The sequence below is a fragment of the Sprattus sprattus genome, assembly GCF_963457725.1.
Source record: "Sprattus sprattus genome assembly, chromosome: 16".
NCBI classification, from domain to species: domain Eukaryota; kingdom Metazoa; phylum Chordata; class Actinopteri; order Clupeiformes; family Clupeidae; genus Sprattus; species Sprattus sprattus.
In genome coordinates, this window is record NC_137914.1 from 13614940 (window position 1) to 13718945 (window position 104006).

Here is a 104006-nt window from a genome sequence, read left to right on the forward strand (position 1 = left end):
ACACTACCTACAGAAGGTTGACCTGCTGTAAGTGCACAGTCGATCCATTTACTTTTTTGAAACTCTGAATGTTTAATAAACGAGCTGTATCTAGCTAGGTCTGAAAATACTGTAATTGTCTACAATTACCTCTGTAGGCTATGCAGTAAGTGGCTATGCACATCTGAGGTTCATATTATAACTTATTCTGACTACAAACTACAAACAATATATCATAGACTTTTGTTCTCTGCTAACAGTCAGATGTATTGCTCTTCATGGCCACAAGGTGTCATCATATCATCATTGAATAGAGTCCATAATGCACAGCAGGGACAGGTTGAATGTTCAATCATATACCTTCATACATTCAGCTGTATTATATTGTCTTATTTGGTTTAGGGTCATTTTGTTTTTAGTCTGATATTATTAATGTCATATTGCTTTTTACCAGTGTATTTCAGTCCGCTAATGAAGGCCGCCTTGATCAGTCATTGCGCACTTAAATGACAAAATATATATAATATATTCTGAAGATGGGCACATTTTTCAGACAATGTCAAGACATCTGGATAGATTCTACCGACATTTTAGCACTGCCAGTGGCTGTGCTGAAATACATCATGTAAAGACTAACCTTGAACCACAAAGGATCTATACTCCCTTTCATCTTTCATCATACACCTCAGGGATTTCAATATTTTAAAGTTGGATGAAACAAACATAATAAATTGTATCAATAATTCCACACAATTTCAATAAATATTCAAAGTCGTGGCAATCTAATGCCATGGTATGGTATGGTATGTGACTTCATGAAAAGTATATGAATCAGACTTTCAAGTTTCTGGTTGAAATTAGAGATTTCTAACTAGCTCTTTTTTTATTTGGATTGATCATTGGATCTATTTTTTGATGCGTAGCAAAACAGACACAAGCACACACAAACATATTGGCCAAGTATCTTTACAGAGGAGACAAAAGACTATCTGTTTCATTAAAACATTTATTCTAACATGCAAAGTACCATTAGACATAACAATGCCATGCCCAAATCTTAGACTCATCCAAGAGAAGGGGGTTTAAAGTACAACAATCCTATGAATGTGAAAATTAAATTGGGAGATTGATCTCAGTTCACATTAAAACACCTGAGTTCCTTACAGTACAAAAAGGAAATAACCTCCCCAACCTTGATTGAATAATCTGAAGGTATATACAAATAGTTCAAGTAATTAATAATGAAATTCCTCTGTTTTTTTAATGATCATATTGAGTAAAAAACATGTAATGATGGCACAACTCTTCTTAAACTTAGCATGATATGTGTGATTTGCACACTGCACTGGAAATCTAGCTCAATTTAATGGCATATGATCCACATGAGAAAACACATCAGTCACAGGACTTAATCTGTTAAAGTTGACCCCAAAGAGTTACTGTATTAAAGTAATTATATTTTAACTTAATGTATTCCAGTATATCTATGTATACTTTGCAATATGAGATCTTAATATTCATGCCATATCAGCCATCAACACTATTCTGACACTCAGACTTTGGTACTCAAACACATACGTATTTGTCCACATATCTGTGAATGGGCACATCATAAGAGAAATCACCAGGGTGACGAAATGCTATTCCCTTGGCTCCACAACACCCAATCATTGTGTAGGGTAGTACCCATAATTATGATCCATGTTCCAAGTGCTAAATTGAGAGCTAATTATAGGAATCTTAAATTTCACAAGGACACAGTCAAGCCATGGACCAAGGCTTCAAAGAGTATTGGTGAAATTACGGTAAGAAAAAAAACATTACATTACACAGATGGCTGAGAAATGAGGAACCAAAAAAGTTAATAATTCTTGGTTAACCATTCCAACATCCCCCATGGGTGAATTAAACGTTTGCATGCATCCATTTTCTTTCATTCTGGCTAGAAATGATATACCAGTACCCATAAGTGCATTTTTTTATTTCACCAAACTCTATATTTACAACCTTGAAATCTGAAATGTATGTTTTTGTTTATCATTACAAGGGTGGTTAAGGACTTCATTACGTTGTGCACATGCTAGATGTTTTTTTTTATTTTTTACTGGTGAGGTTATGGAAATACAAACATACGTCTTGTGCTTATGAATTCAAGGAAAAAGCACTGTAATTATTGATAACCTTATTCAATTCAGAAAACATAATCAATGTGCTGTCTTGTGCAATGCTTTCATGACGGAATTATCAACTGTGAATGGATGCTGAATATACAATGATATGTCAGAAAAAAAACTGTATTGCAGGGAAATGGCTCACTCATGACTAAAATCTCCTGATCATTTGAAAATGATATAAAGGATTCCACAAAAATTAAAATCCATGCATTGCTTTTCTTCTCATGTTATTCATATAACCTAACTGTGCATTCATGTTTCATTAAAACATGGGATCTCGATTTAGTGACAGTCGCCGCTGCTTCAGAGAAAATGGCTGAAGTCACACACACACACATACAAAACAAACAAACGATCACAAAACCCATGCTGCTACTTCAGTGGACAGGAGAGACATATATTCATAGACAGCTGCTGCTGTGTCCAGTCTCCAGTGCAAAGCAATCCCTCCGTCTAGGATGGGGTTTCCTCTGCGCTCTGGCTTCCCAACATCCACATCGACACAGTAGTGTAATGAGGCTTGAGTTCTTTGATGGTGTCTTTACAAACATGAGCTCTGAAGCATTTCAAGTTTCTCCTCGAACTGGTTTTGTGTTTTGTGCTCCATCTCTCTTCTCAGCATCTTGCTCACAATAGTTATTTTATTGAGCCACACTTCAGGCGATACTGACACCGGAAGATCTGGGTGTTTTATCTAAGCTATTAATACTGTATACAGCAGCAGTCTCCTCTTTCTCAACTGCATACAGCAACAGTCTCCTCTTGCTCAAAGTCCATTTGTTGTCAGGCCTCCAATAGTAAATAATCCATCTTGGGCTACCTGTCATAACAAAATAGAAGATATGTACAGAGTCAATGTGCAGTTCAATTCACTCATTTAAATGTAATTGCATAGTATAGCCTCTTTCAAAACAGGTGCCAACAGGGGATCTATTTTAATAAAGTTACACATAAAACACATAGCAAAGTGTGAAAATGTGTATTTGTTCAAACAGTGGCACAAATAATAGCTTCACATATAAAATGTGTCAAAAAACATGACAAGTGAGAATTGCCTTCACAAGAAAGATGAAGTAACTAAGTCATTTACAATGGCCATGCAATGCCTCAGAAAACGAGAACATAATGGCTTTTTGTGCTCCATTTTTTTCACCAGACTTAAGATAAACCCAAGCATATGCACAACCATTCCTACCCAATGAACCATGCAGGCATTGCTTTACATTAAGGTCTGGTATGCATTTACTCATATTTCCTGTCAAGATGCAAATATTGGCTCATAAGGAATATGGCTTGGTTGAGGGATTTCCTGGTTGGAGGGCTCCATAACCTAAAGCACCAACTGAAAAACTGAGATAGAAGCCATTGTCCTTGTTCCATGTAAGGAAGAATAAATGCACAGTCGCATCATCATTTCCCTAAAGGCAAAACAATGGGTGTTTTTATTTCAATGTCACTAAAACTGTTGTTTACACCAGACAGACAAACTTCTGATCTTTCCTTAAAAAAAAAGACTTCATACACCTTCTCACTTTTTCAATATCCTATCTAAAATATGATAAGATCCACAATCTCAATAATAGCTTTGTTCCAAAGGTACTGGAAAAGAGACGATCAGACAGTAGCAGGATATTTAATATCATTTTTAATAAACTGCTGCATACATGAGCAGTGGCATAACCTGATTAATAGCTAGGATAGCTACCATTTCATTTTGCAGGGAATGTGAGCAGTGAAACGTTTAAGGCGTAAACATAAGAGAGAATGACAAAAAGGGAACGACGAATGAGTAAAATGCAGGCCACATGAAGCTGCCGGAGTTCATGCAAAGTACAAACGACAAGCCAGTTAGCGAGGGAGGAACAGAGGACCAGTGCTGGTTCAGGTAGTCTGAAGCCTCATTTGGGGATGTCTGCTTGCATACACTAAATGACTGTTGACAAAATAATAATTTGGCAGGGAAACAAAAATAACCATGCCATGTTCATTTTTAAACAACCCCATTCTTTGAGAAATGTCTTACAGCTGTTTTAAGGGATTTGGTCATTTCAAACATTGCTTAAATTGAAGAGGAATATCATTTTTTATTAACATAGTAATTCAAATCTAAAGAGTGGGCTAAATTAATTGCTGAATCAGTTCCTCTCAATTTTACCCTCAGGTATAACACTTTGCCTTTTAAAATTCCACTTTAATGATAACAAAGCTTGTACTTCTGATAGTCCAAAATTCACACCAACAATTATCTTTTTTGGGAAATTTCATGCAAGCTTAGCAATATATTTGCTACAAGGGACTCAATAATAATGTAGTAATGAGATGAGCAGCCTGGAATTTCCTTCGTTAAGGAGAGTGAGAGTGTGCTATAGAGATAGGAGGAGAGTGGAAAATAAACCCAAAAGGGCTTTGCAGAGATTTAGAGGGAGAGAAGAAAGAGGACAGAGAGGAGGAAAGAGAGGGAGAGAGAGGGGGAGATAAACATAGAAGCTTAGAGAAAAAGTGACGTGTGTGAGAGAGAGAGAGTGAAAGAGAGAGAGAGCGAGAGAGAGAGAGAGAGAGAAACGTGAACAACAGAAGGGCAGGATTTGAAGGATACATATTGTGTATTTAGAGACAGCTTTTATTGACAGATTTATTTACTGTCATTTTAAATCCAGTTTTGACCAGTTTATTGTTCAAAAGTATTCAAATTTCTGTACTGAAACACCCAATCTTTTGAAGTCAAATAAATATGTATAATTGGCATTTTTTGTCAGCTTGTAGATGTCCTCTACATACAACATTACATGCAAAATCATAAGAAAGCTCACAAGAAGATTGAACTCAGATATGATAGATGTGATGCGCACAATGTTAGAAATGAGATTCATGCGGTTTGATATTGATATCCAATTGGTGGTGGTGGAGTTCCTTGAGGGACAGAAAACTCTGAGAAAATAGGATAAAGACAGAATCCCCTAAAGTAACCTACTGTGTCCTGTCAGGCTCAATTTTGGTCTCTCCGTTCTGCTTCTCGTTTATGGACTTCTGGGAGAGTCGGGTGGACATGGTGGCCGCCTGCACCACGGACTTGAAGCTGCGCTTGCGCTTCTGGACATTCTGCTCCGGGTGGAAGAGGATGACGTACACCTTGGGCATGTAGAGCATCCCCAGCGACACCGAGGCACTCAGGCTCATGGACACAGTCAGGGTGGTCGTCTGGATGTACATCTGGGAGAGGGGAAAGGAGGAGAGGAGTTTACATTTATTCGTTCTGCATGTGCTTTATATCCAGAGTGACTTAAAGCATAACGCAGATCTGCATTCTCATCCCTGGGTATCCAATCCTTGATCTTGGAACTACAGAGGAGTTCAGAAGGGTTTAATCACATGCTAAGTCCTTGGAGAGCTGTTTGCATGTGAGAAGTGAAAAGGAAGATTACAGTACAATAGTATGCACTACTGATACAGTTTTTAAATGTTGTTTTTTCTATTTTTGAATAGGACAAATTATCCGGTTTTGCACTGTCTTGGTCTTGGTCCTGGTTTTGAATTGACTCTTCTCTGGCCTCACGTTTTGATTTACCTTGCTTGTTTGCAGTATTAACCCCAGGTGGGGGAGCCATTGGGTTCTTGAGGAGAGCACAAGCACTGAGGTTCAGCAAATCCATACACCCACACACGCCCACCAAAGCTAAAGAGCCAGGCTTGGATGCTGGAAATCTTCACACAATGCAACAGTGATGGGGCTTTGAGAAAGGAATATGGGGTGACCTAAAACACATTTTCACAAGTACATGCCAAGGGTTGCGTCATTGCCTCAGCTCACCAAATATATATATATATACAATATTCCCCTGACTTGCCAATAGATATTTGTGGATGGTTAGCCGAGAATAAATACATCTGGATGTGCCTGTGGCACCTGGACAGTGAATGCCGCGGCAGAGCAGTTACTAATGCCCTAATTCCTAATTCCTCACGGCGGGAAGCACTCAGGTTTATTAAGATGGCTAAAGACATTGTTTCCAGTCTCCCACACAGTCCCCCCACCCATCAACCTGCTCCCACAATTAAGCTCCCAGAACAGTGCTGTTGGGTTGAACAGCTTTTGTCTCCATGTCATGGTGTGTGTTGTGGAGATAAAGGGAAAAATGAAACGTTTTTTCCCCCCTGTTCTGTGTGTGTGTGTGTGTGTGTCTCTCTCTCTCTCTCTCTCTCTCTCTCTTTCATTCTTTCCTTTTCGTGTGCCTCATCCACCCTTTCACGTCATCTCATTGCCATATCAAAGGATGCTTCAATAGGAGAAAAAAATAATGTTTCGCAATGCAACTTCAACTTGTTATCGGGAGCTTGGCAGGTTGTTCCCTACTTCAATGCCTGCATTTACAATGGAGTGCATTTTACATAAATTTCTACTTACGCACTTAACTATTTATGAAAACACAGCCATTTTCTGAAATGTGAATTTCTGCACTGTTGTGAATAGAGGTTGAGTCACTGGTAAATCCTTAGAAGGGAGTGTGGAACAACATTTTATGCTATAAAAATGTACATGTACATTCCTGCTTAAAGGTTTTGTATAGCTCTGTGTCTAATCATAAAAGGCAACCATTATTCTCTGTCAGTACGACGGTACAGTAGTGTAGTGCAGGCGGTAGGTTTTCTTTCCCTTCGTGGTCAGATGCTTCACTAAATTACCGCTATTCCAATCATCAGGACGCAAAACATGAAATTTCCTACATAATTCATCGACTTGTGGGGGTATGCTTGTGGTAGCTCATCTTTCAAGACACGCAACAAACATATACACGTCTTGGTAAGAGGCTTGGCCATCCACTTGAGGAGGGGGGTGCCCCGGAGGAAGAGCCCCAGGGAATCCTCTTATGGGGGGAAGGTACCGCTCAGTATATGAAACACAAGGACTAGCAGGAAGAATTTGATGGAGGTGCAAGAGAGCAAGACCAAGATTCTTGGCTATGGTCATTGCGCTGGTGGATTTTCTACTGCACTGCTTGGATTAGTTACTGCAGCAAATTTCGATTGGGTCAGGGCCCCTGGCTAACTAGCCATGTAATCCCTCCTAGATGTAGCTGGTCTGTGTAGTCTGTTCACACATGCAGCATGTTCTCTGTTGATTCTAGTAGCATTTCTCCACACTTACTCTGGGGATTACTCATGGGGTGTATGGCCTGTGGGGAGATGTATGAGAGTAATAAGGGCAGAGATGGTGGTCCCTTAACTCTAGCTTGGCATCTAAATTGTAATAAACAAGAAATAAGGTGTACTGGCCACACATATAAAATGGCGGAAAGCTCCAGCCCTGTTTCTAGTGAGGTTTTTGGGGGGTTGTGGAGTGAAGGTTACTTCTACAGTGTAGCGTGCTCAGTTCGCATCTATAATCCAAAAAGTACATGATACAAGGCCCACAAGGTAGCATGCAATGCTCTGACGAGAGCTTAGTTAGCTTTGCCTTGGTGTAATCGAATAAGCCACTTTGAGATGGCAGTGGTATGGATACGCTTATCTGATGATTCAATTTATTAGGCACTAAGATGGGCCACCGTCTTATCCAACCCCTCAGGACCATGTGGTGTGCTTTATAGATACCTTCTCAGTGGATTGTGCTGTGCCAAAGAAGATGGGTACAAACGCCAGCCAGACTATGCAGGTGGTATACATGGTAAATCCGATGGGCTTGGCCTCGTTGAAGGTCTCGGGCACGCCCCGGCTCTTGACGGCGTAGATGGTGCAGGTCACCATGAGGATGATGCTGTAGCTTAGGCAACAGATGAGTGACAGGTCGGACATGTCACACTTGAGGATTCCACGCGCCAGCTCTGGATTTACAGGTCGCAGCTCTTCATAGTCCACGATGGTGTGCGGGGGCACTACGCCGAACCACGCAAACACACCCACCACCTGTAAACATGGAGCTCCAGGTCAAAGTCGGCCCATGTATTAAACAGCATGGAGTGCACTGAAAGTTCTACTTGCAAGGCTGTAATAAATACAAATATAAAATAGCAAGAAACAAACTTACAAACTAACAGCAAAAAACTATGCCAAGAGTCAAAAACTAGAGTCAAAAGGTACATGGTTGGGACTGTGTGATGGTGTATAATTTAGATGAATTGCAAAAGTGAGCATGTGTTGGCATATTTTTCAGCTCTGTGTAATCCTGTATTTTAGATCACTAACCATCAAACCGACAATAGATATCCAAACCAGTCAAACGTCCATAAAGAAGACCACACCACCAGTCTACCAACTCCCAGTCAAAACACAAAAGGAAGGAGACAAAAACCAGACAGAGGTAGAATACAAAACGTCTGTGATGGCAAAAAAGCTGAAATCCATGCGAAAAAGTAAACTCAACTTCTTTGTGGAAGAACATTCAACACCTAAAATTAACACTCCCCCACCAGAAAGAGTCGAGAGTACTTGTTAACTGATGACAACAACAAAAAAGAAAAGAGAAGTAACTTAGTGGAAAGTTTTTTCAGCTTAGGGGGGTGTAGGAAGGTAAAAGGCAAAGCAGACGCAAGCTTCGGAGGAGACAGATGTTCCTGTCACCAAACTCGGCAGAGTCGAGCTCGCTCACGAGGGTCTCTGACACATCTGTGATCATGTGCTGGAGGAGGGGTGTGAGGCACTGCTCTGCTGCCAGTCACAGCCCTGCTAATCTCCTCTCAGCTCACTGGCTTTCACTGGCTCATCGGCATTATTCTCCAGCTAAGATCAAACTACAAAAAGGGTCTTTATCAATCATATTTTTTCATGGAGCGCATATATTTATCAGTGGGGAGTCTCATATGCCAAGTGAAGTCTTCTACTTGTAGAGCCAGTGTTTTTTTGGGGGGAGGGGTGCAAGGTTTTTTGCAATTAGACACAATGAGCTTACCTGATCTGACACACAACCTGTCCCTGTGTGAAATATTGCATGCGGACTGAACCATATAATACACCGACGCAGCAGATTCTGGATGAGTGCTTTTCTTGACACAGATGTCCACAGTGTCCTCTTAATGAACATATGCTACACATGTATATGCATATTGTATCTCATATTGGGAGGTGGTACACATTCAAATAGTCTCATATAGCCTATCGCAGTTAGAATTTCATATTTGGGAAAAACTATAATAACTAACCTGAGAGCTTGTATACAAAAAAAGGTCCGGCGTGCAATACATGTCACGCTCAAATAGATGTGTGATCCAAATCCCTCTAATATTCAAAGTAGGACATAACCCACAAACGAGGACAATTTTTCTGTGGCATAATTTCAAAGAGATCAATCAGAGCTGCTGCAAGCACTTCTGTGTGTGAGTGTGCATACCCAAGTGTGTTTGTGTGAGTGTGTGTGTGTGTGCATGAGTGCGTGTGTTTCTATGTATGCGTGACAGCGAGTTGTGGTTGCATAACGTCCTTTGACAATATTTGTTTGTGTCTCTTAATGTTGTTTGGTTCTAAATATGTGCTGTTGTGAAAATCTGTGCTGTCTCCCCTATATGTATGTCTAGGTTTCAGTATGAGCACTTTATATAGGCATAGGACATAAATATAATTGTGTGTTTGTGTGTCCTATATGTCAGTACATGACAGTATATTTTGTATACGTTGTTTATTTTGGGCCTGTGTGTTACCGTGTACCTGCACAGAGATGAGTATGAAAGTGATGACCAGCTGTGAGGTGGGGCTGATGAACTTGGGTGGCGAGACGGACTTCTTGCCCTGCTCGAAGATGCGGTAGATGCGGTTGGTCTTGGTCAGCGTTGCCGAGTAGGTGATGCACATCCCCAGGCCCAGCAGGAGGCGCCGGAGAGCACATACCACCACGCCCGGCTCTGCGATCATGAAGAAGGTGATGAGGTAGATGAGGAAGATCCCCGTCAGAAGCACGTAGCTGAGCTCTCGGCCCGCCGCCCGCACAATGGGAGTGTCGTTGAAGCGTATGAAGGTGATGACCACGGAAGAGGTGGCAATGATGCCCAGGATGGCTAAGAAGACTGGGATGATGGCCCAGGGCGAGTGCCACTCCAGTTTGATGATGGGCGTGGGCTGGCATCCTGTTCGGTTGAGCGTGGGCCGCATGTCGAAGGGGCACGACTCGCAGTTGAATTCATCCACCTGGTACAGGTAGCCATCGCACAGCTCACAGTGCCAGCAGCAGGGTACACCCTTCACCATCTTCTTCCTCTCACCTGGGTTGCAGGGGAAGCTGCACACCGAGTCGGGCACCAGCCGATTGCCCCCAGACCACTGCATTTCCTCCAGCTAACAAAGAGAGAGACAGAGAGAAGGAGAGAGACAGAGAGGGAGAGAGAGAAAGAGAGAGAGGTGGATAGGCAGCAATCAGGAGAGATGAAAGGAAAAAGATGAAGGTGAGAGCATCACACTAGCTTTTACTCATGCATCTATGACAAACATGCCCAAAACCATTTTATGGGGACGAGACTTGAATGGGTAAACAGAAATGGCGCGCATTTACATTGAGTCGCAGGTGATTGGTCCACTGGCCGATGGCTTTATAACCAGGACTGGAGATATTGCTCAGCTGGTACTGGAAGATGTCATAACGCCCTGGAGCATCTCCATTCTCATTGAACAGAACCCCAGTGCCCGCACTACCTGCACAAACACAAGACATTTCCAAATCAAACACAAGCCAGACTACCTGCAAGTACTCTACATCAAACCCACCAGAATACAGCAGGGATCCACACTGTTGAAACAAAACTCTCAGCCTCTGGCCCTATCCTCCAAAGGCTCAGAGTGATTGTATCATCCAGGCCAAATGGCTGTGATATTGCCAGTCAAAGATGAGTACTGTACATATGAAGACTCTTGAGGGCTCCCCTTGCACTTCCCCTCTCCAACCCCCCCAACCCCATCCCAGCCCTTTTGAGCTCTGCGTGCACATTAACCTCTCAGTACCACCAGCTGTTAGCGATGGATGCTCCAGCCATGCATACCCTGACGAGTTTAATATTATATACACTGCCGAACATCTATTTTTAAACTTTAATCAAGTCTTTCCCGAAAAAAAAGAAGAACATATGTTGAATGGAAGCTTGAACTGAAAGCCAGCGCCGGGGAACATCAGCAGAATCGTGGCGCTGAATGGGAATGGCGCTGTGGAGATGTGGCGGTGAGCACAATGCTCTCGGTGGGGTTGCATTTTCTCAGAAGCGCCTCAGATTCTGTGCGGGCGTCATTGCAGCCCTGCCAGGAGATTGTCCTCTCTAATCACTGATAAGCAACCTCAGCATTCGTGCAGCGCCGAAAAAAAGGAAAGGTGTTCCCTCTCCAAAAGATGACGGCTGCCTCATCTGGCATGCCAGCATAAAAATGAGGTCTTAACTGTTTTTTTTCCATATTCTCTGCCGCCCCCACCCTCCCCTCCTCCAACCGTCTCTCTCTCTCTCTCTCTCTCTCTCTCTCTCTCTCTCTCTCTGTCTCTCCTGTAACGCACATTGCTTGTTCGATTGATCCCCCTAAGGCATTCCAATCTGAGTGGGTTTTTCCCCCTCCTATTATTTTGGAAAAGATGTACACGTGTGCTCAAACACACACACACACTAAGCTACACTACACTGGCGCAGAGGGGGAAGTCTTAATGTGAATTCATTTCATCGAAAGCCTCTTACCCGCCAAAGGAGAAAGGGAAGATATATTATTTCTTAAATGAGCTTGGGGCGAAGGGTGGGTTCTTGTAGTTTGAGAGGAGAAAGCGAGAGGAGTGAGGAGAAAAAGAGGGGAAAGGGAGAGAGAGAGGGAGAGAGAGAGATGGAAAGATAGATTTGGGGAGTACGAGGGCACTACAGAGGTGTCCTCTCAGCATAGCTTCTATTCCTCAGTAAAGAGAGTTTTTTCGCCTCAAGTCAAAGTCACAGAGTTGTTGATGTAGAGGGAGCCAAGGCCATCAGTGAAGAACAACTTCTAAAGCAAAACTTCTACAGACTGACTGCAAAAACATGTATCTCGCTAAACAACAACCAGAACAGCATACCAAAGGGTGCCTTTTCACAAAAAGAAATACTAACAGCAGTAAAACTCTCACATTTTAAATCTTATATATGATCGTAGCTAAAGTACACATGCAGTATATTTGAAAGGATGTCACCCAGCTGTATCACTTCTAAATTTTAAATACATGATAATAATACTGTTGTTGTTGTTGTTGTTGTTTACGGCTTCTGTATTTATGTTTTTATTTTAATATGCACTTCGAACTTGAAAGCATATATCTACAGCTTCCTTGTGGCTTACTCACAACTCTAATCAAAAATAAGAATCAAATCCTACACACCAAAAATGAAATCCTATAGCTATAACAGAAAGCATATAATCTCATTCTCACAAATCATACGACATGTGACAAGGACAAAAACAAACATTTGTTAATCTCAAAATGATGTTAGCAATGCATTCTGTGCCAAGATTTGGGACTGATATGAGCAGGCTCTCTGAATGTGTTAGATAACACAGATTAGCTACTATTTTGGGTTCTTACCATTGAAGCTCACCGAGCGTATGTATTTAAGCAACATGCGTCCCTCCACTGGGTCCATCTTGTCACAGACCCCTATGGATCCAGGGCAGAGGTCCAGATGCATGGTGTGCAGGGCATGGGCCATGGCGTAGACAGCATCAATCACAAACTGCACTTTTCCTTCCTGTTCATAGGGAGAGTCACGGCCTATCCTCTCATTACCTATGATGGAAAGAAACGGAGAGAAATAAGTATGGAGAGGTGGAGAAACAGAAAGGCAAATGGATAAATGGAGTGACAGAGTAGAGTGTAGAGAGAGAGAGAGAGATAGAGTGATGGCATGGAATGACATCCACAAATAGGTTGATAAAGTGATCATCAAAATACTTAAATGCAAGTACATCCAATACATCCTTACCTGTGCATTTTTTCTTTTCACTGTCGATTTTGATACCTGGTCGTGTCAGTTTACATCTGAAGTCATCTTCCCAGAACTCAGCAAACCAGATATTCCTGCGGTTGTTTTCCAGAGATCTGGTGGTAAAGTACTGGTCAAATCCTGCAGCAAAGGGAAAAAAAATCAATCTTGTAAAACTCTTGGGGCCCTAATTTTATTGATGGGCAATGCGGCTGGCAGCATGCAAAGTCCGCCACACAAAACCTAAAGCTAATGTAACAATTTGGTAAAATCATTTTGCTAATTTCATAACATGAACAAGATTCTGGATGCTGGAGTGTGTCAGACGTTCAGACACGTGGGAGTTCCATGTATAAATGAATCCCTTCAAATCAACACCTTTTTTTTTATTTTTTTTTACACACACCTTTTTCTGTGAAACCTCTACATGATTTTAGCTGTAGTAACCCTGTACAAAGCTGAAATCATGCAGACACCTCTAAACCTCCTTACCTTCAATGGAGGCCCTTTTTGGTAGGATAGTGACAGCTCCCTCTGCCATGTCTTCCTGGTCCAGGATTGGTGAGATCTTTGCTCCCCAGCTGTCTGAGCCCACAAATAGGAAGTGACCTGTGAGGTTTGCCCTCTTTGCTGCCTCCAGGACCCGTCTATATGAGAGAGTTACAGGAAGCAATTGGCTTATACGGTGACCTCCATCTCTCAAACAACCGCATAGCTCTGTAAACTTTAACTAATGACACTGACGCTGTGATGTTTATGGCAGAGGACTTCCAGGTTGCAAGCATGAACCTTGAGGTGGATCAATTCATTATGTCTCTATCAATGCTGTACAATGGGTACATTAGTGTGGTGGGGGAAACCAATCTGCAATATTTCACAACAATCCACATTACCACATTGAATTACATCTGCACCAACATGTACAACAAACAAATTTCATAGATTTAATTTCAAAGAAGGAAATAAGTTTACGCTATTACCATCTAATATCCACATAAAAGATTGATGTGCTAAATATGGATAACACATCATTGAGAAATGATGATAGCCAACAGCCATCTAATTAGGGTGAATCCTCATTCATCAGAGGCAATTAATACCAGTGTGGGATTGACAATTTATATTACACTATCCAGCAGCCCTTCATCCAGTCTAGCAACTGATGTGCTTTAATGAGGAAGAAAGCAGAGGCTAGGACTGAGTATGGACCCATTAGAGAGAAGTGTCATTACTGTATTTCAGGGGTTTGAAGCTCTTGAAGTACAACATGGACACTGTGTGCAAAAAGCATTTTCCTTCCCGGCCGAATGATTAATAGATCGAATGATCAGTGTATCACATGGTCTTTGTATATGTTTTTCATTGCTCAATTCATCATCATACAAAAAGGCTACACTGTGTGGACCTAATCTACAAGCTTCTCATAATCCCCCTGATCATACTTAGGAAACAGATTGCACTAATTACCAACATTTGGCTCTCTGGAAACGTTGACAGCTGAAAAAACACTGACACAAAAACAGCTTTTTCTCCCTGCTGTTAAGACGCGGTAATCAGGCAGAAGAGGAAGACCAACACAGCGGTACAAAGACTAGGTGATCAGCTACAGAGAACATTAGGTGACACGGCTGCCTCTCCCACCGAGACTGCTGGACAGCTGATGCCAGACTGGATCATGCCTTTGTGGTTTGTGTGCACATCTCAGGATGGCCAGGGAGAGAAACACACTGCTGATCTGATTTAGCTGCAGATAGGAGCAGCTGTGTGCTTCATTAGTAGTCTACTTTGGTCAACCTGGAAGGCAGATTTCCCCACGGCATTTCTCATGCTTATTGTTGATAGGTTTTTTTTTCAGTCTGAAAAAGGTTAGCCAAATGTGAATTGCCCAGCTCTGATAAATTGTTTAGAGAAAGATCAATTCACACTACTATAGCCTAATATTACACCTATTGCATTAATATTGCATTATAACTCAAATGATTTTTTAATTCTACATGCATTCAAGTCCAACCTTAGTTGTATAGTGACACTTGGTCATGTCCCTTGTAATATTCCTTGCCTGGGTTCCTAAATGGACATGTATCCATGTTTCCTTTCCCTAGAACATGTACAGCCAAGGGGTTTTACCAATAGACTTACAACATAAGTTCCATGAAGCTCATGAAGCTGGCTTCAGTGCACAGTAAGAGAAAAGGCCAGCGCTTTTTCCTCAGGCCGTGAAGAGGGAAAACGCCCGCACAAAAGACAGCTGCAGGGGACAGTAGGGAAACGTCCCTGACCACGGCTCCACTGCCAGGAGGTATACCAAGATTAAAGGAGTGAGACACTGTGGGGCAATAGGGAGTCCTGCCCAGCAGGTGGAACGGCTACCTGAACATCTAACGAGCCTACATTCTGACTCCGAGGCAATTACACAACATTCAAGTCATTACCAGCCGCGCAAAATACCGCTGAGACTCTGATCACTTACTTGATGTCGTCCTCACTGGCAAATATAATGACTCCACGTGCGTTCGAGGTCTCCATCAGCCTCATAATGGCCTTGTCAAACGTTCCCGGTTTTGGATCTCTTGGGATCTTCAACGACTGGGCGATGCACAGACCTCCTTAAAGTGGAAAGTGAAATTGGATTCTGTGAAACTGAACCTCAGGGTTTAAGAATAAATGCGAGAGCTCACATCATTCATGCATTTCATCACACTGACATATTCACAAATAATAGATTGTGAAATCTTATCAAATGTGCTTATTTTATCTTCTTTATAAACTGTACACAGGCACAGTATTTTCTTGAAATCATGTTCTCTCGATTATTTGCACAAAAGAAATACACTGTTTTAAGGCTAGTAACAATGTAATTAGATCTATTTGAGAAGTTGTGTTTTGGGAACAGTGGAAAATACTATAGTTCTAATCTACAATTTGTATTTATGCATCGCCATTTGGGTATTGTGATGACTTTACCTGCCTCGCGAGATATCTGGATGAAGGCATCAACTCCACTCTCCCCGTAGTTGCCCTCCGACGCCACCGTGGACACGTAATTCCACCCCATCGCCTTGACAATATCCACCATGGCCTGGGCTTGGTAGGAGTCCGGCGGCACCACACGGGAGAAGTATTCGTAACGGTTGTGGTCACTCAGCTCCGGGGAGGTGGATGCATAGCTGATCTGAGGGATCTGGTAAATGTGTAAACATAAATATATTTCATTTAAGCAACATACACCTGATGAAATGGGAGCATATGACATATTAACCATGTTATTCATCACACCGCCGCTTGTCCTCTATACTTGGGCCTATCATATCATGCTGTTTAGCCTGCAGGCTATGCCAATGAGAACTTCTGTATATTACCACAATGTGTTATTCAACTGTTGATGACATATTGCCTACCAACGCTTGCAAATGCACACAACATATCCACCACTGCAGAACTATAATAATGTTGGTTGAGGTTGAGGGTACATGAGCTGAAACAATGATTTCATTTTCACTCTGTTCTTCTTCTCTTAAAAAAGTCCATATTCATAATTGCACGTTGCTATCTCTTCCTGAATTGTGGCATGAAGTCTACATTCATATCTAATCATTCACCCCTCCACTTGATAGTTACTAATCTACTCTGCTTCAGCTGTGTATTCTGGGAAAATTAATTAGTCAGAGGCATGATATGATTGGCAACATGATGGTCTCAAATGATCTTTAAATTACCACATCTGCATTGTCAGGACATAAATAATGAATCTGTGGTTCTTATGCCTTGTACAGGTGACTGTTGCTTTGGATCCTTTGCTTGTATATGGCTTGCTAGTGCAGTGTAGGTATCTGCATGGATAGGCAGTATTTCTGACAGGTGTATGTAAAATATGTATTTGAAATAACTAAATTGTATTTTGTATTTGTTTGGCCTCAAAAAAATGCTTGTAATTTGTATCCAAGTAGTATAGTGTTCAGTATAGTCTTCAGTAAAACATGAAGAAAATGTATACATCAGCACACATCTTTGGGAAATAGAAGGATACGCTGCGCACTTGGCCAATGCTTGTTTTTGACACATGGCCGGTGAAAGATTTGTGTATGATAGGGTGGCAGTATGTAACCTGCATGTAAAATTTTGAAAGGGTGCAGGCATGTTTTTTGTAGCTCTCTGATTGGATAACAATACATCTGATGTATGACCTTTGCCTTCCTGACATGGCTATGGTCATCTAGCTGGCTTGAATAATTCCCATCATGGAACAGTCCAGTTCATGCCTTGTCATAAGATTATCAAATGCTCAAATATGCCTATGTTGAGTGGAAGTTTGGGATATGATGCTATGTACCCTTGCAAATATATGTTTGTATTCTAAAAATACAATATACTGTAGTTTATCTTAAGGCATATTGTTGTTGCTGTATTTTGCATTTTATTTAGATACTTTTACTACTTCAGTATTTTGTATCTCATCACAATGCATTTTGATGTATTTTTGCTCATCCCTGTGCATCAGGGGTAGTTTTGGTGCTGGGCTACAGAGAATGGAAACGAGAGGAGACCAAAGGTAGACATGGGGGTGTGAGAGAAGGGAAGGAGCGGAGAGGCTGAGAGACCATTTGACAGATTATCTGTGAGGATTAGAGAGGTTTTAGTTAAATTAAGTTAAGCACAGAGGGAAAAGAGACAGAGATCAAGAGACAGGACCAGCATTTCTCACATTTAAATCCAAATTATGCTGAATTCTAACCACTCACTCACATTCAGAGACCCCCCGCTTCCCCTCGTGCCGAAAACATAGAATCCTTCACATGTGGACATTAAATCAATGTCACACGGGGGCGTCATTAACAACGCTGTTATGGGATGGAAATGACCATTTGTGCAGGACATGCTTCGTGACCATGGGTGCGGTAACGTTTGGGAATAATTAGTTTCTGCATGCCATCACCTCGGGGCCCGACCCGACACATAGGAATAATACCTTGTCCTAATTCCGGAGCACTGGCTGAGAAAGACTCAATATCAGAAAGTGTCACTTTCATTCAGCTGAGGGACTTTGATCCAAATCCAATCTTTTAATCACCATAATGGCCCCTGTCTACAACAACCTAGACAATGTCTGCTGGTCTGTCAGTCTGTCCGTCCATCTGCCTATCTGTCTATCCATAGGCCAATTGGTGTGTTGATCTGTCTGTGTGTTTGTTTGACTGCCTCTGTTCCTATTTTTCTGTGCAACCCCTCTCTTGATCTACCTGCCTGTTTGTTCATCTGTTCCTCTGTGTTGTGTTGCTGTTGCTCTGTTTCCTTATGCATGTGGTGTTGGTTGTGGTGTTGTCCATGCCTCCGATCTGTGAGCCTTTGTTTCTTTATTTATAAGCCTGTCCATGCGTCTCTATGCCTTGTGTTATCTTGACTATATGTAGTACAGTTCTGTGTGCCATCTATTTGCCTACCAGGAGATGAGGGTATGAGAACATGTTTACATGCTTCCTTGACTGTCTTGTCATCAGTTTTTAATGTAGTTTGTTTGTGTCATCTCTCTATCTTTTTTATTATTCAGCCATAAATAGTATTTGGCATTCAGTAAGAGATTGCAGCAGAGGTGAAGGAAAGTTCAGTTAAAGTTTGGGCATCCCTCCATCTTTGCTAGCAGTGCTCCACCTCAGATTCAGTGCACGTAGAAATAAACCTAGCCATTTCACCCTGAAGCTACAATTATGGTAATTAATGAGTTTCAAGAACTATTTACAACCTCCCACACCGCTTCTTGGTCCCCTGGCTATGTCATGAAGGTGGAATTTACATGTAAAAGTCATAGAAGAATGTTTTTGCTTTTTTCCTGAGATCTACTGCATACTTATGACAAACACACGTTTTAGCAACACAACACATTACACAAAACACGCTGCAAATTTAGACAACACAACACATTACAGAAACATGTAGCAATTACACCAAACATCAACAAAAGTGTTTCCAGAGGACACTTAAATGTGAACAACACATTTGGACTGTGAAACCTGCCATGATATCTATAACATTAATAGAAACTTTTAGAACCAAGTTAAACTACCGGTAGGTTTTGCTGACATGACTGATTAAATTAAATCTATGACTTTCACTGGGAAAAAAGGCTCTGTTTTTGAAGATATTTAAACTCAAATATCCACTGATATGAATCGTTTTCGGGGATATGGGCCAACCCAGATGACAAAAGGCCAGTGGACCACTGTCGTCCCACTGGGGGCAGAGCTGGTAGCCCGCTGCCCTTTTGCTCCTTGTTTTTTGGGGCGGGCCACTGGTGAGTTACATTGAGCCCATTTTGCCACTTGCTTTAAAACCGTGTTTTCTTTATTAATTTCTTCTTCTTCATTGATTTTCACTAATCCTTGTTGTTGTTGATGTTACCATTGTGTAATATAAGTTTTTTATTTGACCATGTCATTTTTCTATGTGAGAGCCTTTTAGTACCATGAACTTCTTCTGTTTAGCAGCTGACAGTAAATAAACTATGCCAAGGATATGATTAAGAAATTCCAGGAATTGTTACCATTTTTATTATTAGTTTTTTTATGATTATTATTAATAATAAAAGTTATTTTCTTAATATCCACGGCCAATTAAACTAAAGATGATAGTGGTCAGAGAGCAGACCAGAATTCACCGGTGGATGGATATATGCTTGCTATCTGTGAACAAGCTCCAGTTGTCATATATGGACCATGTCTGAACTCCGGAATGGAAGCACATCGGTACGTGTAATATACAGACTTTGAATATTCCCCTTTATAGGTTATCTGTCATGTCCAACGTATCTATAAAAAGAAACATCTCCGTTTAAGGGAACTGATGACAGGGCATGATCAGTCTCTGTAAATGGGACATATTGGATGAGTATAGGTCTACTCCCTGGAACCAGCTGTTATTTTCAGTTTTATCATCTCTCTTTGAGACTCAGGCCTACCTTATCTGACGCTTTAAAACAATCCAGCAGTGACTATTTTCAGGCAAGTGGTCCTACTGCATAAAGTTAAATGCTTGATGCTCAATTTCAATATAAAGACCATGAACATGGCTGACCTCTAAATGTTTTAAAGACATTTATGTTTTGTTAACTTAAAGCAGACAAAACAAATAACTTGTTTACTTTATTTTCGAATGAATAATTCTCATAATTATTTGTATTAACTTTACCAACTGTCATGCATCATATAAAGGAAGAATGTTTTGCTAACTGGTTAAAAAACTATTAAAGTGAAAGCAACTATTAATGTTATTGCTACCTTACATTGGTGTTTCACACATAGACAGTGAATGTGTCCATCTATTTTGAGTGTTCTCTGGAAACACTTTTTCTACTACACTTCTTCTGCTATTTCGCGCGTAATGTGTTGTGTTGTCTGAATTTGCAGCATGCTGCACATGTGTTGTCAAATTGATGATTGTTTTCTTAATGTGCTTGTTTTTATTTGGATGTGTTTTCTTAAGGTGCAGTGTGTTGATCTCACTAGAGCCATGATTTTACCATTCTTCATTCACAAAACCTTTTGATAGGTAGGCCACCTACATTCCTGAGATGTTCAGGAATGATTCCTGATCTGAACACAGTTTACCCCCGAATATTTGAGGTGTTTAGTATATATATAAATACTTTCAACAACACATTTGAACATCTGATTGTAGGCTGTAAGCATATAATGGCTTTGGAAAGCGTCAAGGAGGAACAGAGGGTTTGGCTGATTCTCACCCAAGGCAGGGTTTAACCTACTCTTTTCCTGTCAAACTGGCTTCAGGAGGCAGACAGGAAAAGGTTTCATTACAGCCTGCTTACTATTTTAGCTTGACATCTGAGGAAACCTGTCAGCCCTTACAGACTATGGGCTTGCGCAGATTTAGAGGATTTGGGGTACTCTTTAACTACTGCATTTTTAATGGCGAGAGAAATAATTAAATATACTTTTTCAGATAAATATTCTTTCCCATACACCAAGAAGAAAATACATGTATTTTTAAAGATGTGCGTTACATTTTAACTGTCAGGCCAAACAAATGTGCATCACTTCATGCAGATCAAAGAGTCTGTGTTTAAATCGGTGTTTTAATCAGTTACCTTTCATGTAGTTCAAGTCATCTGGCCAACAGCCAAATTGTTGTTGCTGCTGGACCAGATTGGCATGGATTCATACCAAGCCTCAGCCAGATTCAGTCCTGACACAGCCACTCTCTGTTAATCATCTGTGGCATTATGCTCCACTTAAAAAACATCAATCCAAGACCATGGCATCTCATTGGACTGTGCTGTTGTTCATAGTTTCAAAATAATAGCAAGCAACTACAAAAAATGCCCCATATATCATATTAATGCCCATTTGTCTTTAGAGTAATCTAAATGTACTAATGATCTATTGCTCCTCACAATTAGTAAGAGGACCTGAACGCTTGCATTTTATCACACATTTTTCACAGGCGGTTAGAGAAGCCAATCAGGCAGCAAGTCTTTCCCCACTCGTCCCTTTCATCGCACTAAATATAGCCTGCAGTGTCTGAGACGCTGCCATCGGCTTATTGTCCCCCACGTCTTGCCTAATTCTCTTGCTAACAGCTGGCTGATGTGTTATCTCCCTCCCTGGCTCCTGCTAAATGGCTTATTGTGAGGAAAGTGTTATTAAGCTGTGCAATGTATGACAACCAGTCAGCTCGCATGGGACAGTGTTCTGTTCATGCATCTTTGTAGGTCTCGGCTTAAGGCCTGGAGTTTCCAAAGTTTTGTTTCCACTTTGTTTGGGTATTGTAAGCCATTACTGGCGTTCAATAATTTAGTGCCAAGGGCGTTTTAGACAGCAATAATTCAACTTGGCTACTTCCCCCCGTTGTGACAAAAGCCTGACAGCGATGCATCTCCGTGACTGAGAAAGATGCTTCGTTCTCATGCCCAGCAGGTCAGTCGAGATGTTGAACAGCATCCACCGTGCAAAAGCAACAGCAGGCAAATGACCAAATGCCAAGACCAAATTCTCAAGTAATGTCTTTGTATTCAGTGCTTGTTGTTTTTGTTCGAATCTGACGTTTTTTTAGAGGACAGTTTTATTATGTTTGAAATAAGCACTCTGTTGCTTACATGTCACCAGAAAGTACAACTTTAAATATAAAACACATGCATTTAAATAACATTAATAACTGAACAGTTTACGATGTTTTTTCTGTTCATGAATTAAAAGATACAAGACCTCGATGCTACCATTAACCTAGCCAGAGTTCTGAGTATGGAAAGCAGAATATCCACAGCACTTCCTTGAACTCAGACAGCGATGTCTGCTCATTAAAAAAACATGTAGTTTGTTCCAAGCACAGTCCATCTTCAGTCCTCTACGAACGGCTGAAGTGCAGCCTTATGAAATTTACACAACCAGCCAGCAAATATCAGTCCTTGTCTGACATACTGCAACTGGAGTTGACAGTTACTGCAATATTGTTTTTCTTTCCCTATGCATCACTCCCATGCTGTCCCTGTAATCTAAATAAGTGCCAAACAACGGTGAGAGGGTGCATGACTGCATGTGGAGCTACATGATTTGCTCTCTGTTATATCATTTACCAGCAGGGCATTTAAGGTCTCTGCTCTCCTCATTTGCAGTAGTTGTGTCTTAAGCAACTTTAGAGGAAATGAGACAAACTGACAGAATTCAGTGAGTCTGTGCCTCCTCTTTTGTCAGAGATACTGAAGAATTATTAGCTCAGAATATGCAAAGCCAGAGTTATTTAGGAGATTTGCCTCAGGCTCCAACCTCACTGTTCAAATTTGAGCTTCATCCCCCAAATATTTTGAAGATAATTCCAGGTGTGCTGCTCAGAATCAGAAAGTATCGGGACATATCAGAGAATATTCTGGAAAAGTTTGGTGCTTGAGCACAGCTCAGAACACTATTAGTTTCAGGATGGTTTTGTTCTTGACTTTCATGTGTAGGCCTACATTAAAGAATAGTAACTATCTTGAACAAAGTTCACCTTCAACTTGCTGTCACTTACTGTCAGCTTGTGCTATGTAACAACCACACAGGGTTTAAAGAGATTAGAGTGTGACTGCAAGAATTAAATATAGTCATAGTTTTTTTTCCCAACCAGATAAAACTTCCACATATTATGTTTTTCATGTAAAGAGACATGTCCTTGTCATTGAGATTGTCAGTGGGGTTCTTAAGACTTCTTTGGAGTTGGACACCATTTTACAAGGACCCAAACTGATTCCATCTGAAAAGTACAAAGATCCTATCCTTGGAGGCGCCACTGTAGATCTTTGGAAAGGTTGTTCTGTTGCGAGAATGTACCACAGAATGTGTAGTCATAGGAGGGGAATTCATGAAGTCCATGAACATTCTTAGATGTTTTTCTTCAAAGCAAAAAATGTTTTTTTTTTCCACTTCTCCAGATTAACAACAAAGGACATTTGTCCTGCTCAAGGCTGACATTCCAGTGCACGGCTCACACCATAAATGCCACCAGGCAAAACCTGGAGACCTATAATGCAACCTCTTGAATGTCACCATGGCTCATCTAAACGACCAACATGACTCATCTGTGCACATAGCCAATCAGCATTCTTTTCACTGGAAACCATTGCACACAGTCCCTCAACCTGACTTGCTTGTGAATCACAAAACAAGAAATTGGAGTGAAAACACCATTAACAAATAAACACACAAAAATGTGTCTTACACTAATGTTTGAACGCGCAATGAGGTGCTTTGTCTTGCTTGAAACGGACCCAGGCCTATTTGAAGGCAAAACAAAATAAACAAAATGAGGTGATCAGCAAACCTTTGTTTTTTTGCCTCACTGAACAACTACGAGGTCGGAATTATATCTCTGTGTGCTTCAATGCTTTTTTATCACACAAATGCAAAAAGCTTTTTTTTTTTTAATGAAGATGCAGGGCCAATGTTCTCTCCTGTTCCTCTTTTATCCATTGTCTGCTTCCCACAGTATTTGCTGAATTTAATTAGTGCCTTGTCTTCTGACAGCTGTCCCCATACGCGACATCCTTTTGTTTCAAACCTATTCTCACGTAGCGCTACTTGAATGGACAAGTTCATCCTTTAAAATAAAGCCATCTGACACGTTTCCATGAATAAATCTCATCATTTTCAATCTTTTCATTCGTTGCCATGATTTCCTTTCATCTAAAAATGGAAACCGAGCACCGACTGGCAATTCGAGACAATGCTTCTGTCTTTTTCAAAATAACGCAGTTGTGGGTTTTTTCTTTACTTATTTTTTTAACTTGAGGAGGGTCACTAGAATAGGCATGTGTTGTTTGCCTAGACTGGTAATTCATCCACACAGTTAGTGAATACCACTTAAGTAGCACAGGTATCCAGCCATTTTCCTCCAAAAAGAGATATGAGCTTGAGCCATCACAGAATAATATCTAAAGACGGAGGCTAATGGTCAAGCTAGTGAAATAAGAGGACTATGACTCTAATACACGCATGCTTGGATGGCTCGTTTGAGGCATGTTAAACTCTGCCTTCTCGTCCATCCCATTATGGAGCGACTGAGAAAGCATGATAAATCCATCAGCCAGTCAGGTCTCATAAAATCAATTTTGCTTTTCCCCTGCGACAAAGGAGTGAAACACGAACAAGCATCCCTAACAATACTGTCCCCCTTTCGCCTTTTAATTTCTTATATAAGACCCATGTAGGATGGGATTTTGTTCTTGTGGAAGCTCAAGAAAAAAGGGAAATACTCAATAAGCTTTCAGTAGGGTGTAAATCTCCACATTAGTCATGGAGATTCTACATTTTTCCTCCGTTCTGGTGCAGTGTCCAATGAGTGCCAGGAGTCGCTACACAGAAGATAAAAAAAGATTGAGAGAGTCTGTGCTTCATATCTCCACTCACATTTTGATGGCTCATGTGGCCATGGACGGGAGGGGGATTGAGCTGTATCACTGACTGAGTGAGTGAGTGAGAGAGAGGGATGTCGCATGGAACAAGCTGACCTCAAAGATGCCTGATTGAAAATACTATCTTTATTCTTTGAGAAATTTGTTGAGAAAAAAAACAACAAAGGCACTGCCTTTTGATTTTCACAAAGTTTGTCGTGCCTTGGATCACACCCTTCCCCGCCTGCCAACAAAACCCGAATCAAAACCCAAGGCCCTGGCATTGTGCTTTTTCACTTTCCCGGGGCCTCGTATGCATGATGTGGTGCTTTATTCTCCGTCCCAATTCAGCTAAATCCAGTGACAACATCGGGCAGCGTTCAAAAAGAACGTGTTGGATGGTTTGCATCACAAATTTGTTGATGCTGTTCAGGGCTCATACATATTTATCGTTTATTTTTTATTTGAAATGTGAACTCGCTGTCAAAATGCACAATCAGTATGCAGAGCGTGTGTGGGCTATTGAGCCTTTATCGCACCTGGTGAAGGGGGTGTTGTTTACACTGGTGGGTTTTGTAGTGGCAGTATTTCACAAAACACCTCCCATGGCCTCCCAAACCTTCCCAATACACATGCAAAAAAAAAAGCTGACCTTAGTTTGTCACTCTGGTGGTTGTAATCGCATAGTGCTACGAAATATTTTACAAGCAAGACTAAGCCTCAGTCAGGGGAGAAGTCTCTCATCCAGTATACAGAATTTCCTCCCACTCTGCAGTTATCTGCAGTTCTTCCCCTAGACCCCGTGTTTAAAGAAAACAACAAAAAACAACACCAGAACCAATTCGATGGACCCTGGAGACAACCAAAGAGGCATCAGGCCTAAAACGCGATTAGTTCCAGCCTCTAAATCCTCATTGTCATTTAACTGCAGTTCCAGACCCCCAGGAATTCTAACAGGCAGCCCAAACAGTTGGAGTGGCCAACTGTCCATTTCAAAGGGAGATTGGGAGGGCGTTGAGGAGAGGGGGGGTGGGTCTGAATCCTGAGGCAGCGGTCAGTGTGACCCTTTCATGTCGAACACGATGCACCATGACCCCTTCATCCAAAAAAGGCACATTTAATTAGTGAGGCTTTCACAACGTATTTGAGAGATTTTTGGGATGTATTTCAAGTAGCTCAAGAGAATCTCATGTAAGATCCGTCGTGACAGCATGAAATAGAATGGTGGATCGAAATTTGTACCTCCAAATGCCTGCCTCCTCTGACTCATTCTGAGGGCATAGCAGGTCCAATTTCTCTAAATGTTGTGACATTCAAGTAGACTAAATGTATATCTGTCAGAATGAAGATTTTCATTTACATCACAGTATTAGCAGGGAAGGTGCCAAAAATGTGTATGTATGCTTGTTCACTATAATCAACGTCAGACACCATAACACACCATAGAGTCATTTGTCATGACATGATATCTAATTCTGTTAAAACATTGGGGAGTATCCTCTGATTTTTATCCTATGTTTATATTAATTTGGGTTTCAACTGTGAATGGTTTGCGGTTTAGATTCCTTTCTGTTCCCCATCAATGGTGTGGACAGGTGCTTGACAAATGTGACATTTTGACAGCTGGTTTCAGAGTGAGGGTAAGGAAAGCGCACATGCCATATCGTTGGCTACTCTTACCTCAAAGAGGCGCAGCACGTTGGCCACCATGATGGATACGGAGCTGGCCGAGGCCCCAATGACTCCCACCACACGCTCTGGCTTGCGTATGATGGGAGCCTCGCCATTGGAGCAGCGTATGTCCGATGTGTCTTTCTGGATGAGGGCCTGCACGAAGGTGAGCGACTGCTCCAGCGCGTAGGTGTCCCTGGAGCACGTGTCCAGGATGCGGGCACCTAGCGTGATGTTGGGCAGCAGCTCTGGGTCACTGTTGATCTGGTCCAGGGCGTACAGCATGGCCTCCATGCGGTGGATGCCCTTCTCCTTCTTGATCTCGCCACAGGCCACGCCCGCGGGGCCCTTGGAGTGCACGGGGAAGAGACCGCCCAAGGTGATGTCGCCTTCGATTTTGATGGAGCGTGGGTGCGTGGGCTGGTGTGCCCACACCTCTGCCCCGGGGCCCACCAGCACCCAGATGACCCACAGGAGGGACGGCCATCGGGTCGGGCCATAGCTGCTAAACCCGAACCCTGACACCCAGACCTTGCCATAGTGGAGGAGTGGGGATGTGGGCGGATTCGTTGTCATGCTGCTGCGACTGAAGGGACCCAAATTGCTCACCCTCTGCCTGAAGCACCTGCAAAAGACAAAACATTGTAGGAGCTCTAATTACAATGTATTTGGGTTTACAGTAAGACAGCTACAATGTACTCTTTTAGCAGACACTTCCATTTAAAAGCAACATAGTGCAGTGAGGGTATATCAGTACACTCAGTTTACTCTCATGATTTTGGTTTTGTTAGCTACAGGGAGCCACTGGCACTGTACAAATATCACCCTATACTAAGTTATAGTACAAAATCTAAAACTTTCTTAGTCCCCTTGGCTTGTATTTGAAGTAACCGTACAAAGAGTTTATCATGGAGTCAGAACTCTTGGTAAAAACCTTTTCTACTACACCTCTGAGGTTGCTTAAGCCATCAGCCAAGACAGTCTTCATCCAAAAAAGCTTGTGTCGTGGTATAAAAAATAATGTTCTTGTTTACCGAACCCATAAAAATGTGATGAATATGCATACTAAAATGTGTTATAAACTGATTGAAGTGACCAATGCATTTTGACAGCTGATGTGATGTTACCTTAGAAGATATTGAATATATTTCTTGCTAAAATGACATAGCATTATTAATCTGACAAACCCCACAAGTAGTTTAAATGCATGGTGGACATTTGTGTCTGGGGAAAGGTAATTATATCTCCAGACACAAAGGTATGCACAGTGCAGCATGTCTCAGCCAGTGGAGAGCACAGAGATGTCAGCAGTGGCTCTGACTTAATAGAGTGCATCATTAGGCACCGTGTGGCTCAGCCTCAGTGACTAAGAGCACAAGGACAGATGTAATTTCTAGAGACAGAACAGAACAGCCAGCTGTGGACTTAATGTTTCATGTTCCACCAGGGTCCATGAGGAAGAGGCCATTTGCAGAGGATAGTCTGTTCTCAGCATATGCAACTCTTGTTGGGACAGAGGAGGGGTTTTTGCCTGCTTTTCTGTTCATGTGAGATGTTTGGTTTGGCACTGATTGCTGAGCTAGCCACTGGGGAGATTAAGTTTTAGATGGTGAGTTTTTTGTGGATGTGTTTTGTTTTGAGGAGTGTGTTTTGAGGAGTTTGAAGCCCATCTCTGTAGAAAACAGGACTCTCAGTCTGTCTCTGTGTCATCTATGGCAGCTCAAATCATTTATATATGAATCCCTTCCCAACAAGATGGCATTCAAGCCTCTCTGTTGTGAAAAGATACCCCATTTCAGGCTGGATTTCTATATTAAAAGACACAGATGTTCCCCAAAAATGATGGTAGCACTAGCTCTTTGTTCGTTGGCCAGGCCATTTTGCTGTGCTAGAGTGGGTACATTATTAAAGCCACATGAGACGCCTTCATGTCATTCTCCCTTGTTAACTCTGACTTCATAAGAAATATCCGTCCATCTGTCTATCATGCACATCTATGGCAGGCAGCACATAACAGCACAGCTCATTACTACATACTTAGAAAATGGCCTTAACATGTGTCTCCCATCTTAGTTTAAACGTGGATAAAGGGGATGGTTCTTCCTCCAGCACCAAAGCCTTGCGCGTGATACCAGGAGGCTGGCAGCGGCCGGCAGCCTGTCTTAAATTAAAATTCATATTTAATATGGAAGACTAATTCTTTTAGGAGAGGCTTCACGATCTCCCCACTTAATGTGATTTGGAAGGGGCTTCACAGTTGCAGCAGCAGTGCATCCCTGGATGCTGAACAGAGCAGACATCCACTCCCAGATGCACACACACCCTGGTAAATATACTTTTTATGGTGATAAAACATCACTTAGGACCAGCAACATAATGGAGGGTTTTAATAATACATGGATAGCCCATCCTTGTTGTTTGTAAGTGAATGCATATGGGATATTGCGTTGCCTTCTGGATGGTTTACAGGGAGCTCTTGTTTGTTTACAGTCTCAGGATAAATCTAACTCAAATGAGATATTATTAAATATAGAACGCTCGTTATTACCATCCAGTGCATAGGTGGGCAAATAAACCTGTAATGAATGCAGTGGTTCCCAAACCTTTCATGGCAGGCTCCCCTTTGACAATGAAAAACATTTAGCACCCTCACCTTTAATTACAAAACAAAAACAGATGCCCAGAGAGATCAGCTGTTACATTGCTTTTTTAAACATTGTTTCTACATTTGAAGCGTTAAACATTTTCAAGTTCTTTCTTTCTTTTTTCTTTCTTTCTTAACATTACTTTATTTGATTTGATCAGAGCTCTTTTAAAACATTGAAACATTTTAAACTTCTCGGCGGTTGATCAATGCATACAACGTACATGTTAGGGGCCTGTCCATTGTATAAATAATTAGGCCTGCTAACCCTTCTCACAAATATGCACAACATTAGGCTCTGATCATATTATATAAGGTCAAAGTCGGCTATAAACTCATCACCAAAAAGGTTTTTTATTGGCTACTATGCTGTCATACAAAATATGACCTGCTGTTGGTTGTGTAGGTTTCTCATTCCATTGTTTCACCCTTTGCATAACAAAGGTAAATGTAAGTGCGGGGAACAAATATGTATACAGTTCCATTAATTATGTGGGTTGCCCACTGGAAACAACTGAATTAATGGAACTGTATACATACATATTTGTTCTCGTCAACAAACCACTGAACATTTAATAGTATAAGACTCATTTCTGTAATGAATGCATAGGCGTACTATTAATAAAATTAAATTCAATTACTCAATATAAGATCATCCTGGTTCACATAGAACATATGTATATGACAAATTGTATTTCTGTATGCCTGTGACATAATCTGATAATGGCATCCACGATAATGGGAAGAGAGCTACAGTATGTGCTGTCTGATGCACATTCTTCTGGTTCATTATTTCATATCTTGAACCCCATTTATGTATCTCAGCTAGCTAGTGTGATTGGACCCTAGGATTTTCATATCTGTGTCACATGTTGCTGTAGTGAAACCTGATCCAGACATTGAGAAATACGTGCATATATCTTAGTTTACATGCATACTGTACAAATGTGTGCATTGAAGCATATATGTGGCACCTTGTCTTTGCATATGTGATGTGTTATATGTTGGTGTCTCCCATATAAAACTAGGGACAGTGACAATTGTTAAGGGAAAGATGACTATCCCAATGGCACACCAAAGAGCACCAATGAAAACCAAGGCTTTGAATTCTATTAGTAGCTTATCATCAATCTGTCAGGTAGGGACTTCCACCTGTTCCCTAAAACCCAAATCCAAAGGATTGTGCAATTACTGAGAGGACAAGACATGGTAGCGAATTATATGATCAGGATTGCACCCGTATGCTTGGTCCATATCTGGCTTTTCATTGGTTTATGGAAATGTTAATCTTTTTCTACCTGGATAATCTCTGTTCACCAAAAACACTTTTTACCTTTGTATGTCACAATTGAACAGCAAATGTACCTAAAGAATTATTTTTTCCCCCCCTAATGACCAAAGTATCCGTGGGCCATCTGATGCCTCTCGTAGATGATTCCTGAGGATAGCACGCACAGAGATGTCTACCTCCTAACAGCAGATTAAGGGATATTTTTCTTTGTGTGACTGCAAACACCTAGGGCTTACAATGTTTTCACATTTCATAAGGCAGAGAATGATGTCATGGCAAACAGTTAAGGTCAAACACAATGGCATAATCAGAAGGTGACAAGAGTTTTAGTATTAGCACCATACTGTGCTGATAAACAGTGTGATGTTGAAAAACTGTGTTATTTATCAAATAAAAAGCATGTCATAATATAGATCGACCTAGGCTATATGAGCCATTTTGCTGATTGGGTCAAAAAACATTTCCATTCAAGCGGGTGTGTTGAAATGAGTTCAGTTTCTTAGTATCACGATCAGATACCATCTGAAAACCCCATTTCCAGGAAAAAAGAAATCCCTTGCGACTGAAGCAATGATAACTCTAGACATCATCAGTCCAGTGAAGATTTCTGGATGAGGAGATCATCAATAAATCAATAGCGTATAATCTGTGTATCTGTCTGCACTCTATGATTCTATATGGGTTGGCAGGACATATCTTCATTACACACCCTCCAACATTTCTGTTGGCATCAAAGTCAAAAATGAAATGATAGAGTCCACATTCACGAAATCAGGTCAATTACACTGATTAAATTAAACTGACCCGGGCTTTTGTTCCCCAAAGTGAACAGGGCATGGACTCAGGTATTTTTAATGTAAGGTCAAAGTTCGGCCAAGCAAGCTCCTCGTTGCCTGCGCAGTGACAGCGTGAGGAGATTTGTGAAACTGAGAGCATTGCAAGGGGGTTAACGTGCCATTGACTCCAGGTCTATTAAGATTCACTGATCTCAAAAGACACTTGACTCCCTATGAGCAGCTCTCTCATTGTAGGGCCTAACTACTGAACATTACAAATGAACTGACTCAGAATGTTTTGTTTGTTGAGTTTTTTCCATTACCAATACATTGCTTTTGCCCTGGTATCTTATAAGAGGATAAGACAACTATTATTTAATTGACATTCAGTATGACACTCGACTAAAAGCCAACCTGAGAGCATGCTGTTCAGTCTTTAAGAGGTTGCGTGGGTGAACTGTGGAAGGGAAAGACATTGCAAAGGATGTCTGGAAGGCTCTTCAAGGACATTTTGCACCATTTCGCATTTATCTAAAAAAAAAACGATTTACCTCTATAACTTGCTTGATAACCAGCAGAGCAAACTACTGATGCCTCTTAGGATTTCTTTAACATAAGATGCATCACCCCCACTCAAAAAGAAATTTAAGGGACTCAGCAAAAATCTACATTGTGTTTTGACACACTGCAAATTACCTGAAATAATAGGATATATTCAGAAATGCTTGTGAGCCTCAAATCTTTATTAGCCTATTTTACCATAGAGATGAACCTCTCAGCCTCAGTGCCAAATACAGGCTTGCCTGACACTCAGGCAGAACATACTCCTACTTCATGCAGTATGGGCTGCAAAGAAGGTGCTGCACATGAGTCATTAGCAAAAACAATGGGGATTGAAATACACAATAATAACTTTCACATCACAGATTAGTGCTCTTCCATTACACGTGTTTAACACAAAATAACTTCGATACACAATATGCTGTGAGAAATATAGTCGAATACAGCGACCTGTTCACGAAAGCAAAATGAAACAATGACCGCTCTGATCGGAGATGTCGGTGCATTGAGTGTGTGAGTTCATGTTTGAGTCTCTGTCCATGGTGCTGGAAAAGAGACCCCGATCAGTTATGATGTTGGTAATTTGCCTACCTGACATTTCCATCCTTGACGTGAAACGTGTTGATGGGGCAGACCGAGGCGTCCAGAAGTGCCAATCAGGAACTTGATAGACTCACTTCGTACATATGTAAATACTCCATACAGAACTTTCCGTCCGTCTCTAACATGTTAAACACTGTCCGTTGGCAGCCACGTCAAATTCCATTTCAACGGATGCTCTCTAGAATGAAAACCGTTCGGCATTACTTCTTTTCATGGATACTTATAAAAACATACATTTCTAGAAATTCTCCCTTTCGAGGCTTGCACATTGCCTCACAATTATGACGCTTCAAATTACTATCAAATCTCTTAAAAGCGTGGTTTCCCCCGCCTCTCGCTCTCTCCCCTCTCTCTCCCTCTCTCTGTCGGTGTGTGCGAGTATCTCCCTCTCTCTCTTCATTTAAGGAGGATTAGTGTGTATGTGTGTGTACGTATGGAAGAGAGCTAGAGCGCATGCATGCGCACCACATCCATGTACGAATGTGTGAAACTGATGAAATGGAATTGTTTTCTTCACCTCACTTTGAAATTCAGAAAATCGTTTCTATTCACCTACCGAGCCGACTCCGACACTGTTTGCCGTGTCTCCTTGGAGACTGAATAGCTTGAGGCAAACTAATATTGCACATACATATAGCAGCTGTGGTACAGGTGCACTAACAGTTAATTTCAGTTATTGCCATTCTGACTCAAAATAGACCTGACCATCACCTTTCATCTTATTTGTGCGTTTAGATGACACTGATAATCAGGAGATGGGAATTACACATTACTCATTTTTTTTGTTAAGGCACCTGTCATGTCCGTTTAAAGACATGCATAGACAATGTATGACACATTTCATAGAAAACTGTATAAATGCTCGGTGAAAGTCCATCTATTTAGGATGCAATCCATCTTTGTTTACCGCACCGCAGTCTCAACCCATGTGTCTCTCAGACAGACAATTGAGCTTCAAACAGGCAGAGAAGATTTCTGTCGAAATGCAGCACAGGAGGATTCCCAGTGCACATGCAACTTTAATAGCCACAGCCCCTGCAAACTTTCTCCTTTGCTATAAAAATACAAAGCTGGAATTATATATGCATGATTTCACTGAAGCCACTGCATGCTCATTTCAGTCGACCACTGGGCTTATCATCTGGGATCGCACATGACTGTTAATGTGCTGTGTTTGTGCCAACGTTGGCATGCATTTCCAGTTCATCTCATTTCAGATTTTATTTGGGGTAAAGAAAGTAGTTGTTGTCATTGTCACCAAATATTGCTTTTATGTACCCACAATCTCAGAACAAATCAGAATTAGTTTTCATAGGGTAATAGGGATTAACCCACTGACAACAAATGCCTTTTTTGTGCCTTTGAAACCCACTTCAGACATCACTGATGGCTGATTTCATCAGTGTGTGTCTACATTAAGGATAGGGGGCCTGTCTTATACATAATAAATCGTGTGAGGGTCAGAATACTCCTTTTTAGTCCCTTTGTAGTACACACAGCTAATAGCTAATCAAATATGTCAGCTACAGCTCAGCACACAAATGATGTCTCCTAAGAACATCAATACATTGACATATAGATTTTCTCCGGAGAAAGCAGTTCGTCATATGTGGTATAAAAAGTTCCTAGTACGTTCCCTCTCCATATGGCTATAAGGGGGAAACCCAAAAAGCTGACCACTGGGCCAGGAGACATGCGACTCCCTAAATTCCAAGTGTATCAGTATCTCATTTAACATACATTTATTCAAATCCTGTTTCAAAATGTACTGCATGTGGGCAGGGATTAAGCTTTTCTCTCTGAATGTTATATTTCTTGCCTCCATGTGGAGGAGATATTTATTCATTCTCTTTTTTCCTTCCATCCTTTCGAGCAATTGGAGGAATGAGCAGCCGTGCCTGTAAACTAGCCTTGCATTTTCCCTCATCAGACAGAACCCACCCTTCACACACACACACACACACACACACACACACACACACACACACACACACACACACACACACACACACACACACACACACACACACACACACACACACACACACAGCTCAGCACACTGATGAACCCCCAGTAAGTGGAAGACAGGACATGTGATGTGTGTTCAGTTCCATCCACACGCAGTGAGGAGGAGGCCCCTGGGGAGTAAGGAAAGGGAACTAGAAAATGCATTTCCTGAAGGAAATACCAGTGCATGAAATGCAAAAGTTAGGAAAGGAAGAAGAAAAGAAAGAAGAGTGAAAGAAGGAAAGAAGAAAGGAAAGAAGAGTGGAAGAAGGAAAGAAGAAAGGATAGAAGAGTGAAGAAAGGAGAGAAGAGAGGATGAAGGAAAGAAGAGTGAAAGAAGGAAAGAAGAAAAGAAAGAAGAGTGAAGAAAGGAAAGAAGAGTGGAAGAAGAAAAGAAAGAAGAGTGAAGAAAGGAAAGAAGAGTGAAAGAAGGAAATAATAGTTGAAGAAGGAAAGAAGAAAAGGAAAGAAGAGTGAAAGAAGGAAAGAAGAAAGGAGAGTGAAGAAAGGAAAGAAAAGTGAAAGAAGGAAAGAAGAGTGGAAGAAGGAAAGATGAGTGGAAGAAGGAAAGAAGAGTGAAAGAGAAAAAGAGAGTGAAAATATTGAAAAAAGGAGATAAAAATGGAGTGAAGAAGAGAGATTGAGTGTGAGAGAAAGTAGACTGAGAGAGAAAGATGGAGAGATGGAGAGAAAAAAAAATTGAGAATGGATGGTGTCTTAATGTTCCTAGTTACAGTTAAATTGAGAGGGACAGAGAGAGAAGAGGTTCCTTTGATTTGGCGCAGCTGTCAGTAAAGCACAGGTGCAAGCCAGTTTAAAGACCCTATTATGATGTCATAATGGCCCAATGTAAGTCAATGGGAGAAATTTATATTCGTTTTTCTTTAATATCTTAAAAAGTATAAAGTTTAGAAAAGTGAAAAATACATAGCATAAGTGTCGTTTACAAGACCTACGCGACAAAGTTTGAATGAAGTTTCTACGTTAAGCGGTTCGGGCTGAATTAATCGCAGAAAAAGGTAACAAGAATAAGAAGAAGAAGAAGAAGAAGAAGAAGAAGCCTAGGAATAACAATACAGGGCATTTCATGCACTGTAATGAAGGGAGTGGATCAGCAACCCCCTACACACACGCAGACACACACACACACACACACACACACACACACACACACTCACACACACTCACACACACACACACACACACACACACACACACACAATCCTGTCCCAACCCCTCTCCGCTGCTGCTTTTGGGCAACTGTGTGTGTCTCTGTGTGCTGTGTGTGTGTGTGTGTATGTGTGTGTGTGTGTGTGTGTGTGTGTGTGTGTGTGTGTGTGTGTGTGTGTGTGTGTGTGTGTGTGTGTGTGTGTGTGTGTGTGTGTGTGTGTGTGTGTGTGTGTGTACGTGTGTGTGCACATGTGTGTGTGTGTGAGAGTGTGTGTGTGTGTGTGTGTGTGTGTGTGTGTGTGTGTGTGTGTGTGTGTGTGTGTGTGTGTGTGTGTGTGTGTGTGTGTGTGTGTGTGAGTGTGAGAGTGTTCTAGGGGGAATATTGAAGTGTCTAACTTCCATGCTGGCTCCAAGCAAGACTGGGCAAGGGAACCCAAACCAGTCCGCCTTGACATCTCATCCTCCTTAAGGCATGGTGGGTGCAAGACCACAAAGCCAACCGCCACCCCCCTACCCCGCCACCCCCAAACCTCATGCCCGCCACCCCCCACCCCCCACCACCCATCCCCAACTAGATCCAAAGTGATAATTTCACACTTCCCTTGCTTACGTTTTGATGTGCCGACGATTTGTCTCTTTCAGGGGAAATTGTTTTGACCTGTAGCCAGCTGACTGACGGTGACGGCTTGACTCACGTAGCCCGTGGAATTACTGCCTCTAAGAACGCCCTGCTCTGCTTGTCGCGCGGCTGACAGAATGATTATCATAACAATGCAAGCGCTCATCAGTGAGTGGAAAATGAAATGACCCAACTTTGACAGAGGCCTTATTTAGCTGTAGGTGCCGAGATTATTTACGAGGAAGCCTTTAGAAAAAAATGACATACCCCCCCCTATACCAGAAGCTGTTCATACAGCATTTGGCTAACATGTTAGAACTTTGTCACCAGCAACAGCTGACAAATGCTACTCCTGTGTGGTGCCTTTGATATGTGGGCCTTGCGGAAGGCTAATCTGCATAGAGGCATTCCATTTGTTGTGTGGAGCATGATTGGTTTGGCTCCATTTAGCTCTCTGTTCAAATCACTTCTTTCAGAGCGCCGTGCGCAGGGATGAAATGCCTTGCCACTGCGGATTATGCATATACGTATGTGAGGGAGAACAGTATCTCCTGCTGCTCATTTGCACATCTGCTTTTTCCCCTCGATCAATATTTATACACAGTAAATAAATAATCACTGCCAGTAGCCCCCTGGGCATCATTGCGATATTTATGGGAAGTTAGGTGTGAGGGAGGACGAGATAGAGCCTTCTCGTTTGCCTTGTGTCGTTCTCTCTTCCTTTTTTTGTCTCCCTCTCTTTCGCTCTCTCTCAGTCTTCCATCCGCTGTTGATCTGGGTAACGTTTGTCACCTCTGAAGCGGGTATTCCTCTGACACACCTAATGGTTCGAGAAAGCCAGCTGCGGCGGATTGAGGGTGCATGGAAGACGGTAACCGGTGTTGTCACGGCGGTCCAGACAGATGGCTCCAGGTTTCTTTCCCCCCCGCTGCTGTTCCCCTGCCCTGTTAGAGATGCTCTTTGATGTTCACTCCAGCTTGGTCCAAAACTTTCCATCCCAAAGAGAGCACAAGAGAGCACAAGAGAGCCCAACACTCGCTGAGTGCTTCATGATGCCACCCTTAAGTGTTGTATTCATGCCATGGCATTGTTTGCACTATGCCTGCTGTACTGTTATTTTTGCCAATTCCGTTTTATTTTCTTCCCGTCAGTCTATTGCCATAAAAATAGCAAATGCCAAACGGTGCATGGTCACCTGAGAAAGAGCCCCTAAAATTAAGTGCTATGAATTGGCATAATTTAATGCCTTTTCAGCCGTGTCAGAAAAATCATCCTCCAGGTTGAATAAAATGTAAAACCCCTGGAAATTGCAACAGAACCAACCACTCAGCCACTTAGATACCGTCACAAATGTCTGGAAACATTCCCCCTCCAATTTCCCTCACTTCCAGCTGTTTTTTTCCTCCGTGCATGTCACAACCGGTTCATACCATGCCAATGTTCAAGCTGTTTTGTATGCGTCCTGATTCGGTGGACAGTGTCCTGTCAAATTCATGTCTTAAGCTGTCACTCATGGGACGAATCACACCGACACTCACAAATTTACTCTGCAAGGCATTTCGGATGTGTCATAGCGGCCTTTTCTCTACAAATTTTCTATTGCCCAGGACCTACATGAACTTTTACTGGGAGGGTGACTCATGAAACTGACTTAAGTAGACTATATTTGTTAGTGTTGTTATACTTGCATCACCACTTCTTTTCTGGGGTACCTAGACAGTGACAGACATAGACAGCCTTGAATGATATTAATGTGTCCACACATACTGAAAATCGAGTAAAATCATGTAGGGAATTCAAGTAAATTCGTTCACACCTGTAAGTTCTTCATCTGAGCTTGTTTGTCAAAGATCGTTCTGTTGATGAACATGTTACATGTCATTAATACAGCACGGACAAACATTTGCATAACAGCCATTCTTTCAAAGCTTAAAAATGTATTGCCACAAATATATAAAATAGTCAGAATGTTCTAGAGAAAAAGACTGAAGTGCAGCTGTTCTCCACTGAAGCATTCACAGTATATTCACTGCACTAGAACTTCTCAGAGCCTTCTCTGTGCCATCTTGAACGTGTGAGAAAAAAGGACAGAAAAGGGTTGGAGATTCCCCTCTCCATCTTCATGTTTTTTTATATAACAGCTTTCAAAAGGAAACACACACACACACACACACACACACACACACACACACACACACACACACACACACACACACTTCCACTACCCTTGGGTTTTGGACCTGGTGTTCAGGGTTATATTTAAACAGGCAGGCATACCACCGGCAAGAATGAGGAGCACTTAGTAAGCCCAGGTCATCCTGCTCAATAATACAGGAGTACACACGTGTGACAGGCACGCCTGTGCATATTAAACTCCACCATGGACACCCCTGCAGGGATGGACCGACTCTGAACGGCAAAGAGAGAGAAAGAGAAAGAGAGAGAGAGAGAGAGAGAGAGAGAGAGATAGAGAGTGAGAGTGAGAGAGGAGAAGAAAGTGAGCGAAAGATTGGTAGCTCTGCCTCAGTGTCTTTCCTCCTTGCAGAGTCAAACCCTCTTTACCAAATCCGCCATGCTCTGGCACACAGCTCCTCACACGCTCTGTGTCCTCTGAGGCGTCTCAGTGGTTTAGCGGCAGCTCAGGGGGTTCCGTGTTTGAGGCTCTCTCCACGCCTCACGGGTCGCAGTGCCTGACACTGATGCTTGCTCCTTAATCAAGCACTGAGCTTATCTTTACCCAGATGATGTTCCAGATGTAAGGGCCGCGCTGTACAATGATTACACATGGGATATATGTTGTTTATTGTGCCAGTGCTCATAGAGTGTTTATTTCATAAATGCTTCATTACCAGGTGTCCTATTCTGCATTGTACTGCTCAGTATGTCAACACTTTTTTCCAGCACCCCACATAGTGAGATAATGGCCCGCATTTGTATTGGTCATTTGTTTTTTAATTGTAAGAAATAAGAACACATGGATGCATTCTTTTACCCACCTCACACATGAGCCACTTGTGCCAATGTGACATGTATTTAAAAGTGTCACGTCAAAAGCATCAACCTGGCTCATATTAATGCAACATAGCCAAGCTTTTTTAAAAGCTGGCTTTCATCCGGTGGCTTAGATGAGAGCAGTGAAGGCGGTCATCAAGTGGCTTTGACAGCCCTCAATCAAACTGTGTAGATGTGGGGGCGGTAAACTCACAAAAACGTAAACAGGTGTTTGCGAGCCGAAATGCAGACAACAAATGTTTCTTATTCAGTGAGATAGATATTATATCAAAGCATTGGTAACATGTCCCATTGTCCCCCAAAAACATTCCCCCCGTCCCACATTTAGTCTATTTGCATGTGGTCACCCTACTCCAAGGGTGCATACAATTTCTTAAGGGACTCTTCTGTAATATCTTAAGTTTCTTCATGATGTCTTTTCCAAATTAGTATCACTTTCTGGTAACATTATGAATTATTACGGAGTCCTTCACAGCTACAACTGGCAACAAATCTGGTATAGGGCCATCATACTGATATGGTTTTAAAAAGAACCATCACAGTTTTTTTCTAAGGGAAAATCCCTCATGGGTTATAGATTGCACATTTTCTCTCAGATGGTAGTAGCGCGACCGCCGTGAACTCCTTGAATCACTTTGTGCCACTACCGTTATGGGGGTCATTCATCATCATGATATACTCCACTGCTCAGCAATAAAACAAAGGGTTTCCTGCAATACTGCTCATCACAAATCAGTGACTCATGCACAACTCTAACAGACTAGTATACTTTACCAGTAGATAAAGAACGGGTACAAAATCTCTCCAAATTGATTTGGCCATGTGTTTTTATTATTGTACACATCTTAAGGTTTAGGTCACTAATGGCTTTGTGCAACTACTACTCTGTTATTTATCTGTCTGTAGGGCACTTTTGTCCTTAGTGACTACCCATTGTCATCAGATGGGTTGCAGGGAAATGTGTTTCAGCTGAGTAGATCTACACATGCCTGAGGGGACCACGAGGAGAATCAGCTCCCTGGATTCTCATATCCCCTCCCAGGGACTGCACCTTAAAAAAGGGTTCTTCACTTGTTGCCATCAAAGAATATTTCAAAGTTCTCCCCAAGCCTCATAATTTACCTTAAAGGCTATACCTTTCATGGAGGTGTTTTATGTAGCACTCTTATAGGAAGCTAATATCTGACTTAAAAACTTCTGATAAGCTGTTTCATGCTACATGAACCATACAAGGAATGGTTCATATGGTGAAAAGCTTAAGAACCTTTTAGATGTGAAAGTATATGCATCATGGCATTACTCCATTTCACATTCATACACAGTATATCCATAAACATTCAACAGTTCTGAACTTGCTAGACCTTTAACTCACATACCTTATGGGCCCTAACATTTCAACAAGATGAAGCCCATTTTTCATCATAAACTAGTTCAGGTGAGGAATTGCAAACCATCCTCTGAATGAAAACTGGCTTATTGGTTACCGTGGCAGCCCATGAGGCCATTCTAAAGGTAGCAGTCAGCAGGGCTCATCTATCAAAGGAAGTGCAGAGCCTTGCTCTCTCAGTCTGGGCGTCTGGGCAAGTCTGATAGGGTGGCACTTAAACAACATAATCCACTGAGCATTCTTCATGGCCCCCATCATCATCCTGCAAAGCAAATGCAGGAAAGTATGCCCTCTGACTGTGCGATAAGATCTATTTCCCCCGCTGCTTATAAATAAAGAAATCACCTCTCAAAAGGATGACGTACAGTAATTGAGATTCAGGTGTGAAGGAGGTGTATGTGTGTGTGCGTGTTGGTGAGCGAGAGAGTGACTGTGTGTGTGTGTATGTGTGTCTGAGTATAAGAGAGAGAGTTTTTGTGTGATGAGACCTGCTTTTTCATATGGGCATGTCTTACATATTCCTCCATTTATTTTGCCTATAAAGCATGCTGTTACACATGCACACACAAAGAGAGGGGGTGGTGGCGCATTTCTGGAGAAAACATGTCATGTGTATGAACCCTTGTGGTTGGATTCTGAGGTTTTATCGCCACCCCGTGTTAAACCAGGTTAACAGCAAGCGATTTAATAGGGGTGATGCACAACATGTATCGAGGTTTGTGATTTGAATCATTTCCTCTCGAATTCCTATACGATACACAACCTTTCCCTCAAAAATCTAAAGCCTCATAATCCTGGTCGATATTTGTCATGCATGAAAGAACACAAAATAGCTATAAAGAACCGGATTATAATGGAAGGTCCTGGAGTTCTTGAACGCGCCCCCGAATTATCTGCGCATGTGCATTCTATTCAAGCCAACAACACGTGTTCAACCATAGACTGCAGAATGTACTTGGAATGCATAGAGTGAGACAACTTCTCCAGAATACTGCAGTCATCAGATTAAACTTGTTAAATTAACAGTAAAGGTATGTAAAGCGTCTGATATTACCCGAGATACTGGGTTTGACCTGTTTAATGAGGAGAGACACTGTCAGCCTAACCTACTCTTTGCTTGAGCTAGCATCATTAGCTAGTTTGTTGTATAGCTCGTACTTGATTCATCATGAGTCCATTTGATGCGGATTGTTGCATGAGTAAGAGCACCATGTCGGTTAAATAAAAGTGTTATAAATAATTAATATGTGAAATATTATGTGAAGTATACCTGTGTCAAGCTTAGACTAACGTTACCCTATCTCCCCACTACTCAGCTAATCACCATTCGCGTCTGTCCAAAATGACAACAGAGCTTGAGCGTGGTGTCGTAGTGACCCAAGATACGACCTGTGAGGACGACAAAATGCTTAAAATGCATAATACTGAGCCTTTAGAGGGTGTTGGTCAGAGTGAGAGTGCTGCAGAGGACCACGACGAAGACCAGGATGAAGAGAATGATTCAGAGGGGGACCAGGAGCAAGATGACAGCATAGCCAATTCTGTTGAAGAGGAACAACCTATGGATGAGGAAGATGAACAAGACCATAAAAAGAAAACTTTGCCAGGAATAGTGTATATAGGACATATACCTCCTAGGCTAAGACCCAGATATCTAAGGACCATGCTTGGTGCTTACGGTGAAATCGGGAGAGTTTTCCTTAATCCTGAAAGTAAGAACTCACTTACACTAGAACCATAAACAAATAGAAGTTTAGCGTGTAAATGCATGTCAATCAATGGCTATGTGGTACTTTCTTTGACCAATTTTAGTTTCTGCCCTCAGGTAAATTGGTCCGCAGGAAGAAAAAGAAGCAATCGGGAAGCAATGCCAGCCATTTTACTGAGGGCTGGGTGGAGTTCAGAGATAAGCGCATAGCCAAAAGGGTTGCCGTCACCCTGAATAACACACCCATTGGAAACCGCAAGAAAAGTCGTTTTGCAGCTGACCTATGGGCCATAAAGGTACATTTATTTTATAGACAATCTTGCAAAAATACCTAAGTTAATTTAAAGGCCAGGGAGAGACCTGGGGCCGTATTCACAAAGAATCTTAGGGCTAAAAGTAGCTCATAAGTGGCGAATTTAGGAGAAACTCCTAAAAATAATGGGCGTGTCAGTCTTAAATGTAGGACTCCTAATTTTTTTTACTAAGAGCAATTCACAAAATATTTTATCCCTAAAAGTAGCACCTAAGTCTAGGACAGCTTAAAACTCCTCATGAGGACTCCTAAGTCACTAAGACCTATTCACAAACCGTGAAGGTATTAATATTGTCGTAGAATTAGCGCGGGATGCAATGACGCCTTTAAACAACGATGTGTCCCGAAGTGAAATGTTTGGAAACATAAAGATAGGCTATTTGGCTTCGCGGAAAAGGCAAATGACGACACTGGGGATCATCATTCCGCCGTTTAATTCATCAAACTATCAACGCACTGTAGACCCCACATCATCCAACAGTTGGATGTACCGATGACTTGTGCATTTCAACGCAGAGCGGTCTGCAGCAGGTTTTTGAGAACTTACCAGCTGGATGCCGCTGGGGTGACAGTGGCTATTGGTCCTGGGACCAGTAGGCTTTCGCTTAGGCTATACGTTTCACGTTCGTTTCGCTTTGATCAATTAAGATCGGAGGGCTTAAAGGGCCGCATGTGCTGATATTTGAAGTGGTCAAGGGCTGGAAATATAATAGCCTTACAGTTTGCTGGGTGCTTTAATTATTACTGCCTTGATTACATGCAATTGCCATATTTTATATTGATCGCTTTATATTTCTCTTAACGTGCAAAGTGTCATTCCCGTTGGATGCACAAACTTGTCATCATGCGTGTGCATTCTGCTAACTGCACTGTCCATAACTATTTAATATGACTTAATTTGAAGCCTAGGTTATTCTCTTATTTTCAGTCGATATAGTGGGATTGTTAGAGAGACGTCACGAATGAGTTTTTAATGAGAGAGCCTGTCAACAACCAATCACCGTCCTCACCCCTTCTAAACTCGTGCATGAGAAGCGACGTCATCCATAGCAACAGAGTTTTTATCTTAAGCTTAGGAGTTGGTATTATCCTTAGTATGAGTAGGTCTCAGAGCCGTTGTGAATCACTTTTAAGAAATTACTCCTACGTAAAAGGTTTTAGCGCGAGTTAGGATCACTCCTAGTGGTAAGATAAAAGGCTTTGTGAATACGGCCCCTGATCTTAATTGAGTGTGTGCTCATTTTTTGTTGGTATTTTCAATGTACGTATATAGGGTTTATAATAATCAGAAAGGCATTTATTTTTCACTTCTCCTTATTTATTAGTGCTATCCTTATTGTCACTATCAAACCTCACCTGCTGTCCTCTTACTGTGCCCCAGTATCTACACAGGTTTAACTGGTGCCACCTGAGCGAGCGGCTGGCCTACGAACAGACTGTGTACCACCAGCGCATGAGGACAGAAATTGCTCAGGCCAAGAAGGAGACCAACTTCTACTTGGCCAGTGTGGAGAAGAGCCAGAACCTGGACAAGATCCGGAAAAAGAAGGAGAAGAAGGGCGAAAAGATGGAGGAGAAGTCGTGGGACTTCAAACAGCGGCGCACCGAGGTAGAGATTCAGATGGGCAAGAACAAGGGCCTGTCGAAGAAGAACCTTCAGAAGGCTCAGGAGAAAGCCAAGGTCATCCAGCAGAAGGCCCAGTCCAACACCTCTCTGCTGGCCAAGATCTTCAACAGTGGAAGAGCACAGGACTGATGGATTCAAACATCAATATTTGGATAAACTGGGTATACATAGACTTTACCAGGATCAGTGGTGTGGCACTGGGATTGTGCTTCCTCTGGTCTTTCAGACTAAATGGATCTGTGCTTAGAAACCTTTGGAATATTCTTTTTTCCATAACTCATCTGTCAATGAGTTCCATCCAGGTCACTTACAAATGAACTTAAGGGGTGTGTTTGTTTGACTAACAGGACAGGCAATTGAATATCATCCAAAGAGGTGAATTAAATGGTAGAGTTTTATAACGTTGCATGCAAAGGAAATCACACACAGGTGCAAACTGTTAAGTACATTTGAAAATTGACATGAAACTCAAGATGTTTATTTTCCCATTAAAAAATGAAATAATATGGCATACAAATCTAGTGTGCACGTAACACTTTAAAATCTCAAGTCAATTCTCAGTTGGAAATTATTTATATTCCCTTTGCCCTGGCAGTCAAGAATCATTGTACTTGCTTTCAGAATCACAATGTAACTGTTGTCAGGAGAGGGCAAAAATAACGACGAGAACTAGGACTAATCTAAAATATACAGTCAAAGTCAAGTAGTGAGTACGCTTAACATGTAAACATATTGTCAGACATTCTGTTCTAGTTGGATGTTTTAAACACTTGAGTAATCTTCACCATTCACTTGCAATGCAACATGATTTAAATGGAGGCTGTCAGTATTAAATTAATTATCAGTTTGCTGTGTGATAATTATAACAGTCCTTCCTCCTTATTACCCGCTTTAAGCTGGTGTTGAGGGCAAAGCATCTACGTATTGGATTCTCCCGTTAAAGGCGAGGACCCCTTTTCTGGCAAAGGGTTGTTGATGTTTAAGAAAACCTGCCAATCAAATTATACCCCTCCCTTCCTATTGATTGGCTGGAACCGTGAATGGCCTGGTCTGAGCCAATTTCTTTGTATAACAGTACTAGGACTGAGTTCAAACACCAGAGTTTGATTTAAACATATATCGTACAGACAGCTAGGGGACTGTGAGGAGCTGTTTGTTAAAGTTGACCAAAACTACCAGAATAAAATCGTACCCTTTAAAGATTTATTTTCTTCTGATATGCTCTTCCTTTGGCTAACCACACCTTCCACCTCGGGTTTAACCCAAGAAAATAGATTTCTCCAGGCCATCCTCCACTTTTGTATACTCAAGGTGGGACTTGAAGTATTTACTCTCATATTTAGGGCTACTTCGAACGTAGGCAAGGTACTCTGGGGTCCCCGGACAGATGACATTGTCTGCAAGAAGGACAGAACCTTTTTGGAGCAGTCCGCATTCCTGGTCGAACAAAAGAAAGAGGACAATGTTAGTCTCATTGCGGTATAATCTGTGGCATTTCAAAAGGTGAAGTATGTCACATCAAATAGCTGGAGTACTCATGAATTTCAGAAAGCTTCTTGCCTCAAGTAATTTGGTGTCAGGAAGATACCGGTCTTTCCAGTGGTCCAGGAAAACCAAATCAAATGTTGTTATTCCAAATTGGTCCCTCATTTTGGGGATCAGGTCTCCTGAGGGGCCTTCCACCAACAGCACCTGTTGCATTGGAGTAGAGTGACCATGGTAACATTAGATACATAGACAAACATGACTACTAATGACATCTTTAAAATGGGTTTGACATTTTAAGGTTTTACATACATATAGTGCGTTTGTGCTTTTCAATAATTCATCATTAAAAAATGAAATAAATTGAAAAAGTATACAACAAACATGTTTTACATAGCGCAATAAAGTGAAATTAAGTTAGAATATAAAACCTCCTGTCTGTATTCTGAACCTATGGGCACTTCATACTCAAACTTTGTTGTAGAACTGGCAAAGAGCACCACAGAGGCTGCAGGGTTCTGGAATTCTACTACTCTAAGTGTAACCGTAAAATGTATTAATGTAATATAACACCAACTGTAAGTTTTATTAGTTTATTTAACACCAACAGTTTTCTTCAAACTAAATTGAATACATATATGATGTGTATTACTTAATATTACTTATGTTTAGTCATTACTAATGCACAGGTACTTGAGGGGAAAAAAATCATTTGACAGGAAGTGATTGACACAGGAAGTGATTGAGACAGGTTTCTCAACTTGCTGATTGCAAACTACAAAACTTGTATGTGCCAGACAACAAACCACCTTGGGAAAAATACAAGAACCTTTTTTCTTTCCTTTCCATAAATTCCGCCATCTCCCTTACCTTGTCCTGTAGCCCGGCAAACTCTATGACCTGACGAGCCACCTTTGCGAAATCTGGGTTGAATTCCACAGTGATGAGTTTGGTTCCAGGCGGCAGTAGACGGGCAATGCGCACTGTGGAGTACCCACAGTAGGTGCCAAGCTCCAGCGCTGAGCCAGGACTGACTTCACACACCACGGAGTCCAAGATGGTCCCTACACACACACACACACACACACACACACACACACACACACACACACACACACACACACACACAAAGACACACACGGTTGAAGTGTGTAGAGTGCTTCAATGACAACAAAAAGGCTGTGAACATCAACAGGACTAATCTCCATATCAAAACCCCATTAGGCACTTGCCCTTGTCTCCCTTTATTGCTAATGGGCACCTTTTGCGGCACATGACGACAATGTGCTTATAATACATTCTCTACTTGTGTGACTGATGCTGGGTAGTAAATAAGTCCCCGTGTTACTGCATTAAAAGTTCCACGTAAACATCAACCTCACATTTTCAAAACAGAAACATGAAGAATATCTGTTTAGCCATGGTAGATGGTGTAGGAGGTCGTGTTTTTTTTTAACGTGTCATTTATTTAATTACTCTGAAACTTAATTGGCCACTTAAATCTTTATTTAAAAGGCTTGTCTCACTGTGATATGTTTTTTAAGTGGCACTTTGTGCAGCCATGCAGAAGTCCCAGTGACCTATCATTCAGCTGTAAACCTTCACTTTATATTCAGGGCAATGCGGTTTGATATGACTGAAGGCGGTTCTCTCTGGAGTGAGACACCCAGCTCTGATTGTGCTGGGAGAATGACTGTGAAACGTCAAATAGGAGAGCGAAAGGGAGAGGCTTGCTTAAACTACCTCAACCTAATGTAATGGGGATGTAACTGAGCCCTGTGTTTCATATGACTGCTGTAATGTCTAACAAACTGTCTAAACTGTACTTCACTGTGACTGTATTGTATTACGTTTTGGACTTCCAGTCTCCTTTCCTACCTTTCTCATCCCCTACGTTCATAGCCCACTCACTGCTCCGGCAAAAATTATCGATGGTGGAGATGACGCTCTGGGGGTCCCCTCTGATAGCCTTCTTCTGCACTGCTTTGAGGAGCCGCTGTGAGATAAACAGGTGAACACGTGATACATTTGAAAGGGTGCGTTTGTGGGTGTGGTGCAATATTTAGATTTAGCCTGTGATGCACACAGGTCACAGCTCTGTGCTTGATTTAATGACATCAATCCGTTTTTGCATGAATCAAAACATTTTGAAACAGAGGTTCCTCATTTTGGAAACAATGCACAGAGACTACTAAACTAATAATCGTCATGCTGCTAAAATTCTAAAAGTAATGGTATTTGGCCTAGTCGTGCAGATTAACCAATTAACAGATAGGTCAAAAACAATCTACAAGGTCACCTGAGGTCGTGTAGAGCTTGTGACAAAGTCCAGGAACCGCTCGACAATGACATCATGCCACAGCAGTGCGGCCCAGGCGTTGTGCTGCACAGCTGCGGGGATGAGCCAGAAGAAAAGAGCGTAGAGGACAGCTGCTCCCACCACACACGCCGACAGGACGCCCAGCAGCATGCTACAGGCAGTGGGGGAAAGGGGAGAGATCACACACTGGTTCATGCATCGATCTCAGATCATGGCCCTGGAAGCACGAGGGCTGGCCGAGCTTTTATGTTTTTTCTATATTAATTGTCAAGAGCGGAAACTCCAGTTTAGAAAGCCAAGGGCCTCCCCATTTTGCTTACATTTGTTAATTAGTGCATTAGTAATTTCCTTGGGGCAAAAGTAACAGGTAACATAAGTTGGTTCGTTGCCATGCATGGGTAGGGCAGGAATGTTTTTACTCCACCTTTGCGACTTGGCACCTCTTCAGGCAGTAAGGTGGAAATAATAATATAATACATATAGTAAATAATGTATGATGATATGAGTGTACTCCTCGCAATAAAACCAGTGGAAGCACTGTTAAAGAATTAGGTGATCTTTTTCAATGGGTTGTATGTGCTCTTGTCTCCATTCTATTCCACCCTATACTAATGCATTACCATACATGGGCAGAAAACTTCAAATTGTGGTGTAAACTATTCACTAGTGTAGATAGGTGTAGATCAGCTACTGGCCATTTCAATATATAGTATCTCATGTCTTTGTGTGGTGTGGTTCTTTGTGTGGATGGTTCTAGTTTCGGTTTCAGAGACATCTGTTTCACAATTAAAAAAATGGGGAACTGTTTAGTTTTTGTCTTCATAGTAATGAACGATTTATCTTCAGAAATGCATAATGCAAAATGCAGAGTACATGTGTATGTAATGACTTAAGGTCTTCCCTCATAGGTACTCATAGATTTCCGACAGGTATGAATCCAGTCTGTACCCTTAGTTGGTATGATGAGTAATACCTGTGCTAAGAAACGGAGCTACCCACTCATAGGTCTGACTCATGATGGCCAGAAAGAGTGGCTGTATCCGGGGCCTCAGGTAATGTCAGCCAATCTAACTGGTGTTATAATCCCAACAAAACTTGACATGAGACATTTGCTGTGGCAGGGTAGGGGAAGGACAATGAAAAGTAAGCAGCCTCATTCTATAACCAAGGCATTGACCGAGGAAAACAAATTGAACACAATGTTTGGAAGAGGACACACACCCTGTGTATTTATGCCAGTGTTTCTATAGCAAGCAAATGTCCAAGATAACAAACAAGACAAATAAGCCCAAGACATTTGACCTGACTGATCCAGTATGAGTCATAGCTACAGCAGCACTTCTGAACCGGTTCTTCTTTCCTCAGTTATCCTTAGTAGATATGAGGTGTTTTGTTCTCATTGTGGGTCGACAAAGTAATCTCTCTTAATCTATAGAAAAGGCCTATAGAAGAGTTAGTTAACCTTTGGATCTGGTTAGCTATAAATTGCTCTGTATGTTTGTAAGTTTGTGACTACATGCTGGTTGTGGAATATCACATTGAACTCTCATTAAAACATTCAATATGCAATCCCTTAAAAAGCTCGGACACATTTGAGTGGAATCATAATATATTTAAGTAGGGCATAGAAAGTCATGCCAAGAATGGCATTTCAAAACTGGCTCTATTGTCTATTCGAAAACACATGTACTCATGCATCAGGCAATCATTTTCCCTAAACCTTGTGAACACAGACGGTAGGCCTAAGGGAAAGTGAAAAGCATCATGGGAAACGCCAAGCATTCCTCTTCAGACAAGGCAAAGGGTTTAAGCTAGCAGGAGTTAACAGAGGCTAAAAACGTACGACTGTCTATCCGTGAGTGGGCAGTGCTGCCAGGGCCCCCGCTGTCCTGTTTTTATCTAAAAGGGTGGATTAAGGAAGTTGTGTACACATCTCACTCAGGCTGGAATACCGCTTCCATGCCATTGTGTAAAGAATGGACGCATGCCAAAGGTGGAGAGCTGTGTCGAAAGGTTTCCCACAGTGAAGTCTTTATCTGCCTCTGACACAAGTGGCAAGGGATCACTGTCCAGCTGGACTATTTCGACTCAAAGCGGTAGCTCTCTCACAAATCGTCACATGAACCATCTGAATCTTTTCTCTGTCACAGGTGCACCTTCAATAAAATACTTTTCACCATTTTACACACCTCAGTAAAGTAGAAAACAGAGACTAAAGTGTAGTGTTGTGCAACCAGTGAGATAACATGAGCGGCAGACTAAAAAAGACAGTAAAGATTTAGCAAACATGCTGTTCCCTACCCCCTTCTGCTCACACCAATAAAGTGGGTCTCATCGATCTTTCTGCCAAGGGGCTTGGAAGGAAAGGAAATTAAAGAGCGTCTAGATTTTTACAAGTGCTGCCATATAAATATTAATAACAGCTCAGCATGGAGCTCTCAACCTAGAAATGCTTGAGTAGAAATACCCCTGCTACATTTGCAAGCAAACACCACTAAATATTTAATGCAGAGTTTGTGCACATCTGATGAAGCGTTGTTGAACTGAATTAATTGAAACACAACTTGTATCATGTAGTTTAGATTGAAAATATCCTGAAAAGAATCTAACCAGACGTAAACAGAAGAGAGTTGCAGCCATTTCTATGCTACAACAGGCATTAAACACAGGTCTTCTTTGCTAGTGTTACTGGAGAAAACATGGTGGTGATTCAGAGTTGCCGAATCAGTGATACAGAAAAGTAAGCATGTGCACGACACATGGCATGCACTGACTATTCACAACTGTTACACTTCCTCTAATGAGAGAAGAGAAGGATACAAAAGAGCTGCTGGAAGATCATGCAAAACAAAAGGAATTTCAGCGCCACATCTTACTTCCTACTGCAGCTGTGTCCAAACGTCCACAGATGATTTTTTTCCCCCTTTCTCCTTCGTTGCCTTCCCTCTCACAGTCTCTCTGCACACGAGAACATTCACTTTTCACCTCCGCCTCCTCCCTCCCTCTTTTTCTCTCTCTCTTTCTTTCACTCTCTGTAGTTCTCTGTCTTTTTGCCTCAGTGGTTACCACTGAAAGGAATCTGCGCTGCTATAGGTCAACCAGAGTCATGTGAGACAAACTCACACTATTTCGCACAGTGCGTGGACACACACACACTCTCACACTGACCTATAGACTCATGCACCCCTGTATAAGCGACTGTGAGCACACTGCAAGGGAGAAGGGCTGAGCTCAGGCCAAATGGTCTGAGTTTTAAATCCCTCTTTAGCCAATCGTGCACTAATCCCTCTCTTTCTTTCTTTCACTCTCTTCTCATCCCTCTTGCGCCATCTCTCTGTTACTTGCTCTCTCTCTCTCCTTCTCTCCTCTCTGTCCTTCCCCGCCCCTCCCCCTTTTCACTGGCATATACACATAAAGCTAACAAAGGAAAACCCAGACATATGCAAGCCTTTCAGGCATACTTGGTTATCTGGTGTGCAGGGCAACATTACTCACATGGACATACAGTATGCAACACATGCATTGCATACAGTATAAAGCAGTGACAATTTACACTAGATAAGAGCTGTAGCAGGTCAATGTATAATTCATGTGTTTGTGTGGGAAAAAATATAAATTCCAGTTTGAAGAGAAGACGTTTCAAAATCTTTCCTGCTGCTCCTTTTCAGCCTTAAATACGTTTAAAAAAAAAAATGTATTGTTGTTGGCTTCTACTGAGAGGCCCAAAGGTCACAGGCTTTCCCCTTGGTCTTTACAATCTGCCATCTACAATCTTCATCACCCATGCGTACACATGCTCCTGGTCAAACCACTCTCACATAAACAGAAAGCCTCTATTCATCTCTGGCGAGTGGCTAATGCTGTCTATTTTTCTCTAAGGGGAATATTTTTATGGCCTCAACCAGCCATTGATTTTCATTTAGCCTTTACCCTCTGGCTATTGTTCTATCCATTCAACAGTAACTACTCCGTCACCCTCCATATCTTTGTGCCAGTGTTTGTGTCAGTATTTCCGGTGATGTTATCAAGAATAACCCATGCACAGCTGTGTCTGATCAAGTGATTGCTGATGGGAGGAGAGCCAGTACCTAAATTGTAGATTTATCGTGTGGTCACTGAAAAGAATGCCTAATTTACTATTTAAGGTTTTCAAAAGCTTACAAAACAAAGCTTTTCAGGGATACCGCACAACTGGCTTTATTTAATCACACCGTATGCCGCATGCATCAGACACAAACAGTTTTCGTTTGACCAAACAGTGGCTACTTGTGGCTCAGGGGGGTACTTTGTATTCTTCTTGGGGCCACAAAAAATAATTAAGCCAGGGTCAGGCATTCCTTGAACACACCGATGGGGCTCAGGTTTCATTTAAGTCCAGCTGAGCAAGGTATGTCAGCCAGTGCCCGTTAGTTACCTCTAGCAAAATGTAAACAAGTTCTACATGCTAACTTTTCACTTTGTGTAACACAATACCGTGAACATCAATAATTCAAATGCTTGATTTCTTTGGGTGCACATGTAAAATGAGACACATAATAATGATATTACCATGTCAGGTTGAATATTGTCCACGTGACCATCATCTTAGTAGGCCACACACAACATGCTTTTTAAACATATAGTTTAGATTCCCCTCACAATCTCAAGCCTACAGGTCATTCATTATGCAAACTACAGGCAGGGGGATCATGCAGGTAAGATTGTCATCTGTGGCATCTGAGAAAGTTACTACAAACATGCAGTGATAGGAGCTGCTCTCATCTGCCTCTCGACTGCTTGAAGGAGGTCTGTATTTTCATAAGTATTTGCTGCTGGGGGGCTCATGGGCACGCCGCAGTCATGACTCATTCAGGGGCTTCACTGCCGAGGCTATGATACATGGCCTGAAGTCCTCCAGGGCAGTGGGGCTTTCCAGGTTATGTTCCCCCCTCAGTTCTCTGTGGTATGTTAAAATAGCACAGTCTACTCTGAGTATACACAGAGCAGTAACATGTGGTCAGCAGTGGGGCTGAGAGAGAACAGAGAGAGAGAGAGAGAGAGAGAGAGAGAGAGAGAGAGACAACTGTGTGGGTACTGCATGCCAATGAAGAACTTTTCAACATGCCAATCATTTCTGATCAGTGGAATACGTTTTAGTTTTTTTTTGCTTACCCTATATATTTGTTTCATCTGAAATGTATAACTATTACCCCCCTGGCGTATAGCAATTTTTTCAGTAGATACTGATGAATGTTTTAATGTTATCAGTATTTTTTGGCCAAAGCCAGTGTCAGACATTTAGAGAATTCCAACAGTAATATGGCTACCACATTTTGTTTCTAATCAAACTGAAAGGTTAAAAGCTCAGTTAGTATGTACATTGCATAAAGAGAGTAACTTAAATGTTACAAATGTAGAAATGTAAAAAAAACGCATCACTTGTTTTCTTTTACCTGCTCAATCACTCCCCTGAGCATTAGGGATCATTGGTATAGTCTGAGTTGGTTGAATGGAATTTGGGTCAGTCCACTTTATGCCCGTTTTAGTTTATGAGGGGGGTGTGGGGGTTTAAATGTATTTAAATAGACGCTTACGTGTTGGTTACACGTTTCCAACACCGAGCAACAGGAAAACTAAACAGAAATATCTGGGCGTGCAGTCTACAACTGCATGCTTTATAACTGTTTGAGCAAACGCGTTATTCACTTATCTCCACCTCTCCAATCAGTTGGAGTGAGTGACTCCTGAGTCTATTCGCAGCTGCTCAACTGCCTCTCCACTCCGGATTTGGCGAAGAAAGGAACAGCTGCTGTAACGTTTTAACAATTTTGGAGAACGCGACCCGGGACATGCTGTCAGACGGAGGGGAATCGGTACACCACCAGCACCAGTAGAATCATGGCCGAGGACTACTGGGAGAGCACAGTGGCTTTGGGATATTATTGTTAAGATTACAAGGGCATACGGGATCCCGCGTCCTCGGGTAAGCAATCAGCCAAATCTGTCCAGTAAATTAGCTGGCGGACATTTTCCCATGTCTGTAGTTTTGTTATACGGACATTTCTGTCCAATTTTAATGGTATCAGATCGAACACAAACATCTTATTGTGGCTTGCCAGCTAGCCGTGGACTTTAACGTTACTGGCGTGCTAGCTCCATTGATGTCAAAAGATTGCAGCTCGCTAGCTCGCTAACCATCTCCGACTTGGGAATCTCCTCAGATGTCGCCTTGCTCGGTTTGGGATAAGGATTCCGAGGATAACGTTAGATCCTGTGTTTCGCCCTGGGTTTAAGAAATTAGCTCCACGTTGTTTGTGCGTTGACCTGTGAGGCGTAGTATAAGCAATTCCTTTGCATTCCTATGCATATTAGAAACAATTGAAACGCTATCGAGTGCAATGAAAGGGCCATGCCTCGTTAAGACCGCTAACTATAGCCCTGCTGCTAGTTAGTTAGCAAGCTTGCTAGATTAAGTCTTGAGATTAACTTGTGAGCTAACAGCTAACATTACCAAGTGAATTTGCTAACGCTAAAGTAAAAAAAAACATTATACATATAGCGCGAGTGATCGCTGCAATGCCATGCAAATCATCTTCTTGGTGATCGTTGTGTGTGCTTTGGAATGAAGTACCCTCCAACTGTCACACCATCATCGGTAGACATTTACACAGGAGTAGGCAAGTAAATGTATAAGTTAGACTAGCACTGTTGTACAGTTACATTATCTGTTGAATTTGGAAAGTGTACACACACTTCCACTTGAACAGGATAATAACGCGTTGAAGGTTCCACTCCGTCAAACCATTCCCCTGGTAAGATGTCCGGTCAAAAAATCAGGATCTCTTACCTCTTGCCTATGTTGTTCGTGTACCACAACAAGCAGCCTGAATTCCTGATCCTTACGAGTGCTCATGCGAAATATGAAACAGCATGAATCACCTATGCCTCTGTTTTTGGCAATTGACCAGACATCCGTCCACATTATCCGTACTGTCAGTACACTCACTGATGGCCGTTAATTGCGGACAAGGTTCGCCCAATAAATTAGAAGAGTTCTTTCGCATTACACATTTAAGTACTCACTCAGTGTCACTCAACTCGTATTCGCATTTAAAATATTTCACATTAATAATGGACCTACATTGAGTTCACTCAAGACATTCAAAAGTGTTTTTTATACTGTTGATGAAATGTTGTGCTGCCATGTTTGTTTTTTCTCAGTGTGTTAAGCATACTTCAACTAAGAGGCCTACTCTAAATTCTCAGAAGACACTCAAAACTAGTCTTGTGGGCTGCTCTCCACATTCAAACACAACATGGTAATATTTGCCTTGGCCATCTGATGATGTCACTGCAGTGCCATCACAATCCTCTGTGAATATCAGAGCTAACAGATGTTGTGAGCTGCCTTCACTCTGCATCCTCATCCAATCTGTGTGATTGCTTCATGATTGATTTTTGTTGATGATTATCAATATGATTTCTCTAATTTAAAATGAATGATATTTGAAGGGATTCCCCCCCCCCCCCCACTTACTAGTACTCCCAAACTCTTTCCATAAGGGCCAAATGCAATGGTGCTTAGGGTTTATCATCAACTTGCAAAGTGTCAGTCTGTTATCCTGCAGATCTCAGAGCTAGACCAGTAAGTCCCGGTGGAGCTACACTCTAAATAAATGGGCACATTAACGCACCTTTCCCCCTTATCCACCTCATTCAATCAAGAAGTTTGTTTGGGGCAAAACATTCTGCAGCCAGTTTATGTAACACTAAGCTGCTGCTTGGGCTGGAATTTGCCTTTTTTTTTTTGGTTTGCCTGATGCGAAAGTCCATCGTGCACCAATCAACTGGTGAAAGAACAGCTTATTCTGCCAATCTTTACCAAGCAGCCATCGGTGACACACCTGAGAAGGGAGACCTGCCCACCTTCAAGTGGGAACTGTCCTTACCATACTACAAAAAACACACCATCTTTTTTTGTATATGGTGGAGGCGACACATTTAGGTTATATTCCTCATCCACTTTATCTGAAGTGTCTCTCATGGATAGAGGCAGTCCATTGGGACAATAGACTGAAAATGAGGAGCTAGTTATGCTGGTGTTTGGTGGCGAGCAGCAGGTCTAAATAGATACAAATCTGTCCGAGTCCGACATTACAGCTTTATGAGACAAGGGAAATGCCTCTGACAGTGGAAAAATGCGGCTGGTGTTTGCCAATTATCCAAAGCAACCCTATAATCACCGCTTGCCGAACCAAATGCCCGTTTAGCCGTGAGCTTATACTGTAGCACGCTCTTCATCCAAACCCTAGAACCAGTTTGTGAGGCAAATGCACGTGTCGTTATTGAAAAAGGCTGAGCAGACTAATCCAGCTCAAGGCCCTTGTCCAGGCCATGTTGCTGTTTTTTTTCTCTCTCTCTCTCTCTCTCTCGTTACAAACACTTGCATGTCCCTTAATTACGCCTGTCATTACCTCTGCCAAGGAAGTTTCGGTTTGTTTGTCTGTCTGTCTGTCTGGATTACTCAAAAACCACAGGCCGATCGTCATGAAACTTGGTAGAGGGGTGGGGCATGGACTAAGGAAGAACCCATTAAATCTTACAGCGGATCCGAAATATGGGGCTGACCCACAAATTAGTTTTCACTTTTGCATTTTGGGTGACATGATGTATTTATGTAACATCTTTCATCCACAAACTGTTTGGCCCCTCTTTAATCACAAGAGCATCTGTGATGTGTCAACAGGAGTCTGGCACTCCCTGTTGCACTTGCTCATAAGAATGTGAAGTGGGTAGTTTGCTACTCTAAGGTCCTTAACTAAAACTGTTAGAGATGCTCCGATCAGGTTTTTTGGTGCCGATCACCGATCACCGATCACTGAAATCAGTATCTGCCGATCCGATAAAACCGATCACCGATCACGGTGTCGATTGAAGCAATCTATTTATTGTGTAGCATTATTTATTAAATTAATTATTTTTAACATTGGTATTGTATTTTAAGTATTTAAATAACAAGACAAGAGAGTATCATGAATTGACAACCATCAACTTTATTGCAGGGAACGTGCAACATTCCAGTGTAGAAGATCTCACTTACTATAAAATGTGAAAATAATAATAAATAATAAATATTATTAGTAATAAAAATATAAATCTTTAAATGAATATCACAACAATAGAAGCACATATGCAACACTCCACTGTCTAGACGCTCTTGGAACTTAAAAGTAGCTTTCCCGGGAATAGAGTAGAGTATTCAAACCTTACTTCTGATTAAGCAGCATCACTGGCAGATTTGCCTTGATAAATATAAGCATCTCAGCATTTTTAGTCAACCTGCCATTAAAAAATGTTCGAATCCGAACCGAGCCCGACGTAATCAATTTCTCAACTGTTCATAGTACTTTACGAATATCCTGGCATTATTAAACTGGGGCATCAACAGTTAAAAGCTCTCTCTCACAAACAAGCGCTGTTAAACGCACAAGCGTACACAATAAGGCCAATAAGCATATTTCAATTAAATGATCCACATTGCGAGAAAGTTTAGTAAAATGGTGCGTCTCCTTTAAAAGGAAGGACAACGGTGACGCATAATTTGGATGTAGCGACAAACATTAATGTGCTGTAAAAAGTTTTTAGTTGTTGAATACTTTTATATTTTTGGGGCTTGAAAACCTAGTTTTGTCTTTGACCCTGTAACAGTGTTAACCAGTATGTGAGTAACGTGAGTTTTACTAAAGCATAGCGTGTGTAGCTATTTCATCCCGTTTGTTAACCTTTCCTGCTGTCTGTATCTAACCAGCAGCAGACGTAAAGGAAAGGGATTTAACCCCGAAGTTAAAAACATATAATCTACTTCGGCCGTGGAGCATTTTACTCCCCTGCAATCTCCAACTACGTTCAGATACAGGCAGCAGGAAAGGTTAACAAACGGAATGAAATAGCTACACATTACACACGGTATGCTTTAATAAAACTCACGTTTTATGCTACATCAACGGAGGCACAACAGACAAGTCTTACCATTGAAGATCTTTTAGCACGCCGACGTTCGTTCTAAAACTATCTATATCCAACCATCGGGGTTTAATCCATGTTGTTGTGGAGAACGAGAGTTGCATCAATCATATTTCATTAAAACTTCACACTTCCTACATTGGACATATCCAACAGCCTAATAAGAATCTGCATAGTCTACTTAGCAGAAATATCTCCATACAGTAGATTTCCCTTCGTTTAGTATAATTTTAAACTCTCCAAATGACAGTTTCTCTTTAACTTTCTCCGTGATGCCATTTAATCTGCCTCCACGGGGAACTGCTTTGGAGCAGACGTTGCAAATTGCAAACGTATTATCTTTCTCCGACACCACGGCGAAGCCATTTTGTCTCGACTTTCGATTTTGACTTTGACCTACCCGCCACCGACAACGGGGGCCAATGAAATTTCATAACATGGAGACACAGCCAATCACAAGCTTCTTTTTTTTAAAGAATCATTTTCTACCAGTAGCGGCCTGAAATGCCTGTCTCTAACGTTTTATTGAAACGTCTCTGATAGTAGTTCTCTCGCAGATTTTAAGTAATCTGATCGGATCGGTTTGATCGGCCGTTTTGAGAACTCCGATCGATAACGATAAGGGGGATATCTGCCGATTACGATCGGCGCCGATCAGATCGGAGCATCCCTAAAAACTGTCTCAGGGATCATGTACCTAGATCTTATAGTGTGTGTGTTTATTTATTTTCCCCCCCTCCTTTACCTGGCTTTCCACAGAACGATGGGCCCCTAAAGCCCTGCAGACCGTTAGGAAAAAAAGGCGGCACTTAAAATGGTCGTCCTCTTGGGTTTCCGGGTCTAGGTTTCCCTGCTGCTTGACCACTCGCTACTTGGCCAGAAGCAGAGCCTGACTCCACTAGCGCCATCTCAGCAATCCAAACTATTTGCAACATTAATCTGGTCTCCCCCTGGATTGTTTGCATTGACAGTAACCTGAAGTGAAGCGTGTGCCGCCTCTTTTTTTTACGAGAGTGTGGATGTGACGCGCCCCTCCAAAAATGCCCCCTCCAAAGATGTCCCCTATGCTTGCATTCTGAGATGGCAAGCACACGGTGAAGGAAAGGTGGAAGAGTGAGTGATGCAGAGTGCATACAGCAGCAGAATGCTGAACATGGAGCCCAGTGTTGCCCAATGCCTGCTTTTTATGATGCTTTTACTTGGATTAATGTCTTTTTCTTTCCCCCTCCCCTAAATATTGTATAGTATCAGCAGATGCAAGACATGCACATATACATACATTGATTCTTGAAGCCTGTCTGGTGAGTAAAAATGCTTGCTCACTGCAGTATCCAGGCCCAACGGCAACATAGCGCAACACTGAAGTGTTCTGCTAGAGAGGAGCGGAGAGGGAATCAAAGAGCCTGAATTCGTACAGTGGCAACAGTGAAGTGGCTCTCCGCCGTCGGCATGTGGGCATCTGTTTGTGTGTTACAGATCTCATTTCCCTCTCTAGCATCAAAGCAACAGATTTCATCAACTGTGCTCTCTTTCTCTGTCTGTCTCTCTCTCATTGAGTGTTTAAAACAAATGCCCTAAGCCCTCACCGGTCCAGTAAAAAAGGATGAGGGGGTTCGACTTTTAGTAGGTCAGAGTCCTGAGTGAGGCCTGAGAGTGCAGATTTGTAGCCGAAGTCTGGGTGGCTTCGGTAGTTTTACATGTGCCAAAGCAAGTGATTAGTCGCATAGGAGAAAACACAGCCTTCTGGCCATTTGGCATTACTGAAGAACTGACCTGAGTTTCTCCCCCAGGCCCTTCCACACCGCCTCTGATGGGTTGTTTGTGGAACCGTTATCTAACCAGTTGTCCTCTTTAGTCCCCGGCTCTTGTCTGTTGGGAGTTGTTTTTGTGGCAATATTCTGCTGGCCGATTGAGAAATTTGATTGCAGACTTTGGAGTGTCCCATTTGCCAGCGGAGCTGCGTTGGAGAGGTTTTGAAGGGGATGAGGAGGAAATCCCTTAATTCTCTAACATAAAAATTAGTCTGTTATTAGTAGGAATGGAGAGTGGTACAAAATGGGACTGCAAATGACAGAGGGTACAGCCATTAATCCTCTGTTCTGCGTGCTGAGCGAAGGCCTTAGCGCGGTTGGCCGGGTGATGTATTTACTGTGAAAGCTATCACTCACTCACTATGAGAAGCCTCTGAACGCTACATGCTCACTGGATAGCTGTTCTCTCTTTTGCCTCTCTCTCTCTTTTCCCCCCGCTGTGATGGGGGAGAACAAGTGTGTGAATTAAACTGGCATAGCACAACCGTGTGTATGTCAGTAAATGTACATGGGTACAATGCAAATGTGTACATGCAGCACACATACAATGGCTTACTTTTAAAGCCTTTTTCTGTAGTTTGCTACCACACCCCATTCAAAGCCTTATCAATGAGCCCTCAATCTGCTGTTTTCTGTTTGGGTAGAGGCTAATGTATGTATGTTTGTTTTATGTTTTTGTCAGTGATAGTGGTTTGTTGTTCGCTGTGTGTTTGTGCCTCAGGGATGGAGCAGTTGGTGCTTGTGTACCCTTGCTTGTCTCTCATGGGTGTATGCGTGTGTTTTGTTAGTGTGTGTGTGTGTATGTGTGTGTGTGTCCTTTCTGAGTCCACTGCAGGCTGACTAAGGAGCAGCTCGGGCTCCTCCGGTATTTTTTCCTCTGAGTGTATCTGTCCGACCCTCCACCCTCTGATGTTACATCCCAACTCTGTGTGTTTATGTGTTTTTCTGCATATTGGTTCGTGTCTGTATAACAGTGTTCTTGTTTTTCCTGTGTGTGTGTGTGTGTGTGTGTGTGTGTGTGTGTGTGTGTGTGTGCGTCGAGCAGGCTGATTGAACAGTGGCTGCCCCTCCTCCCTCTGCATCTCGCCCCCCCCTGCCGCCGCTGATGGACCGCATGAGGAAGATCAAACGGCAGCTGTCCCTCACGCTGAGGGGGGGCAACAACAGTGACAAGTCCCTGAGCGAGACCATCAGCTCCCAGGACAACGCCCACAGCGACTCCGGTACAGTAACCCAGACTCAGACCCAGAGCCAGGAGCCGGACACAAGCAATGCTGTTCCCTGGTTCTGGAAGAGAAACCAATCGATGTTCAGTCTGATGCCTATACCTAACTCTATAAGGCAGAAATGTACTCCAATGTGAAACATTGTAATCATTTTAGTTATGTGAATTGCAGACCCCACCCTACCCCTGCCAAGTGCATTCTAACGGCTGTTATTCATCTGTTCATCAGCACGCTGATCTTGGTGCTGTTTGGTTTATCTAACACATGCTAGTTGTACGCTGAGCTGCCCTTCACACATAGTGCAGGCATGAGCGCAGTGAACTAACACATGCCCGTCTGGAAGCTGTGCGCTAACACCTACAAATAGGCTTGTGTGCTCTGTGAGCCAGTAAAGTGCATCATCATTCGCCCTGTTGGCTATGCCACCAGCATGCTGCATAGTGCAGGGCTCAAGTCTTGTTTGGGTTATTCAGCAGGCAAAGGCACGGGCGAATCTCTGATTGCTTTTTCACCTTGTTGGACCCCAGCTTGATGGCAGCCGCATTGTCACGCATTCACCAGACCTGCATTAACACACAGATGAGGTTACGCTGCTAGGAGGTGCATGGTTACCGCTCACGAAGCCGAAAAGGATTGAGTTAGGCATGCGTCACCGCCGGAATCGGTGATGACACTTACTCTTGAGCGCTGCACCGCTTCACAGGCCTCCCCCACGAGGCAACAGCTTCGCCGTCAGAGATCTGAACCAGCGACTGCAAGCTGCAGCTGGGAGGAAGCTCACGGAAAGAGTCTCTGGAGAGCCATTTTAATGTCGACGTTAATAGATTCCTTGCGCTCTCCCGGCTTTAACCTTTCATTTTCAACGAGGCGCCGATTGCGAGGTCATAAATTTAGTTGGATCGCGGAAAGTGAGCGCTTTCTCCTTAGCCCCGTTACACAGCACTTTCTACTTAAGGAAGACATCAGGAATCCCATTATGTACTTCTCCCAAGAGGCCTGTCATCCTCGGAGCAAAGCTAGAAAGCTACTTTGTCAAGGAAGAGGATGCTAATGCAGTGAGGTCTAGAGGTACCGCTGGTTCATTTGGAAGAACCACCAGTTGATGTAGAGCGGTTCACCCTGGGGTTTCTCAGAGCTTGTTTGATGCGGGGCATTCAAGACATCAGGCAGGAGTTTTGTACACACGCGCACTTCTGCTCGCACAAACTCTGGATGGATTTTCCGGAGGGTTCTTCCAGCTGGAAACGGGCGTGTGTGTGTGTGTGTGTGTGTGTGTGTGTGTGTGTGTCGGGGTACGGGGGAGAGACGGCAGAGCTGATCTTTCCTGCTTGCTTATTTATTAGTTTATTCCTCTGAACCTAAAAGCATGACTCCTTTAACAAGCATGGCTCCTTCTTCCTCCTCCTCCTCCATCTGGATACTTGATGTGCCCCATTCTGCTATAATCACTTCTTTTTCCTGAATTCTTCCTCCTCAACAGATTTTGATAAAACCGCTCCAGTTCAGCATATTCGTGTTAGGCTGTTCAGCAGTGAGGGGTTTATGGATTTAGCTCACCTCAGACACACCCAGTCACATACCATAGTCCATGCTCTGAATGGCTTTGATAAGCCTCCGCCCACCACATATGCTGGCAGTAGCCCAGTACACTTTGCAAGGCAGCAGACAAGAGTCAATGAAACACCGTCACTGCTGGAGTGGAAAGACACACATGGTCAGAATAATGAACTCAGGAGTGATTTAGTTTATTGATCATTCACACACTGCAGGAGTCCACTCCTTCCCTACGGCCCTCGTATTGGCATTGCTGAGTACTAATGGTGAAGATGTTCCTTGCTAATCGACCTTTCCTCCCTCTCCCCTCTTTGAACTTCTGTTGGACTAAGTGTTAATTAATCTATTATAAACACTGCATGCTGCTAATGATCTTTTCCCCTTTAAATGGGTTGGTTCTTCTCTGTTTGTGTGTTTTTTAATTTTGAACTTGCTGTCTGTGTGTGTGTTTGTTCTTTTTTCCTCTGCCCAATAACCTTCCCTTCTTCTCCTCCCTCTCTGTCCCCTCCCTTCCTCATCCTCTTCCTCGTTTTTCTATTCTATATCATTCCCATCCTTTTAACTGGTCTAATACCTAACAACGTCCCTTAAATTTCCCCCTTGTCTTTGTAAACCTTCTTCTCTTCACACACTTTACCCTGTTTGCACTGTATTTCATTCTGTTCCTTCTCTTTCGTATTCCCATCGTCTCTTTCTCCTCTTCCTCTGAATTCTGTCTACTCTTCCTGGTCTCTTTGTCTCTCCACTCTCTCTCGTCTACTCTTTCCCTCCTGCTCTCAATGCATCCTCCCCCTTCTTTCTCTGGTCTTGCTCCTGGCTCTCTCTCCATCCCTATCCTCATTCCCATCCCCCCCTTCCTCATCTCCTCTCCCTTCCTTTGTGTGCCCTCCTCCTCCCTCTCTCCCAGAGGCCATGCCAGTGCGGGGCAGTGGCGGTGGCGGCGGGGGCGGGGGGAGTGTTGGCGGCCTGCGGGGCCCTGGGCGCTCCGCCGGCGGCTCCCTCAGCATGCACTCGCTGCTGCAGTCTTACAGCAGCGCCCTGCGCAGGCCACGCAGCCTGGGCCGCAGCCTCAGCTCCTATCTCAACCACGCCACGCGCCTCGGTACAGCAAAAACAAACACACACACACACACACACACACACACGCGCGCACAGGACACACCAAAACAGTTCACACGGCAGCGCTAGGGAAGTGCGTGTGTGCGTGCGTGTGTGTGTGCGTGTGTTCGCGTGCGTGCAAGTGAATGTATGTGCCTGTGAGAAGACTGTGTGTAATAGAGGGAAACCGGGATGTATGATAGTATGTGGAATAAAATATGCAGACTTTTGTTAGAGATTGTATGTTTGTGTGATGGGTTAATTATATATCAGAGAGATCCTGTCCTCGTGTGTGAGGTGCGTGCGTGCGTGCGTGCGTGCGTGCGTGCGTGCGTGCGTGCGTGCGTGCGTGCGTGCTTGTGTGCCTGCGTGCGTGCACAGCAGGCTGTGAGCGTGCCCCATAGCTATCCGGGTGTAATGTCGTGAGTGATGTGGTGTGTGTGTGGGGATTTGACAAGCTAACTCCTGCTAGGCAGCAGAGCTACTGATTTAAGCAGACATCAGATGGAGGCCCTGTCATGAAGAAGTTTGTACAGAAGAAGGGAAGCTAGCCTCTAACACCCAATAACCTCTGGGAAATAGCCTAATGTCTAGTGCTTTTCACTGGGAAGCCCTCATCCTGAAATCACTGCCTCAGCCCTGTCTCAGCAGTACTCAAGCCAGTGGCCCACACCATATTAGGGTAAATGGGGTTAAATAAAGTCTCTGTTTCTGCATTGCCTTCTGTTGGATTGGGGGAGCGTTTAATACTGACAGTTAGGAATAGAGTATGATGTTACTTTAAAGGGAAGGTTCCTTGTGAGTGATTTCCCTTCCTGTGGCGCAGACTGGCACCTGATAGACTTACTGTTTCAGGGCAAGAGGATTAGTGACTCTTCAGGATGGGGCATCACCGTGAGCTATAATTACACCTCATGGGTTGACACTGTATTTTGTGTGCAGAGATTGTCCATGAAGATGTGAAGATCGGCTCAGACGGTGAGAGCGACCAGGTCTCGGCTACCTCCTCAGATGAGGTGCACAGTCCAGTGCACGTCCGGCTCAGGGAGAAACCGGGGCGCAAAATCTCCAACGAGGTGCCCCTTCATTTAATGTTTTTTTTACATTTTTTTGCTATCTCTTTTTTTTCTTTTAAAGGTACAGTCCGCGATTGTTATCTAGTACGCTTTGTCAAATTCATCCAACTGTTAGCCTTGCTCCATCAGACTATTGTCCCGTCTGCAAGATAGATCACTCAGCCACCCTGAAGGGCAGACCAGTCAGTGACAGGTTGGAGTGGCTGAGTGCGTTGACGCGTTTGTTCGAAAGCAGCAATGACAGCAATGGCAGCAGTTCTAGTGCAAGACCAAGCATGCAAATAGATGTAGCAACAATATATAAAAGAAGAATTGAAGTCTGAGCAAGAAGAATGTGTAAATGTATTCATTAAAGGCAAAGACATGGTTTCCGTAGGAAAAGGCTATTGTATCAGCTTTCACGGTTTGTGGTGAAAAAGGAAGTATAGCAATGCCATAGTGGTTAATGCCGATTGGTTAAAGTTGAAGCCGAACCTGAAGTCTACACCCATTAGGATGCAACAACTCGAAACAATCCCCAATGAAGCGTGGCCAGACCGATATAGTCACAAAGTGAATTTAGCTCTGGTTGTACCAGGCTAGTAAATTACTTCTCTAGCTGTCCATTCTGCCTGTGCACTCAAAAAAACCTCTGATGTTCGTACACGGTGCTGGCATTGTAACTCTGGAATGAGCCACACACAATTAAAGCCAATCAACATGTTGTTTCAGGTGCGTGGATGGGAGGGGTTTCTTTTTATTGTCTGTTGAAATTTGATCTCAACAATCGTTTGGCAGAATAGCGGACTGTACCTTTTAATTTCTTACTGCACGCTGTCTTTCTGTGGCTGCCCTCCCTTTACCCCCCCCCCCCATCTCTTCTTTCCCCCGTCTCTATATATCTCTGTATGTATCTCTCTCTCTCTTCTATCATCATTAAGCCACCCTTCATTAGTCTCCTACTGTTATTCCACCGCTGTCTTTCATAACTCCTCTTCTCCAGTTCTCTCACACTCACACAGCTGGTTGAGAAGAGATGAAAGCAGACTGTTGGCTTCTCCCTGCTGCTGTGAGGAGTCTTTATATGAAATGAGTTGGACTGCTCTAATCATCATTTCAGCTGCACACTTCCGTTGGCAGTTGGCAATGCTTTACAGGCTTATGCAGTGCCAAGGCTGGAGGTTCATTATGCGGGGGTAATTTGCAACAAGTCAAGTGATGATTTAACACTTATTTTGTTGTTTGTTTGTTTCTTTGGTGTTTAAGGACATAAATAAGCGACTGTCGTTGCCAGCGGACATCAGGCTTCCTGACGGCTACCTGGAGAAGTTCAGCCTGAACAGCCCGCTGTTTGACAAGCCCCTGAGCCGGCGGCTCCGAAGAGTGTCTCTGGTACAGCAGCACTCCTCTGCTCTCCGTTTACAGGCCGCCTCTCTCTCTCTCTATCCCCTCTCTTTCTACCCCTTCTCTCTCTATCCCCCCCTCTCTTTCTCTATCTCTCTACCCCGTCTCTCTCTGCCACGTCTGTATATCTCTCTCTACCCCCTCTGTCCCCCCTTCTCTCTCTATCCCCTCTCTATCTCTCTCTATCCCATCTCTCTCTATCCAGTCTCTCTCTATCCCCCCTCTATCTCTATCCCCCCTCTATCTCTATCTCTCTCTCTCTATCCCCCCTCTCTATCTCTCTCTCTCTACCCCTTCTCTCTCTGCCCCTTCTGTATATCTCTCTCTACCCCCTCTGTCCCCCCTTCTCTCTCTATCCCCCCTCTATCTCTCTCTCTCCCTTTCTTTATCCCCTCTCTCTATCCCCTCTCTCTTCATCTCCCTGTCTTGAAACTCTCCCTATCTGTTTCCATTTAGTGTTTGTCGTCTTCTCCCTTTGCTTCTGTTCTGTACATTCTCTATCCTCTTCCTCCTTTTGGATCCTCTTTACTTCTCTCCGGCCATACCTTTTGTGTCTTTATCTTCTACTCATTCTCCACTGCTCCCCAACATTCTCCTTCTTTTTTTCATACATTCTCTCTCTCTCACTCTCTTTCTCTCTCTCTCGCTCTCTCTCCCCCCCTCCATCCTCACTCCTCTGTCTTTGTATCCTCATTTACTTGTTTTCTGCTTTGCTCCATTACATTAATTGAATCCATTGTGTTTTCCTCCTGTAGTGATCTAATCCCCTGTGTGTCTCTCATTGTCTGCCTTTTAACACTGTGGTGTTCTACAGTAAAAGATTCTCAGCCTTATGCACTTACCAACAGCTTGTAGCCATTAGCACTCAGACAAGCAAGAGCTCTGATGAGCCTTCCAATCAGTGCAGCAGATTCAAGACAAATGTACAACAATGTAGGTGTTAGGGGGAAATGGTATGCTGTCTAGAATACAGCGCACCTTCTGATGGAGAGGCTATTTTACTATCAGCTTTCTCGCATTTCCAGCTGTTATGGCAAGCTCTTTATGGTTTGTGTGAACTGTTCTAGCATTCCCTGAAGGAAACTTGTGTGTTCGAACAAGTTGATATATAACTTGGTATTTTGACTCAGTATTTTGGTCCCTCTCAGATGTGAATAGCTACGTTGTATAAGTGTTCAATAAAGACGATACATGGCAACAACACTGTTCTTCTGGATTCATGCTGGAGATTTTGTATCAACCCTCCTCTGCAACTTATGTAATGTAGCCATGCATGAAAATAGCTCCCCCACAAATTAGGTACATCATGATGAGTTTGTCCAGATGCGTTTTGAAGTTTGGAGGACTCGAGCTTTCATTTGTGTTTGTGTTTACTTTCTTTTCTTGCATTTCTGTAATAATGTTTACATTTGTGTTGTTTTGCAGTCTGAAATTGGCTTTGGGAAGCTGGAGACGTACGTCAAGCTGGACAAACTTGGCGAGGTGAGGAGGTTGATTACACTAGGACTGTGGCTGCCATTTATACCTTATGCAGTTGAGCCTCGGCTGTGTGTGTGTGTGTGTGTGTGTGTGTGGTGAATACGCATTCTTACACACATCTGTACTTGTTTTCCTCCAGGGCACCTACGCCACTGTGTATAAGGGCCGCAGTAAGCTGACGGACGCCCTGGTAGCTCTGAAGGAAATCCGACTGGAGCACGAGGAGGGGGCACCCTGCACTGCCATCAGAGAAGGTGAGACACACACACACACACGGTCTTTACATCAACATTCCACTAACCAATTCTTGGCAATACATTGATGCATAATGTAGAAGCATGAGGAATCGCTGAGCTTCCCTATGAATGGTTATGGTAATTTGTCAACTCATTTCTTACACTTTTTTTTTTTTTTTTATTGTTTTTTTTTTACATCTGATGCATTTAAATAAGCATTAATTATGTGAGCTATTGGATGTAGTTAGTAAATGTCTGTTAGTCAGTTAAGTTTCTATTAACCCACAGACTCTTTGCAAAGAGCAAGTCAAGTGGAGGATATGCATCCATATGCATATTCACTCAGTCAGAATTCCATACACAATGACGCTACAACACATTCACTGCATTGCTGTTGTGAAGATTGATGGATGCCCTGACCCTAGTGTGTTGTGACTGTAAACTAATGCAGAATTGTGGCTAAAAATACACACACACACACACACACCCACACACAAAGCAAAAAAAGCCAAGCAAAGCAAAGCCTCAGCAGGCACCTTGTCCCAAGAGTTGTGGGCAGTCGTTGAGATAACAACCTTGGAGCTTAGAAAGGTTGCAGTCTTTTTTTACCAGTTGCACTTTTTCTTTTGCTCTTTCACTTGTGTCTATCCACCTCTCACTCTGTCCTCTCTATCTGTCTCCTCCAGTGTCTCTGCTGAAGGACCTCAAACATGCCAACATAGTGACTCTCCATGACATCATCCACACTCAAAAGTCCCTGACGCTGGTGTTTGAGTACTTGGTGAGTCACACACACACAGAGAGGGGACTTGGAATATCAGACACTAATGTGGCCTAACAGGGATGGACACACACACACACACACACACACACACACACTTATGCGCTCTCTCTCTCGCACTCGCTCACATACACCCACTCTCTCATGTTCACAAGCCCATACACACACACACACACACACACACACTCAAATACACACTGGCAGCTGCTTGCGTAATTCATCAGGTTGCAGCAGATGATGTCCAGTCCTCCATTTTGACTAATGAAAAAGCTGTTCTCCTTGTCTAACTGAATGTCCTCTGTCCTTTCTTCCTTTCTTTCTTTCTTGCTGTCTTTCTTCTTGTTCTGTTCTTCTTTTCTGTTTGTCGTTTTCGCTCCCAGGATAAAGACCTGAAGCAGTATCTGGATGACTGCGGTAACTGCATACACATGCACAATGTGAAGGTAATGTGGACCAGCTGTTGCTCTCCCATTGGCTTATTTAAATCTGTGTTTTTGAGTCTTTCAGGTCCACTAAACCCTTAATTGACCTTGACCTTGTGAATGATTACTCCTCTCTCTCTCTCTCTCTCTCTCTCGCTCCCTCCCTCCCTCCCTCCTTTCCGTCCCTCTGTGTCTGTCTCTCCAGCTCTTCCTCTTCCAGCTCCTGCGTGGGCTGAACTACTGCCACAGGCGTAAAGTCCTCCACAGAGACCTCAAACCCCAGAACCTGCTCATCAACGAGCGAGGGGAGCTAAAGCTGGCTGACTTTGGTCAGTACCGCCCGCCGACACACACACACACACACACACACACACACACACGCAGCTCAGCAACTGCTGTCACCATTGCTCTCTCTTCACGCCTCCGCTCAATGTGTGCATGTCCTCGTTAGTGCGCTTCAGATGGAACCCTTTCCTGACCGTCCCCTCGTACTGACTGACAGGAAAGAAGTGGTTTAGGGAATGTCTGTAGTGACTCTGTATTGTTCCTTGAAGTTACAGATTCATGTTTTTCTCTTCTGTAGATGTATTGAGCAGTATTGTACTTTGTTCTACATTCAGTGTGTAGTTCTAGAGTGAGTGGCTTTGTTTGTAAAAAATTAAAAAAATACACAGACTGGTTGCATCATGTTAAAAGCCGTCAGCTGTTGCTTGATTCCCCAGTGTGCTGGTCCTTTGCAGACTAGACAGCAACAAGGACTCCTCACAAGAGAAAGTTGTGTTTTTTGGGTCGACTGTTTCTTTTGGGTTCAGGCTTTTGAATGCGTCAGGTTTTAATTACGGCCTGCTGGGGAGCATCGGTTTCCTGTCTGTCTGTGTCTGTATGTCTTTCTGTCTCTAATGTTGTGGTCCCCTCTGACTGTTGCAGGCCTGGCGCGGGCCAAGTCTATTCCCACCAAGACCTACTCCAATGAGGTGGTGACGTTGTGGTACCGGCCTCCAGACATCCTGCTGGGGAGCACCGACTACTCAACCCAGATAGACATGTGGTGAGCCTCCTAGCACACACACACACACACACGCGCACACACACACACACACACGCACGCAGCATAGCAGTGCTGTCCTAGAAACTAATTTCAAGTGTCACACATCTGCGTGCAAAAATGAATTTAAGAAAAAGGTTTTTCTTCCCCCATGTTTAGGCTGGTGGGTTTGAAAGTATTTATGCATGTGAAAGGAGATACTTAGTTTGAAAGTAGGGTGTGCTCTCATAATGGAAGGCATTGTATGGAAGTGTGTTTGTTTCTCTGTGTGTGTCTGTCTCTCTGTTTGTGTGTGTGTGTGTGTGTCTAATGGTGGATACAGACTTTGCTTGTGTTTTTTTTTCTGTTTAGGGGGGTGGGCTGTATCTTCTATGAGATGTCCACGGGCCGGCCTCTGTTCCCCGGCTCTACGGTGGAGGAGGAGCTGCACTTTATCTTCAAACTGCTAGGTATGGCCCCCTCATCACCCAGCCAGGACCCAGAACCTTCCCCATGACCTCCTCTCGCCTGTAGCCTTAGTGTCCTGTTTTCTCTATGCTTCTCTATGCTGCACTACTATTCTCTTTCAGTTCTCTCTCTCTACCTCTTTTGCGCCCCTGGCATTCCTTTTTATTTACACTTTCCCATTCCTTGTCTCGTCTCGTCTCCAACCTCGTCTGCTCATTCTCCTCTTGCCCTCTTCTGTTTCTCATTCCTTTCTCTGTCATTTTGCCACTTGGTGTCTCCCCCCCCGACCCTTCTGAGCTCATGACCGAAGCTGCTCCTCCTCTCTCCTCCCCTCTTCAGGTACACCCACAGAGGAGACCTGGCCTGGAATCAACTCCAACGAAGAGTTCATCTCGTATAATTACCCCCGTTACCGCGCCGACTGTCTGCACAACCACACGCCAAGGTAACCCCACCTCTCTTCTCTTTGCGTGCGTGCCGCCCTGAGCTTACAGGTAAAACAGATGCTACCTTCATTTTACTGATAAGGCAGATGGATAAAAAGCTGTATCTTTTTTGTCAGTGGTGTAAAATTTGCTACAATAACAGCCAAATGGGATTTCATTTGGCACAGTGGTATGTGCCGTTTGACAAAGATTTATTCTAGCATTGGCTGGCTGGCTGGCTTCAACTCTAAACAATCCAATAATCACACCCTCGGTTGGTCCTGGCCCAGAGTAATATCTGTCTGACGTGGTAACCCTGGTAACCCTGAGATTGTCTTTATGTTATTCTTTGCAGACTGTGTAATGAAGGAGTGGATCTTGTATCCAAGCTGCTGCAGGTAAGGGTTGATTTACTTCTACCATATACAAGAAAAACTAGAACATCTTATGTATTATACTATACCTTGCTTGTTCATACATAGAACACTTAAAAAGAAGATTACTTATTGTATTAATAAAAGCAGCATTATTAAATCATTTGTTTGGACCCTGACCCCAATCCAAGTTCCGTGTTTTTATTTTGACCCTTTACAACAGACACACACATACACACTCACACACTCTGCTGCCTATGGATATTTGTGGTGTAAGCAAATTAGTGTTGTATGTGTGTGTAGAAATTTGAACTTGAGCGCGAAGTGTGTGTTTCTGCTGTCTACAGTTTGAGGGAAGGAAGCGCATCTCTGCTGAGGACGCCATGAGGCAGCCCTACTTCCACAGCATGGGAGACAGAGTGATCACACTGCCTGACTGTAGGTTTAAACACTCTTGCACACACACACACACAGGCACACATACACATACACACACACACACACACACACACACACACGCTCACACACACACAATCACACGCACACACATGCACACAAAAACACGCTCATACACACACTAATGAAGGCATGCATACAGTAAATGACTCGCACGTGTACAGCCGTTCAGTCATTGAAGATGCTAACATGCATATTCAGACTGGTGCACTGCGTTATCTCTGCCTCTCAGATGTCCCTAGTAATCTTCTCACAGATCTGTCAGATAAAACGGGTGCATTCAAGATTTCCATATCTGTGTCTAACATGACGTTAACATGACCTGAAATTAATCTACTCTGACTTTGTGACCTCTAAAACTTCTCTCTCTCTCACTCACACTCTCTCTCTCTCTCTCTCTATCTCTTTCTTTCTTTCTTTCTTCCTCTCTCTCTCTTTCTTTATCTATCTCTCTATCTATCTCTCTATCTATCTCTCTCTCTCTCTCTCTCTCTCTTTTGGTGATTTGGTCTGTCCATAGTTATCCCCACTATATGAACTCTATGTACAGGGTTACAACAAACATGGAAATCCTGGATAATGTTTTAAATACCACGCCTGGAAAAGTCATGAAATTCAGTAAATTCATTGAAAGTTTTGGAAAAGTTGAAATTTGAAAAATTTGATTTTGTTGTCAGTACAATAACATCATTCATTTTATTATATAATTTCATTGATAATGTTTTCTGCAGCATGCTCCAGTTTCCACTGGAATGGCCATAGGCTAGTGAGGGTAGACTATTAGAAAAATAATGGAGCAGGGGCAATAATGGAACAATAATTAGGCCCAATCTGCGCTTTAACTAATCTAAATTTTGAAGTGACACGGTTTAGGCAGTTAACACTGGGAGTGAAGGATACCGTGGACTGTCAGACCATTAACCATTATACTGGTAACTGGATGTTAATGTCTAGCAAAAAGAAATGATGTGTGGGAGAAACATTTCCAATTCACTGTTGATGTGAGCACAGACTAGCGATATGTCCATTATCTTGTATATGCTAATGTCGAACTAGCCAGGCAGCCTACTGCTTGTTACACTTGGAAACTTTTACCACGGGAAACGGAAAGGATGTCTTGGCAACTAGGACTTGGAATGCCCACTAACGACCAACGGTCAGCTACTGGGTGATGAGCGAATAGCTGTATATGTGTGTGGTGCTTTGGAAGGAAGTGTCTTGCTGATAATTTGCCTTTCCCCTTCCACAGCTACATCTATTTTTGCACTTCAAGACATTCAACTGGAGAAGGAGCCAGGAATGCGAACAAACTCCCTGTCAGACTCAGGTGAGGCCAGTGTGACACAGTGATCTATAACATCCCTGTATACGGCTCACTCTGTTGATTCAGACTTCTGTTCTGGGTAGTGCACCAGTTATGTATGTGTGCTCGTTTTTGAAGTATGCTTGTTTTTTTTTTCTTCGTGTCTGTAAGTAAACCTTAAAGGCCTCTGATATGCAGTATATTTACCCAAGCTTAGCAAATTAATTCACTTGCTTGTGTAAGCAGTGCTATCATGCTTTCGGAAATTAGTAAATACTAGGCATGTGCTATCAGACCTCCGATCCCATATCCAATAGTACTTTTATCTGCCTTTTTAAGTGACTGTAAATGTTTGTTCAATCGTAAAATATTTGTAGACTCAAACATATGTAATATCAGAACGATTTTTATTACCTACTACTTAACTGAAATACTGGTTGGGAAGGAAAGTACATGCACTTATGTATAAATCTTATCTAGTCTTCTCATACAGGTGGAATAAGAGTAGTTGAGTCAAGTACCGTTGAGATAGTAGAGTATTTAACAGGGTACTCAGAATAGCACATTCATCTCCCCCTCCACCCCCCCACCCCCCTCTCTCTCCGCTGCCATCTCATCACTCTGAGAGGATGTGTGGTGAAATGAGTGGTTGCGCTCGGTGTCATTAATTAACTCGAGAGCATCTCCATGAATTTTTAACGAGGCCCGATCCACAATCATCCGCATGGTCCCCCTGATCAACAGCTTTAACACCGCAGCTCGCTCCACCGCATCCCGCTCCACCGCATCCCGCTCCACCACATCCCGCTCCACCGTATCCCGCTCCGCCGCAGCCCGCTCCACCACAGCCCGCCCTCTGCATTATATTTCACCCCCTCTCCTCGCCTCATGTCTTGCTACCTAACACTAATTTGGTCTCCTAGCATGTCTCTACTAACTGTGTTGCTTCTGTTCATTCCCCCCCAGCCCACCCGCCATCATTATCCATTCAGTTTCCCAAAAGATCCCTTGGTGTCAGAAGTGGGATTTAAGTGACTTTTCTTTTTTTTTTGTGCTTATTTTCTGTGACTGAATTTGTAATGAGGGTAAGCTAATTGTTTATTCTGCTGTTGTGAATGCTTCCTGGTGTTCTAGGAGCACGCCATAACTTCCACGTCACTATGTTTCAGAGCTCTTACAGAGATGCATAAGGTTCCGGCACTCCTTAGGTACATAAAGCATCGCTGACTTGTTTTGGCAAGGAGGCGACCCATCCCCTCTTCTCCTCTCGGCTGCCCTGTGTCCCCTCCCTATGTCATAACGACCCCTGAAATGTTATGGATTGGCCTCCCTTAAAGAACATACTGTGCATTTACAAGTGGGAATGTTGGAAGTTCCACACTTATAAGTGTGTGTGTGGTGTAAATACAGTATGCCGACCACACGCTGTGCAAAGTGGCCATAACCATTCCTATGATGTCGTCTTGTGAAGTTCGATCCATTCCACCCCCTGCAAAGTCCCACAGCACGTTTACTTGTATAAAGGGTGTTCTGGTGTGTATGTGCGCTGTCATCAGACTTGAGGCATATGCTTTATTTATTTATTTATTTATTTATTTGTTTGTTTGTTTATTTTCCCCGTTTCCCCAAACAAGTGAGGCGTGAAGGAGAAGCCTCCTGAGGATTAGCTGTGCACAAGGCTGAGCTGGAAAACAGGAACATGTGGCGTCGCCTCGCGCTAACAAGCAATCGGCCTTGCTCTGCCACGTTAGCTGCAACAGCCTCACACACACACACACACACACACAGACACACACACACACACACACACACACACACACACACACACACACACACACACACACACACACACACACACACACACACACACACACACACACACACACAGAGACACTCATTGTCCTGTTCTTGGAGGGGATGTGTGTATATTTATTAGGCATTAAGATGAGCGAACTGTTGCCTTTCCATAATAATTGCCCCATATGCCAAAGCTTCTGACTGGTGAGCGGTCCAGTCAGTGTGGGAGAGGAGTTGGGGTATGCATCATCCACCTCACGAGGATAGGGAGACCTGGGAAGATTCTTTGGTTGTTAAAAATCGAAATACTTGTCGCAGTGATGGAAAACTGGAAAGGAATGCTTGGAAGATTGTTTTCAAGTCTGTATGTGTTGGTTGTGTCAGTTGTTCACGCAGTTGTTTACATTTTTGGGCCTGAAAAATGTTAACAAGACCAGTAAAACGCCTGAAACAGTCGTTGATTTCTTAGGATGCCAAACTTGTTTTCTGTTTGAGGGAGCTATGATCGATTGAAGAACTCTTCTTCACAGTAGGTGGAACTGAACCTTGGTTCACCCACACAGCTCCTATCTTGTGCTCAGACGCGACTTGGCTCTGTCTGTTTGAGGTACAGACATTCTCATTGTTTTTCAGTTGTGAACTGAAGACGCAAAAATGTTGCAGTGTAATTTTGCAAGGTGCACGCAAGGACTGACTGCTGCACGGTCATGTCCGTAATACTGCTAGCAACTATACTGAGTTTGTGTTGCTAAGATGGTTGATGTTGCCATTGAAAGGAAGACGGTCACAAATTTCTCATTTTACTTCACATCTCTCTGGCATTTTCTGTCTTGCTGGCCATTTTCCATAATCCATAATGGTAAACAGTTTAAAGATTCAAGACGACTCCAAGCCACAGATGAGAGAGCGTTTGCTGTGGAGGCTCCCTTGAGGCAGGGAACGTTCTCTCTCTCTCGCTTGCTTGCACGCACGCACACACACACTTCCTTCATGCTCCCTGTGTCCTGCTCCTGCTGCTAAAGATATGAAGTCAAACACCCACCGCTGAGCTGACCCCACATCTCAGGCCCACACCGACAATCGATAGCAATAACGCAGACATGCCCAAACAGCTCCTTGTAAGCAGCATTATTCAACAGCGCAGGCAGGAGGCCACAGCGCTTACGCCTAATGTTAGACACACGGGCGCGCTGCATTTAGATCCCATCACGCCGTAGTAGATGGGGGTTATGTGAAGTCAGCGGAAGCAGATTGAGGTTATACGTTTTCAACGCTAGAACTGTTGAAAGCTAGAGAAGCCACAAGTGCCATGTGTACCTGTTAACCTACAGAACTTTACGTTGGGTTGTCAAGGAGCGTGAGAGTTATACAATTTTAAGTGGTGTCTAGAAAATTAATTATCTGGAAATTGTTCATTACAGAAGTGCAAGGAAATATAGAAGGATGAAACCTATCTCCCTGCATATGAGCCCTTGTTTTCTGACTTAAGATCAGACTACTTGGTCACACTACTGATGTGATCTGCTGAGCGTGACACTTTTGTGATGAAACTAAAGCAGTACTGCTAAGAAACAAAACAAAACAAACCAAAACAAGCCCAGCCATATGCTGTCCCTGGCTGTGCGGCTCTAAGCTGAGCTCGGTGTCATGTGTTCCCACACGAGGGTTGCCAGGTCTTTATGACTAAGCCCACCCTGTGGGAGGTCTCGACGAGGCCAGAAACCCGCAGCCCAGCCCAGCGCTAATACTGTAGATCTGCCGCTCTGCTGTGGAGGCAGCTTTACAGGGAACTGTACCATGAGGGTCAGAGAAATGAACAGCGGGACAGATGGCAATTTGGTTAAATACTCTCATCACAGAAAAAGGCTCTCTACTACTTTCACTCAGTGCACTTAAATGTGTGCAAAATGTAGTGGGGAAATGGCGTGTGCCTGTGTGTCTGTGTGTGTCTGTGTGTGTCTGTGTGCCTGTGTGTCTATGGGTGTGGTAATGGAATGCTGTGTTGCGGTGAGTCACCCGGTAACAGAGAACCCATCTCATCTAGACCACTCAGCCTCCTCCCCTTATCTTCCATCACACACACGGACTCCCCCTCTCTGCTGAGTCAGCCTCTTTACATCACATTGTAGAAGATAAGGGATAGTAGGGATAAGTATTTTGTCCAAACCACATGCGTGCACACACACTCATATACACACTCATGCACTTACTCCGATTAAGTGACATCACTGGCAATTAAGCCATGGCTGTATCACACTGTTCTATGTCTCTCTTTTCACGTACACCACTCCTGTTAGTGCGTAATGCACATACAGTAAACATGGAAGCGTGTTCCAGACCATGATCTATACGGCACAGCACTGCTTCTGGTGTATCAATTGTCCCTTGCACAAATTGGAAAACCACCCCCTACTCCAGCGCTTGAAATAATTTATAATTTGGACATGGCCTGAAAGTTGATCTGCGAAGACAAGTGTTGTAAAGCCCACTGGTTCAGTAATGCCAGTGTACTGATGCTCATGCCTCTTTAAAGGAAAGAGCACTGCTGTGCCCTCTTCTGGACAAAAACGATAATACCCTGGTCCTAGGGGTTTCACGCAAGTCAGAGGTGTACAGCAGCTAGGCCTGGTGACGCATGCAACACCGTGGTTCCGGAACGTTCCGGAACGTTCCGGAACGTTCTGGCCTTGATGACTGAAGCGCGAGCTGCAGCAGCCATCTGCGATCACAGCTCTAAATGGGCACAATCTGGTCATCACCTCTCTCACTCTCACTGTCTCTCATATTTTCTTTGCCTTATTCGAGATCTGAAAAAACTGCATCTTTTTTGCTATTTTGAACAATTGTCATTTTTCTGCAAATAAATGCTCTAAATGACAATATTTTTATTTGAAATTTGGTAGGAATGTTGTCAGTAGTTTATAGAATAAAACTGAAATGTTCATTTTACTTTAACACATACCAATAAATAGTAAAACCAGAGAAACTGATCATTTTGAAGTGGTCTCTTAGTTTTTTTGCGGCTGTATAAATATATATATATACAGTGGGGAAAATAAGTATTTGAACCCCTGCCGACTTCGCAAGTTTGGCCACTTGCAAAGAAATGTGTGATCTAGGATTTTAATGGTAGGTGTATTTTAACAGTGAGAAACAGAATATCAACAAAAAAATCCAGAAAACTGCATTTTATAAGATTTCTGACTTTATTTGCATTTGATGCAAAAAATAAGTATTTGAACCCCCAAGCAAACAGCAAGAATTCTGGCTCCCAATGGCCAGTTATGTGCCCAAAAAGCACACAGATTAGTCCTCATTAGGTCTAACAAGGTATACCTGATCTCAACTGGTGACCTGTATAAAAGAAAACTGTCCAAAGAATCATACTTCACACCTTCAACCTCACCACCATGGGCAAGACCAAAGAGCTGTCCAAGGACATCAGAGATAAGATTGTAGACCTGCACAAGGCTGGAATGGGCTACAAAACCACCGGCAAGCAGCTTGGTGAGAAGCAGATAACTATTGGTGCGATTATTCATAAATGGAAGCAACACCAAACAACTGTCACCCGCTCTAGGTCTGGGGCTCCATGCAAGATATCCCCTCGTGCGGAATCAGTGATCATTCGAAAGGTGCAGAATAACCCCAGAACTACACAGGGGGAGCTTGTGAATTATCTCAAGGCAGCTGGGACCAGAGTCACCAAGAAAACCATTGGCAACACACCACGCAGTAATTTTTTGAAGTACTGCAGCACTCGCAAGGTCCCCCTGCTCAAGGAAGCGCATGTACAGGGCCATCTGAAGTTTCCATTGCACACTTGAATGATTCTAGGGAGGATTGGGAGACAGAATGTGGTCAGATGATACCAAAATCAAGCTCTTTGGCATCAACTCGACTTGCCGTGTTTGACAGGGGGGGAATGCTGAATATGACCCCAAGAGTACATCATACCCACCATCAAGCATGGAGGTGGAAACATTATGCTTTGGGGCTGTTTCTCTGCCAAGGGTACAGGACGACTCCACCGCATCAAGGGGACTATGGATGGGGCCATGTAACGTGGAATATTGGGCTTGAACCTCATTCCCTCATTCCCTCCCATTGAAAACACAACCTTAAAGATTTGGAGAGGATCTGGAAAGAGGAGTGGACCAAAATCCCTCCTGAGATGTTTGTAAACCTGGTGACCAACTACAAGAAACGTCTGACGTCTGTGCTTGCCAATAAGGGTTATTCCACCAAGTACTAAGTCATTTTTGTCAGTCAGTTTTGGGGGTTCAAATACTTATTTTTTGCATCAAATGCAAATAAAGTCATAAATGTTATAAAATGCATTTTTATGGATTTTTTTGTTGATATTCTGTTTCTCACTGTTAATATACACCTACCATTACAATTATAGATCACACATTTCTTTGCAAGTGGCCAAACTTGTGAAATCGCAAGGGGTTCAAATACTTATTTTCCCCACTGTATATATATATATATAAATAAATAGAGCTTACTGGTCCTCATGTTTTGAATGTCCCCTCTCCTCTCCTGGTGATGTGATTGGCTGTGGTATCGTAATGCTATTCCCATTTCCCCCGTGTTCTTTCCTGTGCTTGTGCTGTATACCAGTGCTGATGACCTGCTATGCAGACAACCGTGATGATGATGATGATGGTGCTATGGAATGCAGTGATGGGGATGATGATGATGATGATGATGATTTACTGTAAAGTTGTTTGCTGTGCTAATACTCCCTGTTTTTATTCCCCTCTCTCTCTCTCTCTCTCTCTCTCTCTCCTGCAGTGAACAGCATATCTCGGCGGCAGAGCCTGCTCTTCTGAGTGAGGGGAAGCAGAGACAAGACACCAGTGTAAAGAGGATGAGCCGAGACATTTCCGCGCACGATGAAGGGATTCTAATTTAACTTTGTACTTTTTTGTTTTGTTTTATTTTTGTTGATTTTCTGACTGTAATTATCTGGTCATATGGCATTTTAGTGTGAAGGGGTTCACTAGATGTTTACATTTGAAATGCTGACATTGATTGATTTTTTCTTTAATATGATATGCACTTCTCTTCCTAACCAAGGTTTACCACTACAGGTCATTGCAGTCCATTTGTTTGGACATTGTTGGACAAGGAGGGGGTTTTGCCCCACTCCTTCGAACATTACAATTCTGTCCTCACAAATCCTAGAGGCCCTGATATGAACACTACAATCTAGAGGACTTAAGGTTAAGACTAGAAGAAATCACAATCAATGAAAGTATTTAGCAATATCTCTGACAATAGAGTATGTATTTTTTTTTTCTCTCCTGTAATCAGTAGTTATTGTTTGAATATGAAGGAACAGAAATGCTGGTGCATCATATGGTTGTTGACGTCCCAGAGCTGTTAAGTGGAAGCTGAGTGCTCTGAAGGTGGGGGGGAAGCCTCATATCAGTCTTCCACTTTCCTTTCACTGGTCTGATACTCGTTTGTTCCCCTTCCCTCCCTCCCTCCCTTCCGACCGCCTGGCCCAGAGTGCACCTGCAACTTTCAACCACCCGACTGCCATTTTGGAACAGCATTTTTCTGTTGGTCATTTATCTGCCAAATTTAGCATTTTACATCACTTTGTTTTGAGCTCAACAGAGCCCTGCTGGTCTGTCCCACAGCATGTATCCTGTGTACAATTTTTCTGGACATTGTTTTCATTCTCTCACAACGTTTACCTGTCTTGTTTAGTTTTTTTAGTTTTTGTTTTGGAGGAGGTTAAAACTCAATGCTTGGTCTGTCCACACACACACACACCACATGGTCGCACCAAAGACTTGCTCTGAAGTTCGCTGTGATCCACTGACTCCCAAAGCACTTACAGGCCTCTGTAATTGTTGTGCTTCCACCAAGCGCTCTACAGCGCCCACAGCAATAGCCTGCGTCCGCTTCCAGGCTTTAGGGGTGCAGGGAGTCTGCTGAGGACTACTCGGCCAGGGACAGGAATGGGATCAGGGCCTGTTCCCAACGTTCAGGGCCTGTCTGTGATGACTGCGGGTGAGGTAACTTGTTGTTGAGGGGAGGGGGATGCTTAGTCTCAGGATGTACCATCCCATGTGCATTATGTCTAGAGTCCAGTATGTCCAGTTGACCCAAATTGGTATAATAACGAGTCAACGGTCAAAAAGAAAACCAAAGTCAAAAAGCTTCAATACTGTTGTCCCTGCGCAGCCCTTTGTTATCGGCGCTCAATCCTGTGTCCAAGAACCCCTCCTTGATTGCCACTCGGTAGGGATAGGTACTGTGTTTATTTGTAACTTCGTAATGTTTTTAGAAGGCAGGTTTTTTTTACAGATGGTCATTTTCAGTGCGTGAATCCTAGCATTTTATGGAGCCCCTTGAACCTGCATTTAGTTTGGTGTGAGCCGTGATCCCATTTGATGATGTGATGCGTGTGTGTGTGTTTTTGTCTCAATGAGGGAAATGCGAAAGTGCATGGCAATGTCGTATCGTGGAAGACTGTGGAACATTGTAAATAGCCTTAGAATGTTTTTTTGCTGATCAGAACAGAATACTGTGCAATGAGAGGAACCTCAAAACAAATATGTAATTAAATAAGGATATCATTTTCGTTATTCTTATATCATTGATGATGTTGTGTTCTTATTTTTTTAAAGAGGGAAAACAATAATTGTTACTTCTTTAGCAATCCTTAACCGGAGTAGATATATATATTTTTCTTGCTAGAGTTCTTCCAATGGTGAAAGTCCCCGTACTTTTTATGTAAACTTTCATCAGGAGTTCTGCGATGGAATGCGTCTTTATGGAAGGGCTCATAAACTGGCCAATAGCAGTTGTGGAGTTAACCTCCTCTCCCGTTCGTACTGTAACGCAATAACTGTTGAACTACGCAATAACCAGTCATTTGCACCGGAACCTTCACCAGATTTGCAGTGAACCTAAGGCATACACTTAAATAACATGTCACAGACAACCAGACCCTACACAGACAGAATGAATGCAGCCAGCAAAAAAAAAAATAAACCTTCAGTCTATGTTTTAATATACATATTGAGTAGTCTGTTTTACATTTGCTTTAGAAAGGTTTTGCTGTTTTTTTTTTTTTTTTTTTTAACTGCAAGGAAATTAAAAATACTGAGCCAATACAAGGTCAATTCTTGAAGTTTTCAATATGGATAAAATGGGTTTGTTTCTATTGTACAGTGAGAAAAGGGTTCAGTCTGTATGACACGCAGTCAGTATTATTTGAGAAAATAACATCTTTGCTCAGTTGGCTATCGCTTTCAAGCTGCTTTGTGTAGCTCTGTAATATCCTAATGGCATTGTGTGTGTGTGTGAGAGTGGGTGAGACGATGAAGGCAGGGAGATGTGCATGAATATATTGTGTAAATTTGCAAACTCTGTACATATGTATAGTTTCAAAAATGGTACTCACACACATAGCAAAGCAATATCTGATGTAGATTACAAGCACATTTCACTTTGGACAGTTCTTCAGTGGCTGACGCCTTTCTCAGTCAGTCACCCAGGCTTCTCCTGTCGTTCATTTACAGGACTTCTACACACAACGCAGATTCTCTCTTCCTGTCAGATCAATGGCTTTTATCTGAATGAACCTGTGTGGTTATCTTTGGTAACCAAACACTTTTAAACTAAATGTTTATTTTAGAGAGAATTCTGAATGCAAGAGCTACTCTTACATAGTTTTATACGGCAATAGATCATCATATTCCCCAAAGCAGGTTTTATTTCTTCTGAGCAAGAGCACTGATGTGAATCGTGTGATGTGGGCAAAAGAGCAGCGTTTACTGTGAAAGATATTGCGAGTTGTGGCTGTCGGGTGTGGGGGAAAAATGAAGAAGTTACAATAATTATGACTTGACTGACTGTTGTACAAACTACATGGCTGCGTTGAATCCCACAGAACTGACCATCACTGTCACCACCCAGAAATAAAAGTGACATTCAGAGGCATATTTACACCTACACAGCTGGAACTGCTATGATTGTGCAGTTGGCATGAATCAGGAGAAATGTGAAACCAATTTCAGGCAATACAATCGTTGGCCAAAACCCTTAAGCTTGTGTGTTCTTTTACTCTGCAGTTTGGATTGTGTAGTTTCACTGAGATCTGTTTAGGAATGGAGGCACACTGCACCATTGTAATCCTTTAAGGACACTGCATTCCGGTGTGCCACAGTGGGGCAGAGAGCTAAGAACGCTTCAGACATAAGCAGGCCACATTCTATTGTGAGGTTTTTGGAATTTTATAATTACTTCAGGTGGGATTGGTGTCAGAGCCTTTTCTGATGACAGATTCACAGCTGACATGTCAGCTCAATTTAAACATGATATAGCTGTCAAAGATACAGATAATGGATACATAGCATTTCTGTCAGAATAGAATCATTTATTTTTCCCTATTTCTATAAAACTGTGACAAACAGAATTCTTTAGTAACATTCCCAGACATGTAGAATCATCTAACATGAAGTTGATTACATATTCTTAAAAAGGAAAGTGCCTTCACAAATTGACTTTAAAAAGAAAAAATGTCGCCTTACTTTCAAAGATTGGTAAATCGAACAGCAAGAAGAGCAGTTGTTATTTGCTCAGAAAAAAAGGTGCAGTTTGAAATGAGTAGAGCATCATAGATGCACTCTGATTTGTATGGGGGGGAAATACACATGGTGCAGTGTGTTTGCTACATTTCTGGAGTCTATCCCTTAAAAAACACAGGCTTTTTTTGTTACTGGAAATCCACAAATAATTTTAAAACATCATGCAAGAATCTTTCATATGATATTTTTCAACGAGTCGACTGTTTGAAGTACATTTATCAATCACACAGTTAAATATGTGATGCTCAAGTTTTGGTCAGTATGACAGCAGCCATATTTTTGCGTCACACACTATTGCAAATGCTCCTTTATGTGTACTGTGAGCAGCTTCTGTTTGTGGACTGCTATTGGCTTTTATTATGAGTCAACACCAAAGTTATCTGCAACCTTGCATGGTATAATTCTTCCAGAATACGTACTAAAGCTTATACCTTGCTATGTGATCCTTAGTCAGTTTCTTCCAAGTCACTGCAGAATATAGCTGTTATGGAATAACATACTTTTGATCCAAGTATGTAAGAGACATCTTGAATATGTAATTGTTGTAAATTCATGTTTATTCAGTGTATTCAAGAAGTCTATAGTTCAATAAAGATGTGTACATTTCTCAAGATAATTGTTTGTTCTTATCAGTCAAACACTTGTTGAATGATTTCTACCTGACCAGATTCTCATCTCTGAACGAGGGGAGAACATTGGAAGGCTTAGTTCTTTTCTACATTGCCTTTGTATGTTTCAACACTGTGGAAATATTTTTTCATGTAGCTTTAAGTTGCCTCCCCCCATGTAAGAACACGTTCTGTCTAATGCTGTCTGATGAAGTAAGCCACTCGTATCTGTAATCTATCAGTTTAAATATCTTCAATGCTGTGATCTGATGAGATCAGTGATCAGAGATCAAGTGTTCCTGAGGTCGTGTACAACACTGCCTGTAGGAATGTATCTAGAATCTTATTTCTCGAGTCCTTAGTTTCAACTCTTTAAGACGTGATCGAGATGCTAAGAACAGAGCCTGTAGTAAACCCATCAGCACCTGTCTCTAAGCCATGTGATAACAGAAGTGAGGTGTTTGTGTAGGCTCTAAGCCAAACAAGCTATCCTTAAATGCTGGTGTTGATGTGATAGGGAGGTTGGCCATTCTTACTGTTAAAGAAACAGTCAAATGTTACATTTTCTTGGATTCATGACTTTTATACTGTCTCTGCATGTGTAGGCCTCCTATGGTAAACTTGCACATTATCATGCCTGTAGCAGTTCTTATTTATTATATGTTTCGTTATAAAACAGGATAAACTAAATTATTAGGTACGTTAAATAATACTCACTGGTTACAGTAAACATAAAAAGACACTAACTGAAAGGTGCCGCAAGGCAATGTAGTTTTTCCAACAAAATGCTCTGCTTAATTTCCACATTGTAAACACATGTTTACCATTCAATTTATTGACAGTTCTGTCTAGAAATGTACATGTAGGCCTACAAAAAACACCTCCAACATAGAACTGAAATGTCAGAAGGGGTGAAAACGTGGGTTGACTACATCTTGCATTGATTCTTCGCCCTTTCTATCTAGACAGAAATACTTCCGTTGATTGGTAATGTCTTCCAGGTTATTCCAAAATGGCAGCGCTCCTGAAGTCTACACGTGAACTGTTTACCGAAGGAGTAAGAGCTGTTTTGGAAACCTGGCCTGTACTTCAAGTAAGTAATTGTCAGACAGTGTTGGGGATATGATGCAAGCATCGAAGATATTTATCTAAAACGCACAGTTTTGCATTTCCTTTTGATATTCTGACGAGAGGCATTCGGCTAATGTGTTAGCATCCCTGCAATAGCCGACCATGAGCAACTCAAAGTAGCGTTGATTTACCAGCAACAGCCTGATTTTTTGTGGTAATTTAATGAAAATTAATTTGATCCGTAAGTTTTCTTAAAGTTACCTTACCTCCGAAGAATGAAAATTCTGTGTGCAACATTGACGTTTGTCAATATCTGACCGTCCGTGTTTTGGTCCTGCATCAGATCGCTGTTGACAACGGCTTTGGAGGCGTGTACGGCCAGCAGAAAGCAGACTGGATGGTGGATGCTGTGCAGCAGTATTTCCATGACAACAGTAAGTTATGCATTAAAATGTATTGCTCCGAAAATGAATATACTCTTTTGTTCAGGGACATTCTGAGTTTTCTTGCGCTTACAGTTACTGTGTTCTCTTTATTGATAGGTGATCTACAGCAGTATGAAGTGGAGGACTTCATATCAATGTTGCTGAATAATGAGTTTGATACCATGGTGGATGATGGCAGTTTACCTCAGGTATGCTGATCAAAACAGATTTGTCTGACCTAAATGACAATAGTAGTTGTTCGCTGTTTTTCTATCAAATGAACATGTGTCTGTTTCAAGCATTCAGTACAATAAAGATGTATTGATGGTAATCCCCAAACTTCTTCTCCCAGTAATGTAAATATGTGTTTCTGCTACACAGGTGGCTCAGCAGGTTTGTCAGATGTTCACGCAGTGTCAGCAGGGTAAACTGGAGGAGGTGAAGGGTCAAATAAACCAGCTGGCCCAGAAGAAGAGTGCAGGCAGGGTGAAGGCCACTGCTGTGAGGAGCACAGAAGAGGAAGACATAAGTGACGAGGATGACCCAGAGGTGCGTTCTATCTGCATTCAAATATGACCAGGGGTTTGTCCAGAATGACATACAGAAAAGAGTCTGTCTCTCTGTTCAAATTAATTTTTAGGGTAATCTAATGATCTCAAGCTTGACATCATAAGTTACTAAATCATTATGAACAGTCTTGTGATTTTGAACTGTCTTGTGATGCTTGCCTGTGTACTACCCCTCTAAAATACTGCTATCTCAGTGGTTTTGCCTGATTATATTAAGCTTTCGCAGACAAAGCTATCCCGGTATTAATCTTGTTTGCAGTGACTTCAGCGCAGTTTATAATGCAAATCGATTTAGCTATACCTTTAGTTTGTCATGATGATATAGACTTATTGTCCAGCGACTTGCACCTCCCTAACTGCTTCATGCTTGAAATTCTTAATTGTTCTTCCCTTCCGGTTGACCCAAAGGCCATGGAGTGTGATGGAGCAGCTGAGACGAGCTCTAAGCACACTTCTCCCCGAGAAGCCAAACCCCCCACCCCTCCCCCAGACGAGGCTGAGGACGGCTGGACGGTGGTGCGCAAGAAGAAGTGATGCAGAGTTGTTGGGCTCAGATGTAGCCCTTGAGGGGTCAACAACCAGGGCATGTGTGACTGCCGTCATGTTAATTTCTCCATTACAGGCTGCTTGACCCCCTTCAGTGGGGTCATCAGGCCAGCAGAACTGACTCGCACACATGATGGGTCGAGCTCAGTGACTTTATATGCTTCCTGTTATTTTCCATTAACCCCAGCAGTGACAACAAGGCCAGCTGCTCATCAGTGGAACTAGGTGAAGGCTCAGGAAGACTTGCAGATTGAGTGCAGTTCTCAAACTCACCTTCACATGTTTCTATATCATGTCTGTCCAGAGTGTCAGTTAGAAGGAGGTTCCACATTGCTGTCTGGTCTGGCTTTATATGGCATTATGTGATGGCAGGGATGCTTGAAAAACTGGACTGCCGGCTTCGTCCCTATTCTGTGCGGATGAGAACTCCTTTGGGGTGGATTACAGAGGGGAACCCTGTAGGAAAACGCTCTTTTAAATTAAAACTTTCAACAGTTTTCAGTGTACTGTTCTGAATGTGCCTTACTGACAAATGTGTCAAGAGTTGGATGGTAAAAGTAAACCATATTCAGATGTATGCATTCCTTGCTTTGATCCTCTAACAAGATTTTTGCAGTTACATCATGAAAGTTAATAGAATGCTAAATACAAATTGCAGATGAGAACTTGTATGTAGGGCCAGTAGAAACCTTAATGCTGTGCTAATATGGCCAAACAATAATTTCAGTAGCTGTGATGGAATGGCAAGTTCACACTTCAACAAAAACAAACAACTTAAGAACTAAAGAAAATAATACTAGTCTTGATTCACTGCTCTGATACAAATATTGTCATAATAGCATAATAGAAAAAGTTAACTCTTCAACTTGATTTTGTATAAATAGCACCATTTATCACAGAAAGCACTCTGAAGAAGTTGATCATCTCAGTTGAGGTTTATTTTAACTTTATTCTCTGGTCTCCAGTCACGGTCATACACAGTATTGTATGTTCACGAACAACAAGCATTCCACACACCAACTGGCGAACATATATAAAAAAGTGAAGGCATGTTCCCCCCCTATTTATCATTTTTACACATGGCATATCAAGGCACTATTTTAACATATAAATACGTGACCAGCCGACATAAGACGACCATACATGTTGAAATCGATCAACAGACTGCAGACATTTTATTCCAAACATTTACAGAAATCAAAGCTCCTTAATAATAATAATAATAATAATAATAGTACTTAAAAAGAAACATAGACTGAGGTTACACTGTGGCTAGCTGTGTGCTCAGAGTCAGGTAATCTGAAGTTTGTCTTACCATAATACATTCGGACATGTGGTCACCTGGGAGTATAGGAACTGACTGACCACTGAGAGGGTGGTTGGGATAGTGCTGGGAAAGGATTAGCATTGTGTGTGTGTGTGTGTGTGCGTGTGCGTGCAATTATAAGCGAAGAGGTGATCCAGTGACAGAGAACTAGCATGTTTGTGTGTGTGTGTGTGTTGAGACAGTACATGAACTTTGGGAGTTGCTCCTGTGCATGTGTGCCTGAAGAGTGTGCATGTGCATAAGGAGTTGCTCCAATGCCTGTGTGTGTGTGTGTGTGCGTGCATATGTGCAAGGACGAGTTGCTCAATCCTGTGATTGTGTGTAAACAGTGTGGGTGTTTAAGTTATCCCAGTGTGTATTCTGAGTATTTCCAGTGCATGAATTATGTCTGGGTTTGTCAGGAGTAGCTCTAGTGAGTAAAAGTGTGTGCGTGTGTGTTAGGAGTTGATCCAGGGGTGATGCAGACACTCTGCTGCTGTGGCCCTCTTCTCTGGTAGGAACTCCAACATGGTGAGCAGGAAGTCACTGAACTGGGCTGCCTGTTCCAGGGGCCACTCGTACTTCTCCAGCAGGACCTCAAACAGACCCCACGGCTTCAGGTTGGCAATGTGCCGCAGCTCTCCTGTTGAGTACACAACACACACACCAGATCAAAATGTATACATTTAACAGTCACAAAAGACACACACACAAATATATGTGTGTGTGTGTGTGTGTGTGTGTGTGTGTGTGTGTGTGTGTGTGTGTGTGGGTGTATATATACATGCGCACACAGAAACACACATGGAGTAACATCATTTTCCCCAAGATGCATTTTTAGCCTCGTTCCATTCCACAACATTTCATTCAATGGGTATGTGGATGCATTTGGTGCCCCCTGGTGGTCAAAATGTAAAATGCTCTAAGGAACAACATTAAAAAAAGCAACACATTATAGCGATTTTTAGCCTTTGAAGATAGTTAGAACACACACTTGAGGAAAAAAGGCTATACAACAACAGATGTGAAAACTGTATACAGAAAGAGTATGAGTGTGTGAGGGACACAGACGAGGGCAGGTGGTTGGTGGTGTGGTGTGACGTACATCTGCCTACAGTGATTTAGTGTGTTGTGTTGGCAGACGTGGGCGGATTTAGAAAACAGGTGACAACTTGAGTTACAGAAACAGGAGCTGTTTCTGATGCCGAACCTCTGAGTGTGTTTTTGTAACTGAAGATCTTGGTCAAGCACGTTTCTCAAAGGTTTAGTAACACTGTCGCGTTTAATGGCCCTGACAATCTTCCCTTATGCCTATTTTTAGACGTGTTACACATACACACACCCTGAGACCACAGAAAGGCCTTGTAAATAACACTAAAGCACTAAATATGCCCCAATTCTTTCGGAAACACAACTGATGTAAAACCAGAAGAGTGTCTTAAAGACATTTCTTTATGCAGCGTTTGTCCCCATGTCTTACCTCGGCGGTTGAAGTATTCGCGAGAATAGCGTCCTGAGAGGGCGTGGTGAGGTGGAACAGTACCCAGCAGCTCGATGATGTGAGCTATGTGATCTGCACAGAGACAGCCAGTGGGCAGACAGATCAGACAAACTCAAACAACCTCAGCGCACCCAAACACACTCCTGGCTATTCACATTGATCAGAGTTGACTCTCTTGTTTCGAGTTTGTTTTGGTTCTTCGCTGGTGCTGCTGAACTCCAAAAAGTGTACACAAAGCAGCAGCCATCATGTCTGACAACAGAGAGGGAAAGAGACAGAGACAAACCTTCATCTCTGGTGTAGTCCTCTCCTGAGTGAGGCTCGAACAGATAGTCCCCGGTGGCCAGCTCAAATGCCTGTGTGAGCATTGAACACAACAACAGAAACACACACATGAACCTCTCAAGAGGAAGCTCAACAACACTGCTGTACACATAAGAACACAACACAGACCCATTGAAGTAACAATGGATAAACAGCCACAGTCCACATACTGCAACACACACACAAGCCATGTACACTCCCTTTCATCTAGTTAGTTCTAGGAAATGGTGTTAAGAACAGCCACAACTTCTATTCTTAAAGTGATTGAACACATTCTACACACACAATAGGCTGTTGTAGTTAAGGTAAAATAAAGGACATGCTATGTGACTCCATTTAGCAGTGAAGGGTGATGCATGAAGGGTCTGTGGTGGAGGGGCAGTCCTCACCATGCAGGCTGTGCTCCAGATGTCTGCGGGGGTGCCGTACTCGGCCCCTATGAGCACCTCCAGGGCACGGTACTGACGCGTCTGAATGTCCTCTGTGAAGTGCTTGTGCTGATGGAGCAAGAATGGGAGAGGCATCTTATTATGGACGCTACACCCTGCTAATGACACACTAGTTGCATAAAAGGCCAGTAAACCAGAATTAGAATTTTTATTTAAATTTACAACGGCAATCATTTTGAAAGATCAATGCCAAGGCTAACACAGAGGGTATGCTCATGTGTTGGTTGACTACTTACTTAACTAAATATGATTACAAAACTGCCATATATGGGGAGCAATAAGTAACTGCATCTATCTATCTATGTATAAAAATGTTGTCATCCATTAGGAGTAATGTTCCCAAACATGCTCTAGAGACCTTGGCCTCTAGACTGGCATAGGTTCTGGCTGCATCCCTAAGGACACTCACCACCCAACAGGCGTTGCCCAGGTCTGCGATCTTGATGTGGATTTTGTCGGCATTCTGCGGTTCCATTGGGTTCACCAGGAAATCTGCAGCAGAGTACGCTAATGACACAAACACATACCAGTCTGGTTAAACAACAGTGGGCATTCAGGGCCAGGAGTCTCAATCAAGGTCTTCCACCACCTGAAATCCCCCAAGATAATAAGTCCCTCACAGCTGGAGGACAAGAGGGAGTGCTGGCTGTCTCTGCCGGTGGAGTAGCCTGACAGCGTGGAGAAGGCCGACTCAGAGGTGGTCGACAGCACCGACCCGGACATGCCCGACAGGCCCGAGCCCGGGCTGGAGAAGCGCATGGGTCCGCCGTAGCCGTTACAGCCCTCCTCCAGCCGCGAGGAGCCAGACCCTGGGCTCTCCTTACTGCGATGCTTCCTCTGGTTCCTGTTACCGTTCGACACAGAACAACCTGCACAGGACAGGAGGAGGAATCAATCAGGACCCTATATCTCAAACCTCATATTTAATGGGTGTTATTTTGTATGTTTTATGTGTGAGCTTTTCAACTCGGTTTCAATTTTGGCATGGATGCGCTACAATCGTCTCCTGATGTTGTTGACTTCCCTGAACCTCAGTGATTGAGCCTGATTTCATTTGTATTCATTTGCATTTGTATAGGCCCAAGGATTTCAACCATATAGTATATCTATGCATCTTCCAACCCACCTAGTGCAAAAACACACAGGACATTCCTCAGGCGTATGGGTCTGATCTCTGGGTCTCACCTGGTGGGTAGCAGTCAGCCTCCTCTTCCTCCTCCTCCTCGTCTTCGTCCTCCTGCAGCCTCCACAGGGCCCTGGCCTTGCTGCCGGCCGCGGTGCTGCTGGGGTCGGTGGGGGCAACGCCGTCCAAGTCCTCCATGCGCTGCAGGTCCTGGACCCGCTCCTCCAGCAGACGCTGCTGCCGCTTGGCCTTCCGCTTTAGCTTCTTCTTCTTGTTCTTGGAGATCTTCCCCATCTACACGGCAGCAACAAGAGGCAAGAGGACGTCAGAGTCAGAGAACACTCAAGAAGGTAAAATGGACACTTCATTCAATCTGTTAATTATTATTAAGAATGTTGGATTATTAATAAGTGAATACTGAACAACTTTTGAGATGATTTGAAATGATTTAACGAGCTAAATCTAAATGAGTAGATGCAGCGTTATTGATTGTAGGAATTAATGCTGTAAATTCAAATGCCCACCCTACTATAGAATAGCTCCCAAAAAACGAGACGGTGTTTGCTCAAGGTGTGTGAGAATGCAATTTGTGTGTGTGAACTGAGTGTGAAATACAACAAGACCAAAAATTGCAACCACGCTTATGAGAAGCACCCCCATCTCTGAAAATAACGTTGCGCACTGTGGCCCCAAAAAATAATCTACCGTTGGCCTATTTGGATGAGTAGCGCACTGACGCAGCAATCTCCAGCCATGCGGCCTCAGTACTGTACCAGGGACTGGACAGCTGACATCCGACACCATCTCACCATTTCCTGCCGGGGGGAGGCTATTTCAGGCTGCCGGTCAGCTTCTCAATCGGGGTGGGTGGGGGTATGCGGCCACTGAGACGGCTGTTCCTCTGAGGGCCAGTGTTGCCGAGGGCGACCGATTTGAGTCACAAGGCGCAAGGCGCAGACACAAGGCGACATGTGTGAGGCGGAACGCGTGCGGGGCTCTCATGACGAGGGAGGAGTGTACAGGGAGACGGGGGAGGAATGCAGGAGGGGGTTGGGAGGGTTAAAGCCGCAAAGCCCTGAACTGTAATGCTACGACTTCACGTCTGCACAACACTACGACGCCGTGAGATTACGTCTCTGTCTGACATTCTTAGAGAATCTACTGCAAAAGGTCTACACTTTGCGCCACAAAAATTGCCTGTACAGATTGCAAAACTGGAGCAATACAGGGGTGATAACCTGTAAAGCTCTTTACATCAAGTCTCCAGAAATGATGTCAGCATCTCTGGGGCACTGACACAGTAAACTGCACAGTGCACTTACAATGACCCAAAAACGCCTCCCATGGCACCACACAGGTCGAAAATGGGCCAAGCCACACCAAAGTCCTGGATTCGATTCCTACAGAGTACAAATAATGAGTGCACAATGTGTGCCCTCACTGTCCTCTTTACTGCTTTGAATAAAGCTAAACAATATTACCTCCGTGTCACTGAAATGCCACGAGCTGTCAGTCTGCATCTGCATGCCTCTGCAGATGGCCCAGCAGCAGGACTGCCATCGATCAGCGGCTGCTGTGGGTTTACATCTCTGGGTTACCGCTGTCAGCGGATAACACTGCTGAGATTACAGCAGGGGGAATGCCCAAGCACTCCAGACCATAGGGATGCTGGGCCAGGTGGCCTTTAGGCATGTTAAAGATGCAAAGCAGCACAGGGCCCTGACATTTCACCACACACCTACTGAAAGGAACCAGTCAGGCATGACTGTTTTGAGGTGCTGATGCCAGATCTGTGCATAAAAAGATGACCCCGTCCACTCGCTGGGCTAGACTGACAATGCTTGCATTGGCAGAGAGCGTCATTCTTCACACTCACAGAGGAAGAAAAAAAAAAAAGGTGAATAAGTGGAGGAATAAATATATAAACAGAGACACAGACTGTGACAGCAAAAGGCATAACAGCTGTTCTCAGGCTCACAACTCAAAAACCTGATGTTCACATCCAATGCAACCACCTTCTCTCCACCTCAAAAAACTGAAGTTGGCAGACAGACCCTGATGAGAGCTGCCTGTGCTGTTCCCGCATCTCTCTCACACACAAACATGCTGAGCGGTGTTAGGTTGGCAGAGTGAGAGTGTGCGTGTTGAAGACACTCTCGGATGTGTTTCAGTGGCACGTCTTTGCGCTAATTGGGAAATATTAATACCCCAGTCAACGACGGAAGCAAACTGAAGTGAAGTGGGGAATGTTTATGAAAAGCACTGCTGGAGATGGTGCAAATTAAACTTTAAACAGCCTCCAAGGGTGATGTGGTGGCCATGTCTTAGCAGAGTATGTGTTTGATTACAATGGCAGTTTGCAAACTTGAGTCAGGCAGATAAATTACTTTGGGTATGACTATGACACTAAATTGCAGAGTGATTAGAGGAGACAAATGACATGGTTCAGATCAAACAGGTACAAGAGTAATATCTTTGCTCAATTTGAACTTGAACAGAATGCAAGACACTCTGAAATCCAATGCATGAAGAACTGAAAACTTCAGAATTATGTATGTAATCAACCTTAAACATTTTCGTTGATAAAGGATTAAAAAACAAGAGCTTGAGTTACATAGTATAAATCTGTTTACATCTTTTTTTTTTTCTGGGGAATGGAATTTCACAGGTTAAAGGTGACAGGTATGTACAAGTAACAAAATCTCGCTTTCTCTCATGATAGCCACAAATAGAAGATTTTCTTCGGAACAAAGTCATAATATAATCCTCTTGCTATTCAATCCATACATAACATCACATGCATAAAGTGCAATGGTGACTAAGTGCAGTTAACCCACCAAACCACCACAGCAGATGCTACTATACCAGGGTATTATTATAACAGTGTAGTCAGCATACCAGACGTAACCAACTGAGAAACCTCAATACATCCACTGATTAAGGAAAACAAAAAGTCCCTCCATTTTGAGTTCTGTCTGAACAAATCTACGCTGCATCTACACGCTCGCAACACTTATGTCGAAGCCATTTTTCACTCTGGTCTCCAAAAGAAACACAAAGAAAGGGTTTTGATTGATACGGTTCAAATGTATATAAGGGTCTCAAGGTTATGACAATCAATACAAGAGTCTTCTCATTCGTTCCCTTATAGATAGATCACAGTGACCACGTTTGCCAAGCTGGACTCTCTCCCATAACTTAAAGTGGCTGAACGTTCTTGTTTTTCATTCAGGCAAAGTTTTGATAGCAGAATGAAGACCCTGGGGCTCCATTAAAGCAGCAGTAAGGAGCTTACTACATTAAAGGCATGTTCAAATCTTGTAAACAACAACAATAGCATGTCTAGCGCTGAAAAAAGCTTGCTAGCATGCTAAGCTTTTGGCAATATGGTTGGCAATGTCATACTCAGATGGCTTTTCCTACATTACAAACACCATAGTGCTTAGCCTGGGAGCCAGGGCACCAGGTATGTTAATCGGCCCTCGCATGACCATATTTCTGAAATTAATTTGAATATGATACCAAAACTGCCCATACAAACATACTGCAAGATGTGGCAAACTGTGGCACACTGTTACTTACACAGCTTGTGTGACAGAAACCCTGTACACCCTTAGTGAATATGAGCAAATCAGGATATGAAAAAATGTGTCTTTGCTGTTTATCCTCTTGGTCTTTCACTCAAAATATTCACACAAAAAATAACCTTTTCATTGAAGTAAAATTATAGAAAGAATTATTCTTTTTTGACATTAAATACATTTTTTTTCTCCAAAACGCGGGTGCCACAATTATTGGCACCCCTAGAAAATCTTATAATAAAATCCAACTGAAGTATATTACCAGTCATGATTTACATTTTTAAGTTCACCTGTTTGATTACAAACTCTTAACTGGTCAATCATGACTTCCTGTTTCACTCGGGTATAAATATGAGGTGACACAGGCCAAATACCCTTAGTCATTCATCAAGATGGGAAAAATAAAAGAACACAGTGTCGAAGTACGACAAAAAGTTGTTGAGCTGCAGAAATCCGGAAAAGGATATATGAAAATATCTAAACAGCTGCAAATACCCATTTACACAATCAGGGTAATAGTTAAGAAGTTCAAAGCGATGGGAGATGTAAGGAATCAGCCTGGAAGAGGACCTGTCTGTAAATTGACCCCACGCACCGTGAGGAGGATGGTTTGACTGGCAAAATAATCTCCAAGGATCACAGCTGGAGAATTGCAGAGGTAAATTGAGTCCTGGGGTCAGAAAGTCTCCAGAACTACCATCCGACGCCACCTACATCATCATAAGTTGTTTTGGAGGGTTGCCAGAAAAAAGCCTCTGCTGTCGTTAACAACAAACTAAAGCGCCTACAGTTTGCCAAATGTAAGTCAGACTTTCAGTGGGACCAAGTTATATCGTCAGATGAGACCAAAATAAAGCTTTTTGGCAACAAACATCAAAGGTGCGTTTGGCGTAGATAGAAAGATAGCCATACAGAAAAAGCACCCCATACCCACTGTGAAGTATGGTGGCGGATCTTTGATGTTGTGGGGCTCTTTTTCTCCCTCAACATCTTGTTAGGATACATGGTACCATGGACTCCATCATGTACCAGCAGATATTCATTGAAAACCTTACAGCCCCCTCTAGGAAAAATGGGCCGTGGTTGGACCTTCCAGCAGGACAATGATCCTCTCAAAATGAACACAAAAATTGTTCACCGACCGCAGAATGAAGGATTTGCCTAAACCCCATAGAAAATCTGTGGAAAGAGCTGAAGCTGATTCTACAAGCGTTGACCTAAGAATCTGAAGGATCTGGAGAAATACTGTATGTAGGAATGGTCTCAGATCCTGTGCCATGTGTTCACCAACCTCATCTCGCATTATAGGAGAAGACTCAGAGCTGTTATCTTGGCAAAGGGAGGCTGCACAAAACATTAAATTAGGGGCACCAATAATTGTGGCACACCTGTTTTGGAGAATAATATTTATTAAATGTAAAAATAATTTTACTTCAATGAAAAGGCACGATTTTTGTGAATATTTTGAGTGAAAGACCAAGAGGATAAACAGCAAAGACATATTTTTTCATAGCCTGTTTTGGTCACATTCACTAAGGGTGCCAATAATTGTGGAGGGCACTGTACAGTATGTGTGTGGTGTCTCATTGGTAGTGTGCAGATATTCCTTTAAATGAGGAATGATGGCTGGATAAAGCAGAAGTGTGTGAATCAATAATGCAACCGGGTGTGGAAGCTTTTCTATGTGACCCACCATCTTAATGCCTTGTCAACATAAGCCTGAAACATAAACCATGGTGACCATCAAAACAACAAAAACGTTTCTCAAACTAATTTCTTTGTGTTTCTTTCAGAGACAAACATGTAAGCTCATTCATATACACAAAATATGACATATATAGGGAACATTAAAAAAAAAAAAACACAAGTGGGTTTCTATGATACTGGTATTGATGGGATTAAACATGTTAACAGCAGAGACACCAGAGGCCAATGTTAGAGTGAAAGCAGCATTAGTAAAGAGCAGATCTTGTAATTCATGAAGTAGTCATCCATCTATCTAAACAATGAACACTAAATCTCAAAGAGGGATAATGGGTTTGTTTTCCTCTATCAGTGTGCATCACAGAGTCCCATCATGCATCATGCTGACTGGACCAACATGTTATGAGGCCCAAGATGATAAATGTGGCTAACTGTTCACACCATGACACTACACCCTCTCCCGTGTTCTCTTGTTTTTTTTTTTGTCTTATTTTTTTTTTGGGAAGAAAAACAGGCACGGCTCTGGACATACCTGATTTTCCCTTGGGGCGGAGCTAACTGCCATCAGAAACAGAAGTGGGGAAAGGAGGGGATAGATAAACCACAATGATCACAAAGAGAAAGGGGGAAAAAAAGAAAAGAAAAAAAAATTAAACAAAAAAAACAGGACAAAGTTAGAAACCAAATAGAGACCGAGAGGAAAAGAAGATGACAAGAATTTACACCAATGAGAGAGAACCATGAGAATGAGAGAGAGACATAAGGAGATAGAGAGAGATAGAGATGGACAAAGAGGGGGGAAAGACAGAGAGAAGGAGAGAGCGAGAGATGCACAGCATGCAGATAAACATCCAGACACATTCCATTTACTAGCTTTAGGATGGAATTCAATTAAGGCCTTTAAGCCGCTAAAATCCACTCTACCTCAGTTACAGTCATCCAACAAATACTTTGGCTGAACTCCCTTTGGTATTAGATCTGGCTATGACAAGTCACTGATCAAGATATCATCACTAAAGAGTTCACTTCAGTCAGAAGATTTTTCTAATTGACAATAGAAGAAACAAACATTTTATTTAGCTTGTTCGTGTCAGATGTAATAAGGTAGTGTTACAAACCTGACATATCTTAGGTGAGCATTCTACTCATCTGGAGATTTACTGATGTGTAAATACAAATTTTGAAATTGTGACTAATTCCATAAACTGTTCAGACTGTTTTGACTCAAACTAAAGACACAAGGACATACAAGAACGTTCACAATGAATACACCATTCATTCCAGTACAAAAATGTCACACATTCAGCTACCGCTACACTCCCTAAGCAGCAGCTTTTGGCATGTCATTAATGCTAACTAACTAGAGGGTGTGGCCTTGGCCTGAGAAGCAGCAAAGAACTAAAGTGCAAACATGTCACAGATGGGCGTGGCTTACCAGAGGAGCCTGAAGGGGGCGGGGCTCCAGACTGCTGCCATATTGTGGCCTCGGCTGCCAGGCGACGTATGTACACCTCGTTGACATCCAGCAGGATGTTCTCAGGTTTGATGTCTGTGTGGATGATTTTGCATTTGCTGTGCAAGTAGTCCAGGCCTTGCAGGACCTAAGAGAGAGAGAGAGAGAGAGAGAGAGAGAGAGAGAGAGAGAGAGAGAGAGAGAGAGAAGACAAATGGTGTATGAGATCTGAGGATCAGTTACATTGCGATGACAGGGAGTGAGGATTCAGACTCTGGCTTCAGCACTCACATAGCTCACGCTGACATAACTGAGATATTTTACTAGCATAACTGAACAGATATTCAACAGTCAGAACAGTGTACTTGACTGCATGGTTACCACATGTCTGTAGTCTGGAAATAACTGGAATAAACATAGGATTGGGTAAACAGGACTAGCCCAATATTTAAAACCTTAAAAGAATTCTAACAAATATTAAAAGACCCTGGACTGACATGGACACTGGACTGACATGAACATAGCAAGTATAGTGAGTATGAATATGAGTGAAAAGGGCTGTGGGTCGAGAGGCCGTGGCCTACCTGCTTGAGGATGCTCTTGACACAGACCAGAGGCAGGCCCATGTAGTTGGACTTAATGATGTACTTCAGCAGCTGGTGGCCAAGCACCTCGAGCACCATGCAAACATCTTAACAGGGGTCAGGGTTTAGGAAATGCCTCCACAATCGGTCTTCCATTCAAACTGACATTTTCAAATTTCATTCAGTTAACCTTTCTATGGTCACCAGCAGTTTGAGTACTTTGGCAAGGATACGAATTCCGTTGATGCCGGATATTTTGAAGTCATCGATGAGTTGTACAATAGTCTGTCGCTTTGGGTCTGTAGGGTCACTGTCACGAACCTGATGTAAGCATGACAGTTGGTTGAAACCCAAACATTTAAAATACAAAGAGTGTATTACATTATTATTACTAATATTATTTTTATTATTATAATAATAATAATTATTATTATTATTATTATTAAGACAACCAGATAACAATGCAATGATACAGGCTGCTCTTTGTAGCAAGTACAACTAATACTAGACATTAGTCATTTTTGTTTCAAGTTGCATATAATAAATGTTGCCTCATCATAACAAATTTTGCATTATATGTGTGGTGATGGTGTTGATGGCTTGTAACACCCACCAACGTAATAACTTCCCACCAACGTAATAACCCTGCCAACGTAATAAAAAAGTGTGCATTTCAGACGTAATAGCCCGGCCAACGTAATAATTTCCTGCCAACGTAATAATTCTTGCCTCCTGCCAACGTAAATTTGTGTGTTTATCAAGAAAGTCCTTTTGCTGGATTTGTTTGTGTGAATAACAGTTGCAATTAAATGCAGACTAAATCTTTCATTGTGTTTCTTCTTGTGTCAAAAGTGTAGACTATAACTGTGAACACACTTATAAAACATGTCCCTGCTATGTACTGATAGATCACTGATAGACTAATAGGCCACTATGAGAAACATAAACTATCATTGTCACTTTCATATGTGTCACATTGTCACATTTGTGTGTATGTGTGTGTGTGTGTGTGTGTGTGTGTGTGTGTGTGTGTGTTTGTGTGTGTGAATAGAGCCTTTGTGCAAATGTCTTTTCTGGGTGGGACTGCAGCGTTTTACAGTCTTTCAACGCCTGCTACCTGTCCCTACAGTAAGACTTGATAATAACAATATCGGTGAAAATAAGGTTGGCAGGAGTCAAGAATTATTACGTTGGCAGGAAATTATTACGTTGGCCGGGCTATTACGTCTAAAATGTACACTTTTTTATTACGTTGGCAGGGTTATTACGTTGGTGGGAAGTTATTACGTTGGTGGGTGTTACAATGGCTGCACTCACGCATTTCAGCAGCTTTATTTCATCCAGTGCTGTCTCTGTGTAGTGCTGGGCACTCTTTACCACCTTGAGCGCTACAAAACGCTTTCTCCTGAGAAAGGAGAGAGAGAAAGAGTGAGTGTGTGTGTGTGTGTGTGTGTGTGTGTGTGTGTGTGAAAGTGTGAGTGAGTGAGTGAGTGTGTGAGAGAGAGAGAGAGAGAGAGAGAGAGAGAGAGAGAGAGAGAAAAACAGTCTCAGTGTGACAGTGGCTTACTTACCAAGGCCTACATAAACATGTGATCATATAACCGTGCATCGCATTGCTTCACACACACACACACACACACACACACACACACACACTTCTTCACTACTCACTGAAGGTCCCAGCAAAGCCACACTGTAGAGAAGTGCCCCCATCCTAGTTTCCTCACTACATGGTATCTGCCATTAAACAAGTCTCCAATCTTCACTGGGTAGTATCCTCCTATAACATAAAAAATAAACCCAGTGTAAGAGACTCTACAAGACACAAAATGTATTACAGCAGCTAGTTGTGCACTGCTATTCATTAAAGTCCCATTCATTTCTTAAGATGTCAACACAGGGATAGTAGCACAGGTCGATAGAGCTCAGCTGGCATTCATTCAGCTGGCAAACATTACATGTTAAAATGAGCCAGTACGTAGAGACAAAAAAAGAATCAGCCGAGACCAATCTTACACCCAGGTTGACAAACAGCCCTTGAAACTAAGTACCTGCTGTTGTGATGGGACATAAATGAATGATTTCTCCAGAGCTAGGAAGACGGCAGTAAGTGGATTCTGCCAAACTATACACAAGGCTGAAGTGGTTTACAGCCAATCAAACGCATATGACAATACTGCTTGAAATTGAACTGACATATTTTAAAATATTTACAATAAATATATATAACGCTCACAAGACGTTTTTTCTGCTGTGATGGTTTTCTGTGTGTTGTTTTATTTTTGTCACTTGGCATCATATCACTCTCGTAAGCACTAGGATCTTAGGTGACGCACCCTTGCAGTAATCCGTTGGGTTTTCCTGCTCCTCATCATCTGATCCCAGCAGCTCAGTGGGAGGAGGGGTGAAGTCTGGCGGCGGGGGAGTGAGGCCATGTGGAGGGGGGGTCTCGCTCCGACCGGAGAGGGTCTGTGGGGTTGGTGGGGTGGCGGAGAGCACCGGTGACAGGCCAAGAAAAGGGGTGACAGGGACGGCTGAGGCGGCTGGAGGCGAGGCTAGGCTGGTGGGGGAGGGTGGCGCGGGATCGGCGGCTGGTGGGGAGGATGAGACTGGGCTGGGGATAGAGATGGGTAGGGACTGCAGCAGCGGGGAGGATGAGACTGGGCTGGGGATAGAGATGGGTAGGGACTGCAGCAGCGGGGAGGATGAGACTGGGCTGGGGATAGAGATGGGTAGGGACTGCAGCAGCGGGGAGGATGAGACTGGGCTGGGGATAGAGATGGGTAGGGACTGCGGCAGAGGGGCAGCGGGCTGCAGGTCAGGGGGACCCTGGGAAAGGTTTAGTGGAGGGTTGGGAGGAGATTTCGGAGGGGTGGAGGGCGTGTGGATCGTAAGGATGTGACAGAGTTCATCTGCAGTGGGCAGTGGGGGCCTGTAATAAGAAAAAATGCCATTTATTAACACTGAATACTGTACTGATGTGTCATTTTCATACAGTTTGTTGTTGTTGTTGTTTTTTTGTTGAATGAATTATTTCAAAAAGAATGCAGAACTCAGAAGGCAGAGGTTTAGGACTGATATTTCACCTAACAAATAATGGCAAGTAACACTATGACAACTATTGATGGTGAGCTTTAAACATCCTGAACCTAAGCCTTCCCACAGGGCACAGACAACAATGTTAGCCTTCATTCTGCACAATAGCTGTATTATGAACCAAGCCTGCCAAATGCAAGCCGCAGAAGAGGGAAGAGAGTGAAAGAGCAATGGGCCTGAAGGAAATGTTCATACACATGCATCAAAGGCATGACATTTAATAACTTAAATAACAACTTAATAATATAATAACACTGACGAAAATCTGGGTAATCAGTGTGAACAAAAGAAACCCCAGCGCTACTGTCAAGCAAGGTGGATCTATCCCGCATGTTATGAATTTTAAAACTATAACACCATTATGTAACTGCAGTGCTTAAACTCCCTTGACTGGTAATGTTTTGTGACGTGCGCAATGTGCATTGTTCAGTTTACCAGGGTTACATTAAAATAGGCACCAGGGGGGTGGGGGGGGAGACATGAGTCAATGTGCTTATCTGGAGAAGTGAGTCCCTCGGCCAGCCTTATGTATTTTTAGCACACATTCAGACAGAATCCCATCCGCAAAATCTGGAACACGCTCTGTTGGACGCACTGGTGGTGGCTGTAGCAATGGGAACACTCACCCAAGATCGAGTGGAGGAATGTTCTCACCAGATCCTTTGCGATGCTTCTTGGTTTTCTTTTTGTGCTTCTTGCCTGGGGTGCTATGCGGAATGTTGTTACCGCTGGAGACTGTCATGAATCAGAGAAAATGTTAACGATGGTAGCTGCGGCGACCCCCTTACTGCTAGCCACCTAGCTAGCCCAGCAGGCTTACTGCTGTTATGAGCACAGCATTACTAACGTTAGCTACAATAACACGCATGGACAGTTGCTGAAGGTTGCTCTAAGCAGTCGAAATAAGGCATGTCATGACATGAAATTAGATTGATATACACAAAACTGGATGACAGTGGAAACACGATTGCTTAAATAAAAAAACAATTTATGCCCTCTGGGTAACGAGGAGTGCCGAGGTTAACGGTAGCCAGCCAGCTATCCCTAGCATGCATACATCAGAATCCCGTGCTAGCGAGGAGAATTGAAGTTAAACATGTGAAGCTATCTTTTCATATCTCAACATTATTCCCTAGCCTTAACAAGTTCATACATTAACATTTACAATTTGAAACACGAAAACAATTCTGGAGTATTTTTAAAAACTCTCACCGTTCATCGATATCATCAGTGCAGCTGTCACCACGCACCGTAGCTGTTTTACTGATGGCGCATGCGCTTTACTGATGCGCACAGGACCATCCCGGTTGCAGTGCTGTAGCGCTGAGGTGGTGGATTACAGTTATAGTTCAGGTATTTAGGAAAAGCTTTTGTCCAAAGCGACTTACACAACATCTGGCAACAGTACAACAGTAAAAACAATTAACAATTCATACAAAATAATGGGATAAGCATAATGAAATTCATTAAACAATATTAAGTATAATTTCAAAGTAAAACCATCAATTGTTACCATAATAATAACAACAATACTAATACCAAAACAAAGATTATATTCATAAAGCATGCCTCAAACAAAGATTGATGATCTTCTATATTATAGAGTGTGAACCGACAAGACTTCAAGACATAAGCTACATGCTCAGGGCAATTAAGCTGGTCATCAATCCTAACACCCAAGTTATGTGCGCTTTTAGTAAGGGTCAATGGCGATGAAACAAATTGGATATTCATATTTTGTGGGACAGCCGGATTGGCTGGGAATACCAGGATTCTTTGAAAGTGAATCTGTCAGTGATGGTCTCTTATCCAAACTAAATTATCACTGAGGCATGCAGAAATTCAAGTTGATATTATGCAGTCATCCAGAATTGTAAATGAAAAATAGAAGGGGTCCAAGAACCAATTAGGTATACCAGTGAAGAGGTAGTGAGATTTTGACACTTGTCCCTGCCAAGACACACTTAATTAATGTCCATTGAGGTTTGATTCAAACCAACTGCGTGCTTTCCCCGATATTGTCAG

At 42.8% G+C, this 104006-nt stretch overlaps 6 protein-coding genes across 11 annotated transcripts; 3 read left to right on the forward strand and 3 right to left on the reverse strand.

Moving 5' to 3' along the window:
* Positions 1-5120: 5120 nt before the first annotated feature.
* grm6a (glutamate receptor, metabotropic 6a) lies at positions 5121-27164 on the reverse strand (the record flags this gene model as incomplete). Of its 2 annotated transcripts, none has more annotated exons than XM_080853494.1 (10): positions 5121-5363; positions 7743-8054; positions 9789-10412; positions 10627-10766; positions 12652-12852; positions 13049-13189; positions 13541-13695; positions 15519-15654; positions 16013-16229; positions 26598-27164. In XM_080853494.1, the coding sequence occupies 10 exons, from the start codon at positions 27162-27164 to the stop codon at positions 5121-5123; spliced, it is 2736 nt and encodes a 911-aa protein (XP_080709620.1). The 2 variants fall into 2 exon arrangements, with proteins under 2 accessions (XP_080709620.1, XP_080709621.1); XM_080853495.1 differs by having other exon boundaries at positions 9789-10409; positions 26598-26996.
* Positions 27165-41582: 14418 nt separating this feature from the next.
* Positions 41583-44458, forward strand: abt1 (activator of basal transcription 1). The gene is made up of 4 exons (XM_080853501.1): positions 41583-41689; positions 41975-42370; positions 42484-42662; positions 44061-44458. The coding sequence occupies exons 2-4, from the start codon at positions 42001-42003 to the stop codon at positions 44433-44435; spliced, it is 924 nt and encodes a 307-aa protein (XP_080709627.1). The 5' UTR covers positions 41583-41689; positions 41975-42000; the 3' UTR covers positions 44436-44458.
* A 1102-nt stretch (positions 44459-45560) lies between these two features.
* On the reverse strand, positions 45561-54992 carry comta (catechol-O-methyltransferase a). Of its 4 annotated transcripts, XM_080853504.1 has the most exons (7): positions 50932-51011; positions 49955-50010; positions 48091-48262; positions 47670-47787; positions 46662-46855; positions 45867-45998; positions 45561-45743 (listed from the first exon to the last, which is right to left on the reverse strand). In XM_080853504.1, exons 3-7 carry the CDS (start codon positions 48259-48261, stop codon positions 45564-45566), a joined length of 795 nt encoding a protein of 264 aa, XP_080709630.1. In that variant the 5' UTR covers position 48262; positions 49955-50010; positions 50932-51011; the 3' UTR covers positions 45561-45563. The 4 variants fall into 4 exon arrangements, with proteins under 4 accessions (XP_080709630.1, XP_080709629.1, XP_080709628.1 ...); XM_080853503.1 differs by lacking the exons at positions 49955-50010; positions 50932-51011 and adding an exon at positions 54938-54992; XM_080853502.1 differs by lacking the exon at positions 49955-50010 and having other exon boundaries at positions 50988-51148.
* On the forward strand, positions 53765-81650 carry cdk16 (cyclin dependent kinase 16). Of its 2 annotated transcripts, XM_080853499.1 has the most exons (17): positions 53765-54073; positions 60970-61147; positions 63612-63806; positions 64745-64878; positions 66124-66249; positions 67687-67743; positions 67880-67994; positions 68663-68757; positions 69138-69200; positions 69385-69508; positions 70107-70227; positions 70576-70673; positions 71011-71116; positions 71452-71494; positions 71818-71908; positions 73176-73253; positions 79827-81650. In XM_080853499.1, exons 2-17 carry the CDS (start codon positions 61030-61032, stop codon positions 79862-79864), a joined length of 1602 nt encoding a protein of 533 aa, XP_080709625.1. In that variant the 5' UTR covers positions 53765-54073; positions 60970-61029; the 3' UTR covers positions 79865-81650. The 2 variants fall into 2 exon arrangements, with proteins under 2 accessions (XP_080709625.1, XP_080709626.1); XM_080853500.1 differs by lacking the exon at positions 63612-63806.
* A 3611-nt stretch (positions 81651-85261) lies between these two features.
* Positions 85262-87324, forward strand: tsr2 (TSR2 ribosome maturation factor; the record flags this gene model as incomplete). Its single annotated transcript, XM_080853506.1, has 5 exons — positions 85262-85342; positions 85664-85754; positions 85863-85954; positions 86127-86294; positions 86723-87324. The coding sequence occupies 5 exons, from the start codon at positions 85262-85264 to the stop codon at positions 86846-86848; spliced, it is 558 nt and encodes a 185-aa protein (XP_080709632.1). The 3' UTR covers positions 86849-87324.
* Positions 87325-87772: 448 nt separating this feature from the next.
* srpk3 (SRSF protein kinase 3) lies at positions 87773-103235 on the reverse strand. Its single transcript, XM_080853496.1, has 16 exons — positions 103194-103235; positions 102608-102716; positions 101222-101817; positions 100557-100665; positions 100203-100290; positions 99119-99206; positions 98886-98992; positions 98284-98449; positions 97381-97406; positions 91626-91857; positions 91061-91309; positions 90850-90947; positions 90381-90488; positions 89954-90023; positions 89647-89739; positions 87773-88809 (listed from the first exon to the last, which is right to left on the reverse strand). Exons 1-16 carry the CDS (start codon positions 103207-103209, stop codon positions 88625-88627), a joined length of 2340 nt encoding a protein of 779 aa, XP_080709622.1. The 5' UTR covers positions 103210-103235; the 3' UTR covers positions 87773-88624.
* Between the last annotated feature and the right edge of the window lie 771 nt (positions 103236-104006).

Excerpts from the sequence above, each read along its gene's own strand:
- comta (XM_080853503.1), bottom strand. The coding sequence starts at position 48,261 with ATGCTGCTGGGCGTCCTGTCGGCGTGTGTGGTGGGAGCAGCTGTCCTC. Across the intron at positions 45,999-46,661 it reads TTGCCGGGCTACAGGACAAG|GTGCTGTTGGTGGAAGGCCC; the intron begins GTAAGGGAGATG and ends CCAATGCAACAG. Across the intron at positions 45,744-45,866 it reads CTGACACCAAATTACTTGAG|GAATGCGGACTGCTCCAAAA; the intron begins GCAAGAAGCTTT and ends TTGTTCGACCAG.
- cdk16 (XM_080853499.1), top strand. The coding sequence starts at position 61,030 with ATGGACCGCATGAGGAAGATCAAACGGCAGCTGTCCCTCACGCTGAGG. Across the intron at positions 70,674-71,010 it reads CTTTATCTTCAAACTGCTAG|GTACACCCACAGAGGAGACC; the intron begins GTATGGCCCCCT and ends TCCCCTCTTCAG. Across the intron at positions 73,254-79,826 it reads AAACTCCCTGTCAGACTCAG|TGAACAGCATATCTCGGCGG; the intron begins GTGAGGCCAGTG and ends TCTCTCCTGCAG.
- srpk3 (XM_080853496.1), bottom strand. Across the intron at positions 98,993-99,118 it reads ATCCGGCATCAACGGAATTC|ATGTTTGCATGGTGCTCGAG; the intron begins GTATCCTTGCCA and ends ACCCCTGTTAAG. Across the intron at positions 90,024-90,380 it reads TCTGGAGCACAGCCTGCATG|GCATTTGAGCTGGCCACCGG; the intron begins GTGAGGACTGCC and ends ATGCTCACACAG.
- abt1 (XM_080853501.1), top strand. The coding sequence starts at position 42,001 with ATGACAACAGAGCTTGAGCGTGGTGTCGTAGTGACCCAAGATACGACC. Across the intron at positions 42,371-42,483 it reads AGTTTTCCTTAATCCTGAAA|GTAAATTGGTCCGCAGGAAG; the intron begins GTAAGAACTCAC and ends TTCTGCCCTCAG. Across the intron at positions 42,663-44,060 it reads CTGACCTATGGGCCATAAAG|TATCTACACAGGTTTAACTG; the intron begins GTACATTTATTT and ends ACTGTGCCCCAG.